Source organism: Carcharodon carcharias, chromosome 19 (assembly GCF_017639515.1).
Source record: "Carcharodon carcharias isolate sCarCar2 chromosome 19, sCarCar2.pri, whole genome shotgun sequence".
Classification (NCBI taxonomy): domain Eukaryota; kingdom Metazoa; phylum Chordata; class Chondrichthyes; order Lamniformes; family Lamnidae; genus Carcharodon; species Carcharodon carcharias.
The window spans coordinates 5,719,549-5,863,727 of record NC_054485.1 but is presented as its reverse complement, the minus strand read 5'-3'; the positions used below and the strand labels follow the sequence as shown (position 1 = coordinate 5,863,727).

Sequence of the window (144,179 nt, the reverse complement as noted above, 5' to 3'; positions counted from 1 at the left end):
GTTCAGTCACCCACAACACTGAGAAGACATCATTCTCAAATCGAGGGACAGCCAACAATGAAACAATGAGACACCTACTCTAATCCCACATTCATGCTTCATAGACATAGGAGCAGAAGTAGGCCATTCGGCCCATCAAATCTGCTCCGCCATTCAATGAGGTCATGGCTGATCTGATAATCCTCAATTCCACTTTCCTGCCTTTTCCCCCATAACCCTTGATTCCCTTAGTGATTATAAATCTGTCTATCTCAGCTTTGAACATACTTAACAACCCAGCCTCTACAGCCCTCTGCAGTGAAGAATTCCACAGATTCACTACCCTCTGAGAGAAGAAATTCCTCCTCATCTCTTAAATGGGCAGCCCCAAACTCTGTGATTATGCCCTCTGGTCTAGATTCTCCCACAAGGGGAAACAACCTCTCAGCATCTACCCTGTCAAGACCCTTAAGAATCTTAAACAAAAACAGAATTACCTGGAAAAACTCAGCAGGTCTGGCAGCATCGGCGGAGAAGAAAAGAGTTGACGTTTCGAGTCCTCATGACCCTTCGACAGAACTTGCGTTCGAGTCCAAGAAAGAGTTAAGAATCTTACATATTTCAATAAGGTCACCTCTCATTCTTCTAAACTCCAATGAGTACAGGCCCAACCTACTCAACCTCTCCTCATAAGAAAATCCCTCCATTCCCGGGATCAACCTTGTGAACCTTCTCTGGACTGCCTCCAATGCCAGGATATCTTTCCTTAGATAAGGGGACCAAAACTGTTCACAGTATTCTAGGTGTGGTCTGGCAAGACTTAGCAAGACTTCTTTGTGAACTCCAATCTCATTGAAATAAAGGCCAACATTCCATTTGCCTTCCCTATTACCTGCTGAACTTGTACACTAGCTTCTTCTGTGTAATCTTTCATATTTCCCATTTTCAAAGAACTATTTTCTTCAATGTTTTTAAGCAAGTAATTAATTTATGTTTTTCTTGCTGCCCGCTCAACCATTCGGTTGACGGCTGGGTGAGTAGGCCGAGGCCTTTGCATTTTTTACAAAACCTCATCCACAGACTTCCACGTTTGCTCTCCTCCCGCCCCTCCCCCCACCACCCCGGCAGCGCTGAGCGTTTCAGAGCGTCTTTCACGCTGGCCGGCCGTTAATTGGCCAGCAACGTGAATTCATGGTCGGGGGGGCCAATCACGGGCAGCGGACCTTTTCCTGGCCACTCCCAGGCCTGCTCGCTGTGCCCGCCCCTTGAACAGAAAATCCCACTCCTATATATTTTCGGCATCAAGGGATATGGGGATGGTGCAGGAAAATGGGTGTTTGGGTAGAAGATCAGCCGTGATCTAGCTGAAAGGCAGGCTGGCTCAAGGGGCTGAATGGCCTACTCCTGCCCCTATTTCCTATGTTCTATGAGTATGGCAGCCAGTTTGCACACAGCAAGCTCCCACAAACAGTAACGAGGTAATGACCCAATTGTCTGTTTTGGTGATGTTGACTGAGGGATAAATAAATATTGGTCAGGATAATGGAGGGTATCTCCCCTGCTCTTCTTCAAAATAGCTCCCCGGAATCTTTTGCATCCAATCTTTGCATTGTGAGAGAGAGCAAATGAAACATTGGTTTAACATCTCACCCAAACAACAGCGCCCCTGACAGCGCAGCACTCCCTCAGTACTGCACTCGAGTGTCAGCCTTATAGATTATGTGCTCGAAACTCTGCAATGGAGCCCTGAATCCACAATCTTCTGACTCAGGTGAGAGTGCTACCAACTGAGCTACTACTGACACTGGTCACTACACTGCACTCAGACTGTTTGGGTTTGTACTCCAGCAAAGCACTAATATAATCAAGAACAGGGGTAAAGATGACAAGAAAAAGAGAAAAAAAAAACACTTGCAAAATCGCTTGGCAAAGCCACACATCCGCAGTGCTACAACTCTGTCCTTGTAATTGTGTCATGAAGGTCCTTGCCAAATTGCCTCTCTCATGTTGTGGAAATGCCTTTATCTCAGACCTACCAAGTACAGTTTAGAAACAATGAGCCAGGGTCATCCAGCAGCAAGTTTGTAAATACAGTGATAAGTCAGAAAGGCAACCTTTCACCACACTCCCACTGATATCGAAATGCGGAGCGTGTACAAAGGAGAACAGTAACTACAGGTTCATGCACAAACATAACCCCCAACATTATCACCTCCCGATTCTGTAAATGTTTAACAAAACCCGCTTTCTGATAATGATGGGATGGTTGAGATAAAGGACGATGGTGCAAACAGGTTGACCGACAGTGATGGGCCAGCAACAACATATACTGGGTGACTGGGCTGAAATTATACAACAGTGTCAGCAATTTCTGCAGGAATCTCTTGTGCTCTGCTGGATATTAGCAAAACCCCTGCAAAAGGAGATAAATGTGCTTCACAGCCAATCGGGTAGGAAACGTTTATCAATTTGTACAAAGAACAAAAAGCAAGAATGACCAGATAACCTGTTCTAGTGATGTTGGTGGAAGAATAGGGGCAGAGCACTAATCAGCTTTTATAACAAAGGCAAAATACTGCAGATGCTGGAGATCTGAAATAAAACAGAAAGTGCCGGAAAAACTCAGCAGGCCGGGCAGCGTCTGTGGAGAGAGAAACAGGCTTAGAGTCCATTTCGAGTCCAATATCTTCCTTTTCTTCAGAGCTGGAGAGAGGTTGGGATATGATGGGTTTTATGCTGCTAAGAAAGGGGAAAGGGGCAGGTGGAGCTGAAGGCAAGGTCAGAGGTCGGTTAGAGGGCGGGGAAAATAAAACGACAAAGATGTCACGGAACAAATGGCAAAGGGAGTTAGTAATGTTAGTACTAAAGATACAAAGCATTGGTCCAGAGCAGATGTGAGTGGCAGAATAAAGGTTAGCACCATCTGAAAGTAAAAAACATGATACTTGAGGGAAGAAATTTCAAAATGGATTGCAGAGTTCCTGACCTGAAATTGATTAACTCAATGTATTCACTGCTCACAATGGGGTCTCCTCGACACTGGGGAGACCAAACACAAACCAGACCACCGCTTTGTAGAACATCTTTGCTCTGGTCTGCAGGCCTGACCCCTGACCTTCCAGCCTGCTCTTATGCTCACATTTCTGCCCTCAGCCTGCTGCGATGTTCCAGTGAAGATCGATGCAAGCTAGAGGAACAGGACCTCACCTTCCGATTAGGCACTTTACAGGCTTCTGGATGCAACACTGAGCTCAACAACTTCAGACCATGACCTCTGTCCGCCATATTAAATTTTTATTCCCCCAAATGCCAGTTTGTATCTTCTTCTCATGTTTTTTGCTTTCAGGCAGCACTGACTTTTATTCTGTTATTCACACCTGCTCTGGACCAATGCTTTGTATCTTTAATACTATCATTTCTACGCCTTTCATCTATTGTTCTATGATATCTTTGTCATTTAATCTCCCCTGCCCTCTAACCTATCTCTGTCCTTCTCTCTTGCTCCAACTGCTTCTCCACGCTTTTTCAACAGCATAAAACCCATCATATTTCTACCCCTCGCCCATTTCGAAGAAGAGTCATACAAACCCAGAACGTTAACTCTGTTTCTCTATCTACAGAGGCTGCCAGACTGGCTGAGTTTTTCCAGCATTTACTGTTCTCAATGCAGCTTTTATACTTTTGTCTGGGATTTTATGTTTTATGCATGAAAATAAATGATGATTTCACAGGTACTCAGGGCTAATTTGTTACCATTTCCTTTCACTATTTCCTACATGACAGAATTTCAGGAGCACATTGGAGGAAGCCCAGGTCAAATAGCACATAAGATGGACAGGACATCTCTCAGCGATAGGTAATGCAAAACTCAATGTAAGCAACATTAGTCCTTAGAGGTGAGCAGGCCGTTGGCATCCTGACCTCCAGGCAGGGTACTCAACCAACCCTGGGGGATTGGGGAGGGGGTGGTGGGATCCCCTCAGAACAGGAGCCAAAGTCCTCGGAGAAACTTAGGCGGAGCCTAAGCCCAGCCCAAGGGCAGAATGAAGCTAGAGACAAGACCAAGCTGGGGAGCTTGGGCTGGAGGAGAAGGAAGGACCAGAAGCCTTGTGGAGAGGGAGAGAGAGTGAGAGAACAGGACTGCAGCCAGGAGCTGGAGCAGTAGATCAAGCCTGGTGAGTTACTGCATTGAGGAGCCGGGGCCATGAATAGGCCAGAAATCTGGAGCATCAGCGGTGAGTATTCTCAGTAATTACTTTCTTTCTTGAAGTTAAGTTTTCCCTTTAGAATTTATACAGCCTTGATGCCGATGGAGGGAGATCCTAAGAGTGTGATAATGAGGCACAATGTGAACACACGTTCTTCCTCACAGTCTGACTCTGCACAATTGTAAAGGAGACAGGAATTAAAATTAGTGTCCCAATTAACACGTCACAGTCCACACAATTGTTCAAGTGTTGACAGGGTGCTCTGATACTCTTAAATATCACTGCTGTTAGTTACATAACAACTTATATTAACTTCAATAAAGCAGCCTAACACTCCAGTGCAGTACTGAGGGAATGCTGCACTGTTGAAAGTGCCACTTTTTGGCTGAGATGTTAAACTGGGCCTTATTTCCTCCCACAGGTGGATGTAAAAGATCCCATGGCACCATTTTGAAGAACAGCAGCAGAATGTTTTTATTTATCCCTCAGTATTAACCTTTCAATCAACATCGCACTAATAGATTACCCGATCATTAACACATTACTGTTTGTGGGAGTTTACTGTGTGCAAATTGGCTGCCACATTTCCCACATTACAACAGTGATGACACTACTCAAGTACTTCATTAGCTGTAAAGTACTTTGGGACATCTTGAGGTCATGAAAGGTGTTAGAAGATGCAAGTAATTAGTGCCTCAATGCTGGGAAAGTTGGCTTCGCAGGAGGACATTGCTGCTGGATTACCGGATTTGGAGAGTCTTGCAAAGTGCCATTGGTGATACAGCTTCAGTGCTTTGAGGTGCTGCTATAGGTTATCCAAGTCTCCAAAGCACATAGAAGCGAGGGGATCACTGCTCCCTGGTAAACCATGACGTTAGTCTCAGGTTTGAGATCTTGGTCCTCAAATACTCTTTTCCTAAGTCAACTGAAAGCTAAGCTAGCACATTGGAGGCAATAATGAATTTTGTTGTCTATGTGTCTGCCTTCGTCGAGAGGAGGCTCCCAAAATATGGAACATGGTCCCTGTTTTCCACGATCCCACCAGTGACCTTAATTGATGGTGGCAGTGTCGCGGGGTGGGGGGATGCGGTGGGGGGAGGTTTAGGGAGGGGGTTGGAGGTGTTTTGCTCTGGGGACTGGTTTGAAGAGGACATTAGTTTTCTCGGTGTTTAGTGAAAGGCCCATTTTCTCAAATGTTTCATAGAAGGATTCAACAATGGCCTGAAGCTGAGTTTCTGCGTGAGCGCACACACAAGCGTCATCTCTATACTGAAACTCAGTGACTGAAATTGGAGTGATTTTGGTTTTGGATTGAAGGTTGAACAGTTCCCCATCTGTTTTATTGTTTTACCCTCACATCTGTGAGTAATTTTTTTTTTATTCATTCATTGGATGTGGGCATCACTGGCTAGGCCAGTATTTACTGCCCATCCCTAATTGCCCTTGTTCAGAGGGCACTTAAGAGTCAACCACATTGCTGTGGATCTGGAGTCACATGTAGGCCAGACCAGGTAAGGAAAGCAGATTTCCTTCCCTAAAGGACATTAGTGAACCAGAAGAGTTTTTACAACAATCGACAATGGCTTCATGGTCATCATTAGACTTTTAATCCAACCTTGCTGAAGGTGAGGTGTAGTTTTGCAGCGAAAGGAATGGAGAAAAGAGTTGATAAAAGGACACAGCACTATTCACACAAAACCAGATTCGCTGAACAGGACATGTTGTTCACATGCCTGACACCTGACACCCAAAGCAACTGCTCTACTTGGAACTATGTCACGACAGGAGACTCCCAGGAGGACAGCAGAAACACTTTAGGGACGTTGTCTTCAAAGCCTCCCCGAAAAGATCAAAGTCCCATCAGCTCTTGGGAGACCCTGGCTTCTGAGCGACTAAAAGGAGAAGGCTTATCCGGGAAGACATCAAACAGATCGAGGGTCAGGAACATGCAGATATGAAAACAAGGTGTCAGGGAGAGCACACAAACCCCCAAACAACCCATCAAGCCAACTCTTCAAGCACCACCTTGTCCGACATGTGGCAGATTCTGCAGATTGCACATTGGATTTATCAGCCATTTCAGGACCCATGGAACCAAAATGGAAGCAAATCATACTCAATCCCAAAGGGCTGCCTAAGAGGTAGATAACACGCAAGTCATTCTTTTAAGTTACAAGGGGGAAAATCCATCATCAGTTCCTTGAAGCAAGGAGGACACTTGCAACAGATTACATCCCCTGGCAGGAGTTTGTGTGTGGAGTCTCTAAATGTGCAGGTACCACGTGGTTCTGGCTGACTGGGAGACTCTCCCATCCTTACCACCTGCCATAGGCATTTTGGAAGGATTTTCAGGTTGAAAATGAACCTGTTTGGCCACATTAGGAACACCCCTTCCGTGGCCATCAAGTCCCAGAGCAGAACTTGAAACTTGAGCCTCTGGCTCAGACAGCAAGGATACCCACTGCACCACAAGATCTCCAGGAGGAAACACAGCATTAGCTCTGACTGCAGTAAACAGTTATTCTGGATCAATTACGTGCACAGGCTTAACCAGACACATTGGCATGAGATTAAGTGCACTTGGCTGACTTCTTTTAAATAGACCCGCCCTTGGAAATAAAGATTTGATGGTTTCCTTCTAATTTTTGAAACATGCCAAAATTCCAGTGGGAAATCTAATGGAGATCTGGCTAATGTGTACTGCTTGTACCCATGCTCATGTTGTGGTTTTATAACAATATAAAGGCGACAATCACTCATAATGGATTGTGCAAACACATTGTCATTTCATTTATTTAGACTGGACACATGAGAACATTCATGCAAAGGTAGAAAGCTTGAAGGCTTCAGCAGCAGAACCGTGTGTGCTGTGTTCTGCTCACAGACCAAAGTGAACCAGACTAGATCACATGACACACTTCTCCTCAAGTGATGGCATGTTGCCATCCCTTATAGGCATATTGCAACATTCCCCTTTCTTCTGAAAGATACTCCCCTATTCCCAAAGAAGTAGAGCTATTTACAATACATGTGCATGTTTAGTTACCATGGCGTAAGCATATAGAACAGATGAATCTATGAGTCTCTAAAGTGTAAAGGTAATCTGCTGGTATGCCCAGATCTTGTAATGATAACCTTGTCTGGAGGTTTCTTTAATTGCTCACAGTGATCTGTGGGATTGTCATTTTTGGATGTAGTTCCTGGTTGAATTTGGAGTCTAGTCCTTGACGCAATAGGAACGTACAGTGATTGAGGAGCTGGAATGGATCTGATTTGTCCTCGGTTACACCTCACCTCGGGCATCGGTGTGTAATGACTTCATAGGACTTTGGTTCTGAACAAATCCTTGTCACCTCGGCTGGTTGCCATGTACCATCAGTGGGATCCTGGATATGAACTTATTGTCCCAACTGTAAACTTGGCAATTCTGTACCTGCATCTTTATCATCTACGTTGGTCATTTTGACTTACAGTTTTAAAAATTAGTCTCTAGTTTCTGAGAGACTAAAATGGTAAAAGTAAGTAAATTAGCATGTGCTGGTCTGCCAGTTAGGAGCTCTGCCAGTGATGGAAGCCATACTTAAAAGTCTCGCTCTCAGATGTAACGTTGCAATGTATTGATCTTACTTGGTCTGTACAGTTGAAAATTAGGGATTCCACCATGTGATCAATCATTCAGCTAGGCTGTTAGATCTAGGATAATGAGGAGAAGAAGTCGTGTGATCGGTATTCCATGAAACTGCCAATGTTGTCAAAACATCCTGGATATTTTAATTTTAGATCATGAACTGAGGCGATAGAAGTAGTTTCTGAGATTGATCTGCTATATGAAGCCCGACTGATTCTATAGATTGTGACTAGGGCGAGGTCACAACATGCCGGTAGACCTACAATTGCCTGCCCTTTAGTCACCATGATATAGAAATCTCTGACACCCAGGAGGGTTGATTGTACATGCGCTCCAGGGCAATGGACCTTGCGTATGGAATAAGTGAACCATTGTATGCTGAAAGTTTCACAGCCGTAGGTTTCACAATGGCCTTCCACATCCATGGATACATTTCTTTTCGAATCCAGAGAGGTAGTTTGTTGGCACTTGCCCCTGTGTCAATCTTGGCCAATAATGATTAGTTGCTAAGGGCAGGTAATTTGAACCTTGGCAAATACTGCAGATGATGTGACGATATCTACAAGATTGATGGTGTGAATCACCACTCTTTGCCTGGTCATGCACATCGTCATTTTCTGGTTTGTCAATTACCTGGAGCAGAATTTTCAGTTCAGCCCGCGGACGTGGTCGGTGGGCCAGAAATCGGCGGGGAAATGGCCTGTGATTGGCCCCCCCCGACTGTAAATTCATGTTGGCAGGCCACTTAAGACCTGCGCATAGTGAAACGTGGGTTCCCACTGGTTGGGAAGGGCCAGGCATGGGCCTGTTGGCCACTGGGTCCAATGGCGACCCGGAGGCCAGTTTAGAAACAGCAAAGGCAGCCCCTCGAAGGCAGCCACGGAAAAATATCTCTTCTGCGTCTTCAACATTCAAGTTGTGGAGCCGAGTTCGGCCGGACACAGCAGGCGGGAGGGCAGGTCAGGTGGGCACTCAGCCCCCTCTCCCACTTTTCAGATGAGCACCTCCTGGAGGACCTGGCTGCCAGAAGGGAAACCTTTGCCCCCAGAGATGGGAGGCGGAGGCCACCGCACCTCACAAAGAGGGCATGTGAGGAGGTTGCAGCACTGATTAGCAGCCAGGATGTGGTGCGGCGCCAGAAGAGGTTCAATGACCTGCTGCGCTCAGGAAGGGGGAGTACCGTGTTGGCATGGCTCACTGTGCAGAAGTGTTAAGGTTTGACCATCCCCCCCACCCCCCATGGACCTCAGGGGTGTTAGAGTCTGAGTGATGCTGGAGCTGGCCAAGGGGGTGAGCCCTGGCTGCTTGGATTGAGTGCCTTGTGGCTCAAGGGCCATAACTCGGATGTGCCCTGCAAGGTGTTCCTCAGCTGGGGTTGGCCAGGCTGCAATGGGGCTGCAGGTAGAGAGTGGACTCATCTGTCCTTTCAGGAGAAGTTGAGCCATAACTTCATAATCAGAGAGGTCACGTACAGGTGGATGCCACCTAACCTGATGCTGCTGATTAGGTTAGAGCAGGACATCCTAAAGATGGAGAGCTGGCATGGTGCCCGTGCAACCGGGTGTGGATAGGCAGGGGTGCCAGACGAAGGTGAGAGTGCAGTGCACAGAGGTGAGAGTTTCAGAGTGCGCAACCAGTCTAGTGTAGTCTCTTCATGGATGGGAGCCTCAAACCTGGAATCCCCATTGATCATTGAAAGACGAGGGCACCATGATGCAGATCTCCATTGTCTCACCAGGGTGCCTGGCATGCGTGATGACTTTAACTAATGATGTCCTTGTTCTCCCTTATCTTCACCGCCTCGCACTCGCTCTCTGGACCCTGAAGAGCCACCCCTGATGGCAGAGGACCACCAGGCTTCACTTGCACCTGTGTCACAATCGCTCTCTGAACCAGGCACCAGCACAGATACCAGCACCTTGGTGGGCATTAGATTGGCAGCTAGAATGTCAGTGCACATTGGTGAGGCCACTTCACACTTGAGGTGCAGACAGAGGCAGCGAGTGCCCAGAGCACTGGCAGCCGGAAGACTGCAGGGGTCCAGGGCGATGCTGAGTCGAAGGCAGATGATGAGTCTCTGGAGTCATTCATTAGGTGGCAGGTGCTGGACATCCAGAGGGATGTGCGGGAGGATCTGGTGGAGATCCATAAGGGTCTACGTGCCATGGTCTCCAATGTGGAGGAATCCATGCAGAACGCGAGCACTGCGTTGACCTGCATGGCTGAGTGCACTGCCTCCTCCATTGGGAGAGTGGCGACTCTCATGGTGAGGCAGCTCTAGGGGCAGAATGATGGGCTCCTGGGGTTGCGCTGGGACCTGCAAGCTCTTACACAGGCAATGACCTCAGGTGGTCATTGCCAGTCTGGGAGATGGATGAGGCACCCAGTATCCCAACAATGTGGCCGTCCATTAATGGCAAGCAGAGAGGTCCAGAGCGACCTCACGTTGGTACACAAGCTGCTTGTTGTCTCCGCGGGCTCCTCTCAAGGTGCTCTGGTTGATGGCAGCAGCTCCTCTGCCCCTCTGCCAGTGACCATGGAGATGCCAGCTGTGGAATTAGTCGCTACCTCCCAGGCGGGGCCAGCACTGTCTCCAATGGCCAGAGGACGACCACCAAGGTCATAAAGGCCAACAAGACAGCAGAATCAGCAGGCTGTCTCCAATTCCGGTGTCAGCGAGGCGGAGGGGAGGCAGCACCAAGATGTAACACTCGTAAACATGAGTTAAAGGCACCATGAGCACAAGAGGGACAGTGATTTTCTGTTCATTTACGTTTAGTTTATATGTCTGCTGGTGTGGACATCAACACCAGTAATGGTAATGTCATTATGCAACCAATATGACAATAACTTTAAATTTGCTTTTGTTCTGATGGCCGGAGTATGTTCTGGTGCAGGGTACGCCAGTTTGCAATGCTGGACGTGAGTGGCTGGATACTTTATTGCACAGACATTGAGTGGACTTTGGGTTCAAATGAAAGGGTCATTTCAGACATCCAGGATGGAGGCAGCAGCCCTGGCATAAGGTGGAAGCAGGTCTTTTAGCTAAAGGAGCACTGGATCAAGATGTCCCTGATGTCCCTGCCTCCCTGAAGGTGACCGAGGTCTGCCTCCTTGCCCTCAGCATTCTCCTCAGTGTTCTCCTCTTCCGTCTCACTCCTGGATTCATCATCTGTGGCCTGTGCAGCTGTGTCAAGATCCTCTTCCTCCAGTAGGTCCACTAACTCAACAATTCTGTCTGCTAGCACTGCATCTGAAAAATCACAGTATGTATTCTGTTCTCTGCATCTGCTGACAAAGTGGTCAATGGATTCTGTGGGCTGTTGTCAAAATGACATGAACTCTAGTTGATGAATACAGAAGTTTAACCTGATTCTGAACCAGTCTTCCAATCTAGTCCATATCTTTTGGGGATCCTTTAGCTCTGCTACTGTTAATCCTGATGTGTTCAGCCTGTGTAGACCTTCATTCCCAATTACTAGGTGAATTTTTATGGCTTGCTTGTCTGGTTCAGACACACCTGAATCAAGAAACCAAAGCTCTGTACGCTGTTTAAACATTTTGAATTCGGATAGTAGGTCAACTGCATCCCAATTCAAACTGGGGAATTTTGTGGATATTTTTAGGATATCCTTTTGACCTTCTTCCTCATTTTATTCAATTTATTGTTCAGCAACACCCAAAGTCACCCATTATAATCACAACATCCTCCAGCCCAGTTTTTATGATGGCTTTTTTTTGTTTGACTTTCCCTCACTGGCTATTGACCCAGCCCACACCCTGGTCACTCGCCTTTCCCAACGGAGCTGACCCGGTGTTGGTCCTCCTGATGGGCCATTCCACTCAGGGAACTGACAGGCTATGTGCTGCAATCTCACCATGAGGGATCTGTCTGCTTGCCCAGCTTTTACTTGAGCACTATCAAAGCTTTCCTGTGCAGTCACCATGACATGAAACTCCAAGGGTTGCCTCATGCCACATAGCCCAGTCTAAGGCTGTTCACCACGTTGTACCTGTACTTAATCTTGCTGCTGTGCTGTTTGACCAATGCTCACACCATGTCGTATTTTTATACTGATATAAAGGCACCAATCACTCATAAGGGATTGTGTAAACATTTTATTTGTTACCCATCTCTGTATAACTGAGTGTTTTGTTAGGCCAGTTCAGAGGACAGTTAAGAGTCAACCCTATTGCTGTGGTTCTGGACTCGCTTGCCTGCCAGACCGGTTAAGGACAGCAGATTTCCTTCCCTAAAGGACATTAGTGAACTAGATGGGTTTTTACAGCAATACAATTGATTCATTTATTTAGACTAGGCACAAAGTAACATTTATACATGAGTAGAAGGCTTAAAGACATCAGTAGCAGAACTGTGTGTGCTTATGTTCTGCTCATAGGCCAAAGTGAAACTGAGGCTGGATCACAGGACACGTTCCCCTTCCCATGATGGCACACTGCTATCCCTTAAAGGCATACTACAACAGTCCTTTAAATAAATGTTAGATGCAAAAAGCACGTCTTACATACAGAAAGTTCATCCCATTATGCTAAATATTAATTGTTATCTGTAACCGGTTCAAAGAAGTCTTCAGGAGTTGTGGAGTAGATTATGGTAACATCATGTTTATGCTACATGGACCAGCAATCCAGAATCCTGGATTAATGATTCAGAGACACAGGTTCAAATCCCACCAGGGCAGTTGGAAGTTTTAAGTTCAGTTGATTAAATTAAACCAGCTTATATTTCACCCCTCTCCTTATATTCGCTCAGTTCTGTGAAAGGGTCATGAGGACTCGAAACGTCAACTCTTTTCTTCTCCGCCGATGCTGCCAGACCTGCTGAGTTTTTCCATGTAATCCTGTTTTAGTTTTGGTTAAATTAAATCTGGAATGAAAAGCTGGTATCAGTAATGATGACCATATAACTACTGGGTTGCAGTAGAAACCCATCTGGTTCATTAATGTCCTTTAGAGAAGGAAATCTGCTGCCCTTAACCAGTCTGGCCTGCATGTGACACAGCAATGGGATTGACTCCTAACTGTCCTCTTGAAATGGCCAAGCAAACCACTCAGTTGTACAGAGACGGGTGAATAATGTTGGCTTAGCCAGCGATGCCCAAATCTCATGAATGAGTGAAACAAAAAGTCACTAAGGAAACTGGAAGCGCAACCAGTCGGGTCCCTCATGTACATCGTTGGCCCATTCCACCCCACCTCTAACCAAGCAATCTTCCACAAAGAGACAAAAATCCAAAGAGAAATGAAATCGTTTCAGTTCAGGAAAAAGTTTGTAAAAATTAATCCCCAACACTGTAAGCGAGATTCCAGCAAACTTAGAAATAACTAACCTTCTCCCTTCTCTGCCAGAAAATTGCTCAATTTTTTGCTATATTCATTTCAAATGAATCATATTTCAAAAAGTCAGTGCCATTTATATCCCACTTTCAAAACTGCAAATGAAAATCTACTAAGTAGGGGGTGATTTTGAGCTTCCATGATGACTAATTTTGCACATGCCAAGTCATGCAGATCAGGAAGTTTCCAGGTTCAGTTCCTAGTCTGTGCTGAGACAGCTGTTCCAACAATGGCAGCCCGAGTGCCTCAAGAAGTTTCGGTATTGCCAACCAGCTGGAGGCAGCAATACTTCCTGCTCCTGATTAGTCCTCCAAGAAAGTGTGTATGTACAGCAAAGGGATGGGCAAGACCAAGCTTAACTCCATGATTCCCTGGTCAAATCTGACATCCTTACCTGGCCTGACCTATATGTGACTCCATGACCTCAGCAATGTGGTTAACTCTTTAACTGCCCATTGGCCTAGCAAACCACTCAACTGCATTCAGGAAGGCAGCTCTCCACCAACTTCTCAAAAGAAACTCGAGCCTTGTCATCAATGCCCACATCTCATGAATGAATAAGAGAAAGGCAACCAGGAGTGAGTGGTATTTTTTTGCTTCCCTAGTCAGGTGCACTGAAGCCTAATTTAGGGCATTTATTTACATTTAATACTTGCGTAGTTTACACCACACGAGAATGATATCTTTCCAACAACTTTCTCTGTTTGCCCTGTTAAAACTCTGGTTGACTCTTAAATGCCCTCTGAACAAGGGCAATTAGGGATGGGCAATAAATGCTGGCCTAGCCAGCGACACCCACATCCCATGAACAAAAAAATATAGACACTCTTATAGCCAAAGAACAGAACTGTAGACACGGGGTGAGGCTGGGGGCAGAGGGAAGAGGAGGAGAGGGGGAGGGGGAGAGGAGGGGGAGGGGGAGGGAGGGGGGTGGGGGGAGGGAGGGGGGACTGAAAATTAACCCTGTTAAGGCCTCAGGCAGTAAGCGGGGAGGGTGCCTCCATCAGCAGCCTCTTTTTAACATTCATCCCCCACTCCCACAAAACGTCTGAACCCTGCAGGGTTACTTTTCAGTCCTCCCCACTGCCCCTTGAACTCCTCCTACCAGCCTGAAAAGTGAGGCCGAGTGGGAAACAGCTCTCAAGTTGTCAATAATTGGTCTCTTAAAGGCCTCAATTGACACCCTGGTCCACTCCTCCATCACCCCCTACTCCTCAACCCCCTCCTATGGCACCACCCCATGCCCACGCAAAAGATGCAACACCTGCCCCTTCACTTCCTCTCTCCTCACCGTCCAAGGACCCAAACACTCCTTTCAAGTGAAGCAGCATTTCACTTGCATTTCCCCCAACTTAGTCTACTGCATTCGTTCCTCCCAATGTGGTCTCCTCTACATTGGAGAGACCAAACGTAAACTGGGCGACCGCTTTGCAGAACACCTGCGGTCTGTCCGCAAGAATGACCCAAACCTCCCTGTCGCTTGCCATTTCAACACTCCACCCTGCTCTCTTGCCCACATGTCTGTCCTTGGCTTGCTGCATTGTTCCAGTGAAGCCCAACGCAAACTGGAGGAACAACACCTCATCTTCCGACTAGGGACTTTACAGCCTTCCGGACTGAATATTGAATTCAACAACTTTAGGTCGTAAGCTCCCTCCCCCATCCCCACCCCCTTTCTGTTTCCCCCTTCCTTTTTTTTTCCAATAAATTATAAAGATTTTCCTTTTCCCACCTATTTCCATTATATAAAAAAAAAAAAAAAAAAAAACCCCACTAGAGCTATACCTTGAGTGCCCTACCATCCATTCTTAATTAGCACATTCGTTTAGATAATATCACCAACTTTAATTTTAACACCTATGTGTTCTATTGTACTATTGTCGTTGACATCTTTTGATGATCTGCTTCTATCACTGCTTGTTTGTCCCTACAACCACACCACCCCCCCCTCCACCTCTTTGTCTATCTATCTCTCCGCCCCCCACACACACACCTTAAACCAGCTTATATTTCAACTCTTTCTTGGACTCGCATGCAAGTTCTGTCGAAGGGTCATGAGGACTCGAAACGTCAACTCTTTTCTTCTCCGCCGATGCTGCCAGACCTGCTGAGTTTTTCCAGGTAATTCTGTTTTTGTTTTGAGACAAGGGCAGGTGGGCTTACCTAGGCCTTGTTCAATCCAATGTAAAATTGCAGGGAGGTCTGGTGCGAACAGGAATCCGGTGGGAAAGCCCTCCAAAAAATGTTACAGTCATTCCCCTCCCCCCCAACCCCGCCGACAAACCTGCCAGAGGGGAATGTAATATTCAGCCTATCATAATTAAATTGTGTTTCTATTAAATGGTATCTTGAATTTTTACTGGAATCAGAAAGGGGACCACATTCTGCAATTGTGTTTATTCTTTTCAAGAAAAGTGTTAATCAGTGGCCTTGATTATTACAATGCAATAATTTACTCTTGCACTCAATTTGTCTTTCTTATATTTTTTGACAGCCAACAGTAAGCAGGAAGATATACAAGGTTGTAGGGAAACCCCTGGTATATAACAGCACTGACAGCAGAACAGTGGGGTTAGAAGTATTGAAGGTCTCCTTGGTTTAAGTTCAATTGAAGAGTGGTTCTGGGGAGTAGAGACATGGACACTGGAACCTAAAATCTGGAATCACATGTGATGGTGCTGCTGAAATATTTCAGCTCTGGGTGCATAGGGCGTTTTAAACGATGAAAAATACAGGGAGGCTCTTAGCGTTTGGCAGAACTGGTGTTGCAGGTTTTATCCCTAAACTGATCTGGTAAAGATTGGGGTTGGTTCCTGGAGTTTGGATGGATGGTATCAAGACCGGGTGCATTGAAGGGGAATTCCAGGATGTGGGAGAACCAGGAGAAGTTTGCTGACATTTGAGATGACTCAGAGCCATTTGGGTATAGAAGCACCAGGTCTTAAAGTCTGTGACTTTGAGGGGTGGAAGCAGTGGTGAGTGTGAGTTTCTGGGCTTTGGATCCTTTAGGGTTCATCCTATGGAATAGGAGCAGTCTGAGTAGAGTCACAAGGTCTGGCAGTAGTGGGAGGGATGGCCAGAATTTTATCACTTGGGAGGCAGATCCTAGGGTCTGAGGGGACCTGGAAGCTGTGGAGGTCCTTTGTTAATTGAGTCTTGATGTTGGGCATGGGAGCAGTGAAAGGGAGGTCCCAGGATCCAGTTGTGGCAGGGTAATAGTGTCAAGGTGTGCGAGTACTGGGGAAAAGGCCCCAAAATCTGCAAGGAATGGAAATTGGGAGTTCTGGAGCATTCGGAGAAATGATTTGGCAGCAGTGTGGACCAGGATGTACCAGCAGCTTTAAGTGGAAGAAGGCCTAGGTAACATCCTATTTAAGACCCTCAAGCACACTCCCTATCACAGCTATGGGACACAATCTTTCCCCAAACTGGTTCTCCCATTCTTAATCATCAGCTAAATTATCACTTTAAACCAGTTGAAAACTTTCTGTGTTTTCAATCGACTCCTAGCGCTAAATAGTGACAAAACAGTTACACATCTGGCAAACCTCCCCAAAGTAGTCTGTTCTCACCGCAGCTGCTGGCTGACCTGGGTGAGCATTGCCAGCATTTTCTGTTCTTATTTCAGTTTCCTGGCATTTGCAGTATATTTCATATACATTTATCAGAATTAGGTAGTGCACCAATTTCCCCTGGTATTTTACTAATCACTGGTAGCTGGGAGACAGTGAAGAACTCAGATATATTTTTTGGGATTATATATGTTGGGTTCTTTCATGTGCTTTAGGAAGTTCTATGTTTTGTTTTAATAAAAACCTCAAGTTAAAGAATGCAAAATTAGATTTCACTTTCTGGCTGATTTTAATTTATACTTAATCGAGGTCCTTTGGGACCAAACTTACGATTTCGGATCTGACCTGTCTCTGAACTCAGCGCGACATGAACAAAAAGAATTGAATATGAACTTTGACAAATAAAGAAACAGTAATGAAATGTATAATGGGACTTTACCCCTCACTCCTGAGTAATCAAGTTCCTATTTATCAAATGGGTCACGGGGTTCAGATAAACAAGTTCAGTGACACAGGAATACTTTTATAAAATGCTGTCGCACTATTCTATCATCAAATTCTCATCCATGAAATAACAAATTTATCGTGCAAACAAGGAAATTGATGGATAAATAGTGACAGCCTTTACAATGAGCACACAGTGAAGTCATGCACAAGGATATCTGACTGCTTGTTTTTCTGTTTTAGAAAGGGTGGAGACCATTAGTAGCTTCGCTGACAAAGCAGGTTGCAAAACAACAATGCTGGCAGTTACTAGGAATTGACATGAGCAATTTAAAATCCACACAAGGTAAACTATGGTGCTCAAACACTTTGGATTTTAACTGTTAAACCCCATCATTAATTCCCTTTTAGGTAAAACCTAAAATTATAAAAATGCATTCTGATTTCAGTGCAACAGTTTTTATATATTTTATTTGTTCACAGGATGAGAGTGTCACTGGCTGGGCCAGCATTTATTGCCCATTCCTAGTTATCCTTGGTGGTGTGAGCTACCTTCTTGAAACAGTCCATGTGATGTAGGTACACCCTATGGAGGGAGTTCCAGCATTTTGACCCAGCATCGGTGAAGGAACAATGATATCATTCTAAATCGTGATGGTGTGAGGGGAACTTGCAGGCGATGGTCTTCGTCTGCTGCCCTTGTTCTTCTATGTGGTAGAGGTTGTGAGTAACAACAACCTGTATTTATATAGTGCCTTTAACATAGTAAAACCCAGAAAGACACATCAACAGCATTATCAGGCAAGATTTGACACTGAGCAATATCAGGAGATATTAATGCGGATAACCAGAAGCTTTCATTAATTGCCCATCCCTAGTTGCTTTTGAGAAGGTGGTGCTGAGCTGCCTTCTTGAATCACTGCAGTCCATGTGGTGTAGGTACACCCACAGTGCTGTTAGGGAGGGAGTTCCAGGTTTTTGACCCAGCGACAGTGAAGGACTAGCGATATATTTCCAAGTCAGGATGGTGAGTGGCTTGGAGGGGAACTTCCAGGTGGTGGAGTTCCTATATATTGGCAGCTCTTGTCCTTCTAGGTGGTACAGGTCGTGGCTTTGGAAGGTGCGGTTGAAGGAGACTTGGTGAGTTCCTGCAATGCATCTTGTAGATGGTACACACTGCTGCTACTGTGTGTCGGTGGTGGAGGGAGTCAATGTTTGTGGATGTGGTGCCAATCAAACGGGCCGCTTTATCCTGGATGTGACAAGTTTCTTGAGTGTTATTGGGCTGCACCGATTCAGGCAAGTGGGGAGTATTCCATCACACTCCTGACTTGTGCCTTGTAGATGGTGGACTCGCTTTGGGCAGTCAGGAGGCAAGTTACTCTTTGTAGAATTCCTAGCCTCTGTGACCTGCTGTGGTAGTCACAGTATTTATAGAGCTATCCAGCTCTACCTGTCCCACCCACCAACACCGCACCCGCCCCCCCTTAAACCAGCTCATATTTCACCTCTTTTCTATTTTTCCTTAGTTCTGTTGAAGAATCATACGGACCCGAAAAGTTAATTGTGTTCCTCTCCGCAGATGCTGTCAGACCTGTTGAGTTTTTCCAGGTATTTTTGTTTTTGTTTTGGATTGCCAGCATCCGCAGTTTTTTTTTGTTTTTAACCACAACGACCTTCCTTTGTGCTAGGTATGACTTCAACCAGTAGACAGTTTTCTCCCTGATTCCCATTGACTTCAGTTTTGCTAGGGCTACTTGATGCCACATTTGGTCAATGATGTCAAGGATAGTCACTCTCACCTCATTTCAGGAGTTCAGCTCTTTTGTCCTCATTTGGACCAAGGCTGTAATGAGGTCAGGAAATGCACAGACCTGGCGGAACCCAAACTGAGTGTTGGTGAGCAGATTATTGCTTGATGGCACTGTTGGTGACCCCTCCTATTACTTTACTGATGGTCGAGAGCAGACTGATGGGGCGGTAATAGGCCGGGTTGGATTTGTCCTGCTTTTTGTGTACGGGACATACCTGGGCAATTTTCCACATAGCCGGGTAGATGCCAGTGTTGTAGCTGTACTGGAACAGCTTGGCTAGGGGCGCGGCAAGGTTAGGAGCACAGGTCTTCAGTACTATTGCTGGAATGTTGACAGGGGCCATAGTCTTTGCTGGATCTTTTCAGTGCTTTTTGCTGTTTCTTGATATCACATGGAATGAACTGATTTGATTGAAGACAGGCATCTGAGATGCTGGGTGTTATGACACAGTAGATGAAGTGTGCCAGGCAGATCAAATCCATGCGGGAAACTTGGTAACACTATCACAACGGTTTTGCAATTTATATTTTATTTCAAGATCCAGGCCCTGAATTCAGTAGTAATAAGTCCACCAATGCTTAGAGATTTTTTAGAAAACTAAATTAAACATTTATTAACAAAAGAAAAGATTTCAAGCACATACATAGGTCTACAAATTACTACTATAATAACTCCTAAAACGTCTAATTAATCTGGCTCCCAGTTACACCCCCATTAAAGCAACAGGAAAAAAAAAATGATTTAAGCAGATCCAGACAAGACAACACAATACCCTGGACAGTAGAATTCAAAGTGGCTTTTTCCAGCTTTGATTTCTGTAGACAGCAGGCTTAATGCATAACTACTGGAGGCTTTTCACACTTCTGGTAGATCTTATAATGCCTTCCCCAACATATAACCACCTTTTCCATTATACAACCCTTTTGATGCAAGTTCCATTGTTCCCATATGTCTTTGGACTTTACCTTTTTCATAATATAAATCTATTCATGGTGCTAATATTGTCACTAGCCTTTGGGAAAAATAAACACACTGTTTGGCCTAGCTTCTCTGGCTAGGTGTAACATCCAACCATCTCCTTGAAATTCAAATACCCTGATTTATCTAAAAATGCAAATTCTTCTCACCTCACGTTCCAAAGCTTCAGCCATGTTTACATATTTAGCATTTCAAACCCAGCTTCTTTTGATGAGTCAAAGTCTCTAGACCAGCTGTCTCCAATTCAATCAGCTCCCACACAGACACACACAGAAACTATCCAAACCCCACTATTAACCAACATTTACAATAAATCACAATAATATTATAAGAATTATTACACTTTCATGACACTGGGCACCCCAGGAGGAGGTCTCCCATTATTTAACGTACAAGTCTGCAATACTGCTGATTGGAGACCAGAGGCAGGATCTTCAGGTTGGCAAGCGGGGGGGCGGGGTGGGGCCTGCTCGCCAACGCGGAAAAGGTGACGCAGGATGACATTGGGTGGAACTCCCGATGTCACCCTGCATCATTTCAATTTTCAGGTTGGCGGAAACACAGCTGAATCAGTTGTGCGCCCACCAACCTATCAATGGCCAATTGAGGCCATTGACAAAGTCATTAACCTCATTAATGGACCTGCCCGTCCAACCTTAAGGTTGGTGGACAGGCCGGGAGCCCTGGCGGGCTTCAGAAAAAGCATCAAACCTCATCCACGGGAGGGATGAGGTTTCATGAGAGGTTTTAAAAATTTAATAAATGTATGATTTAAAGTGATGGACATGTCCCAACTCATGTGATAGTGTCACATGAGGGGACATGTCAGGGAAATTTTGTTTTTTCACCTTTAGCATTTTTAAATTTGGCGCTGATCTCCCTGAGGCAGCACTTAGCCTCAGCTGAGGGAATACCCCACCCCCCCCCCACCCGCACAGGGAGCGCATAGCAGATTCCTGGTGGACGTCACACTGGGCGGGCAGTAATTGGCCCGCCCATGCAAAATGGCACCGCGCCCCTCATCAGGGGCACTGATCGGAGGCGCGCCTGCCCGCGTCCACTCCTGCACTTCCCCAGGAGTTAAGCTCTCAGTGTTTTATCTGTGTTTTGGAGTGTTGAGCAACAGTCGGCCACTGTAAGTTCCTTTAGGATAAGCCCGGCTTGTCCAACCTTTTCATGTGAGGGACCACATTTCAATTCTTTTCTCACTCAAGGGACTGTTGAGCAAATTTCTGAAAGATGAAGTTCGGCACAACATTAAACATGAATTTAAAAGAAAAACATTAATGTCAAAGCAATAAATTGATAATTAAAAAAGGAGTAGTTAATTAAAAATAACCATTAAGATGTGCCCAGCAGCAGAGTAAACCAATAAAACCTTTTTTGCCTTTTCGCTTAAAAAGCAGATCCAGAGAGAGACAGACTAGGCCTCAGGTCCTGGTAATCAGGGAAGGGGTGGGGACCAGGACCAGACAGGAGTTGGGTTTAACTAACACTGACTTTGCAATTGCCTCTGTTGGCATAAACTCCATACTGGCCTGGGTGAAATTCATGTGAATGTCGGGGTGCAAAGCGGATTGCCTTTCAGCCTGGGTTTTCCTCCACTCAAAAACACAGACTCACCCACCCACTCCACACATGGACTCAACTGCCCACACACACACTCATCCCACTCTCTCTCACACACACACACACACACACACACACAGACTCACCCACCCACTCCACACACGGACTCAACTGCCCACACACACACTCATCCCACTCTCTCTCACACACACACACACACACAGACTCACCCACCCTTCCTCCAATCAGAGACTGTTTCTCTCCCACATTTACCGCTGATAAGTTCACTGGAGCCTATCAGCAGCAAATGCAGGAGAGAAAAGGCCTGTGATCTGAAGAGCAGCACCTTGCTGATCTCTCATTGAACTTACCTGTATTTTGAGCAGTGAGTTCATAGGCTGGATACCGAGGCAGTGTGGGCCAGATTGCAGTCCGTGGGCTGTATGTTGGACAAGCCTGGGATAAGCCTTTTCATGTAAATACGCTTATGTGTTTGGTGCCAATGGAATAAAGAATCACTTGAGCTGGAACCTTTATGTGTTCCATATGCTTTGTCCTATGTTACACATAGAATAAAACGAACTGAAATTTAGTATAATCTTGGAAATTAGACAAATAACAAAATCAATTACCAATTTAAGCAGAGAACAAAAAAATACTTTAGCTTGTGACATCACATCTAGCAGTAAACCGTATTTAACACCAATCAGAAAACATTGAATTCTGAAGACGAGAACAGTGGCAAAGGCACGATGTTATTTATAAAAGATACCTTACAAAAAAAATTGCTGCATTCAACCAATTGGTGGCTTAAATAATTCATCCAGGAGAAACAAATTGGCAGATCTGGGAGTCAATCTGTTGTTTTTAGATTTAAATGCATCAATTAATATTTCAAAGCAGTGAACAGATTGAAACAAGCATTAAAAGAGATGAAAAGAGTTGACGTTTCGAGTCCTCATGACCCTTCGACAGAACTTGAGTTCGAGTCCAAGAAAGAGCTGAAATATAAGCTTATATTTCAGCTCTTTCTTGGACTCGAACTCAAGTTCTGTCGAAGGGTCATGAGGACTCGAAACGTCAACTCTTTTCTTCTCCGCCGATGCTGCCAGACCTGCTGAGTTTTTCCAGGTAATTCTGTTTTTGTTTTGGATTTCCAGCATCCACAGTTTTTTTGTTTTTATCATTAAAAGAGATGTTTAAGAGTGTACTAGGTGGGCTGCTGGCTGCTTTTTTTATATTCATTGATGTGGGCAGCACTGGCGAGGCCAGCATGTATTTGGAGTGACTGCAATGCTCTACACCCGTTATCTTAAGTATTTACCCTGCTCATCTTGTTGTCTGCTGTAAATTCATTTTTCACTCACTTTCATCTTCAGGTCCTCGAGCCTGCCAAGTGACTGACAACGTTCAATCCACTAAACAGGCCAAAAGACCACTGAAATTTTATAGCCAGGAGAGCACCCATGGAGTGCATAAAATGATCGAGGAGATCTCAGCTTCAATCACAAGTCAGTCATCAAAAACAGGATTATAGCAAGGACATTATTTGTTTTATTCCTTCATGGCCAACACTAATTGCCCTATCCTTAATTACCATTGGGAAGATAGTGATGCTGATCCACCTTCTTGACAACTGAGAGGCTTATTTCAGAAGGCAGCTAACAGTCACCTACAGTGAAGCAAATCAATCAGCAATAATCGATAGACATTGTTGATCATATCCAGACAGGCCTTCTGCAAAGAACATAGGCTGGATTTAACACTCCCCCACCAGAGGGTTTGAACACAGGGAGGGAGCATGTTAAATTCATGTTAAATGTTAAATGTGCAGCCTGCCTGCCACCTACCCACCCAATTTTACTAGCAGTGGGTTGGTGACAGGCAGTCCCGCCCATCAATGGGCCAAATGAGGCCCTTAAATGGGCAAAGGTCTCGTGCCCCCACTACTGGGATTAAACCAGCAGGTGGAGAGGCCCACGCCAAGCAGTCGGCCTTGTGTGGGCTGCTGATGGGCAGGGGGTCCCTCCTTACAAGCTGCCTGGGCCCATTGGAGGGGTCCCTGGAGGTGTACCCTGCCCCAGGCTCCCCTCCCCCCAAGGCCTCTTAAATTCCAGCCCCCACTCCCCCCACCGCCTCCCCCCCCCCCCCGCTGACCCCCAAAACACTTACAAAGTTCCAATCCATCGCCGAGTGCCTCCTCGATTCCTGATGGCAGTCCCGTCATTGGCCGTGGTGGCACTGTGGGACTTATGGTCTGCCCGCCTCTGATTGGCTGACGGCTCTATGAGGCAGGACTCCCTATAGCTGAGGGACAGAAATCCCACCTCCAATCTCTTAAATCTATTGCCTGATGACACTCATTGTCTACATATGGGCTGAAGTAAGGACTGGTGGTACCTGTGAAACTGTGCTCCGTTTTGAGTCACTGTCACTGCGAAGGGAGGCATGGGAATACGAAAGGCAATAAAATCACATCAGTAAGTTTATAGAAGAAAATATATTTGCACTTATATAGCCACTGTTGCTATCTCAGGACTTCCTAGCACACTTTACAGTCAAATGAAGAGGGGAGGTGGCAAAGTGGTATTGTCACTGGACTAGTATTCCAGAGACCCCAGGGTAAAGCTTAGGTTCAAATCCCACCACAGCAGACGGTGAAATTTGAATTCAGTAAGAATCTGGGATTAAAAGTCTGAAGCTCTTGCCAGTTGTTGTTAAAAACCCATCTGGTTCACTAATGTCCTTGAGGAAAGGAAATCTGTCTGACCTACATGTGACTCCAAACCCACAGCAACGTGGTTGACTCTTTAAATGCTCTCCGAACAAGGGCAATTAGAGATGGGCAATACATGCTGGCCTAGCCAGTGATGCCCACATCCCATGAACAAATTAAAACAGAACTATTTTGAAGTTTAGCCACTGTTGTGACACAGCAAGCTCCCACTAACAACAATATATTAATAATTGTTGGCTGTTATTGGCCAGGACTCCCCTGCTCTTCTTCAAAATAGTGACATTGGATATCTTACATCCACCTAAGAGGGCAGACTGGGCCTCGGTTTAAAGCTTCATTTAAAAGATAGTGCCTGCAACAGTGGCACTCCCTCAGTACTGCATTGGAATGTCAGTCTGGATTTAATGCTGAAGTTCCTATAGGGGGGCTTGAACCCACAGCCATCTGACTCACTAGGCAAGAGTGCTACCCACTGAATTGCAGTGAACTGCATCAGCCCATCTGCTCTCTTTTTGTGAGCAGTCAGCAGAGTAGCAATGAATATGCCAGCCATCTCTTTCAGATGTTAAAACTTGTACCCTCTCTCTCTCCCTCAGAGAGCAAACGTGGTGTCTCTTGTCACCCCATGTTGATAACCCTTGAGATGTAACAATGTCAATAGAGATACCGCACATAAAAAGACAAGATAGACTGAGAAGAATGACCCTGCCAACAGGGGAAGCAATCCTGTGAAGTAACAGCATTATCGGTGTGCTTTATTAGACAGATACACTTTGCTTTAGTTACTGTGTTCTGCTGTCCAGCTGAGGGCAACTGTTAACAATTTATTGCGGGTCATCCCATGATTGCAGTGTCAACAAATTGTCCTTTTATTATGAGTGAAAAACTTCCTTTGCCTTCCCATCATGGATTGGTGATAATCTTCCCTCTTCCCAATGAAACCTTTGATTGGTATACCATAACTGGCCAATGTTCATTTAACTTGTAACACCATTAACTTACTAATTAACGTATTATAATTTAAAAAATAATGTGCAATTAATGTTCACAGTGATTTGATCTGATCATGATGTTCAAACAAAGACTTACATAATGTTAGATTTATTTAGCTTGTCCGGCAATTTTCAACAATTTTTTCGCTTTTGTTCTGCCCAGCTAAACTAGCAATTGTGACAATTGTGTCTCCTCACCCAGTACCTTTTATTTATCTTCTCTATGTATTTATAGATATACTGGATTTGTCTCTCTGCTCATAAACACTGTTCATCCCAAAACAAGGGGATGAGAATGGAAGAAAGTCAGGGAAATATGGGAAGAGAGATGAAGATTGGAGGCAGAGAAGAGAGATGAGATAAAATATCAGAAGAGACAGCAAAGGGAGAGATGAGGGGGTGGGGCAGACAGTGATTTGTGAAGGAAGAGAGATACTCAAACATTGCCTCATCTTTAAAATAACCTTTCATTTTCTACACATTATCTTAAAAGTTCTATAAATATTTGCCTCTTTATTAACTGATAGGTACTTAACAGTTTTTATATGGTTTGGGGTTAATATACTATGTTAAGACCATCATATAAATGAAGTTAAAGCAGTTCCGAAGAAAAGTCATATTGGACGTGAAACACTAACTCTGTTTCTCTCTCCACAGATGCTGCCAGAGCTGCTGAGTTTTTCCAGCACTTTCTGTTTTTATATAAACGTAAGTCATTGTTGTTGATAATATACACAAAAATACAAATGTTATTGGAACAAAGGCCTATATTATAAATTTACATCTCTGTATATGATCCGTTATTAATCAAGGCTGGGGAACTGCAACATTCTACTTTGCAGTAAGTATATATTGGCCTTGGAGGGGGTGTTACAGAGATTTACCAGCAAAATCCCTGACTCCAAGGATTAAATCTCAAGAGATTATACATTAAATTTTCAAGATATTCAGGGGAACAAATAAAGCAGAGAGAGAGAAACTATTTCTGTGGGGTGGGGTGTTTAGGACTAGGGAAATAGTATAACATTTAGAGGAAACATTTCTTTACACAAAGGGTGGTAGAAGTTTGGAATTCTTCCACCAACAGCATCGGCGCTACTTCAATTGTTAATTTTAAAACTGCGATTGATAGACATTTGTTAACCAAAGTTATTAAGGGATATGGAGTAATGGCAGTATATGGATTTAGGCCACAGATCAGCAATGATCTTATTGAACGTCAGAATAGGCTCAAAGTTCATATGCTCCTCTGTTCCATGTCAAAAATTCATATCACAGTATGAAGCAAGGCAAGCCAAATTTCCTTGCTATGCCAGCGTGACTTAATCCCAATCTACTTCTTGGTCTTTGACCTATCTGAAGAGAATTGATAAAAAAATTACTATCAATTATCTACTACTTGTAAATTCATATTTATTTTGCCTGACTTCAAACAGCAAGAGGTTGTCTCAATCAAATAATTACAGTATATTTTTTCACTTTGAAAACCAAGCAACTTAATTGGAAACCTCATGATAGTAAGCACTGGCAGAGCAACCCTTCCAGTACACACAAATAACAGGTGGCTGTCATGCATGTGCTACAAGTACAATCACTGGAAAAGGCAGGGTGAGAGTCTGCTGTTAATGACAATAGAAGGCGAAATATCAGGAAAGCAGAAGCCAGGTCAGAGAAGGATGGGATGGGTGGACAACATCAGAAAGTGGATGGAGGGAGGAATGACAGCAGTGCAGGGATTTGCAGTGAACAGACCAAGATGTCTATGGCCCCTTGTGGACTATAGTTAATAATGGATAACAAGGATGAAACAAAGGGACCTGATATTATAAAATACAAGAGCAAAGCTTGGAATGGTCATGCCAGAGAGGAACTGGCTCCCATTGAACTAGACCCCGACATCAGTCACTGTTACGAACCCAGCTGATGTTACTACTGGACAAGTCAGATCCCTGGGTGAAACCTGGCTTGATAGATCCTAACTTTTATTTTTTGTTTAGAAACGTGGAGGGTGGCTACTGAACAGAGTCACAGGAGTCAGCTGATGAACTTTTAACAAAAGAATAAAATATTTATTAAACAAGAAAAGGTGAACTATATTACACTACTCCTTCACTCCAACTCTACCTTAACAGATATATGCAGATTCGTAGAGACAACACAAGTTACAAAATCTATCTTATATGCTAATGTTTACAATAAGTATATGGTCCATATAAATCAATAGGTGACCTATGGTCAGACATCCCACACTCTGAAACCAAGTGACAGATGCCACCCAAAACAGATGCTATGAATTTCTCAGCAAGTCCCCCCCCCGAGATGCTTGTCCACCATGAGCCAACCGGTCTCACTGAACTCCATCTTTCACACGAGGGTTTCCAATCTCCACTCTCGAAGATCTTGTTTTGGAATTCTCTCCCAAGCGACACTTTCACTTGGATGTCTCCAACAAGGATCCACTTCCAAGAGTTTGAACTCTCCTTCTGATGTTCTCCTCCCCGGCTCTCTTCATGTGTTCAGGTTTCATCTTCCATGCACTCTCTCAAATATTCAGCCATGCCACCAGACCACCACTGCTTCACAGGCCCATAGTAAGGAATCACCAACCTTTGGCTGTCCCCTTGGGTCTTCTAGCTTCTCACAAGCCTACTTTGTTTTAAGTCTGCTCCCTGCAGCTGTCTCTTTAACTTGGAGCGTTTTCCTCTGCTCCTTACTTTCAATTCCACTGAACAGCTGCTTTTCCAGATTACTGTCCTTTTCCCTTGACTCCACTGTCTTCCTGGGACCATCTTCTGCCCATCTCCCTGGTATTTGTGACTTTCTTTTTTCTCTTTGGGACCTGCTTCCGGCAATTCCCTTCCTGCCTGTTCTGGCAGTTTCTGTGGAATGCTCTCAAACTGAACTCAAACTGTTTATCTGTTTCTCACTGTCTTCGATGCCCCCCCCCCAACCCCACCCCACCGGCCCCCCCGTTGCTAGGCGACAGCAGTTTTCCTTCCTCATTTTAACGCCCATGAGCCACTTCAAAGGTCATAAAACCTCATTAAAATGCAGGTACACAAACAAACCCACAGACGTGCAGGCAACATTTCACGGAGAAAAGCTCTAAATGAAACTAGATCCTGGTTTCACCCTTTGAACCCACAAATTAAAAGAATAAACTAAACTCCGAATTTTGCCCTGGTTGGGCGGTGGGGGGGGGGGGGGGGGGGGGGGGGGGGGGGGGGGGGGTGCTTGGCGGGGTGGGGTGGGAGCGTTCGGGAAACCAACCGCTACTCAGAATCGGCACTGCACCATGATTTCACACTGGTGGGCCAACTAAGGCCCAATCAACGTGGAACGCGAGCAGCAGTGCTGAGCACTGCCTGAACAGGCGAGGGGGAAGGTGTGCGAGCAGGTCTAGTATGAACTTCACACATGTGGGCAAAAGAGCGCTTCAGATGAAAATTACAAAAACTAATGAGCAACATAAAAACGTCAGAAAACAGGTCCCCTCATGTGACTCACGAGCAGGGACATGTTTTCAATTCGAGTATAAAACTTTTATTTGATTTTTATTTCCTTTAGGAAACCTCTTCCCACCCACGGATGAGGTTTCCTAAAAATCGCAAAGGCCGCTTGGGCGTTTTCACCTGCCCCGCCAGCCGTTAGGTTGGGCGGGCGGTGAAAAATTCAGGACAGTTGTTAACTTAATGGTCTTAATGGACCTTCTAACTGTCAGCAGGGGTGCTGGCAGTTCCAGCGCGTGTCCACCAACCCAACTATCGCACGAGTACGCGTTGACATCAGCGCGCTCGGCCGAAGTCAACGCACTTTATTTCACACTCGGACGTGTCGGGCGCATGCTGGCACACCCAGCCAAAAATTCCTGCCCTTAAACTTAAAGACACATCTCACTTCTAACGCACACAAATGCACAAATAACTTACCTACGACCATCTCCATCTCCTAACATATCAGGGCAGAGGAGGAGAAAGTGGGCCAGCGGAGAGTGAATAAGAATATGTTATGCTATAGTTTTTCAACATTGTCGTTGCCTTATTGAGTTGCTTAAAATGTCAAAAAGATTTGATAGGCTAGATACAGAGAGCCTTTTTCTTCAGGTGAGGGTGTCAGAGGTTCGGGGGTTATAATCTTAAAATTTGAGTCAGGCAATTGAGTGGCGAAACCAGGAAGTACTTATTATGCAGCCACAGGAAGCACACCATCTCGCTGGTGGGCAGCCTCTGGTGTAAACACCAGGCCATTACCTCTCCGCTTCCTCATGCAGGGCCCCTCATTTAAACCGCAGCCACGCACACACTTCTTAAAGCTTACAGTCCAGGGCTGCTCTGGTGAAGACATGGCCCCAAAAGCCAAGAAAAGTAGTGCAGCCCCCCCCCCCCACCCGATTCAGTAACACATCCCTGGGATGCCTCCTGGACACCATGGGGGTCTACCGCGATGCCCTCTAACCCCCACTCTGGCTGCAGGACACCCATCAGTCCAGAAAATTCCGGCCTAAGAGTAATTGAGATCTGAAACATTTCCCCACAAGGTTGCAGATGCTAGGACAATTGGAGATTTGCAGGCTGAGGTTGATTTTCACTAGGAAAGTTCATCAAGAAACATATTACAGAACAAAGGTAAGTAAATGCAGATCAGTCCTGACCAGACTGAATTGCAGAACAGGCTTGAGGCAGCTATTCTTATTCCTTTGCCATTGGCTTTATAGGATGATGTGCAGTTTTACCTGCACATTGTCATGAAATTATCATACTTTTCATAATATTATTGTAAAGTAGGTTTATGAGTGTGAGTGTGTATGGCTCTGTGTGATTTAACTGAACTGGAGTCAGATGGACTGCAAGTTTGAAATGATCAAAAGAAGTTGCGTAAAAGGCATTTGAAATGCTAATGAGTAAACCTGGATGAGGGCAGCATGTAGGGTGTAAAGGAAATTTGCATTTTTAGATGAGTGAAGGGGTTGTTTAGGTTTCAACGGGACGATGGGATGTTTCCAACCAACAAGATAAGCAAGGCCAAGCATGATGCTTATTTTTCCCAAATTGGCAACATGAAAAATTTTTATATTATGGGAAATGTAAATTCCCAAAGACATTCAGCACAATGGAATTTACAGATTAAAGAAGGAGAAACATGTATAAGTAAGGATAGAAGGCTATATTGGGGGGCCATGTAAGATCTAAAAGGCCCACGCAAAACAGTTTTGGGGAAAAAAAGCCTTCAGCCACTTTTGCAGAAGTCTGCTGTATCCAGTAACCAAAGCGGGAGATAAGCCTTTGGAATTCCACTGTCGAGTGGGTGCTGTGGTAAACTTGTTGGATTGCCTATCTGAATTTAAAATCTATTTTGGACTGTTGCCTTAAAGAAGGTTTGTAGTTGGGAGTCGGGCTAATTAGGAATTTTAGAGTTTGTTATAGTATTCAGTAACTTTAATCTTGGGCAGAATTTTCCTGTCGCAAAGCTGGAAAGCCGGAAAGCCTGCTCGCCAATGCAAAAATGACGCGGGATGACTCATCCCGCCCCATTTAAATATTCAGGGAGGCGGGGAAAGTGCAATCAGCTGTCCGCCCACCGGCCTGTCAATGGCCAGTTGAGGCCATTGACAGGGTAGCTAAAACAATTAAGGGCCCTGACCATCCAATCTTAAGGCTGGCGGACAGGACAGGAGTCCTGGCGGGCTTCTGAAAAAACTTGAAACCTCATCTACCGGCGGGATGAGGTTTCATGTCGGTTTTAAAAAAGTATAATAAAGTTTTTGTTATATTTATTAACATGTCCCATCTCGTGTGATATTGTAACATGTAGGGGAATTGTTAATTTTTTTTTCATTTTTCTATTTTTAAAGTTTCAAAAACTTTCAGCGATCTCCCTGAGGCAGCACTTAGCCTCAGGGGGATGTGAGTTCTTTCGCACGCATGCACGAAAGAGCGCACTCTCACATTTGGGGAATCCCCCCCTCCCCCGCCCACACAGGAATCGCTTCCCATCAGGTGTCAAGCTGGGCGGGCCTTAATTGGCCCGCCCACTTAAAATGGCAGCGAGGCCCATTTCGGCAGCGGGGATCAGCTGCCTGCCCCCCGCCAAGTCAGTCAGACCCGCCCGCCTGTCAAGGGCAAAATTCTGCCCCTTATGTACGTGCTTGAAATCTTTTCTTTTGTTAATAAATGCCTTAATTTAATTTTTTTAAATCTCTAAATGTGTTACTGGGCCTATTTCTTCTAACTCCAGTGCACAAATCTTCTCATAATAAATATAAATTTGCAAAACCATTGTGATAGCGTAGCCGCATTTCCCTTGTGGGTTCGGTGCGCCTGGCACATATTACCTACAATGTCACAACAACATATATGGAACAATTTGCTTCTCTTCTCAACAATATAAATTCTCAGTAACAGGAAATGGTTTACTTCATGATCATATATTTTGTAAATATTAAACATTTGGTGATGAAGCATTTTTCTTGGGTCAGATTGGCTGCTTCGTTTTGTCTCTGCCCTCTGGTAGACACCTAGTCGGTGAGGAATGTTTTTGGGTGCTCCAGCTATAGTGCTTTGGTTAGCTTGCACACGTTTATTTCACTCAGACTAACTTTGGCACGGCTGAATGTCTTTTAGGTCACAGGGCATTTGGTCTGAAGCTTCTCTAACATCTACACATTCCTGCAAAGGCAAGATAAATGGCAAACTGATGAAAAGAGAACATAATTAAATGTATTTTTCCTGCTTGGACTAGTTTGTGGGTGTGCTGCAATAAAGTCCTCAGATGATTTGCCAGAAATCTGTAATATGTTCAGTCCTCACCAACAGAGCCAGAAAGATTAGAACATAATTAATTAGAGCAAGTCAATATGTTACAAAGCTCAAGGAAATATTAACAAGAAGGAGAAACTAGAGATAATTGGCCAAAACATTAATTGCTAAAGGAACATTTGGACGTGTATTTTTCAGTATTAACGTGCAATCAAATCAAAAGGGATTACACTGGCCATGAGGATCTGTCCATTTTTAATTAAAAACATTAATTTGCCTAATTCACATTATATTTTTATTAAAGTCTTTTTTTTTCTTTTTGAACAGCTTTCAAGGAAAGTTTCTTCAACAAATTACTCATTCAGACAGCTGCTTCGAGAGAAGATGTATCTCCTCGTCTGAGTCCTAAATGGCTGACCTCTTGTCCTGGGACTGGTTCTAGATCCTTCAGCCAGGGGAAACAGTCTCTCAGCATCTACCACTCGGAATGACATATGTTTCAATAAGATCACGCTCACTCTTCTAAACTCCAGAGGGTATAGGCCCATTCCAATCAATCTTTCCTCAGAGGTCCCAGGGATCAATCTAGTGATTGGTGCACCCCTTCTAAGGCATTGTTAAGATGACCAAAACTGTACAGAGTGCTCTAGGTGTGGTCTCACCAAAGTCCCATAAAATTTGCAACAAGCCTTCCTTTCTCCCGCACTCCAATCCCCTTTGCAAGTGTTTACCTTCCTGATTGTTTGCTGTATCGACATGTTAACTGCATGTTTCTTTATGGGCCAGGGTGTGCAGGAATACTTCACCGGTCCAGGTCTTCCTGCACGTCTGCAATAAGTACTCCTCCGACCCTGCTCACCTTTCACCTGATGTCAGGGTCCTGAAGCCCATTGTAAAATCCAACCCAAGGAGCGAGCTTGTTTATTTTGAGTTTTCAGAATTCATTTAGCTCACGTTTTTAATGTCGTGGAATTTCTTCTGTTTTTTCTCTGGCGTTTATGACTCTGCTGCCTAGCCCCAAAAACACTGGTTTCTCAGAGTGACAAAGTTACAGCTGCAGCAGAAACAAAAGCAAAAAACTGCGGATGCTGGAAATCCAAAACAAAAACAAAAATACCTGGAAAAACTCAGCAGGTCTGGCAGCATCTGCGGAGAGGAACACAGTTAACGTTTCGAGTCCGAATGACTCTTCAACAGAACTAAGTAAAAATAGAAGAGAGGTGAAATATAAGCTGGTTTAAGGGGGTGGGGGTGGGACAAGTAGAGCTGGATAGAGGGCCAGTGATAGGTGGAGATAACCAAAAGATGTCACAGACAAAAGGACAAAGAGGTGTTGAATGTGGTGATATTATCTGAGGAATGTGCTAATTAAGGGTAGAAAGCAGGACAAGCAAGGTACAGATAGCCCTAGTGGGGATGGGGTGGGGTGATGGCATCAAAAAAGGCTAAAAGGTAGAGATAAAACAATGGATGGAAATACATTTAAAAATAATGAAAATAGGTGGGAAAAGAAAAATCTTTTTATCTTTGCCTTTTAGCCTATTTAGATCCCTTCCCCCCACCACACCCCCACTAGGGCTATCTGTACCTTTATTATCACATTCCTTAGATAATACTACCAGCTTCAACACCTCTTTGTTCTTTTGTCTGTGACATCTTTTGGTTATCTCCACCTATCACTGGCCCTCTATCCAGCTCTACCTGTCCCATCCCACCTTAGACCAACTTATATTTCACCTCTCTTCTATTTTTCCTTAATTCTGTTGAAGAGTCATTCGGACTCGAAACGTTAACTGTGTTCCTCTCTGCAGATGCTGCCAGACCTGCTGAGTTTTTCCAGGTATTTTTGTTTGTGTTGCTGCAGAAATAAAGCCTGGTAAAGACCCTTCCTGCCTGGTGCCCTTCCATGGGCTGAGGAATGGCTGGGAATCTGATATTGGATTTCTCTCTTTGGAGCGTTTACCCTCTACAAAACAGGTGAATGTGGCAATATACTGTCCTTGTCTGCATGTGTGTCTGTAAATGTTTGTGAGTGTGAGTGTGTGTGTGTGTGTGAGTTTGATTTTGTGCTCGGGTGAGTCTATGTAACTGAATGCAAGTCTGTGTGTGAGTGCATGCATGGGCACATTAGCGTGAAGGCATGCACAGGTGAACGCGTTTGCACAGACACATATTGCAAATTTTTAAAAGTGGTTTCTCACTTTTCTTTTCACTTGATTTCAAAAATGGCAACTTTCAGCTGAGAGGAAGGAATAATGTGAGCTGGAGTGAGGAGCGCTTTCTGAGCAATCCCGGCTGCATCATTGTGATTCTGTTGCCACCATGTTTATCTTTTTACGTTTGCCTGAGAAACAGAGAGACTCGTTTCCTTAACACAAATGATTAAATGAGTGTAAATGGTGTATTACATTGAACTGTTAAAGGTCCTCGACCACCTGATGACCACTTTCACTTCTTTGCTCATTCTGTCCCTTGTCAGGTACCTTGGCCGGAATTTTCCAGCCCCTCACACTGGCAGGATCTTCCAGTCCCACTGATGTGAACGGAGATTTCAATGGCTCTCCGGCCCCACCACAGAGGAACCTGCCGTGGTGGGGGAGGTGGGGTGGGTGGTGATGGGGGCTGGAAAATTCTGGCCCTTGCTTGTATTGGCCTGCTAAAGAAAGACTTCCAATTAACCTCAGGGCATTGCAAAACATTTTACAGCCAATTCATTACTTTTTGAAGTGTGGTCATTGTTGTAATATAGGAAACGCAGCAGCCAATTTGTGCACAGCAAGCTCTCACAAACAGGAATATCATAATGACCAGATAATCTGTCCTTATGATATTGGTTGAGGGGTAACAATTGGCCAGGACATCGGGGGCATCTCCCTTGCACTTCTTTGAACAAGTGGCTATGATATCTTTTACATCTATCTGAGAGAGGAGGCAGAGCTAAGCTATGACACCTCTGACAATGCAGCACTCACTCAGTATTGGAATTGGTGTGTCAGCCCAGTGTTCTGTGGTTAAGCGAGTGGCATTTGAGACCATAGCATTTTGACTCAGTATTAAGAGTGCTACCACTGATCCCCAGCTGACACCTAGGCACACTTCAGTACACTGAACAATATCGAGGAGATTGGAAACATTCACTGGCACTAAGAGGTTTGTTTCTTGACCTTGCTCCTCACAATCGGAGCTCACAAGACTTGTAGCACGCAATAATGGCCAGAATTATCAGTAATGGAGCAGCTTTATGACACAGAGTATCTTGTTACAGCACCTAACCTTGGTAAGAATCACTCCAGGGTAGCTGTTTTTATTGTGCTCTACTGCACAGTTCCCCATATGTCAGCATCTCTAATTACATTCTCCGGAAGTGAGCCAATAAGCGGCAAAACCAGAATCTGGAAATGAAATTAGGACCAGTGCAATAGTTTTCCATTTTCGACCAGTGACCAGACTAAAATGGACATGAATGATTATGAATGAAAAATGTGTTAATCCCCTCTGGCTGTGACCCCTTCAACCTTGTCCTCTGTCATCACTAAGGGAGCAGCTGACCCAAAGAGGAACAGCCAAAGTAAACCAGGGCCCCCCCAGGCCTTGGCTCCCCAGAGAAGTCATCAAAGGGAACAGGGCCAACCATTGCACAGGCTGCCCCCACCCCTGCTGTGGGTGCCAGGGCAGAGCCTAGAAGAAGTGGTAGGCAAAGTAAAATCAAGAATATATGGTCACAAGTGGTTTCACAGGTGAACACTCTCACTGTATTAACTGCAAATATAATCACTCTCACTAAATAATGTCTCTTGTTGTCATTCAGTGTCATTATATAGGCTTCATCGGACCTCCCCTCACCCAATCACCCCTCAACACTAGCAGTTCAACTGCACATAGCCAGACCACGAGTGATCTGTGGGAGGTGTGTCTGTGGAGCCTTCATCCATCTCACTCACCTCAATATCCTGAGCATTTTCAATGCTGCCTGCTGGGGTTCTCTTTCAACTGTCCACCTGAGCTGAGCTGCATCTCCGCCCACCCACTGACCACACTCCCATGTAGCACCTGTGTCCGTCCAACACGAGGCTTCACTCACTTTCCATATCACAAAGATGGCAGTGGTCATATTTTTGATGCACTCCCCCATCCTTCCCTCTCCCCCAGTCTCCCATGTCCTTTCTCCCATAACAATAGATGCCCCGGCATAACTTTTGACCTCCCCACCATCATCTTCCAGCCCAAACCCTTCTCATTCCAGGATTCCAGGTGAACTTGCATGTTCCCTACCTTCTGGAGAATTCCACCCCCATCCACATTGACCTGCCCGACCTCCTCCTTCCCACCCCCAGGGTCCATGTTTGGCTCTGTGTTTGCTCGCTGCCCCTTCTAACATTACTCACACATGCTCACCCTCCCAACCTACCGGCTACCTCTGCCCCCGTCACTCTAATCATCCCCTTCTACCACTCCCGCCCTCAGTTCGCTCTCCGGGAGGCAGTCAGTGACTCCACAAACCCTTCCCTTGCATACTTATGTGGACATTTCACACACCCCCTTACACCTTGCTCTTCTCTTACTCCTTCTTCCATCCTCACTCCTTCTTCCCCCTGTACCCCCTCCTCTTCCCAGACCTCCCCCCTCCAAACTCCCACCATTACACCTTCCTCCCCCCTTACACCCACCTGCCCACTTGCACCATCCCCTGTTACACCTTCCCCCCTCTGAACTCCGTCCCTCCCTCCCCTCCCATCTTCACCCCTCCGATAGCTTCACCCTCCCCTCTCATCTTCACCCCCCCACAATACCTTCCTCTCCCACTCACACCTAAACCTTCCTCTTCCTTCATGCACCGCTCCCCCCACCCCTGTCACATCCTTACCCGCCCATGGTGAAGTCCGTGAAGATCCAAGGCAGGTCCGAAGCATCAACGAAGTCCATGAAAATTCGAAGCCTCAGAGAAGTCGAAGCTGCTGCATGGAGAACTCCCACTTTCTGAGATCTGTTTTGTGGTGGAGCCAAGTGCATGAGGATCCACCCACCCTGCGATGCCACGTGTTCTTCAAGGGTCCATTAGCTGTAGGCCTCCAGTATCTTCTTCTCCTCGGATGTCCGCGACCTGAGCAGGGCCTGAAAGCTAAGTCTCGACCCTTACACGTCACGCTTGTGCAGATGTGTCTGGACCGGCGTGTTTTCCATAAGACCCAGGAACAGAAGCAGGCCATTCAGCCCATCGAGTCTGCTCCGCCATTCAATGAGATCGTGACTGATGTGATAATCCTCAACTCCACTTTCCTGCCTTTTTCCCCATAACCTTTGATTCCCTTACTGACTGCTGGCACATCGGTGAATTGGGCGTTGGGGGGGGTGGGGGTGGCGGGGAGGCGGTTGGGGGGTGATTTCGGCCGGGCCTTCATTTGCATCCCATTAACCCGATGCAAATGGGCTTCACACCAGCCTCCAGTGGGATTCCTGATCTGTCACGGTGGGCAACATCAGAAGATCCCACTGATCATTCACGTTGGTGTGAAAGCAATGTTTGGGCCTCCCACCGAATTCCACCCCCCCCCCCCCCCCCCCCCCCCCCCCCCCCCCCCCCACCCCCCACCTCCCCCACCCACCATTGATCCTGCCGGCAGCGGTGTGGGAGAATTCCAGCCTCTGTGTCTGAGAATAAGCTATTTCCTCCCAACACGTAAATCCAGAGGAAAGATACAATAATAAATAAACAACCACACAGGAAATATTCTTCGGATATATAACAAAATGGTTATTTTATAGTGTGAAGTGTTTGCAGTGACAAATACCTGAACTTCTAACTCCGTCACAGTTACATCTTAGATAAGGCACGGTTGGTGACGCTTCAAGTACAGTCCTGCAGGCTGCTGTGGAATATGTCTAAGATGATCCCTCCCTTCCTGACCTTACCTGCTCCTCAGGCAAGAATTACTAAGATTGATTGCTGACAGGTTTAATATTAGCAGAACGTGTGCCTTGGACCTGGGGCAATAAATCAGAAGTCGCAACACATTAACTCAGCCAGCCATGTGCCTGAGATAGCTTCGCAAATCCAGGCTGAGTCAATGGAATCTTGCAGAAGATTATAGAGTACAAATTCCAATCCACACATGAACAAATAATGGACTCATATTACATTCCTCCATGCGTTATTTTTACCCAGGCTGTTTCTGCTCTAATCTACAATGTATTACATTCGCTTTGTAGTACAGAACTTGAGTGTTGCTGAAAAAAGAGACATGCTGTCAAGGTTTTTCATTTTGAACTCATCAGAATAGATGCAAGAGTACCAAATTTCAAAGGGATTAACAATCTATACCACTTGAGAAAAGGGTGCTGATTCTTTGGCAATTCGACTCTGATTGGTTGATGTGTTGCCCTAACTTTCAGGTGAGAAAAGCCACAGGAGTTCCACTGGCTGAAAACAAATGGAGTAATGATCTGTGGAGAAAATGTTAACTTGACCCCCACCCCTCCCCTCCCCTCCCCACTACTTTCAGGAAACTGATGGGTTCAGATCAGCATACCGTTCTACACCCTGTCCAATTTTACATTGCTTTAAAATGCAATTAAGGAGTAAAGCTAGTGGTTGCGCTGACATCATCTGTTTCTTGCCTGGCAAGTTAGGTAAAATTTTCCTTGCCCCTTGTGAGCCATGACTCAGTAGGTGGCATTCATACTTTTAAGTCAGAGGTTGTAGGTTCAAATCCCACTTTCAAGACATCATCACAAAATCGAAGCTAAGAAAGGGCAGTACTGCCCTTTGGACATGCGCTCAATGGAGGCCCTATCTGCCTTCTCAGCTGTAAGATAAAGCTCTCCTGGCCATTAGTTTGAAGAGTAGGATAGTTCTCCCTGGTGCCCTGGGGCTAATATTTATCCCTCAATCAACCTCACTAAAAACAGATTGCACAAGCATTATCACATTGTTGTTTGTGGGAGTTTGCTGCGTGTAAATTGGCTGCCGCGTTTCCTACATTACAACAGGGACTCTCCTTCAAAGGCACTGCATTGGCTGTAAAGCACTTTGGGATGTCCTAAGGTCGTGAAAGGTGCTATAGAAACGCAAGTCTTTCTTCTCTTTCTTGAGTTGTGCCTCAGCATTCTGAAAATGCCATTTAAGTTGTTCACTGCCGTTGCAGATTCCAAAATTCCTTGTGTTCAATTAATAACGCCAACTCAAATTAAGTCAATTGAATAACAAATGAAGGGGATCTAAAAGAAAAACAGAAAAAGCTAGAAACAAAAAGCAGCTTCGGTCAGAATTGGTGGAGAGAACAGGGAGTTTACTTTCTAGGTTTAAACCCTTCATCAGAACTGCACAAGGAGGATATCAATAGAAACAACAGATGCTGGGGAGGGAAAACATTGAAACATAAAAAGGCCCAAGTGGATGCATGGTGATATGAAGCGTCAGTGGAACAATGTAACACTCCATTTCAAGCAAGTAATATGTATTAAACAAATAAAACCATGAAAAGATAGCGTGAATAGAAAATGGGAGAAGTCAGAGGAGAAAACCTGGGGATCAGGGTTGAAATTAAAATAGTTTTGAGGTTCAAATAGAAGGTGCACAGTGGGCCAGAAATAGTTCCAATGCAGAAAGAATAGCAAGAGGCCAGAGTAGGAATGGTGGCATAATAGTTATGTTACTAGACTAGTTATCCTAAGGGCCAAACTAAAAGTCTCAGGGACATGGGTTCTAATGCCACCACAGTTCTCTGGGGAAATTCCTCCTCCTTTAGGTACCATGCCCTAAGAGGTCATTGGCAACCAGGAACTTCCATTGGATTGTCCCATGATTATGCTTTGCAAATAATCATGCCTTTGTTTTGATCAATAATAAATTATTTTTGCTGTAACTAACCAGGAAACTCCTCCACTCTTACCACCTGCTATAGGCATATTGGAGGGATTTTCAGGCTTGCAATCAAACTGTCGGCCACATTATGAACCTACGTTCTCTGACCCTCAAGTGGGACTTGAACCCAGAGGTAGAGGCTCTTCCACTGCACCACAAGACCTTCCTGTCTCCATGAAATTTAAGTTCAGTGAATTGAATAAGTCTGGAATTACAAAGCTAGTATTATTAATGACAACTGTGAAGCAACTGATTGTTGTAAATTCTGATGTGATTCACAAGTGTGCTAGGGGGAAGGAAATCTGCGATTTGTACCTGGTCTGGTTTATATGTGACTCCAGGCCCCAGCAATGTGGCTCAGCAAGCCACTCAGTTGTTTAGAAGGCTGCTCACCAACATCTTCTGAAGGGCAATTAGGGATAGACAATAAGTGCTAGACTAGCCAGTGATGCCCACATCCTGCCAATGAACTTTTTGAAAAGTGCCATATTTGCATCTCATTCATATTCATGGCATGTACATTTTGAGTCATTGGTACAAAATCCGAGCAGCAATATCATTGCCAATTCAGAGGAGAAAATTAGAAGGATAACCGATGAGAGGAGCTACAGAAATTCCACCTGCTGTGCAGATTACTCCAATTGCAACACTGCCCCTCCAAATGCTCGATTCTCTCTTGCAATTTAAATTGTGATGTTTTCTTTCTAGTACAGGACTTGAGTATTACTGAAAAAAGGGACATATTGTTGATGCTTTTCATCTTGCACTCACCAGGACAAATGCAAGAATGCCAAATTTCAAAGAGAACAACAATTTATGCTGCATGAGAGAAAAGTCAGGGTAGTTAATGGCGTTCTTTATCAGATCACTGCTCGCTGTGTATTGCACATACTCATGAACGGGGCTAAGGCCTCCACCGTTGGACCTGAAAAGTGCCCAAACTACCTCAAATTACCCTGGTTGGGTAAAGTATCTCAAAAATTTGGGCAACAGGTGAAGTTAGTCATTTCACGCTGTTCCTATGCAGTGGCAACACAAGTGGTGTTTTCCACTAATAGGATGCTGCTGTCGAGCCAAAAAGATGTTCTTCTTACCATACAAATGAGTAATGTGGATATGAATTTCAGTGCCGGTGTGAAGGCAGATACATAGGCTGTACAGGCCAACAACTAGTGAATCGTATCAAACAGGACATCACTTGGGCTGCTCATAACAGGCAAAGCACTGACTGTACTCAACCAGCCTTTGCTTGCAAAACTCAGAGCATAATGTCTGATGTTAGATATAATTCTGCAATTGGACAGCACTTGCTGAAGAATCCGAGTGTGCTAAGAAGTACACTAACAACCAATTTTAAGATTATCAGTTGGACTCGCAATGCATGCCCCTCATGCTTGCTAGAAGCTACATATATTCATATGCAGGGACCTGTCTTCTGCAGGCAAAAGGAGTGTGTCCAGGCATTGCACATCTTTTAAATGAACAAAAGTATGGGGGCCAAAAGGTCCCTGATACATTCACCATGGAAATGTCTTGACCAATCAGAGCCAACTTGCCAACCAATCAGCACCCCTTTTCACATGCAGTATAACATGTTGTTCCATTTGAAATTTGGCATCTTTACATCAGTCCTGATGAGTGCAATATGAAAAGCTTTGACAGCATGCCTCCTTTATCAACAATATTCAATGCCAGTTTTATAGATTCCAACGTATGAAATGAATATGGATGCGCTAAGCCGTTAGAAACAGCTACAACTTAGAAGTACTTCCATTTATTAGAATCTGCATGAAATGTATTTCATGGGGTGGCATTAAATTGATGGCAAATTCAAGCTGATTGGCCTGGATTTTGTGGTCAGGTGAAGCAAGGGCTAGCTTCAAAGGAAGCCTCGCTGAGAAATCTGGCAAGCCCTATGGTGAGAGCTTTACCTCTCTCACTTAGCAGTTGATTGTACCATTCCTTCAGAGAGATTCCCAGCGTAGAGCTGCAGTGATGTCATCAAGCTGTCCGAACAGCCACTCAACACTAGGGAATTCTCAAAGACAGCCAACCAGAAAATAAAAAGCACAAGGATCTAATCATTTTTCAAGATGATTGTGTAGAACAAAATAAAGATTGGGACATTACACAGACAGGGGTGAAGGGAGAAGCTGAAACATCATGACGAGAATTTTCTCCCCGTCGAAGGGTGGGGGCGGGGGGGGGGAGGGGGAGTGTTGGGCAGGAGCAGGGGCAGGCAGCCAATCGCGGTTGGGCGCCGCCATTTTACATGGGCAAGGCCAATTAAGGCCCACCCCACCCAGCGTGACGCACACCCGGAAGCGCCGAGCGCTCCCTGTGCGGGCAGCAGGGGGGGCGGAGGGAGCAGGCTGAACTGGGGCCCGCGCTCTTTCTCACAGGTGCACGAGAAAGAGCGCAGAAATCCCCCTGAGGCACAGAGCTGCCTCAAGGAGGTCAGTTTGAGTTTCAAAAACTTTAATAAGGGGGGAAAAAAAAAAATTTAGGACATGTCTCCTCACGTGACAGTGTCACATGAGCTGGGGCAGGTCAATGAATTTTAACGAAAAGCTTTATTTCAATAACAAACCCTTCATGAAGCCTCATCCCGCCCGCGGATGAGGCTTCATGATAAATGAGAAGGCCGCCTGGGCTCTTCACCTGCCTCCCCCCTTCATTCGACCTTAAAGTTGGACTGGCAGCTATGTTAAGTGGTTTAATTAGTTTTTAAATGGCCTTAATAGGCCTCTGACAGTCCAGTGGGCGCGCAGCCGAACTGAAAATCGGAATGACAGGTGGTGACATGGAGAACGCACGCCCGACATCACCGCGCATCATTTTACACGTCAGCGAGCAGGCCCCGCCCCCCCCTGCTCGCCAAGCCAAAGGTTCTGGCCATGGGTTTTTAAAAATATTTTAAAATGTAAAAAACCTAGAAATGAATCATAAGGGAGACATTTAATAACACTTCAGAAATATAAACTTATTTTTTCAGGGCTGGTATTTTTCAGCAGTTGTTATTACTCACAGTCCCCATTAAAAACCCAGCTATACTTGACTGAACAAGGGGTAACATTTTACAGGGTTTCAAAAAGTGACGTGAAGTTTTCAGCAAATCGACTGATTTCATTGCTTTCTGGTTCCGAGGGTCCATAGCGCAGCCTGTGATGGAGCAGCTAGTGACAGACCACAACATCAGGATTCCTGTGTTAATCTGCGCTCAGGGTAATGATGGCGAACGCTGATAGTTCCCCATCAAAAATCCCGCAACTTTAGACACCGCTGCTGACATGTCAGAGAGGGACCCGGTCAAAGCTATAGGGTTTTGTTATGAAATTGTTAAAGTCAGTGACCTTGGAACTTTCAGCTTTCTCCCATTTTACTGATAATCTCAGTTAATTTTGCTGAATGATGTTCTCATTAATCACTTTGATACAGAATGTTGCATGGCTGAACGATATATTATCACTCCTCACTCAGATTGCATTACAAACTGGTTGCCTTGGCCTTCAGAAGGACAATGCAAGAATTAGTGAAGCCTACACTGTGGCAATATATCTAAGCTGTACTCTGATACCAAAAGGTAAACTCGCTTCAGAGTTTACATTAGCCTGTCAAATGTATAAAACAGCTGGTTGCTAACAGAAAATAACATTTACAAGGTGGTAGCTTTCTGCACGGGGCTATTTCTAACATGTTGCTTCAAACTGGGTGAGTGATTTTGTGCTTGTCAGCACTGGTATCTCTTGTAAAGGAGAAGCATAAACATTCTCGAATAAATGGAGCAGCTGGTGAACATAAGAAATAGGCCATTTGTCCCCTCAGGCCTGCCCCACCATTCAACATGATCAAGGCTGATCTTCAATCTCAACTGCATTTTCTTGCCCTCTTCCCTTATCCCTTGATTCCCTACCCCGCAGGGCCCAAGAATACACAAACGCAAGAAATAAGAGAAAGAGCAGACCATATGGCTCCTCCTTGAGCCTGCTCTGCCATTCAATACGATCAAGGCTGATCTTAGGCTTCAACTCCATTTCCCTGCCCATTCCTCAAATCCCTTGATTCCTTGAGAAACCAAATTCTGCCTATCCCAGCCTTAAAGGTATTCAACGATGGACCATCCACAACCCTCTGGGAAAGAGAACTCCAAAGATTCACAAGCCCTTCAGTGAAGAAATTTCTCCTTACCTCAGTCCTAAATGATCAGCCCCTTATCCTGAGACAGTGGCCCCGTGTTTTAGATTCCCCGACCAGTGGAAACAATCTCTCAGCGTTCCCCCCTAACAAGGTCCTTTAGGATCTTATATGTTTCAATGAGATTGCATCTTATTCTTCCAAACTCCAGAGAATACAGGCCCAATTTACTCAGCCTCTCACCATGGAACAACCCCAGACAAAAACAGAAAATGCTGGAAAAAGCTCAGCAGCATCTGTGGAGAGAGAAACAGAGTTAACGTTTCAAGTCCGTCTGACTCTATCTTTTTCTCCACAGATGCTGTTAGACCTGCTGAGTTTTTCCAGCATTTTCTGTTTTTGTTTCAGATTTCCAGCATCTGCAGTATTTTGCTTTTAGCCCTGCACCCCAGCGACCAATTCAGCTAACCTTTGCTGTGCCGCCCCCAATATAAATAAATTGGGGGAGGTGGTGGCATGGCGGTAATGTCACTGGGCTAATAATTCAGAGGTGTAGGCCTAATGCTCTTGGAATCCCACCATGGCAGCTTTTAAATTCAGTTAATAAATCTGGAATCTAAAAATCTGATCTCAGTGATGGTGACCATGAAACCATTGCTGATTGCTATAAAAACCCGTCTGGTTCACTAATGCCCCCTTTAGGGAAGGAAATCTGCCACCTTTACCTGATCTGGCTTACATGTGACTCCAGACCCACAGCAATGTGGTTGACTCTGAAATGTCCCTAGCAAGCTACTTAGTTATATCAAACTGCTATGAAGCATACAATAAGGTACAAAACCAGACAGATCAACCGAGGCACTGGAAATGATAATCCTGCAAAAAAATCCTCCTTACTAACGTCTGGGGGTTTGTATCAAAATTGGGAGAGCTATCTCACAGACCAGTCGAGCAACAGCCTGACATAGTCATACTCATGGAATCGTACCTTACAGATGCCACCATCACCATCCCTGGGTATGTCCTGTCCCACTGACCAGACAGACCAAGCAGAGGTGGCAACACAGTTCTCAACATCAACTCTGGACCCTGTGTTTGAGTACAATTCTAACTCATGGATGCCCAGTCTTGAGATGCTAGATCTGTTCAAAATCTATCCCATTTAGCACAGCGGTAGTGCCACACAACACAATGGAGGGTATCCTCAGTGTGAAGGCAGGACTTTGTCTCCACAATGAGCCTGCAGTGGTTAATCCTACCGATACTGTCATGAATTTGCAGCAGGCAGGTTGGTGAAGATACCACCACCTGCCACAGACCCAGTCAAGCAGATATGTCCTTTAGGAGTCGGCGAGCTCGGTCGGTGGTGGTGGTACCGAGCCACTTTTAGTGATGGACAATGATGTCCCCCCACCCAGAATGCATTCTGCACCCTTGCCAGTGCTTTGTCCAATTGGTGTTTAACATAGAGGAGCACTGATTCATCAGATGAGGGAGGGTGGTACGTGGTAATCAGCAGGAGGTTTCCTTGCCCCTGTTTGCCATAAGGCTTCATGGGGTCTGGAGTCAATGTTGAGGACTCACAGGGCAACTCCCTCCCAACTGTAATCTTTGCTGGGCCTGTCCTGCCAGTGGGACAGGACATACCCAGGGATGGTGTCTGGAACATTATCTGTAAGATATGATTCCACGAGGATGACTATATCAAGCTGTTACTTGACTAGCCTGTGAGACAGCTCTCCCAATTTTGGCACTAATCCCCAGATGTTAGTAAGGAGGACTTTGCAGGGTCCATAGGGTTGAGATTGCCATTGTTGGCACCTAAATCATCCGTCCGATTTTGTTACAACTGAGTCAACCACATTGCTGTGGGGGATTTCTTTCCCATTAGAGAAACAGATGGATTTTTACAACACTCAACATTAGTTCCATGGTCATCATTAGACTTTTAATTCCAGATTTTTATTGAATTCAAATTCCACCATCTGCTATGGTGGGATTTGAACCCAGGTCCCCATTACCCTGGATTACTAGTCCAGTGACAATACCACTACATCATTGTCTCCTCCTGATGAAGCTACAACGTGGGACTACTTGCGTGCCAAACAGCATAAGCAGCAAGTGATGTTCAGAGTTAAGCGATCCCACAACCAGTGGATCAGATCTAAGCTCCTGCCACATCCAGTCATGAATGGTAGTGGACAATTCAACAACTCACTGGAGGAAGAGGCTCCACAAATATTCCCATCCTCAATGATGGGAGAGCCCAGCACATCAGTGCAAAATACTAGGCTGAAGCATTTTCAAAAATCTTCAGCCAGAAGTGCTGAGTGGATGATCCATCTCAGCCTCCTCCAGAGGTTCCCAACATCACAGATGCCAGTCTTCAATTCGATTCACTCCACATGTTATCAAGAAACAGCTGAAGGCATTGGATGCTGCAAAGGTTATGGGTCCTGACAGCATTCCAGCAATAGTACTGAAGACTTGTGCTTCAGAACTAGCCGTACCCTTAGCCAAGCTGTTCCAGTACAGCTACAACATTGGCATCTACCCGGCAATGTGAAAAATTGCCCAGCTATGTCCTGTACACAAAAAGCAGGACAAATCCAATCCGACCAATTATCACTCCATCAGTCCACTTTCGATCATCAGTAAAGTGATGGAAGGGTTCATTGACAGTGTTATCAAGTGGCACTTACCCAGCAATAACCTTCTCAAGGGCACGTTGAAGAGTCATTCAGACTCGAAACGTTAACTGTGTTCCTCTCCACAGATGCTGTCAGATCTGCTGAGTTTTTCCAGGTATTTTTGTTTTTGGTTTGGATTTCCAGCATCTGCAGTTTTTTGCTTTTATCTCAGAAACTGAGAGAACCAGCCATATAAATACTGTGGCTGCAAGAGCAGGTGAGAGGCTGAGAATTCAGGGAGTAACTCACCTCCCAACTCCCAAAGCCTGCCCACCATCCACAAGACACAAGTCAGGAGTGTGATGGAATACTCCCCACTTGCCTGATGAGTGCAGCTCCCACAACACTCAAGAGGCTCAACACCGTCCAGGACTAAGCAGCTGCTTGATCGGCACCCCATCCACCACCTTCAATATCCACTCCCTCCACCACAAAGGCACAGTAGCAGCAGTGTGTGTACCATCTACAAGATGCACTGCAGCAACTCACCAAGGCTCCTTTGACAGCGACTTCCAAACCTGTGACCCCTACCACCTAGAATACAAGGGTAACAGACACTTGGGAACACCAACAGTTGCAAATTTCCCTTGAAGACACATACTATCTTAGAACTATATCATCGTTTCTTCACTGTCACCTAGTCAAAATCCTGGAACTTCCTCCCTAATAGCACTGCGGGTATTCCGAAAGAACATGGACTGCAGCGGTTCAAGCAGGCAGTTCACCATCACCTTCTCAAGGGCAATTAGCAATGGGCAATAAAAAGGCTCGCTTAGCCAGCGATGCCCACATCTCAGTAAAGAATATTTAAAACCCTTTATTTAATATTGAGACCAAAACTGCACACAGTATTCTAGATAAGGTCTATATCTAATTATCTCAGCCTTGAACATATCCAGCAACCGAGCATTCACAGCTCTCTAGGGTACAGAATTCTAAAGATTCACAAAACCATCTGAGTGAAGAAATTTCTCCTCATCTCAGTCCTAAATTGCTGGCTCCTTATTCTGAAACTTTGGTGCTTAGTTCGAGTAGGAAACTAATTTAAAAAATGGTTAGCTGAGTATCATGATTCCAGAAAGGGAAATTTATTCCCCGTTTGGTGGAACCAGTTTCGGAGGGAAGCTGTTTATTGCTCTGATTTTGCTCTGTTTATTCTCCGAGACACATTCACAACACCAGCAGCAATTGTTCAGAAGTCATTGCTTGCAACTTCGCATTTCTGACTAACATCAAAAGGAAGACTGAACAAAACAGCAAGAAAATCAGATTCCTGACTTGTGCGGGTGAACTTGAGAAGTTAATTGTAGGGCAAAGAAAACGAAAGGGCAGCCAGCAGCTGTCTGTGTTTGCTAGCAGTGGTTATGATGATCAGAATGATAGGATGAAAAAATATCAAGATCCACCCAGCTCTCCTTCTACCATCCCGGTGGTCACATGAAGCAAGGATAATATTGTTGACTAATCACAGCAAACAATCTCTATCAGTCTATAATAAACCAGGGGAAATGATAGCGTAGTGATAATATCACTAGACTAGTAACTCAGAGGCCTAGGCTAATACCCCAGGGGAATGGGTTCAAATCCCACCACAGCAGCTGGTGGAATTTAAAGTTATTGAAAGCTAATCATGACCATTGTCTATCATGGATTGTTGCAAAAACCTATCTGGTTCACTCATGACCTTTAGGGAAGAAAATCTACCATCCTTACCTGGTCTGGCCTACTACATGTGACTCCAGACCCACAGCCACAGCCGCGTGGTTGACTCTTAACTGTCTTCCTGCCCAGCAAGCAACTCAATTGTACCAAACCACTGCAGCACTCATCACTACCTTCTCAAGGGCAATTAGGGATGGGCAACAAATGTTAGCCTAGCCAACAATGGCCATTTCCTACGAAAGAATAAAAAAAAATGGTGAAGAGCATTGGGAAACAAAGATCAAAAGTCGCCTGTTTTTCCAACGAAGGCTACGCTCGCCAAACGTTCTAAATTTCTCATGATTGTTGCGTCTCCACACAACAGGCAGGAACCAAAGCCATCGGATGAGGTGGTGTTCTGTGCCTCCGAAAGACAGTTATGCTGCATCACTTATCTAAAGTGATGACAAGACATTGTTCTCCATTTATATTGTAGAACCTTTTTCTCCTGGAGTAGATCAGGAGAACTGGTGGCAACACTTGAGCAACTACAAGGTTTGCAGCCCCACGTTTGGTCAAAAGCCACATGGTCAGTTTCATGTTTCTGGCTGAGGGTCTTCTTCAGTCTTGGGGAAATTTTCTGTACAGCCCAGCAATAGGATTTTGGCATCATTGACCCAAACAGCAGGCTGGGAGCCCAGCCCCATGCTACTGGAACAAACCGGTGGCTCCAGCGGTTGTGTTGTTCGTTTGTCTTTGCTGCTGGCAGCACATATGGAAGCATGAGAGAATAGGAGGTATAATGAGATAAATCAGATGCAAATACAAGGCAGAGTGCATGCAAATAGCTGAATGGAGAGGCAGGTGAAAGTGAACAATGTAAAACTGACAGGTTCCAATGGCTCAGCTAAGAGCCTACTAGAAAATTAGTTGTTTTTTTTCCCAGAGGTATCACCCATTTCTTCAATTTCTGAAATTCTTTTATTCTTAGTGTTACACGTCATCGAATGCCAGCTCCTGTCAGCATTCTTTCACTCCCTAGTCCTATTCTGATTTTCTACAATGAGCAGTTTTGGGAAAGCGAGTGATATTTGTGCTTGTTTTTTTTTAAAGCTTTTCTTGTTATTAATTATCTTGCTTATTACTAGTTCTCAAACTAACGGGACAGAGGTAGTTTCGCAGGTAGGGGTCCACTCTTGTTAAAATAAAAGGTTTGAAAAGTACATTGCACAATCAGACGCGCCTATTACATTTTTCTGGAGGAGAAATGTTGGGCCTAAACTCTCATTTCCTTCAATGTTACGTCATTTTGATAAAGTTTATCTTCAGCTACCCAGTGGAGAATGCAGTCACAGTGTCTGTACGCTTGCTATATCTGCCCAAATGTTTTCCTCATGGATCTTTGCCCAATGCAATACATCAGCCAAACTTTGGCACATTTATAGTCATTACAGAACATGCTCCAATAGTTTTTTGTTAAAACTGTAACATTCAACTGACCTAAGCAAATCAGATAGATTGAAATTGCAGTTAATCTGCTGATTCTCAGTCAACATTTGGTGGCTGCTTTAAAATTTATAATGTCGGTCTATTTAGCCAGACTCACAGGCACCAGAATAAAGTACAAAAATATTAGTTTTAGCACAATGCTTTACAGACAGCTGCAATGTTCACAAACAGCTACATAGTGATTTTGTTTCTATCATCTAAGGGAATTGAAAAGGAATTTTCCAGATTTTTTTCCTCCTTAATTACATAGGATTATATAGTATACGCAGCACAGAAACAGGCCATTCAGCCCGCCCGATACATGCCAGTGCTTATCTTCCACTCGAGCCTCCTCCCATCTTTCCTCAATTAACTCTATCAGTAAAAACCTTCTCCCTCATCCGTTTATCCAGCTTTCCCTTAAATGCATCTCTGCCATTCACTTCAACCACTCTCTTCTGGTAGCGACTTCCACATTCTCACCACTCTCTGGGTAAAAACATTTCTTCTGAATTCCCTACTGAATTTATTGGTGTCTATTTTATCTTCATGGCCTCTAGCTAGTTTTGCTCTTCTCCATAAGTGGAAGCACTCTCTCGGTGTCCAGTTTATCAAAACCTTTCATAATTTTAAAGACCTCTGTTAGGTCACTTTCAGCCTTTGTTATGGTGCAGCTGATGGTAAATGCTGAGTTTTTCAAACCCCAGAGGGTAACTTGAAACAACTGCTGCAACTAACTTTGCAATTTGTATGTTTTGAGATGTGGGCTTTGTACTCAGTAGTAATAAGACCACTGTGTCTTATAGGGTTATACAAAACTAGATTAAACATTTATTAACAGGGAAAATGATTTTTAAGCACATACATATGTCTACAAATTACTGCTATAATAACTTCTATATCACTAATTAATCTAACTCCTAGTTACCCTTTCATTAAGAAAACAGTAAGCCACATAGAGTTTAAAGGACCCAGGCAAAGAAACATAATACCCTGAACAATCCAATTCAAAGTGAGTTTTCTTAACTTCAGTTCATTGTAGACAGCAGTTTGAGGCTTAGATGCTGAAGGCTTTCCCACTTGTTAGATCTTAAAATTCCTGACTTTACACATAGCCTTCTCTCCTTTATAAATATTTTCCCCTTTGATTGCAAATTCCCATTGTTTCACTACGGGCAGAATTCTCCCTCCCATTGGGGGGGGGGGGGTGGGAATTGAAGGGCATGTGCGCGGAGGTGCGTCGCTGATTGGGGGCACACCACCATTTTACATGGGCGCACCACCATTTTACATGGGCGCGCCGCCATTTTACGTGGGCGGGCCAATTAAGGCCCCCCCCCCCCCCCCAATGTGACTTCAGCACGGAAGCGCTATGCACTCCCTGTGCAGGTGAGGGGAGATTCCCTAAACCGAGAGTGCGTTTTTTTGCGCATTCATCTCCCTGAGGCTAAGTGCAGCCTCAGAGAGATCGGCTGTACATTTAAAAATCTGAAAAATAGAAAAAAAATCCCTGACATGTCCCCTCATGTGACACTGCCACATGATTTGGGACACATCCATCACTTTTAATACACTTTAATTACATTTTTAAAAACCTACATGAAACCTCATCCCATCTTTGGATGAGGTTTGATGCTTTTTCTAATGCCCGCCAGGGCTCCTGGCCTCCCCGCCAACCATAGGGTTGGATGGGCAGGTCCATTAATTAGTTCAATGACTCAATTTGGTCACTGACAGGTTGGCAGGCGCACAGCTGATTCTGCTGAGCCCCCGCCTACCTGAAAATTGAAATGGGGCGCAGTGACGTTGGGAGTTCCGCCTGACTCACCGCGCGTCATTTTACGCATCACTAAGTGGGCTCCGCACCCCCCCCCCCTACCCCCAATCCCCGCTCGCCGACTGGGAAATCCTGGTCTATGTCTTTGGACTTTACCTTTCCTGATCATGAAATTTATCATAGTACAATTTTACCAGTAACCTTTGGAAACAATAAACACACTGTTTCTGAACTTCTGCTGGCCAGGTGTAATATTTCACCCCCTCCTTTGAAAACAAGCTAGTCTGGTTTATTTAAAAATGAAAATATCTTTTTACACCTCACATTCTAAACATCCCCATGTTTACCTACTTAACATTTCAAACTTAGTTCATCTTCTAACACAACCAAGCCTTCAGACCAGCTGCCCTTAATCCAATTAATCTCACACACACACACACACACACACACACACACACACACACACACACAGACACAGATACCACTATTTTACAATAAATTCCAATAACATTATTATATCTTCCTGACAGCCTCCCTTTATCGAGAGTCTGTTCATCCTTTCCCAACATATATGCATATCCACACACTTCTGGTATCATTCTTGTAAATTTCTTTTTGCATCAACTCCTGTTCCTCTGAATCAGGGTTGTCCAACATATGACTCATGGGTCAGAGCCCGAACCACCAAAGGGTTTCTATCTGACTGGCGGATGAGTGTTCAAAGTACACCCAAGTGGAAGTGACAAATTCTGGAAGAAGCCATTCCTCCAATCACAGACTGTTTCTCCCACCCATTTGCTCCTGATAGGCTCACTAGAGAGCCTAACCTATCAGCAGCAAATGCAGAAGAGAAGCATTCTGTGACTGGAGGAGCAGCGAGCAGTGAGAAGGTGAGTGCTGGCACTCAGCCTGAGGCGTGAGGAGTGAAGCGGCAGCGGCAGTGAGTCTGTAGAGAGGGAAGACGCTGCGAGGGCAAGGCTGCCTGTCAGGGGTGGGTGGGAATAGCCGGGAAGTTGACAGTATCCTCTATGATTTTTTTGTATAAGTAGTGAATGGTGGCATAGTATTCAGTCAAAATATATAGTATTTTGTATCATAGTATTCAAAAATCTCACAGCCAAGTCCAATCTATCCTCTACCATGTACTTTCCAGCAAGGTCACTGAGCAGTGATCAAGAGCAGAATGATTTCTTCCTTCACTTCACTAAGTAGGAATAACAAGGCCGATTATAGCAGGCTTGCTTCCAGCCCCACTAAGTTCAACCGGTCAGCACTTTAATGTCGAATTTTGCTGGTCTAAGTTGGTTGGTTCCATACATTGCCTTTAGCTTGGAAACTTCAAGGAAGTTTTTCTGTACTGCCTTGGAAATATATGCAAGGCATGGAGTAATACATAATTTTCATAAAATGAGGGTGCTCCTTTGCACAAAAAAATGACAGTGTGATAATAGTCTGGGTAAAGTTTTAATGATGTTGGTTTAAAAAAAAACCAATTAGACATTTTTAAAACTTATTTTTTCGTGGGACATGGGCATCGCTGGCAAGGCCAGCGTTTGTTGCCCATCCCTAATTTTCCCTGAATTCAGTGCCTTACTAGATCATTTCAGAGTCAACCACATTACTGTGGGCCTGGTGATGACATGCCAGCCAGATCAGGTAAGATTTCCTTCCCTAAAGGCCTTTGTGAACCAGATGGGTTTTATAACAATCAATGAGAGTTTCTTCATTACCCTGACCAGTTTTCAATTCCAGATTTGATTCATTGAATTTAAATTCCACCGGCCGCCATGATGGGATTTGAACCCAGATGGGTTTTTATAACAATCGACAATAGTTTCATAGTCACCGTTAGATTTTTTTTTTATTGATTCAAATTCCATCATCTGCTGTGGTGGGATTCAAACCCAGATCCCAAGAAGATTACCCCAGGTCTCTGGATTACTAGTCCAGTGACAATACCACTATGCCACCACCTCAATACAAGCTTAGCGTAACCTCTCCACTTTTCAATCCTATCCCTCTAGAAAAACATCCTAACGTTTGGTTTGCTTTTGTTATAGCCTTATTAACCTGAAGCATTGCACGCTGTTCAGCACCATTCGTGACTCCTCAGATACTAAAGCAGCGCATGTCCAAATGCAGTAACACCTGGACAATATCCAGGCTTGGGCTGACAAGTGGCAAGTAACATTCGCACCACCCAAGTGACAGGCAATGACCATCTCCAACAAGAGAGAATCTAACCATCACCCGTTGATGTTCAATGGCATTACCGTCACTGAATCCCCCACTATCAACATCCTGGGAGTTACCAATGACCAGAAACTGAACTGGACTAGCCATATAAACCTTAACCGAGGTTTTCCACTCACGGTGGTTGACAGGGCCCTCAACCATGACCGGCCCATTTCCCACGCATCCACCCTCACACCTTCCTCTCCCTCCCAGAAACATGATAGGGTCCTCTTTGTCCTCGCTTATCATCCCACCAGCCTCTGCATTCAAAGGATCTTTCTCTGCCATTTCCAGCATGATGCCACCACCAAACACATCTTGCCTTCATTCCACCCGGCGGCATTCCACAGGGATCATTCCCTCCGGGACACCCTGGTCCACTCCTCCATCACCCCCTACACCTCAACCTCCTCCCACGGCACCTTCCCACGCAACCACAGAAGGTGCAACACCTGCCACTTCACTTCCCCTCTCCTCACCGTCCAAGGGCACAAACACTCCTTTCAAGTGAAGCAGCATTTCTCTTGCACTTCCTTCAATTTAGTCTACTGCATTCGCTGCTCCCAATGCAATTTCCTCTACATTGGAGAGACCAAACGCAGACTGGGTGACTGCTTTGTGGAACACCTTTGGTCTGTCCGCAAGCATGATGCAGACCTCCCTGTCGCTTGCCATTTCAACACTCCACCCTGCTCTCTTGCCCACATGTCCGTCCTTGGCCTGCTGCATTGTTCCAGTGAAGCTCAACACAAACTAGAGGAACAGCACCTCATCTTCCGACTAGGCACTTTACAGCCTTCCGGACTTAACGTTGAGTTCAACAATTTTAGATCATGAACTCTCTCTTCCATCCCCAGCCCCTTTCCAATTCCTCTTTTTCCAATAATTTATAATTTTTTAAATATATTTTTCTTTTCCCACCTATTTCAATTATTTTAAAATTTATTTCCATCCATTATTTGATCTCCACCTTTTAGCCTATTTCAATCCCTTCACCCCACCCACCCCCACTAGGGCCACCTGTCACTTGCTCGTCCTGCGTTCTACCCTTAATGTCCCCATTAGCACATTCCTTAGATAATATCACCACCGTCAACATCTCTTTGTCTTTTTGTCTATGACATCTTTGACAATCTCTTCTTTGCCTCCACCTATCACTGGCCCTCTATCCAGCTCTACCTGTCCCACACTCCCTCAACCAGCTTATATTTCACCTCTTTTCTATGTTTCCTTAGTTCTGTTGAAGAGTCATATGGACTCGAAACATTAACTGTGTTCCTCTCCGCAGAGGCTGTCAGACCTGCTGAGTTTTTCCAGCTATTTTTGTTTTTGTTGTAGCCATATAAATACTGTGGCTACAAGAGCAGATCAGAGGCTAGGAATCCTGCGACGAGTAACTCACCTCCTGACTCCCCAAATCCTGTCCGCCACCTACAAGACACATGTCAGGAGTTTGATGAATACTCCCCACTCTCCTGGATGAGTGCAGCTCCCACAACACTCAAGAAACTTGACACTGACCAGGACAAAGCATCCCGCTTGATTGGCACCACATCCAAAAACATTCACTCTCTCCACCACCGACGCACAGTAGCAGCAGTGTGTACCATCTACAAGGTGCACTGCAGAAATTCACCAAGGCCCCTTAGACAGCACCTTCCAAACCCACGACCACTACCATCTAGAAGGACAAGGGCAGCAGATGGATGGGAACACCACCATCTGGAAGTTCCCCTCCAAGTCACTCACCATCCTGACTTGGAAATATATCAGCCGTTCCTTCACTGTCGCTGGGTCAAAATCCTGGAACTCCTTCCCTAACAGCACTGTGGGTGTACCCACACCTCATGGACTGCAGCGGTTCAAGAAGGCAGCTCACCATCACCTTCTCAAGGGCAACTAGGAATGGGTAATAAATGCTGGCCCAGCCAGCGAAGCCCACATCCCATGAATAAATTAAAAAAGGAATCACAACATTTAACAATTGTGTATTTGTACTCCCAGGTCTCTTTGTTTCTCTACCCCAGTTAGATTCCTAAATTCTAAGTAATATGTAACCTCCTCACTTTTCCTTGCCAAAATGTAATGGACCAGAACCTCCATCACAGTCAGATTGCCCCTCTGCCCCTTTTTACTTAGTTTAGTTGGGAGCTGCACATTTCCCACCTGGACACCTGACCTGAGCCTGGTGAGAAGTGCGCAGCGTACCAGCTCCTGGTACACTTCAGTGCAGGACAGCAGTGTCAGGGCAAGTGAAGTCACCCTTTCCTTTTATGGCACCTTCCCTCCCAAGTTGGTGTCATCCGCCAATTTAAAAACCGTAATTTTGATTCCAAACTCTAAATTCACAGAACCACAGAATTTTAATGGTGCAGGAGGAGGCCATTCAGCCCATCGTATCTGCACCAATTCTCCAAATGAACATTATGACCTAGTGTCATTGTCCTGCCTTTTCCCCATTCTCCTGCACATTGTTTCTATTCAAATCGTCATCCAATGCCCTCTAGAACGCCTCGATTGAATCAGCCTCCACCACACTTGCAGGCAGTGTATTCCAGACCCGAACCACCCGCTGTGTGATAAAGGTTTTTCTCATGTCACATTTGCTTCTTTTGCAAATCACTTTAAATTTGTGCCCTCTCATTCTTGATCCTTTTACGAGTGGGAACAGCTTCTCCCTATCTACTCTATCCAGCCCCCTCATGATTTTGAACATCTCTATCAAATCTCCTCTTAGCCTTCGCCTCTCCAAGGAGAACAATCCCAAGCTCTCCAATCTATCCTCATAACTGAAGTTTCTCATCCCTGCAAACATTCTTATAAACCTCTTCTACACTCTCTCCCATGTGGTCACATCCTTCCTATAGTGTGGCGCCCAGAACTGTGGACAATATTCCAGCTGAGGCCTAATGAGTGTCTTATATAAATTCAGCATAACCTCCCTGCTCTTGTACTCTATGCCCCTATTAATAAATCCCAGGATACTATATGCTTTATTAACTGCTCTGTCCACCTGTCCTGCCACCTCCAATGATCTATGCACATATACACCTAGATCTTTCTGCCCCTGCACTCCCTTCAAAATTTCACCCCTTATTTTACATTGTCTGTCCATGTTCCCCCCACTTGTTGATATAATTCTTCCTAAATAATTTCCTAAATATAATATATTATATATATAGTATATATATTATATATAATATATAAATGTATTATATGCCTAAATATAAGTTCTTCCTAAATTGTTATTACAATTTGTGAGCAACAGTGGTCTCAGGACTGATCTTTGTGGAACTCCTCTTCCCACCTTGTGCTACCCTTAAATATCCATCCTTTACCCTACTCTCTACTTGCTGCCTTGCAACCAGCTAACTATCTATTTTGCTCCTTATCCCCTGACTCCCCATGTTCTGACCTTATTCATTCATCTTTTCTGGAGTACCTTATCAAAGGCCTTTTTCTGGTCGGTGTTTCTATCTGGTTTTCCTCCTCTCTGAGGAGATGGATTTTGCGTGGAATGTGGAATGTGTACATTGTGATGCACAAGCTATCGCAGTCATGCAGAGCAGATTGGATGGACCAGTGGTGTTTTTCTGTCCGTCATTGTTGGTATGTTCACTAAAACAAGTACTTGCCTAGAACTAGAATCATTTACCTGTATATCATCAACCTTGTTAAATGATTGTTAGCAAATATAAGAAACTGTAATGCCTCAGGGGCAGTAGAAAAATCCTCATTCCTCCAATTGATATCCCTCTATTTGGTGCGATGGGTACAATATTCTTGATGTTGTTAGACTAATACGAAATATCTAATGAGTCTGCAGAGGTATATGAAAGAGGAGCTTTATATGAACAATTCATGTTTTTGTGTTCTGGCTTACATCTTCCACAAGGCGGAAAGGACTAGATTATGTGATGTTGCATCAGTTCCTGAGATGTTGAACAATTAGAATTAACCCATTAACAACCCAACATTTCAATATAACAATTACTCCACAATGGGTGGTGTTGGCGATTCAGGTTTCTGTCTGGGAAAGTATTAATTTTGATAAAATCATACAACTCCAAAGAAAGCCATCTCATGAATAAGTTATCCGATTAATCCCACTTTCCTGCTCTATCCCTCTATCCCTACAAATTTTCCCCCTTCAAGTATTTATCCAATTACTTTTGAAAGTTATTATTGAATAATAAACTCTTTTCACCCTTTCAACCGGCATATTCCAGCTCATAGCTTGCTGCATCAAAGATTTCTCCTCAACCTCTCACTGGTTCTGATGCCAATTACCTTAAACCTGTTTCCTTGCCTTATCGATCGCACTGTCTTTGGAAACAGATTCTCCTTATCTCCTCCACCTCCTTCAGTTACCATGCTCCAAGGGAGTTGGCGACCATGGACTTTGATTGGATTGGTCCATGATTATGTTTGGCAAAGTACTGCAGTGGTTTGCCCTTGCCTTCTACAGCTCCTTATTTAATCTATCAAAACCCTTCATACTTTCCATTCCAAGCCACTCACCATCCTGACTTGGAAATATATCACCATTCCTTCACTGTCACTGGGTCAAAATGCTGGAACTCCCTCCCTAACAGCACTGTGGGTGCACCTACACCACGTGGACTGCAGCGGTTCAAGAAGGCAGCTCACCACCATCTTCTCAAGGGCAATTAGGGATGGGCAATAAATGCTGGCCTAGCCAGCGTTGCCCACATCCCCTAAGATAAATAATAAAAGAACGTCTATTAAATCTTCCCTTAGCCTTCTTTGCTGTAAGAGGAACAATCCCAGCTTCTCCAGTCTCCAAGCCATTCATCCCTGGCGCCTTTCTAGTAAATCTCCACTGTCCCCTGCTGAACGCCTTGATCTCCTCCCTAAGTTGTGTGCCCAGAATTGGACACAATGCTGCAGCTGAGGCCTAACCTTCTTCTCATGTTAAAGATTATTCTTATGACCTGCACGACAGGTAAAAGTATCATCCAAACTCTGTAATGGCCCCAAATTTTTAATTGCTTTCAGCATGATAATTTCTTAAACGTTGCAGCACGTCGAAGGAACTTAGGAATTTTAGCAATACAGCACTGCACTGTACAGGAACAATAAATCCTGGCTTGATTTGGCATTCGAGCCCCGTGTACCCCTCTCTGCTTAAAAGCATTGAAAATGAAAAACAACTTCGAGTTATCAGTGGCAGACTGTCCGGCAAATAAATTTGTTCAGATATCTCAGTGGAGCGCAGCCTTGTGAAGGAACAGTCCCTGCAACAAAAGCAACTGTTACGGAGAGAGAAAAAGATGCAATTTCTGATGCAAGGGAACAAAATTTGAAACAAAATGCTCTGAAAGGCTCACACAGAAGCTATCTTTTTTTTAACCAGACCATAGGGTTACCCGTTCATTTGAATCCTCACGGTGCAAGACGCACACTCTATTTTACCGTCCTGCCCCTCAGTTTAATTTTTTTGCCCCTTTTTTTCTGTGTCCCTGCTACCATGGAGTAATCCCTAGCATGGAGACTCTGCGTTCTCTGCAATCACCGTCTTTTATTATTCATTCGTGGGATGTTGGCATTGCTGGCTCAGCCAGCATTTATTGCCCATCCCCCTAATTTGCCCTTGTTTGGAGGGCATTTTAAGAGTCAACCACATCGCTGTTGGGTCTGGAGTCACACGGAGGCCCTCAGATTACCTCCCCCCCCCACCCCCCCGTAGGACGTTAGCGAACCAGATGGGTTTTTAGAACGATCGGCAATGGCCGATTCATGGTCATCATCAAACTTTAAACACCGGGGGGGGGGGGGAATTTTCTCCCCCGAGGGGAGGGCTGAGCGGGAGCTGGGGGGGGGGGGGGGGGGGGGGGAGGTGGGGGGGTGTCCGCCATTTTACATGGGCGCGGCCGACAAAGGTCCCGCCCAACGTGACGCACGCCCGGAAGCGCTGAGCACTCCCTGTGCAAGGCCGGGGTGGTGGGGGGGTGGGGTGGAGGGAGAGTCGGGGCCTGCGTGCAGAAATCTATCTCCCTGAGGCACAGGCCCTGTCTCAGGAAGATTAGTTTAATTTTGAAAAATGTAAATGAAGAAGAAAAAAAAAATTTTTAAGACAAGCCCCGCCCCCCCCCTCCCCCCCCCACCTCGTGTGACCATATCGCATGAGCTGGGACTTTTCTATGAATTTTATTTTTAAAAAATTATTAAAGTTTAAAAACCTTCATGAAGCCTCATCCCGCCGGTGGATGAGGCTTCATATTAAATGTGAAGGCCGCCTGGGCTCTTCACCCACCCCCCCTGCCAACCTTAAGGTTGGACGGGCAGCTCAGTTAGTTATTTTAATTGATATTTAAATGGCCTTAGACTGGTCAGTGGGCACACAGCCAACTCTGGTCCACGCCCACCAAACTGAAGATCTGAATGATGTGCAGCGGCATCAGGAAACACACCCACACAAAAAACCCAGCCCAGATTTTTTATTTAATTCAAATTTCACCATCTGCTGTGTTGGGATTTGAACCTAGGTCACCAGAGCCCTGGTTCTCTCGAGTACTAGCCCAGTGACAATACCAGCATGCCACTGCCTCCCCTAACGTACAGTAGGGAAAGAGCCATTCAGCCCATTGCGCCTGTGCTGGCTCTTTGGTCGAAGTATCCAATCGTCCCGCTTCATGTCTTTCACGAAGGAATGAAACTGCACGGACCACCCAGCATCGTCCTAGGCAACGACAATCTCAGCCCTGTCGACCCTGCAAAGTCCTCCTTATTAACATCTGGGGGCTAGTGCCAAAGTTGGGAGAGCTGTCTCACAGACTAGTCAAGCAACAGCTTGACATAGTCATCCTCACGGAATCATACCTTACAGATAATGTCCCAGACACCACCATCACCATCCCTGGGTATGTCCTGTCCCACCGGCAGGACAGGCCCAGCAGAGGTGGTATATAGTCAGGAGGAAATTGCCCTGGTCCTCAACATCGACTCTGGACCCCGCAAAGTCTTATGGCATCAGGTCAAACATGGGCAAGGAAACCTCCTGCCAATTACCATGTACCACCCTCCCTCAGCTGATGAATCAGTGCTCCTCCACGTTGAACACCACTTGGAAGAAGCACTAAGGTGGCAAAGGCACAGAATGTACTCTGGGTGAGGGACTTTAATGTCCATCACCAAGAGTGGCTCAGTAGCACCACGACTGACCGAGCTGGCCAAGTCCTAAAGGACATAACTGCTCGACTGGGTCTGCGGCAGGTGGTGAGGGAACCAACCAGAGGGAAAAACATACTTGACCTCATCCTCACCAACCTGCCTGTCACAGATACTTCTGTCCATGACAGTGTCAGTAGGAGCGACCACCACACAGTCGTTGTGGAGACGAAGTCCCACCTTCACGTTGAGGGTGCCTTCCACCATGTTGTGTTGGACTATCACTGTGCTAGATGGGATAGATTTTGAACAAGTCTAGCAATTCAAGACTAGGGATCCATGAGGCGCTGTGGGCCATCAGCAACAGTATTATCCTTGAACCCAATCTGTAACCTCATGGCCTGGCATATCCCCCACTCTACCATTATCACCAAGTCAGGCGATCAACCCTGGTTCAATGAAGAGTGCAAGAGGGCATGTCAGGAGCAGCACCAGGCATACCTAAAAATGAGGTGACAACCTGGTGAAGATATAACACAGGATTTCTTGTGTGCCGAACAGCACAAGCAGCAAGTGATGGACAGGGCAAAACGATCCCAGTACCAATGGATCTGACCCAAGCTCTGCAGTCCTGCCACATCCAGTCGTGAATGGTGGTGGACAATTAAACAACTCATTGGAGGAGGAGGCTCCACAAATATCTCCATCCTCAATGATGGAGGATCCCAGCCTATCAATGCAAAAGATAAGGCTGAAGCATTTGCTACAATCTTCAGCCAGAAGTCCCAAGTGGATGATTACTCACAGCCTCCTCTGGAGGTTCCCAGCATCACAGATGCCAGTTTTCAGCCAATTCGATTCACTCCATGTGATCCCAAGAAACGGCTGAAGGCATTGGATTCTGCAAAGGACATGGGGCCTGACAATATTCCGGCAATAGCACCGAATACTTGTGCTCCAGAACTTGCTGCACCCCTAGCCAAGCTGTTCCAGTACAGCTACAACACTGGCATCTACCCGGCTGTGTGGAAAATTACCCAGATATGTCCTTTACAAAAAATGCAGGACAAATCCAACCCGGCCAATTACTGCCCCATCAGTCTATTCTCAATCATCAGTAACGTGATGGAAGGGGTCGTTGACAGTACTATCAAGCAGCAGTTGCTTAGCAATAACCTTCTCGCTGCTGCCCAGTTTGGGATCCACCAGGGCCACTCAGCTCCTGACCTCAGTACAGCCTTGGTTTAAACATGGACAAAAGAGCTGAATTCCCGAGGTGAGGTGAGTGTGACTGCTCTTGACTTCAAGGCAGCATTTAACTGAGTGTGGCATCAAGGAGACCTAGCAAAACTGGAGTCAATGGAAATCAGGGGGAGAACTCTCTGCTGGCTGGAGTCATACCTAGCACAAAGGAAGATGGTTGTGGTTATTGGAGGTCAATCATCTCAGTCCCAGGACATCACTGCGGGAGTTCCTCAGGGTAGTGTCCTCGGCCCAATCATTTTCAGTTGCTTCATCAATGACCTTCCTTTCATCATGAGGTCAGAAGTGGGTATGTTCGCTGATGATTGCACAATGTTCAGAACCATTTGCGAATCCTCAGATATTGAAGCAGTTCATGTCCAAATGCAGCAAGACCTGGACAATATCCAGGCTTGGGCTGACAAGTGGCAAGTAACATTTGCACCACACAAGTGTCAGGCAATGAACATTTCCAACAAGAGAGAATCCAACCATCGCCCCTTGACATTCAATGGCATTACCATCATTGAATCCCCCACTATCAACAACCTGGGGGTTACCATTGACTAGAAACTGAACTGGACTAACCATATAAATACTGTGGTTACAAGAGCAGGTCAGAGTCTAGGAATCCTGTGACGAGTAACTCACCTGCTGACTCCTCAAAGCCTGTCCACCATCTACAAGACAAAAGTAAGGAGTGTGGTGGAATACTCTCCACTTGCCTGGATGGGTGCAGCTCCCACAACACTCAAGAAGTTGACACCACCCAGGACAAAGCAGCCTGCTTGATTGGCACCACATCCACAAACATTCACTCCCTCCACCACCGACGCACAGTAGCAGCAGTGTGTACCATCTACAAGATGCACTGCAGGAACTTACCAAGGCTCCTTAGACAGCACCTTCCAAACCCACGACCACTACCATCAAGAAGGACAAGGGCAACAGATAGATGGGAACACCATCACCTGGACATTCCCCTCCAAGTCACTCACCATCCTGACTTGGAAATAGCTTCCTTCTTCTGTCTTTTAAATGGCAGGCAGATGGTACAAGGTGGCTACTACTGGACACAATTCCGACAGCGATTCTCTAATCTTTGACCATAACTTCCACAGAAGATTTACCCAGAGAAACAGGGTAAACAGCTAAGTTTTCCAGGATCTCCTACTGTTTGTAAAACAGATCGGAATAGAACCCCAATAGAAATTCCAGGGTATATCTGGAACATTTCTCACAGTTCCATTTGGCCAAAATGTATTGCATTCTGCCATCTGATCTTTCTCTGGTAATGCACCATTGTTGTCCATGCCCTTTGAAGAGTTTCTTTTGCAAAGTTTCATGTTAAAGCTCTAGTGCCTATTGTTTACATAAATCAAACACAGTGAAAGTATCTAGGGTGCAGCATAACCCACATCCAATCAGGAAAACATACACTTTTCAGTTTCTGGTTTGGGAATGTGTCTCTACCCATGTGGCTTCATTCTTTTTAATGCTGCATGTCTTCGTTTTCCTTAATAAATTTCTCATGCGACATGTAATCAAATGCCTTCTGTAAATCTATTTTTAGAACAGCCACTCCACTAACTTTAAATAAACAGTTACATTTTCCCCAAAGGGATTGATTAAATTACTCAAGCGCAACCAGTGGGGGGGTGTCTGGGTACATAGATCATTAAGATATAATGAACAGGTACAGAAATTAATCGAAAAGACACATGGAATGTTGGCTTTTATGGAATGTTGGCTTTTATATGTCGAAGACAAGAATACAAGTGGGTAGAAGTGGTGCTTCAGCTATACAAAGCCATGGTTAGATCACAGCTGGAGTATTGTGAGCAGTGCTAGGCATAACCTCTTAGAAAAAGATACACTGCTCTTAGAGGGAGTGCAGCAAAGCCACAATCAAAAAAGGAAACAGGACAACATCCTTCAGCTAACCTGCAGAACCATGTGTCTCCAAACCAACTACTCAACTGCTAATGTCAGCTTCACCACAGTCACCCAGTTTAACTGCAGCAATGTTTCATCATCTACTCCTCATGGACAAGCCAGAAACTGATTTGTATATCTATCTTAACTTTTATTTTTAGACTCAGTTTCTCATTTCTGATCTGTGTGTACGTGCGTTCTATATTTTTTCCCCCTGGGTTTTAGTAACTAATAAACTTACTCTTTCTTTGACTCAAGAAGGCCTGGTCAAGAAAGCTCCTCCTAAAACATAAATACATTCGGACTTGGAAAAGGTACCCACGATGGAAGGGATCCTTTTTAAATTAACCTTGGTGTGACCAACCGAGGAGGTTAAATAAAGAAGGGGAGCCAGCTCATTCCTCCTCACGTGGGAGCATCACAAAACTCGGGAAGTTAACAAATTTGGGGTACCTAGTCCGGGATCATAACAGATTGGGGGACCTCACCTGGGGACTGGCCATAACACCTGTAATAAATGTGTGTCGCACGCCATTTAAACCAAAATCCACGGAAGTTGCTATGTTTTGAAGGCTTATCTTGAAAAGTGTAAAAATGGTCTTCGAGGAATTTTAAGGTAGGTCACTGTTACTTATTGCGACCGAGTGAGGACGGCCATCAGGACTCAACCTTTCTTTTCCACTCAACTGAGTGTAACTCGGCTTTTTATAAGGATGAAGGTATTAATTCAATGTCTGTACTTAACCATTTATGTGCTGATTGCAAAGAACTCGGTCTTACAGATTTTCCTGAGGTTAAACACAAAGGGGTTAGTTCTTATTATGCTAAAAATCCATCCAGATGAAGATATAAAGATATCTAAAATGGTAAACCCACGTCCTGACTATCACAACACACACACACACACACACACATACAAACATGCAAAATTACAAGTTATACAGTAGAGGTTAACTTTGACCAAATTAACATTCAATGACAAAACGCAAAAAAAAAGAGTTCACTCATTATGATTCCTTCACTGTTGTTTGCAGCTGAGGCAGTTTTTTTTAACAGTCATGCTGGTTGTTCCCCTGGAAATGCTGCTTTGGGATTTTGGAGTGTCCTTCAAACTTCTATCTGTTGACTCCAGAATGATATAAGCAGGCAGAGTGCGTTTTGATTAAAATTCTCTATCGCTGTGATGTATTCCAAAATGTAACAGAGGTAGGGTTCTGAACTTGAGAACAGCAGGGAGAGAAAGGGTGCTGCTGCTCTCCCTGCTGTTCTCAAGTTCAGAACCCTACCTCTGTTACATTTTGGAATACATTACAGCGATAGAGAATTTTAATCAAAAGGGTGTTACTGCTCCATTTTCAGACTTTCATTCCTTCTAGATTGCCCAAAAAGCCCAACCAGGATGTTGTAATAAAAGACATTTCAAAATGGGATTCTGGTCACATGACCTATCTCTCAGTGATGAGTATTCCACAGAAGGTAATTGATTAGCTCATGTCTGGAGCTAATCCGACATGATTAGCTTGGCTATTGTGTTATGGCCTAGGTGATTAGTTTCCTTAATGTTCCAGCCATTACTTCTGAATAGACCATTTATCCTTGTGATGAGCTAGGAAGAACATATCAAAACTTTCTATAAAGCCATTCTCTCATTAGACTTTCTGTCTCTTCCTGAAAGGTAGCTTTATAGAAATATAAATGGTAAGAGCCAGATACTAGTTTGAATTCATCTTTGAAGTAATTATTGACATCAGCAGGTGTGAAATTCCAAAGTACGTTTGCCTTGGGATGTCCCAATTGTAATCCACATTGGAAACTTCCAGAAACTGACCAACTTGTAATGCCATATGTGGCAGTTGACTTGTGGCAGCCATCTTAAGTTAGTGTCTTTGCTTGCTTTAAAAAGTCCTTTTAAAGAAATATATATCTAACCAGCCAATGAAATTAAAGATTAATATTCCACATGCACACATCACGTTGTCGTGACAGTTACATTCACATTTCTCTCTTTTAAAAGCTGCATCCTCTTTGAAGACATCTCAAAACTAAAGGCAAGTTATAAAATAAAGAGGTGGGGGAGGGGGAGGTTAATTAAATTTGTGTTTGTGCACAATTCATCCATTGAATACAAATAATAATAAACACCTTACAATGAATTTCTAGGCTGTACTCCATCAAAGCAGTCTAGATAAATCACAAAAACAAATATCAGAAGCTATGAGAACAAATATTTACAACATGGCCATTTTAAGGCTGGGTAAACTAGACACCATTTTAACCTGTACAAAACCCCTCTGACCAACATACCAGGCAAAGATCAGGGAAATATCCTGGTGAAATGGTCAATAATCTCTCAACCATCAATATCAAAATAACTATCCGGCTATATATTTGTTTGTGGGTCAACGTTATGCTGTAAACACAATAACACAAGAAATTGGAGCAGTAGACCATATTCCCCATGGAGCCTGCTCCACCATTCATTCCGATCTTGACTGATCTTGGGTTTGAACGCCATTTTCCCGTCCGCTTCCCATATCCCTTAATTCCCTGTGAAACCAAAAATCTGTCTATCCTTGTCTTAAATATATTCAACGATAGAGCATCCACAACCCTCTGGGGTAGAGAATTCTTTAACTGAAGAAATTTCTCATCTCAGTCTTAAATGATCTGTCCCTTATCCTAAGTCTGTGCCCCCATGTTTTAGATTCCCTGACCAGATGTAACAATCTCTCAGCATCCACCCTATTGAGTCCTTTCAGAATTTTGTTGGTTTCAATGAGATCATGTCTCATTCTTCTGAACTGTGGAGAATATAAGTTTACTCAGCCTTTCATCATCAACCCCCTCATCCCAGGGACCAATTCAGCGAACCTTCACTGTACCACCTCCAATACAAGTATATCCTTTCTTTAAATGTGGAGACCAAAACTGCACACAGTATTCCAGATATGGCCTCACCCAAGCCCTGTACGACTGCAGCAAGACTTCTTTATTCCTGTATTCCAATCCCCTTGGAATAAAGGCCAACATGCCATTTGCCTTTCTACATGCTAATCTGCATGCTAATTTCTGCATTCCTTGTACAAGCACACCCAAGTATCTTTGAATATCAATAAGTTTCACACCTTTCAAAAAAATATTCTTTTTTTCTATCCTTACAATCAAAGTGAACAACTTCACACTTTCCTACATTATACTCCACCTGTAATCTTGTTGCCTACTCACTTAACCTGTTAATATCTGTTTGCAACCTCTATGTGTCCTCCCCACAGTTTACCTTCCCACCTAGCTTGGTATTATCAGCAAATTTTGATACATTACTCTCTGTCTCATTATCTAAGTCATTAACATAGATTGTAAATAGCTGAGGCCCCAGCAATGATCCTTGCGCCACTCCACTGTCCCCAGATACCAGGACACACACTATCTGCAAACTGATTACTCTTTGGGATTACTATTCTTACAATTCACAGCAGTCAATGCCAATGTATGCTATCTTTTGGACAGACTTAATGGGCATTCATATAGTTTAATACAACTTTTACTCTTAGCCTTTAGATAAGTAAATGGCATAGACTAGACCGGTCTGTATAAGCACAGATAAAAGAGAAACATGTCTTGACTGGAGCTGGGGTGTAATGGCATCCCATGAAGGGGCTGGAGGTTGGGATTTGATTGGTTAGGGGTAGGTCAGTACAATAGTTACTCAGAACCTAGTAGTAGTTTTAATTCTAACTTTTTCTGGGTAACTATTGCTGTAAGGCAGTCTGGACAGAGCATTGGTTAACAAATTGGAAGCAGAGAGTGGGCGTAAAGGGGCTTTTTGAAATTGGCATTCATTGCCTGCCAACTTCAAAAAGCCCCTTTACACCCACTGTCTGCTTCCAATTTGTTAACCAATCCTCTGTCCATGCTAACATATTACCCCCAACTTCAAGAGCCCTTATTTTACCTCTTATTTTTTTATAAGGCACCTTACTGAATGCCTTTTGGAAATCCAGTTATATTACATCTACACCCTTTATCTACCCTTCTAGTTACATCCTCAAAAAACTCTAATAAATTTGTCAAACAGGATTTCCCTTTAGTAAAACCATATTGACTAATCATACTATGCTTTTCTAATTGCATTGTTAAGAATTCCTTAATAATAGATTCCAGCATTTTCTCAACAACTGATGTTAGGTTGACTATCCTGTAGCTCAAAAACAGAATTACCCAGAAAAACTCAGCAGGTCTGGCAGCATCGGTGGAGAAGAAAAGAGTTGACGTTTCGAGTCCTCATGACCCTTCGACAGAACTTGAGTGAGTCCAAGAAAGGGGTGAAATATAAGCTGGTAGCTCGATGTTTTCTCTCTCCCTCCTTTCTTAAAAAAGCGGTGTAATGTTTGATAAACTTGAATATTGCTGAGAAAACGAGACATGCTATCGAAGCTTTTTGTCTTGCACTCACCAAGTAGGATACATAAGATAAACCAATAGTAAAGGGAACAACAAAATATACTGCATGGGTGCTGATTGGTTGGCAAGTGGAGTCTGATTGGTGGAAGCACTGCCATGGGGAATGCAAAGAGCAGTTAACAGCCAAGCTTCTGTTAATTCAAACCAGGCAGGTTGACTCTGATTGGTCAATGTATTGCCATGCAGAATGAAGCAGGGAATGGTGGTTCCCCTAAACTTTGTTTAGTTGGAGAAGGCATAATGTGTGGACATGTTCCTCCTGTCTACAAAGGACAGGGGACAGGGCCCTGTGTATGAATATATATTGCACACATGCATGCAAGAATCCACACGTATTCACACACACACAAGGCCCTGTCCTTTGTAGACAGAAGGAGCATGTCCACACATCACACCTTATCCAACTGAAGAAAAACTTGGGATTCCCCATTTCCCTGGTTCATTTCCCATGCCTTGACCGGAGCGGGGGTGTAATGGCATCCCATGAAGGGGCTGGAGGTTGGGATTTGATTGGTTAGGGGAAGGTCAGTACAATAGTTACTCAGAACCTACTAGTAGTTTTAATTCTAACTTTTTCTGGGTAACTATTGCTGTAAGCCAGTCAGAACCCTCTGAAATTTGCAATTTAAATTGCATTTTCAGATGGTTTTTAGTTCAGGGCAATTGCCCATTGGAAGTTGGAGCTTCCCAGACAATTAGCGTGCAATGTTGACCTGGGGACTTCCCCAGCACATCTTTGAGGTACCCCCAGGTGCACTGCCCTGAAGCCCGGAAGTTACAGGTCAAAGTATCAGAACAGCTAAATTGCAGTTGACTTTTAATGGAGTTGCACTGACTCATTGAAGATGAATTCGAAGAACCATCTGTTCACCTAGAAAAAAAATCAAGACGACAAACAGGAGACACATCCCGATCGTGAAAGATTGAATGAAGATTTCGGCAAGCTTAACATCTCCCCTCAATCTTAAAGCTCGATTGAAAAACAGGAAAATAAATTGAATGCAATGATATGAAAGTGGTGGTGGGGGGCGTGGTTCATAAACAGTTCATAACTGTTTACTTTTCTTTATGAAAAGGTGATAAAATATTACAGCAGAACCCCTTGAACCTTTGGACTGGGGATACCAAGCGCAGACTAGGTGACCGCCTTGCAGAGTATTTCTGTTCATTTCATAAGCATGCCCCCGTGTTCCCTGTCACTTGTTAATTGAATTCGTCACCTTGTTCCCATTCTGGAGCACTGTAGTAGGTCAAATACAATGATGCTCAATGCAAGTTTGAGGAATAGCACTCTACCACCTTTTGGACTCAGCATTGACTTCAGCAATTTTAGATTGTAGCTTCAGCCTCTTTTTTTTGCAGGTTTGTTTCTCCCTCCCGTTTCTCTTATTTCCTTCACTTTCCATTTGGACAGGAGCAATCACAACTGCAGGATAAGCACCCAGCCCATGAGTATGAGGATGTTTATCAATATAAATCAGTAAAAGAATTTTTAATATTGAAGAATCTCTTCATAGATAAACATGAGGAAAATTGGAGACAGCCAAGCAAAGGGACTAGAACTAGTATGAGTGGGACCCAATGCTGAAATGTTTGCAAGTGTTCAGACAAAAAGGACAGAATTGGTGGTTCTGCTTTGCCCTCGTCTCTGGATCCCCAGATACCATGACACAAACTAACTGATTACTCTTTGGGATTACTATTCCTATAATTCACAGCAGTCAACGCCAACATATGCTATCTTTTGGACAGACTTAATGGGCATTCATATAGTTTAATACGACTTTTACTCTATGCCATTTACTTATCTAAAGGCTAAGACTAGACCGGTCTGTATAAGCACAGATAAAAGAGAAACATGCTGGATTATTGAGACAATCAAAAGGAAAAGCTTTGTTATAAGCACCCTCCCACATCCTGCATTCGTTGACCTACAATGGCTCCCAGTTAGGTAATGCCTCCATTTTAAAATTCTCATCCTGATTTTCAAATCCCTCCACAGCTTAATCTCGGCCAATCTCATGGAGGGATTGGAAAATGAGGATGAGAATTTTTAAATGGTTACTTTATCGCCTCCAGCCCACAACCCTCACCTGCATTCTTCTAATTCTGGCCTCTCCCACATTCCAATAGCTTCTCTGTTGATGGCCAGGCCTTCAGCTGCCTGGACTGTAACCCAGGGAGTTCCCTTCCTAAGCCCCTCTCCTTTAAGGCAAGGAAAGCCTACCTCCGATAAAGCTTCTGGCTGTTTCCCCCGGTTTTTCCTTATAACATAAAATATGACATTGAGCCATATAACACTCCTGAAAGATGGCCTTGGAAGGTTTTACTACATTAAAGATGCTGTATAAATGAAAGTTGCTGCCCTGGGTTAAACACTATTTCCAGAGCACTAGTATCTAGTTCTGGTGAGCATCTGCCTCTTGGTTGAATGCAGATATTAGTCTGTGATGTGGAAACAACTAACATTTACATGGGTAGCATTGGTTAAACCAGACAGGGCCTGCTGAGATGGTCGATAATGAAATCTTTAGATTATTTCTAATTAAAGTTGTCTTGAAGATCAAATGATCGTTTCCTTGGGTGACTTGTTCCGTTGTGTGATTGTAGTTTAACAATATTTTTTTTTCCTTAGACAAAGGGCACTTGATTACAAGTCAGTTATGTGGATGGCTACCTTGTATTTTGTCATTGCCAGAGGGCACCAGGTATTTATTCCTGTCAATTCCCATTATATTGCTATCATCTCCCCTGGGGAGATGGTGGTATAGCGGTAACGTCACTGAACAAGTAATCCATCGGCCCAGGGTAATGCTGAGGAAATGGGTTAAAGTCCTTTGACAGCTGGTGGAATTATTGAAAGCTAGTCTCAGTAATAGTAACCATGAATTTATGATTAGTGTGAACACAAATCTAGGTCACTAATGCCCTTTAGGGAGTAGAATCTGGTCTATGTGGATCCTGACCCACAGCAATTTGGCAGACTCTTGATTACTCTGAATGGCCTAGCAAGTTGCTCAGTTCAAGGGAAATTAATGCTGGCCTTGCCAGTGGCACCCACAGTCCATGAAAAAAATATAGCCATATTGCTATTAGCTAGGAATAATTACATGTGTTGTGGTGCATGCTATTGAATGTATCACATGAAAACATTCAATAGCATGCACCATATGAAAAGCTGTCACATACACTACACATGCAGAGCATGAAGCTACATTAAATCAAAACTCCACTGACCGGTTCAAGCAGGTTTTAAAATAAGGTCATTACTTGGCAATGAGCAGAATTCTAGTGCTCCAGGTAAATTTCTCTTGACCAACACTGCTCATCTCATTGGTGTTTATTGAGCCTGTGTCTGAAAATTGGCTACTGTGTTTGCCTACATAAGTTTCATAAAAGGCTACAGCCACAAATTGCTTACAGGCATATTGAACTTAAAAACTGGTCTTCCTTGAAGAACTACAAGCAAGCAAAGATACTAAGCAAAAGATGGCTGATCAAATAAAGTGGCCACTTTCTGGAAAATTCCACTGGATTATACTGAGACCTGTCTTGATATAAGATGGGATATCATACCTGAAAAAAGGTACCATGGCTTTCTTCAAGCAGACAGTTGAAAAGGAAGATGGGAAAGATGTAAAAGACTGAACTTTAATCTGTTTGCAGACAAAAGACTGATTTACACATCTCAGCAGTTACCCAAAAAGCAATCTCCTGTTGATTTATATGTCAGTGTAAAATGGTCAGAGGTGAAAGAAAGCAGACCCAGGGGCAAGATTTTTTTTCAGGAATACACAAGGGAAAATGGGTTAAAAATCTCACTGCAGAGCAGTGCAGTGTGTCTTGGGGTTGTGCGAGTGACAGAACCAAGGGAAGAACAGCAGTCAGTCACCCCTGCAAAGACAAGCAGGTGAAGTCTCTCTCATGCCAGAGAGAAGGCTCAGCAGAAGCCACAATCAAAAAAAGGAAATAGGACAGCCAGCCTATTCAGCTACCCTGCAGAACCAAGTGTCTCCAACTAACAACCTGCCAGGGTCAGCTCTATCATAATTGCCCAACTTAAACAGCCACAACATACTGCCTTCTATCGCTCATGGTCAAGTGAAGGGCTGATCTGCATATTTTCAAATTTTATTTGGACTGATTTCTCATTTCTGATCTGCATATGTGCACTGTATTATTTTAATGGGTCTTAAAACTTATTCTTTGACTCAAGAAAGCTTGGTTAAATTGGTTGGCTCCTTAATAAAAACGTTTGGAGTGGGAAAAGTTGTGCACAGGGAAAGAGCCAGCTCATTCCTCCTCATTCGGGATCATAAAATTGGGACCTCATCCGGGGATCAAGCATAACAAGTGTGATATCACCACAAAAAGTTGGCTGCAAAACAATATGGCACATTGAGGATACACAAGTACAAACTTCCTATATAATTAATAACATTCAAATTATGCAACTGCAAAAAAGGACTAACATGTCTTGCAAAAACATCTTTATTGGAAAAAAGTAGTTTAGAACTTCTACAGCTCCTACAAAAACAGATGAAATTATGTCAATAAACAGTTTTAAGTTCAATGCAAGTTTGAAGTTTTAGTTACATGCAGGAGAAATGGATGTATGAAGCCAGCAGAAAAACATCCCACAATAGTCACCCATGTACAGTATCAGGCTATATGTTTAGTTTCCACAATCATTACACACCCATTGAAACTTTCACAAGACTCCAAAAGAATTTGGTCAGTTTTTTGTACAATTTAATATGTGACAAACTTAGGCTTTCAGTTTTTTTTTATAAAAAAGCGATCCATTGCTCACAAATTTAAGTGATGTATGACTCAAGGTCAAAACCAGCATGAACCTGCAAGAGGGGGAGGAATTAAATACATTGTAGAGTTTAAGGGTGTAAGGTGAAGGAAATCAGCTACTGCATCTACGGCAATGTAAAATAGCTCAGTGCATCAGTGCCAAGTATGTCTCAATGCAGACACTTTCAAAAACTGATGTTACCGACATCTTACTTAACAGTTTCAATATCTCATGAAAAAGGGAGTGTATTAAAGCTCAGTGCATTTGCAGATATCTTTACAAAAGGCACATTAAATGATGCATCACAAATAGACATTAATATTTGTATATTTGACTTTGAGGGTGAAAGCAGCAATATGACTTTCAAGTAAGTAAAAGTGAAAGGGTATTTCTTCATTGTATAGCTTGCAGCTCACATCAAATCCTCAATCTGGGCACTACGTGAGATACAGTACAACAAAAAGTACTGTCATGTTCTTGACCACCTCTACCCAAAAGTTACACTTTCAGCTAGAGGGAAAAAGTCTCACCATAAAAAAAACAAATTAAGCCCCAGGATTCAAACTAACTGGCTGCTTTTATTCAGAGCCACTTAAGGTAGTGCTGTGCATTCCTTAAAACAAAATTTGGGACGGAAGGAAACACATACATGTTCATTTGACCTTGCGATTGTAAAGGTTTACAGGAATTATACTGAAGATCCATTTTACACTGAACATGCTGAACATCAGCAAGCCTCCACCTTGCTCAGCTGTAATTTTCACATAACCCTTCAGCTAAGAAAATGAGTCTACGGCCATTCTTTCCCTGAATTCGAGGCAAATTGTTGTTAGGTTAACAGGGGTGCTTGCTACACTTATAAAATATAACAAACTAACTATTCATTCTGTGTCTCCCTTTACCCAAGGAGATCCAAAACTAACCAGTGTTTAGTAGGAAATCTGAACAAATTCACATGACTGATGGGTTACTGAGCTAATAACCTTAGTGTTGAATTACTGGTGCATAAATGCCATAAATATATATTCTAAACACAGTCTAACTTTTCAAACTATCCAGTTCGATGGCCACCATTTTCCCACTATTGAAATAGCATCCCATAGTGTTAAGCCAACCCAAGTGTTAACAATGTTGAATATTTCTATGTAAAATTAGGTGATCCCATATTTAAGAATCAGGTGTTAACTCCACCTTACACGCACCATGTCTGCATTGTTCATTTGCCATTAGATTGTCAAGGTTCTGGCGCACAATGCTATCTGAAACACCATGCTCAATTTTAAAGGGGCATATTAGTTTACAAAAGACAGCATAAACTACTGGCTGCTCTCAAAGTGGATTCATTTACAAGATCTAGAAGGAAAACACTGAGCAAATACGAGAAATTCAGAAGAGTCCCAGGTCCATCTCTGTATGGAATTGGAGGTCGATACCCTATTGGGGCAAAAGCTTCATTCAGTATCACACCTGAGCAACAAGATTCCACCTAACCAATATGGTACAAATCTTTTATATAAAAAAAAGGGGAATCTGATGCTGGTGTTGGCTAGCAAGGAATGAATTTGGCTCATAAAAAATCCATGGTAATTTATCAACACCTACAAAACATTAACAGCAGAATAATTGTTCAGTGCAGTAATGGATATGCATCCAGGTGCTTAGGAAATGCTATGTGCAAAAAAATTAGAAACAAAACTATAGTTTCATAAAGGATAGCATGTGCAAATCAAAGCAACAAATTCTTTACAAGGATCTGTATTTCTCAAAATGTTAACATTTTCTTATTTACCTTTTTGGGGCAATAATTGATTAAAAAACCTAGTACACCAAATCCAAGAGACTGCTTCAATATTCAGGTATATCATGAGTGACTTTGCAGTTATCTAAAGGCAGACAGTAGTAAAAGTTCTACAGCATCACATTACCCACTCCCATCCCTGCTTTTAAAAGCATCGTTCCTCACGACACTTTCATTGTAATAATAGGGAAATGCAAAGGTCTCAATGCATTAATCTAGTCAGTGCCTGCAATAACTATTCTATAACCTTCAAATACTGCAAAGTTGTTTTTGTTTTATGCATTTCCTGGAATGTACAACAGCTTTGTATCATAAACAAAGGAGCCACCCATCTGAAGTATTTAGGAAAAGGATTTAAAACTGGGCTGATATTCCTTGCAAGAATTTCAAACTTCCCAAAAAGAGCTGTTCATTTTTGATGTCAATCCCAAAGACAGACATGTTTCCAACTAAACATTCTATCCTAAACGAGCTTTGGTAATGTGCCAGAAGACCAGTGTATGCCAAAGGATACAATCCAAACAAAACCCTTGGGGAGGGGAAAAAAAAATCAATTTGTGACAACATAAATAAATACAAGATCAATGAGAAGTGTCAGCACACAAAATGGCCTGTGCTTCAACAGCCCAGCCAGGTTCACAGTTTAAATTCAATACAATACATTCAAGCTTTCACTTCTCCAGGATTAACACCCACTAGGTGCAAAGAGAAAGTTTTTATGCATCAGGTTCGACTTAAAGTTTCAAACCTTTTACATAATTCACCATGTACTGAACACAGCAAAAAGGAATACTGAAGTTGTTCCCCAAAAATGTATATGGAAATTTACTCCAAAAAAAAGTCAAATATTAAGGATCTGCAGAATTGCACATGGCTGCTCACTTCAGGTGAAGCAAGTCAGCAGAAAATACAGTCCAATGGAGCTGCTCAGTCCTCAAATGTTTCACAGAATCATGTCATGTAGCGAGTAATGGCCCTCAATGCATAGAGTAGTGCAGCTTGCATTCTGGCTTCTAGAAGGAGAAGGTTTAAATGCACCTAAAAAGTAGGAAAATAGTGTTTAGATGAATGTTTCTACTGTAACACTTACACAAAAGAGGACAAAAAAGTACTGGTGAAATATCCCAGATTTGTTAAGCACAATTCAAATCTTCTTTGCCCAAAACAGGACTATGAATCATTACACTCTTGGAATGGTAAGAGGTTAGAGGCAGCACTGCCCAGTGGGAGGAGGGCAGGGTCAGGGAGAAGAGGAGGAGAGTGGCCAGGGTCTGGGGTGGTGGTGAGTGAATGGAAATAAAAATGGAGAATCAAAGAACATAAGCTCCCTTGTGTACTTTGAAAAATGGTCCAGTTGATGGGGCAGGAACTAAGTGTATTCCCAGCCCTCATCTGCAAAACACAAGGGCTACCATGATAGACTCAAGGTCATGTAGCAAAGCTGTCATGCTTGATATTTCATCAGGTATTTTTGCATTAGAGGAAGGAGGTAATTTTGTGATTATGATGCTATAAAACTAATAGTGAAGTGCCATGCACTGGAAACTACATTTCAGTGGATAATTGACAATGTATTTACCAAAATCCTTTAATTATTTGTTGAGAAGCTGCAACTCAGTTGCTTCACATAGCATCTAAACCTGTGTATTGGACTTCAAACTAAAATGACAAGTTTTACAAGAGGAACAAACCTTCTCTGAATGTTGAAAATGTCTCCAGAAATTTATATACATTCTATTAGTCGTTTTCTCAGGATAGCAGGCAACAGTTTTTATGTAGACTTTTAAGCTCCGCTCAAGAAGCTGATTCACTTCTCCATAGTCATAGTCATCATATCTGATCAAATGAAAAAGCACAGGTATATGAAACTAAATACATCTTAGAATATTGTGCTTGAACAAGATTCTCAGAAAACCAGGTCAAATTAAACAGCAACGTACCTAATACCAAATACACAGTGAATGTAATTCCAAATGGCTCTTCTTAACATTGAGGTATTAACATCACAGTGCATAGCCATGGTGTTATATGTTAAATTGTACACAATTTGAAATTTCTCATCCAACAGCTGTCCAACTTCAGGGTACAATCGATTAATCAAGGAGTAGCCATGATCCTCCCAGGAGTAATCCTAAGAAAAGAACACAACGTACAAAGCATTCAAATAAGTCGACCAAGTTTAAGATCCCCACAATTGTTTGTATCCAACTTTCCAAAGAGACAGATGGTAATGTAATACAACTGACCAAAACCCCACCACCACCTCTCCTTACCCTTCCTCTTATTCCAGTATTTCAATTCCAGTATTTCACACAAACGTGAGATGTGATTACCAGCAAGCATCGGCAGATAAACTGCCATAGGGTGAAGAGGGGGGCAGAGGTGAAAAGAAACCTCAGCTGAACTCAATCATCATCATGCAATGAGTGTGTACATCCCAGCAATCAGTTGAGCGATCAGGGACTGACTTGGCCAATTCAAGTCCAGAGGGGAATTTTCTAAAGTGATTTTGCAGGATGTAGGCATCACTGCCTAGGCCAGCATGTATTGCCAATCCAATAGTTGGAGGTGGTGTTGGGTGAGCTGCCTTCTTGAACTGCTACAGTCCATCTCGTGTAGATACACCCTCAGTGTTGTTAAGAGTGTTCCAGGATTTTGACCTAGTGACAGTGAAGGAACAGCAATATATTTCTAAGGCAGGACAGTGAGTGGCTTAGAGGGGAACTTCCAAGTAGTCATGTGTCTTAACCTTGTCCTTCTACGTACTCATGGTCACAGGTTTGGAAGGTGCTGTTAAGAGTTTTGGTGAGTTAGTTACTGTATGCATCCTGTAGATGGTACATACTGCTGCCACTGTGTTGGATGTGGAGGGAGTGAATGTTTAAGGTGGTCAGTAAAGCACCTGCCAAGTAGGCTGCTTTGCCCTGGATGGTGTTGAGCTTCTTGACCAAGTGGGGAGTATTCTATTACACTCCTGACTTGTGCCTTGTAGATGGTGAACAGGCTTTGGGGAGTCAGGAGCTGAGTTACTTGCTGCAAAATTCCCAGCCTCTGTCTGACCTGCTCTTGTCCAATTAGCATCAAACTGAAAAGCTAGCTCAAGCACAAATCAGTTTTTATACCTGGAATTATGTCTACATGGCCTCATCATGCTTGCTTTACCAATTTAGCAACCGGAGAAGCAGCAACTGTTGGTTTCAACCAATTTATCCTAATCCGAGCACGATTAGAGTGTTGTGAACTAATACAGACATTTACTACCGAGTCTCACTGTTCTGAGTTGCACTGGAGTCTGTTCTGACTAAATTTTAATTACCTGGGTCCGGAATGTTGGTGGTGTCTGCTCCCCACGCCTGCTGAAATCCTTGTACCCAAAATCTGCATCTTCCACAAAGCATGATAAATCCGTCGATGAGTGTGGTTCACTGTCATCTGCTGGGAGACAAGGTGAAGGGTGTTCAATAAAAGGAAAATTATCTCCACTTGTTTGAATCACTGAAGCCACCTGGATGTTTTACCTGCAGGTGAGACGAGCAAACTCTCCCTCTTCTCCCTTTCGAATCGCGTTGCCTTCTCCTCTTTACTCGCTTCCACACCCCGTCTGCCCTCCTGGAGCAGTTTCATTTTCTCTATTAGAAACTCCAGCTCACGTAAATCATCTCCACTCTGAAAGACAGACTAAATTGTTATGTTGGATAAAAGCACGGAGCAAAAGAATGCAAGCTGCACACGTTTTATTGCAAATTTGCAACTGTATGAAAGAAAAAAATGAAAACAGAAGCAGTTAGCCACCAGTAACAGTTAAATTGCTAAATTTCTAAGTAGATATATATTTTATTTATTGGGGAAATAAAAACCATTTGTACAAATTTGCTACAAAATGCACATGTAGCAGAACGAAAGTTTGGTGGAATAAACCAAATTTACCAATCTGGTAAACCCCCACCATTGAAAATAAATCAGGTGTGCATTTTTATTTAATCCTTGCTATCTAACATCAAGAATGTTGTTGATATTGTTTTCACTACAGTAGTATTTGTAACTTGCACATTAAGGGTAAAAGAAACAGGTGTACTTACTGCACCACCACTAACAGCCGCCTCTGATCCACTGTTGCTCGCACCATCAGGGTCACAACTTTGCGGTGAGGGAGGTCTATAGGTGAAGCCACCATCCAGATCAAGCTCAGGTCTAATGCTGCAGCCCCAAACGAAGGATGACAATGAATGGTAATGGGTGAGGAGAACAACAGCATGGATAAGCTCAGCGAGTGACCAGCTATTCTCATCAGTCTTCAGTAGATTCTTCAAGGAAACAAAAAAAATACATTAAGCAAGCAAATTGAAGGTCTGGGAATTATCAAGTCTAGATGCTTGAGTGATAATAATAGCACTATTTTATAAATGTACAGGGAGAATCGATATGGAATGTGTTTGTCCCTAATGTGATGGATGAAGCTCACATATTTAATGCTGACAGGAAATATGATTGGTTGGTGTAATTTACAAAATGTCAACGCAAAGCAAGGCAGTTTGACAAACATGTTCTTGTAAGATGTGAATAGCAATCCTGCCTCAAAATGCAAACACAAGGCCCAGGCAAATGCTAAACTCAGTGGATACCACAAGCTAATTACTAACTTCTGACAATTGAAATAAGACTATAACCAAATAAATACATTTTCTTTGATGTTCAGCAAAGCTGTCATGTTTTGCTTCACTTCAAATTAAATCACTCTCCAATTCTCTCCCAATTTACCTCAATGTGTTCTTTTGTGATGAGCCAAGGTCTATGTGCTAAGATTTTGTTGATTTCATTGAGATTCCTAATTTTCTGAGGTACAAAGTTCAGGCCATTTAACCACTCGGCATTCCCACCAACTTGAAGAAAGTCATTTATATGGAGGCTGACGAGGTATGAACACTGATGCCGGGCAGCAGCCTGAAAAGATAGACACCGTCAGAAACTAGCTTCAAATTTACTCTAATAAACCATTTATAGAAAGTTCAGGGAAACCCTGCCAATCTTTCACAAACAATGGGTCATTGGTTTCCCTAACTCTTGCCTTGAAACAGACCAAACAGGACAGACTGAAAGCTCAACTTCCCCAAAATGTGGGTGACTTGTTCTCTATGCATTCCTGAATAGATGGAAGCAGATAACTTGAAAGTAATGAATCCTGCTGTACTTCAAACTCAATCTAACTTTCTTCATACTACTTTTAATAAAAAAGATTTTTTATAATTTTATATAAAAGATTGTTAACAACCAACTCATGATTCACACTGAGCTGCAAACCACTGGGGCAAGGTGGTGGGGGGGTGGAAAGAGGAGAAAGGAATTTAATTTAAAAACCTCAACTGGATTTATTTGATCTTCGATGCTTTGAGACTTCCTCAATTTGTAAGTTGTGCTCATTTTGCAACAATTGAGTTCAATTCTTAAGCGATTACATCACAGAAAGCACTACCAGAGTTCACTCACCATCACAGCTATGTAATGCCTATAGTAATATGGTAAAGGACCATCCATTTGTATAAGATAGTACTGTGTTTTCCAAAAGCTTTCAAGGTACCGGGGGTGCAAGCCCATCACCATAGTTATATTGTCCAGGCGGCCAGTGGAAACGAAGGCTTCAATAAAGAGCTGACTTTCATCATCTTCTAGACCTTTCTGTAGAATCTGTAACCAATATATACACTTTAGCAGACCTGCCAATTATCATTCTTGCCAATCGTAACTATCCCTTTCAATAAGCCCCTTTTATCAGATACCTCAGCTTTAAAGGTAGTGTCTTTAAGATAAATGGTTGAGTGTATTTTCTTTTTATTTCATTTGCAGGATGTCAGGTTCGATGGCTAGGCCAGCATTTATTGCTCATCCCTAGTTGCCCTAGAGAAGGTGGGGGTGAGCCTCCTTGAACCACTGCAGGTACACCCACAGTGCTGTTAGGGAGAGAGTTCCAGGATTTGTGATCCAGCAACAGTGAAGGAATGGTGATATTTCCAAGTCAGGATGGTGAGTAGCTTGGAGAAGAACTTCCAGGTGCCGGTGTTCCCATGCGTTTGCTGCCCTTATCCTTCTAGGACAGAGCGGTTGTAGATCTGGAAGGTGCTGTCAAAGGAGCCTTGGCGAGTTGCTGCAGTGCATCTTGTAGATGGAACACACTGCTGCTACTGTGTCGGTGGTGGAGGGAGTGAATGTTTGTGGAAGGGGTGCCAATCAAATGGGCTGCTTTATCCTGGATGGTGTCAAGCTTGAGTATTATACAGAGTAGATAGGCAAAGAACTATTTACTTCCATTGTCTGGTTTTCTTACCAAATATGAGGTCTATTTTAAACATAGGTTTTCTGATGGACAAAAGTCAGAGTCAGTTGCAAAGCTCAAACATATTCCATTCTGTGCAAGGTATCCCAGTTAAATATTGGTGGAAATAGTCTTGGTTTTACAGCAGTCATGTTTTTGTTATCAGATATACAGTAACAACTGATCCTTAAACTCAACCCACTGACCCTGGTTTGAGTGGTGATGTTTCAGTCCTGTGCATTGGGTTTCAACAATGTCAGCAACTGGATAGTTGAAACTTACATTTAAAACAAATCACTCAAGTCATGTGTGTTGCTGGCAAGAATCACATTTACGATTTCCTGGGTAAAATCCAAGTTCTGCTTATAATTTCCTGGGTATAGTTCAGTTCTGCTATGTTCTTTCCACATATAATACTTAAGTGGAATCCTTGAACAGGCATCATGCAGATTAGCATTACAGGTGAACTTGATAAGCATACCTGACAGCTGTAAAACTTGGATAATTACAACAGCTTATAAATTTTGTAAACTTGGTTATCAAAAACTCCACTACCCATGTCCTAACTTACAACGCTTTCAGTTGAGCAATGCCCCTACTTAAATTCTTATTCCTTGTTTTCAAATCCCTCCAGTCAAGCCAATCCCTCCCTAACCACTTCCTGCCCAGCAAGGCATCGAATCTTTGCATTCTAACTCTGGCCCCTTTGAGCATCCCCAATTTTAAACTGCTCTACCATTGCTGAACCTGCCTTCAGCTGCCTGGGCGCCAAGCTCTGAATTCCCCCTCTAAACCTACCTCTGACCAAGTTTTTGGTAGTTTTGTCTAATATTGCCTTGTGGCTCAGTGCCAAATTTTGCTTTATAACAGGCTATGAAGCATCTCCAGACATTATGTTGAAGGTGCTATATAAATAAGTTGTTGCACAATCATGTCTCCATTATTCCCTCCGATCTCTATCGAATCCTGTATCACTCATTTGTGGTATTTTAAAGTGCACAGTTGCACATTTAAAGTCTGAGTTTAAACCCTAGGCTTAGACTGTAAATGTGGTGCAGCACAATATCATGACTACCACTGTAGCAGCTTCATTCTCACTGAGCAGAAGAAGTGAAGAAAATTTGCATTAATAACAGACTGAGCTGGAGATAAAAAAGAAAGCCCAAAGATCAGAAAATATCCAGATGAAAGCAAAATATCCCATGCCCAGCTAGGACACTTCAGTTGATCTTATTCCCGAGACAGGATAGATGTTCACTGCAGACCATGCTGCACCCTTGTACGTGAAAATCAGAACAGGAACAGGCTCAGCTGTGATGGCCCTCATGCATTAATAGCCAGCTAACAATATTTTATTGTTTGAAATTCTTTATCCCAGAAAGCTGTGAAGACTGAGTCACTAAATATATTCAGAGTGGAGATAGATGGATTCTAGATCTAAAGGGAAATTATGAGTTAGGGGGAAAAAAAACAGGCAGGAGTGTCACATTGAGGCAAAGACCATTTCAGCCATGATCTAACCAAATGGCACTGCAGGCTCAAGGGGCTGAATGGCCTACCCCTGCTTCTGTTCATCATGATCATACTAGCTCATCTCAAGACTGGCAACTTTGGTCACCTTCAGAGCAAAAGTTAGAAGGGGCAGCAGCAGGGGGAGAGAAGAAATACAGAGTGAAATTAAATGGCAGTATTGAGTACCACCATCATGCATTAGCAAAATTCCAGCAACAGCCCCAAAACTCTTAACACTTTGAACCTCAAACATATATCTTCAACTGTCTGGGTGCTATCTTCCTTTCAGTTCACCTCATGTCCATGGGGCTTAAAAAAGAGAATTTGCTGCCAACATCCTCAGTAATTCACTTCAAAGTAACACCATTTTGTCACAGCCTGTGTCTTTAAATAGAAAGACAGAGTGGACACCACAGAGGAAAAGAAATGACAAGGGTGGATTTCCTCCCCTCCAGCTCAAGAGCTCTATGCAGTCAGTGCAAGCTGAACAGGGAGCTACAGGAGAAAGCAAGGGAGAAGAAAAATCAGAGCCAAAAGGAGGGGCTAGAGTTGAGATTTCTAATTTCATTTAACTTTCTTAAAAAACAGCCAAGGCATGACTAAACTCATGTTTAAATGTGTCCAATGATATGCAAATATTAAACAAGGAATAGCTGCCAGTAAACAACTTCTGAGCTGATGCAATTCAAGGCCATGGTTAGATCACTTGTTTACTCTCACTGTTCTGCTGGATTAGAAGTGCTGGATGCAGAATTTTGACCAATTTGCAGAGTTAAGATTTCGCAAGAAAAGGGAACAAAAAAAAAAAAATCCTTGCGCCAGTTATTAATTCTACACAGCAGTGCTCTGAATGAACAGTGAGAAACTGGGTTTGAAGTTCCACTTAAAAGCATTTTAGATGTTAACTTGTTTCAGCTGTGTGCTCACCCTTTGCAATGTTGGCACCCCAAACAAGAATCTTCCACCTTTAATATTTTAAAGCAAAACTGGCAGCCCAACAAGTTCTCCAGCTGAATAGAACACCCCCCCACCCATTGGCCAACCAAGCACTAAATATGCAAGGCATCCCTTAAATTAATATTAAGCACAGAAGTTTCAGATTTTAATAGGGTATAAATATATCTTGGGGAAATGGCCAAAATGAATTTGAACCCAGAGTGCTTCATCAATCCGATACTCTATTTCCATATCTGTCAAACTTCCTTTCAAATCCAAAATGCCTTCTTTTTCTACCATTACCCAGTCCAAGGGGTTCCCTGTCCTTCCTCCACTGCATTAGGACCATCATGTAAAAGCTTACTTCAATGAGGTGGCATCTTCCACTCTGCTGAATGCCATCATTTATATTCAAAAAAAAGTTGGGAACAGGGAGAGGCTACGCTTTTACAAATTGTACATGTACAGGTTGTGCGCTGCCAGGTCCTTCCTTGGTATCCAAACAGTCAGTGAGGTTTAACAATGTTGACAGCATGTTTCTGGACTTTAGGCTAGTCTGCCTGCCTCAAAATGGTCCGAGTCCAAAAAACACAATCTAACAAACCTGCTGGTGGAAGTGTTTCATAGTGCCATTTACTGCATTTGATGGCAGAGCTGCATAAACCATCAGGCTGCATCAGACAGGAAAATCTGAAGCTGTAAATAATTCAGGCTGGCACTGTTTACATCCGGACAGAGGATTTGACGGTGCTGTTTAATAATCGTGTACACAGACTCAGGGTTATGGGGTTGCAGAGTGCATTACCTGAGTTAATGATTGAAACAAAAGGTCAAGTCAACATTTAAGAATCAATCAGGTAAGTGTGTCTATGGGAAAAGGGGAAAACAACAAATAGATGAACTGAAAAGGCACCTTAAGGCTGAGATCAGGAGGCTAAACAGCAACATAAAAACTGGTTGCACCAAACATTTCCATGATGCAACTTCTACACAATACTGAGATGGATCTTGAGTCAGAATCAAGGCAAAAATCAATTTTGTTTTGCAATAAAAGATATTGAATTAAACCATCTTCCTCACTGCTTGGCAGTCAATTCTCACGTAGTTTGTGAAAGCATAAATTGACAAAAATAAGCTTGATTTTTAAAAAGACAAATTCCAAGTATTATGAGGCTAAACCAAAATATAGAAAACACAAACATTACTACAGTGAACACCACAAAATTTTTACAATTAAAATCGCAGGTCTCGGGTTAAAAGTGGAGTTTCAGAATTGACGTACCTCTTTGACTGGAATGAAGGAACTTGGACCTGGCCCTAATGGGAATGGTATTTTAACTCTTTGATCCTAAAAAAAATGTACAAGAAAACACGCAGTTAGAGCTTGAACCCATCATTCATTTAAGTAAATAAACCTTTACAATTCAATTCTTTAAAATGTTCCACATTTTAACCAGAAACTTGGGCTCAAACTGTACACTTTCCACAGAAGGAGAACACAAGATATTACAGTATAAACATACTGAAGCAACTGGTTTCTGCTTGTCCTGTACTGTTTCTACATTATAAACATGTAGAAGTAGACACACACTAAGCTCACCATCTTCAGCAGGTGCCTGTTGTTTTCAGTCTTCCTTTTTGGAAAGAAAAGCAAAGGCGATGGCTTTTGACATACACCGTATTCCATCAGATCCCACTTGCCTTCAAGAACTCAGGAATTCTTGCCTGATCAGCAGCTCACACCCTCTGCTCTACAGATACATGCAGTCTTCCTGTTTATGATTCATTCAGGATGCTTTGCTGCTGTCTCACCCATGCTATGTTTTTGAAAGGCCAATCATAACATGTCCTTGCATTTTATCACAGTATCCATCAGTTATGCATTCCACAGTAAGTTTTTTTTTTTTAAGAACAGGACTCTGTTGTAAGATTTCAGTGCTTAGGAGATTCAAACATCTCTTTACTCCTCAGGCAGTAAATTTAACTTCTATACAATATTTCCTCCTGATTACTCACTTAAGGAAATAGAACATGAACTGGGAAGATCAAGGTTCATTACCCAATATACACAAACTTAACTGATCTCCTCCTGCATTTAAGTGAATTACATTTGTCTCATTGCACTGGGCTGGAAGGGGGTAAACATTAGCCCACAAGATCACTCCTGATGCAATTCCTAGCAGGGGTCAGTGATGCAAGTGTGGTTATCAGTTGAGGATGGGATCAGGTGTGGCTACAATGCCATGCCAATCCATCATACAGGGTCGATGAGGAAGGATGGCCAGCTGGGAGAAGCCTCAAGGCAGCAGTCAGTGCTGACAGAACAGTACCCTTAGCAAGGGCACACAAGTGGGACTTAGCAAGTCCTACTGCAGTAGCCAACTTGTATCAGTTGCCAGTTATTAACCATGCCATCCTATAAACAGCCATGTCCGCAGCTTTGCCAGCAAGTTGAAGACTCAGCCTCTGGTGCTTATGCTTCAAAGAGGGCAAGAAGAGGTAACTGCAGGATTTCATGGAACCCACTAACTGGAAAGGTCAACAAGTCTAGAAGAGAGTGGAGCTCCCACTTACACACTTCACTGATGTTCCCAGCAGTATTGCAAAGGATAACCAGACAACATTGGTAATGGGAGAAGGCTAGCAGGAGAGTGCTTTTGTGTTATGAAAATAAATTAGCCATCAGCATTTGTTAATTAGGTCTAAGAAAGTAGAAAAACAAGGGTAAGTGGCAACGAAAAAGGAAATGAGACAGGAGTATCTTGCTTTAACCTTTACCGAAAGAGTAAATTACATTGAGGGAACCATTCCAACAGCCTTCCCACAATGACCACTCCATCGTCACCATTAAGAGCCCCAACAGCAGTTGTAGCATGGAGTTGAGACTGAAAGTGTTTTTCTCCTCCATCTCAGTCACCCCACCCCAGCCCCCCACCACCAGACAAAAGAACTTAGCCAAAATCAATGTGACCTTTGAAGTTTGAAAATATTCAAAATAGAGCTCAAGTCGGTTTTGGAATTAGGGAAATGAAGCTTTGCACTGAAGTTGTAAAATCATTTACCTGACAGCCTACAGCAATTAATGAGCAAAAGTATCACACCCCCCCTTTTAATTTGGTGGCAGTTTGCCCATCATCCATCCTGCACATTGACAATCTTCAGTTATTAGTTGGCAAATGAAGCAGCTGCTTTTTGCTTAAAAGGGACAGTATGCAGACAAAAATTGTGCTAAAAACTTATTGAAGCTGCACAAAGTTTACTTAACAGCAAATGCTGGAGGGTCAACGATAAAACAGAGGATAGTGGAATATAAAGCTCAGTGATTGTATGGTAAGGAGAAACAAATATAAATTCTGCCTCCATCCTCCTTTCTTGAAAGCATGTAGATGACAGAGTGCCATCTGCAACTGGAGCAAGTTTTTGGAAGGACAGGGAAAACGAGGCAGTGAGGTAAGCGAGGAGAGAATAGTTCCTGCAAATTGTTTCAAGAACCAGATTTAGCTTTCTCAACATGCACTGCCCAAATCAGAAGAGGCACTTCTATAAGCACTGGAATCAAAGACTAGGTTAAATTTTGTAGGGGGCAATTGAAACAAAGCATTAATATAAAAATGGGTCAGAGTTAAGGAAACCCTTATTAGGACACCCTGTGCTCACACTGAGCACTGAAGCCAAGCTTAAGTTAAAAACTGACCGAAAGAATGGTTAGATCTGGTTCTGAATGTGCCAAACAATTAACTCAGTACACAAGGACCTGTATATAAAACACTTTTAAAAGGGTATTTTACACTATAGGAATGACTACAGATTAGGGCCTCACTGGTTGGGCTTCAGTACACTGCCAACACCTTACACCTCAGCATCAGAGAACAAGAGGCAGCCATTTGGCCTGTGAAGTCCATTCAGACTCTGCAAGGGCAGTTTAGCCTAGTTCCACTTCTCCACTCATGCCCCATAGCCTTGCAATATCTTTCCTTTCAGAATCTTTCATGGTGGTAAAGGTGCAGGTTTCAATAATCAGTATGGGGCAGCCAAACCCATGTTACATCAGGCTTGGAGAAAAAATTGCTCAAAAACCATAAAGCAAATTGAATGGTGACTATTTTTGGGATAGTTACAGTACAGGAGGCAGCCATTCAGCCTGTTGTCTGTACTGGCCCTCTGAAGAAACAGATAAGAGAAACAAAGAAAGAGAAAGGCAACTAACAAAACAGGAATCCAAAGATAACATTTGCAATTTCAGTTCTCTGGCACCACCCAGGGTCTAAGGAAGGTTGGAAAATTACAGCCAGTTCCTCTACAACTTCCACTCACTACCCTCAATATCCTTGGATGCAGCTCATTCAGTCCTGGTGCCTTAAGTGCAGGCAGTCTATCTAATACTGCCTCATCAAGCCCTTCAAGTGTGAACAATCTCCTTCCACCATGACCTGGGCAGCAGCATCTTCCTTGGTAATGGCAGGTACAAAGTATGAATTTAGCTTCCCCCCCCCTACCCTGTGTATAAAATCTTCCTTTTTTAGCCCCACTCTTACCACCTTTTTACTATTTATATGTCTATAGATGACTTTTTGGATTCCTTTTTATGTTAGCTGCATGTCTCTGCTCACATTCACTTTGCTTCTCTCAATACCCCTCTGAACATTGTATATTCAGCCTGGTTCTCAACTGTATTATCCACCTGACATCTGTCAAGCACTTTTTCTGCTTCACCTTAATCTCTATATCATCCAAGGAAGACTGGATTTGTTTGCCCTACCTTCCCCTTTCATGGGAATATACCTTGATTGGATACAATCTCTTTAAAGGCAGCCAGCCATTGTACAGTTACAGTTTTGCCTGCCAATAGAACACTTGATTCCAAAGTCTGGGGCAAAGAAATTTTTACCCCATTGAAGCAGTCTTTCCCTTAAAGTATTCTTATTCTGGATTACTCCTCGGCCTTTTACATCTATTTAACATGTTACTCATTAGAATTTCTCAATAAACTTGCAGTGATATAAATCAGTCACTCCCTATCCTGATTGCTCATATTGACACCTGCAGGCTGAGAGACAGAACTGCAGTGGGATCACATACAATGCTTCACTGGAATATGCAATAATTAAACAGTTGCACCATTTTTGACCTTGTGTCCCCAATTTTTAATCATTGGTGGCCATGCTGATGGCTGCCTAGGCCCCAAGCTGTGGAGTTCCCTCCCTAAACCTCCATCTCTAACTCTTTCTTCCTTTAAAATGCTCCTTGAAGCCTATCTCTGACCAAGCTTTTGGTCACCTTTCCTAATATCTCATGTGGCTCTGTCAAATTTATGTTCGATAATGCTCCTTCGACACACATTGGGACATTTTACTACTTTAAATAAAAGGTGCCATGGAAATAAGTTGTTTTTGATGCTTTAACACCTCTCACTAGTGACTTCTGCTAGAGCAGAGTTCCCAGGCACTAGTCACCTAATTCATTCAACTGGAGGACCAAAAGATGTTAATCTTATTTTAACTCCACATGCATTCTGTCTAGGTGTGATCCTGCAATAGCAGTCCCCAAGTGGGCAATTCCCTCTTCAGCCCTCACCCTAAAGGAGGGAGGCCAAACAAAGCCACAATTACTGAGAACAGCCAGGTTAGTACCAAGCAAGGATTGAACTCAAATTGTCCAGGTCTATTTGGCTTTGGCAGTGGTAATACTCCAGAGTCAGGTGGTGGGTTTAAACCCAGCTCCAGGACCAATGCACAAAAATCTAGGTTGAACTACAGGAGTGCTGCCTTTCAGATGAGCCATTAAACCAAGGTCCAAGCTGCTCTTGGGTAGATGTAAGAGGTCCCATATCCCAGGTATCCTGGCCAATTTCTATCCCTCAAATTAAAACAGATTGTGGGAGCTTGCTGTGTGCCCTACACTACAGCAGTGACCACACTTCAAAAGTACTTCATATGTAGTAAGGCACTTTGGGGTGTCTTGAGGTTGTGAAAGATGCAACACTTTTTAAACTTGCACCTTCTTACTAATCTAATGAGGCAGAGTAGTTCTGGGAGGTGGTGAGGGTTGATGTGCCAAACCACAAAGAGTCATATTACATTTGGATATATGAAAGTGGGCTCGATAATGCCAGATTGTAGTTAAATTGCGGTTGTTAAAACTTTACAATCACTCAATGAAGTAAAAGCCTGCTCCCCAGGTTTGGAACATACCATGGATGTTGCTTACACATTTCAAAGTGGTTGTAACATGACAGGGACATGAGTTCAAAAATGTTCTGTATCAGTTGACAAGTCTGTCAATGGAGCCTATGTTTACTGGAGGAAAGTTCAGGATTGGTGTTGTACCTCAGGAAACACTGCAGGCACTGTATCAGGCAGGTAATCTATACACATGCACTGACCAGGTCAAAACAGAGGCCAGAGTTAATGCTAGGGAAGTTTACTTGTCAATTCAGCAGAAGGTACAATTGCAAACATTAAAGCCAGTGGCAGTTTTGTACTCTGAAACTAAAACATTAATGTATTTTAAAAACAATGTACTAAATGGATAGTGCAGGGGTTTCAGATATAGCTTGCAAACAATCTGCTGAATGATTGCTTTGAGATGGACTTTAAGTGGTAATGTGAATGGTACTGTATTGCATCACTATTTTGAAAACATCTTTAAAACATATAGACTTAAGTATTATTGTACTGCATTCTGAAGTCCACTTCAATTTGTTTAAATGTTCAGCATTTTCTTTATATTAGGTGGCTTCATTCAGTAAATCCAGCAACCCATCTTTCAGTTAAACCTATTTAGAAGCAAACATTTCCATTTTGCTTCCTACTCATCCTCAATCCACTTCAAAATCAAACATGATCAAAATCAGATTCGAGCAAAAGTTTACATTTTTCCCCCCATATACCCAACTTTCCTGTTTACATTTGCACAGTACTTGAATTTTTATATTTACAGTTCATGGGTGTCACTGGCTGGACCAGCCATCTATTGCCCATCCCTAGTTGCCCTTGAGGTGGTGGTGAGCTGCCTTCTTGAACCACTGCAGTCCATGTGGTGTAGGTACACCCAGTGCTGTTAGGGAGTTCCAGGATTTTGACCCAGCAACAGTGAAGGAATGGCAATATATTTCCAAGTCAGGATGGTGAGCGACTTGGAGGGGAACTTTCAGGTGGTGGTATTGCTGTCTATCTGCTGCTCTTGTCTGTCTAGATGGTCACAGGTTTGGAAGGTGCTGTCCAAACTCTTGGAGTTTCTGCAGTGCATCTTGTATATGGTACACACTGCTGCTACTGTGCATCAGTGGTGGAGGGAGAGAATGTTTGTAGATGGGGTGCCAAACAAGTGGGCAGTTTTGTCCTGGATGGTGTCCAGCTTCTTGAGTGCTGTGGGAGCTGCACTCAACTAGGCAAGTGGGGAGTATTCCATCTCACTCCTGACTTGTGCCTCGTAGGTGGTGGACAGGCTTGGGGGAGAAGGTGAATTTCTCACCACACAATTTCTAGCCTCTGACTTGCTCTTGTAGCCACAGTATTTATATGGCTAGTCCAGTTGTGTTTCTGGTCAATGGTAACCCCCAGGGTCTCCTTCAACAGCATATGCTCTCCGAAGACAGCATCTCCAATGGTCCACCCAAAGCTTTAACATGTGACTCAGACAGGAGTTATACTGAAGCCTCTGTTGAACTTGAAGCAGCAAGCCACAGCCAGTTGGCTGTTAATTGTTGGAAACAGCAGTGGAGTTGTACTGTCACTGCCAATGTCAACATACATCAGAAATTGCTTCACTGATGAAGTAGACTTTGAAAATGCTGGTTTAATTATTATTTGTCACATTTCAACTCAATTGTCAGTATGCCTCAGTTCAAACTCTTGCCTGAGAATCAGGAGATTATAGGTTCAAACTCCAAAGCAGGGCCCAGCAAATAACTTAGGCCAACAGGCTCAGCACAGTACTAAAGGAACACTGCATGGTTATGGGTTCTGTGCTAGAGATGTTAAAACAGGCTCTGCTACTGTGGTGGCTCAGTTTGCTTTAGTAGATGTCTATAATTCTAGACCAGAAATCAAAGTGCAGGAAGTTATCACACCCTGCCAAATTCTACCCTCAAATGCAATTTATATGTTACTCATCTGGGGTCTCAAGTGACTGAAAAAAAGCAACCAACATTTGCCTGAACAAGTCAGTTTTCAAAGCAAAAAGACTTGCATTTATTTAGCACCTTTCATGACCACACCAAGATCCCACAAAAAGATAATGAGCAGATCATTTGATTGTGATATTGGTTAAGGAAAATAAATATTGACCAGTGCACCAGGGACAACTACTCTTTGAAGTTTTGCTCTGGGTCTTTCACATCCATCTGAGGGGGATGCAGACAGGGGCTCAGCTTAATCTCTCATCCAAAAGATGGCACTCTGATAGTGCTGCACTCCCTCAGGACTGCATTGGGAAAGTCAGCTTTGATTTTTGCTCTCAAGCACTGAAGTGGAACACAACCTTCTGACTCAGGAAAAAAGTGCTACCCACTGAGCCATGGCTGATACTCATGTTCTAATGCTGTCAAGGTCTCAAATGTCCTAAATTTATAAGGAAGGCTTTTTTCCCCCCTCATTTCTCAAGCAGTCTCATCAGGATGAAAAATATACCATTGCTTTAAAAGAAAACTAGCAGAGGTTAAATCTGCTGGTGATGCAAAAATATTCATTTTGAAAATGTGCTATATTGCTTGTAATGTATCAAACAGAAGGGCCAGCCTGTTATGTAGCAGATTTGAGCACAGAATGAAGGCTGAATAAAGAATCAAGTTCTACAAGTGGTTCAGATGACATCAGAAGTCTGACCTGGTTATATAAAATGTGCAGTGGGGGAACATTTGACTGCAAAATAGGAGCTGTTCTCATTTCCAAAGCAAAGCAATAAATGGCATTTCTGCCATCAGTCAGGCAATTTCCTCATTTATAGCAGGCATTAAGATTTGGAAACATGGTCTGAGTGTGGGTGTTGCAATCTTTCTTCCTTATTAAAAAACTTTTCACACACTAAGTGTCCTTGCCTAGGATGCATTCTCTTAATGTATCCGATTCTGTTTCTGAAGCCAATGCAATTCACAAATTGATTTTTTTTAAAAAGTATTAAAACCAGGCTGTGCATGCAGCCCAAGGTGGTTCCAGATCAGATCACTGGTTTGTGTTCAACTAACTAGTTTCAGGTAGGAAATGGTTGGGAGAGTGTAATTTAGATTTTCTACCGTTTTGGTATTATTCTTGTTCATTTGGAATATTCAGCAAACCCCTGCTCTACACTGACCCTAAACCCAAACAACTTATATTTATGTAGTGCATTTAACACAGTCAAACATTTAACAAGATCAATACAATCATTTTTGTCATGAGGAAAAAAATCAGGGCACATGACCAAAAGCTTGTTCAAAAGGGATAGGTCTTTAAAAAGTATTGTAAAAGATGACATAACATTCAATAGCTATACTCCCCACAGGAAGGATGACCACTTACTGCTGGCTAATACTGAACTACACACATGCCCTACATTAGATCTCAAAGCTCTGGGCTCAGCCTTAAAATCCCCAAAAACAAACCACTCGTGGGAAAAAACAAACAAGCAGCATTTGAACAAAATGAAGAGAGTGGTGTGCTGGGCTTAAGTGTGGGTTTTGGTTTGCTATTTCACAAATATGGTTGAGCAATTTCTCATTTCTCAGACTTGTTACTGAATATACCCAAAACTGCAGGTCAACTTGAAAAATGTAATTATAAAAATGGAATTCCTTTAATACCAAAAACCACATTCAGAAAACGCTCGGATTTGCTAATCCCTGTGTGTGAGGGTCTCAGTCCGAATATTCAACTGCACGACCAAAAGACGCCGAGTTGACAAATTCAATGAATCGGAAAGGAAGCTGAGAAAAATTATATACAGTGCACTATAAAGGAGTCCAAAGCTCGATGCTTTAAAGAAACTCCTAATTTCCTTAACGTATGAATAAAGAGGAGCATTCCTCGGGCCAAATACTAAAACAAAATCTGTGTGTCAAAGCTCAAACTGCACTCCGACTGCAAAAAAAGGAGTACCTCCCCTAACAGTAATTGACTTTGGGATACCAAAAGACAACTAGATCCACAGCAGTTCTTTCTTAAACAGAACCACCCAGAAACAGTATTTACAGGATATCAATATCATCCTCAGTAACACAGAATAACTAAAAGGCAACGTGCCAGTCTCAGACCCGGGATGTTGATGAACATCAAAGATTTTTGTTCACTAACCTCACTCAGCGACCCAAGTGGCATCTTGGATGCATCAACAGAGCCCAGCATTTGGTGTAAAATGAGGAGGAGGAGGTGGTGGTGCGCTGGCATGTAGGCGGAAGGTAAATGACTTGTAGTCACCGTCCCTTTCAGTCAGGATATCCCAAAAACCTGAGCGTTAATTACCAGGCAAAAATCACACGAAAGGAGGTGAAATCCGTTGGAATCCAGGAACAATAAATAACCCACATAAACCAACTTTGGAGGGGGGGGGGGTGGTGGAGGGGAAGAGGAGAACGACACTGGAATACAGACAGACAGGGTTGAGAGATTAGGAGGAGGGTGGGTGGCGGCTGTGGGTCGGTCACTTCGCAAAATAAGAAAAGACAAAACCACCTCTTCTCCAGTTACACATCATTTAAAAAAATAAAATGCAACGGAGAAACTAGGCGATAAAAATAAAGCCCAACAATGAACTTCCGTGTTTGTTTTCTTTTGGAAGCAGACTTGAAGAAATTCTCTACATGGCAATATTGTCTCCGATCTCACTTTAAACACGTTTGCATTTTTTCATTCATTCATTCATTCACTCACCCACCCACCAATAAATCGCACGCGGCACACGGAGAGCGAGTTTAAAAAAAGGGGACACGGGGAGCTGGGCGGGTCACTCCCCAGGTAACCAACAGGGAAAAATAGGGGAGGTTTCTGCAGAATTTTTTTTTTTTATTAAAAGGGACAAGAGCAGCAAGAGAGAAAACCAGCGGGATAGGCAGGGCTGGAAGGGGGCAAACCTGCAGCTTTTGACCGGGATTAGTTCCCCCGCCCCCGCCCCCCAAAAAAAGGGGAGCAGCCGATGGGGTGGAAGAGTCTCGCTTTGGTGCTGGTGGTGGTGGTGAAGCCAGAGATGCCCTGATCAAGCTTCCACACAGGTGAGCCCCCACAAAGTGACCGCAGGTCCTCGAGGGAGGTGGCAATAGAGAGGGGGCTTAGAGAGAAAAAAAAAGTTATTGACAGACAGACACAATAAAAAAAAAGTTTCCTGAACCATAGAAGTTTGCTGGTCATTTGGATGCGTCACTACCTTAATGCGGCCCCGCTTGCACTGATCACAGGTGAGATAGTCCTGCAGCGCAGGCTCCAGGCGGCTGCTGTTGCTGTTGCTGCTGCTGCTGCTGCGAGGGGAGGCGGCGGCCACTCTCATGCTGGGGCCGGGACTCAGTCTCTCTCTGGGGTGGGGTGGGGGGTGGGAAATGAGTGAGGGCGAAGAGGGAAGGTGGTGGGGTGGGGTGGGGTGGGGGGGGGGGGGGGGGGGGGGCAGATACTCGGGGCTCTGGAACGTTGAGACTCCGCTTTTGGAACGTTCACACTCCACCTTTAGAACGTTGAGACTCTGCTCAGCGGCACCGGCCCCGCCCCCACCGCTCTCACCCTACCCGCTGATGAAGCGGCGCCGGCCCCGCCCCCACCGCTCTCACCCTACCCGCTGATGAAGCGGCGCCGGCCCCGCCCCCACCGCTCTCACCCTACCCGCTGATGAAGCAGCGCCGGCCCCGCCCCCGGCCCCCGCCCCCTCCGCTGCTTCATCAGCGGGTAGGGTGAGAGCGCCGGCCCCGCCCCCAGCCCCCGCCCCCAGCCCCCGCCCCCACCGCTCTCACCCTACCCGCTGATGAAGCAGCGCCGGCCCCGCCCCCAGCCCCCGCCCCCACCCTACCCGCTGATGAAGCAGCGCCGGCCCCGCCCCCAGCCCCCGCCCCCACCCTACCCGCTGATGAAGCAGCGCCGGCCCCGCCCCCAGCCCCCGCCCCCACCCTACCCGCTGATGAAGCAGCGCCGGCCCCGCCCCCTCCGCTCTCACCCTACCCGCTGATGAAGCAGCGCCGGCGCCGCCCCCTCCGCTCTCACCCTACCCGCTGATGAAGCAGCGCCGGCCCCGCCCCCTCCGCTCTCACCCTACCCGCTGATGAAGCAGCGCCGGCCCCGCCCCCTCCGCTCTCACCCTACCCGCTGATGAAGCAGCGCCGGCCCCGCCCCCTCCGCTCTCACCCTACCCGCTGATGAAGCAGCGCGGACCCCGCCCCCGGCTCCGCCCCCTGCAGCCAATGGGCGCTGCTGCTGCTGCTGGCCTCGCTCGCTCGCTCGCCCGCCACGTGGGGGGGGGGGGGGGGGGGGGGGGGGTGGTGAAGATGACCCTGCCCGCGCCGCCCCTCCCTCCCTCCGGAGCTGCGTTTACAACAACAAGGCAGCAGAGAGAGAGAGAGAGAGAGGAGTGTGTGTTTAAAATGCAATTTAAGAACTGCAACATTCTGGACAGTCCAGCCTTGAGGTCACTTCTCATTAATCACAGACGCTGGAAGTTTAATTATCCCCCCCCCCCCCCCCCACCTCTTTCCCCCCTCCCCCTCCCCCTCCCGCCATAAACCTGCAGATGAATTCTAAACCTCAGTCAGCTGTGTTCAAACTGCGGGGATAAAGTCCCGGCCCCTTCCTTCAAAACTTCTCCCTACAACTCCATTTGGCTCGGACCTGGTCGGAAACTTTCCCGCAGCAGCAGCAGCTGAAGCGAGGCTGTGTTCAGTCCCACCTTTTTAAACAGCAATTCGATACCAGCTCAGAGTTTCTCTCTCTTCTCCCCAGCCACGACAGTTTTGGTGCCTCAGCTTTAGCCCAAACTACCCGCAAACCTTCTCACTTACTGTATTTTTACAGTAGTGCAGACAAGAACGCAGCCTTTCAAATTTAAAATGCAATAGGTTTGTCTCACTATATATATATATATATATTTCTTTAAATGGAAAAGCAAACTTTCATTCCAACCAGATTGTGTCCTAACATTTTAATTAGGACATGGTGTTTTTAAACTGTATATCTTATTCTAAACTGTATCTTATTCTAAAGTCTGGCGTTGGGAGAGAACAGGAACTTTTTTTAAAGTTTAAAAATAAAAGAGTAAAATTAGCGAACATCGTCCGACTTCGACCAAGCAACAACGCTGCCGCTGTTCAACCCACCCCCCCCCCCTCAAAACTAATTGGGATATGAGCGTTTCTAGCTGTGCCAATAGGAGGGAGCTCCCTGGGCTGGGTGAGCTGCATCGATACAGCAACAAGCTGAAAAAGCTGGATACAAAACTTCACAAAAGGCACTTTGTATCAAATGTGACCAACCACAATCCACCGCTCCAAGGCCAGCTCCCATTGGCCGAGAGGTCAGCCAATGTCGCCCCGCTCTAGCGACAGCACTTTAAAAACATTATACAGTTAACGTTTGGAGTCTGCAGGACGTTTCTTTAGCTCTGAAGAGGAGTCATAGGGACTGGGAATGTTAACCGTTTCTCTCTTCACAGATGCTGTCAGACCCTGCTGAGTTTTTCCAGCACTTGTTTTTGCTTCAGGTTTCCAGCATCCACAGTATTTTACACTTTAATGTTTTAAAAGGTAAGAGGAAAAGCAGCAGCTCCTTCCTCTTGAGAATCAGTATCTCCCAGATTCGCAGAGACAACTGTACCCACTTAGCTCTGAGTCATACAGACTCGAAACATTTAACTGTTTCTCTCTTCACAGATGCTGTCAGACCCTGCTGAGTTTTTCCAGCACTTGTTTTTGCTTCAGGTTTCCAGCATCCACAGTATTTTACCTTTAAAACATTAAAAAAAAAAGTGTAAGAGGAAAAGCAGCAGCTCCTTCCTCTTGAGAATCAGTATCTCCCAGATTCGCAGAGACAACTGTACCCACTTAGCTCTGAGTCATACAGACTCGAAACATTTAACTGTTTCTCTCTTCACAGATGCTGTCAGACCCTGCTGAGTTTTTCCAGCATTTTCTGTTTTTCAGATTTCCAGCATCCACAGGTATTTACTTTTACCACTCACTTAGGCATGGTCTCACATGGGACTGGAGGAACTATGGACAAAAAAAAAAGGTGGCAGGTTTGGCCAAAGATGACCTGGTGGAATATGCTTAAGGAGGACCTTCAATATTGGGACACCATATGAGCTGGAGCTAAAGAGACTGCAATGGACCAGGGCTTGTGGCAGAACCTTGCTGCCCATTGTCCTACATGTGGTCCCAGCTTTCTTGCATTATGTACTGTGGAGTGACAGGACTGCCTATAGCTCCATTTCAAATAGTGGCCACTTGAGGGCCAAAGGAGAAACTGGCAGGAGAGAAAATATGAAAAATGCACAATAGATCAGTGGACAAAAAAAAGTTTTAGATAAAGGCTGCAGACAGCCTGTGTGGCACTCCAACATCACAACATCTCTGCAAAAAAAATCCATGCTGCAAATGCTCAGCAAGTCCAGCAGCATTTGCACAATTGCTGATGTGCTGTAAGCAATCCCTCAACCCTGAGGTAAACAAAATCCCTCTCCTGTTCCCACTTGTTCCCCCAGTAAGACCACCCTGCATATTTCCTTCCTTAAGTCCAGACCTGAGCATATCTGGCACTAAACCAGCTTAGCCATTGGTCACTAGGTCTGGATGGAGCACATTGAGCTCCAGCAAGCCTTACTCAAGTGCTCAATACTCTTGCATTATCCAGGAGAGGAAAGGGAACTGAAATGTCTTATCTCTGTTACTCACCATCTTGTTAATACCCTCTCCCCTCTTGACAATCACATCCCCAACAAGCACAAGAAACTTGTGTGGACTTGGTTGGTGATAGAGATCTCTTTAGCTGCCACTGCTGCTTCCACCCTCCCTTTGCCCAATTTAAAACTCCTGCTATGCTCCCAGATCTGTCCATCTTGCCAGTTTCCTCTCCCTTGCCCTCTTGAGCTCACTGCAACAAGACCCAGCTTGCTCTCTTGACCCCATTCTCACTAGCACCTAACTTTTATTCCTAAGACAATGTCCACTTAAAGGCTTCATCACCCAGCAGCAGGTGAGGGCCTCACCTCATGGGAAGCATGGCAAGCAAACCCTTTCAGCATTACATGTGGGCTGGGTTGGGGGGGCTGTCTTTCATAGGCACTCAGTGCCTGATTAAAATACCCAGTATCAGGAAGCAGGACCCTTGAGAGCCACACCTTGAGAGGCACCCTCCCTGCCCTTGTTGCTGGCCACACCCCCTGACCTTCTCCCCTTTGACCTCCATCCCACATCCCCTTCCCACCACTCATCTCTGGCCTAGGATCCAGTGCCGATCCTGTGGATGTTATAACAGCAGTGGGCACCTCCTCCCCAGTGGCACTGTTCAGTAGAGCTGCCGGCCTCCAATTGGTCCCCAAGGTCCTTGACCCCAAGGGAAGGCCCACTGCTGCCCTGTCAAGTGCCTGACTGGAAGATGATGCAGTGGGCCTTTCCAAAAAGATGACAGGGCTCCTGTTGGCTCTAGAGCAGGTGGCCAAGAGCTCCATCCTCTGCTGCACCACAAGATCACACCTGTGATGTTATTTCATCCATTAAATTTGTAATTTCCTCAAAACTGTAACCAAGTTTGTGAAACTGGATCTTCTCCAGAGGCAGGGTGACCAAACCATATGATCGTGAGACCAGTGTTGGGTACTTTGTGACCTAAGAATTGGCAGGGGTGGGTTGGAGGGGGGTGGTTTTGCTGGTGACCATAACTAACTCCTCCTGGTGGCAAACAGCCAAAGTACACATGCTCACAGGAATAAACAAAAAAAGGGGCAAAAGGAGGATACTCTGGCTCAGTCTCCACAGGCTGTCCTAGAAATAAGGAGCAAAGGCATCCATCTCTTGAGATGCAGGCAAAACAGTCAAGGGGCAACCCCTTGAAATATGGGACAGTTGGTCACTCTGAAGCCATGTTGAGAATTTTTAGTAATGCCGTTCACCTTCCAAGTGGTTTTACAGTGTATCTAAGATTCTCAAGTTGCTAAGATTCTCAAGTTGCAAATGACCAAGCTAATGAGCTCAATTTATTGCATTCTTTAATTACATTAGCTTCTCTTCAGTCTCAGCCACATCAAGATATTTAATGGCTGTAGAGCATATCACTCAGCTCTTGGATACTCTTAGGTAAATGCTAGTGTCAGTCTGATCAGTTTTACAATCACCAATTCTATCCAGGACTAAAAATTGGCATTTATTGCAGCATGTACAAATTATAGCATTATCCTTGTTAAGTTTGTCAGTGTCAGTAATCTAGCATCATCCTGAGCAGTGAAGAATATGCAAAGTAGCCATTTAAAACCCCTGGCATGTCCTGGAACTCCAAATCCACCGAGGAATCATTCAAGTGGTTCAATATTGTCTTTAATGGCTGAATCCTCAGCTGAAGACCTTGCTATTCTCACGTCAGTTCCACTGTCCTCAGTGCCCTTTTGGCTGCCCTGATAGTAACTTTCATTGATCTCAGCTAAGTTCATTATTTATCCCTGTTCTGCTGAGTTATTTACCTCAAACCAGTTAAAATATTTGCTGATCTGTCTTCAACCAATGCAAGTGTTTAAGGGGTCAGCTGTGGCCAAGGTGGTTAAACCTTCTGACTCAGGAAGGTGTGTAAGTCCCACTGCAGAGACCCGAGCACAAAAATCAAAACTGACATTTCTACTGTAGCACTGAGGGAGTGCTGCACTGTCAGAGGTACTGTCTTTTTGGATGAAATATGTTAAACCAAGGACTGCCTCCTCACATGGATGTAAAAGATCATAGGGTGTTATTTCCATGAAGAGCAGGGAGTTAGTGTTCTGGCCTTATCACTCAAATCATTACAAAAGATTCTGGTGATTATCCCATTACTGTTTATGGGAGCTTTCCCAATGCAAATTGGCTGCTGCATTTCCTACATTACAACAACTACAATATCACTTCATTAGCTGTAAAGTGCTTTAGGGATGTTCTGTGTTCATGAAAGGTACTATATAAATGCAAGCCTTTTCCCATTTGCATTTCTTTTAACCCTGGAAAGTTACACAGCTTCCTATCAATTTAGGATCACCTAAAAAAGTATTTGCCAATTTCTCTTAATCTGGCATTAGCACTAGCTCAGCACATTTGGTTTCACAAATCAAATGTTCATCATTCTTTTAAAAAAAGATGGATCCAATATCTATGGGGATTATCTTGGGGATTTTCCATGTGCTACTTGGTAGTTATATCTCCAGTAGTTTGTGGGTATTTTTTGTAAAGCTTTTGATGTTTCATATAAGATTGTGTTCATCAAAAGGGACATCACCCTTCAAAAGTTGTCTTTGACTACATTCAAAATAAAAATGTAGCCATTACATTAGAAGTGCCCTAATGATTTACTAGGAAAAAATCTTTGCAAACCAGGGTCACATTTTTAATTGGCCAGACTACCATCTAGAGAATGAGGGAAAGGGGGAAAAAATGGGCTGCCTCTCCTTCAGATGAGAAATTCAACTTTGGTTGAGGTGAATAGGGTAGCAGTGGATCAGTTCCCATTATACATCTTGCCAGAGGTTGAAATCAGGTGAGAATATAACAAATGGGCAATTCACTACCATCCAATTTACAGCCTTGCCAAAGTTGAATTTCATTCCCCTAATCTTTATTCAACAGTGGGTCAGGTAGTTCAGTTAGCTAAATGGTGAGCATGGGATAGATTAATGCTAACAGCAACAGGGTTGAATCTCCAATCTGGCTGAGGTAGGCTCTGGGCCTGCCTCCTTGTCCTTCTGTAATAAAGATCAGTGCTCTTCCATGGTTTGGCAAATATTCACCAAGGACCTCCCTTAGGGAAGGGAACCCAAGAAGAATCTCTATTCAGTGAGTCCTGATAAAAAGGAAGAGTGCACAGGATTGGGCTCAATGCTAGGCTTGTTGTGGAAAATGACCTTACTATTGCCTCTCCTACAATAGTCCAGAGAATGAGACCATTCAGCCCACTAACTGTGCTGGCTTTTTGAAGGGACTATCCAATTAGCCCCACTTCACTTTTTTCCCCTAGCCCTGTAGCATTATCCAATTCCTTTTTAAGAGTCACTACTGAATCTGCTTCTACAACCCCTTCAGGTAGCACATCCCAGATCATAACTGACGATGTAAAAATATTCCTCCTATATCAGCTATAGGCACTTGGAAGAGTTTAGCCAGTGACTGGAATAATGGAAAAATACCCAGGCATGACATTGCAAATAGATGAAAACAGGAAATGTTTACTGTAGGAATATCCCTCAAGTATGAGGTGATTAAAATATATTAAGTACAAAACAGATTCTGTTTTAAAGCAGATGAACCAGAGGCTGGTATCTTCCTTATAACCACACATTATGTAAAGGTTTCATTGTGCAACAGCTGATTATATTTGAGCAAAATAATTTGAGCGCACTTAATACTGTGGAAGAGGACAATGTGTACTTTAATATATCCGGTAAGACAAAAAATGTGGGCGTCTGAAGTGCAAGAACAGCAGCTGCAGAACGTTGGAGTAAAAGCAAGGGCATGCGAGAGAGTGGGAGTTGCAGGCTGCAGAGACAAAAAAAGGTGATATGCAAGGAAAGAACATTGTACAGCAGCTGCAAATGTTACAAGCAGAAAGATAGGCCATGAAAAACAGCAGCAACAAGCACAATACTAAATTCAGGAAAAAGGCAGTGATAACAGTAAGTGGCCAAGGCTGGAATCAGTGAAACAAATGGGTGATTAAAGACAAAAAAAAAAAAAAAAAAAAAAAACTTTCCATCCAGTATGTCTCATCCCCTTTCTCCTCTCCAATTTCTCCTCTCCTGAAGAGAGCTCTCCTGCAATAGGTTGCACTCCAGTAACTTGCCCAAGGAGCAACTAACCTACTTTCTCCATCGCAGTGTGGAACATGTATGAGGCTTGACAGTGAGGGCCAGCAGCCTGTTCAAATGTGTCTGACACTGGGCTAAGCCCAATGCAACCAGGACAACATGCCAAGTAGAGAGCACCAATACAAATGGCGGTGTGAAACAAATTGTGTGGAATTAGATAATGAAGGTTTACTGGACTAGCTCCTGGGACTGTTCTATAAAGGAGAACTGGAGTAGACTAGGCCTATATTCCCTGCAGTGTAGAAGAACAAGAGGTGATCTCATTGAGATGTACAAAATTTTGACCAGAGGTGCTACATTACACAGCAACTGATTCTAGGCACTGGAGGACTTATGCCCAACACAGGTATAAGAACACCTCAGAATAGCCTCCACTTTCATCCATTTGTAAAAATGTTAGCTCAGCTGGATTGGCCATGTCAGCAGGGCCTGTTGGTCAGGCCATACAGTGGACTCCAACTGGGCATAGAAGATGACAGTGACCCAAAATGAACTGGTGCCAGACTACCAGTAGAGATCTCTAGCTGTCAGGCACTGGAACAACATAAGAACATTAACTGTGGACAGGAGGCTGGAATACATTGTCTGCCTCATGTCTCTAGATGAGAGAGAGTTACTAAAAGACTGAGTCACCCACTGTACTTTAAAGTACATTGCATGTGAATCAAAATGTTCACAATACAGTAAGACACAATTAACAAGTTACTTACACCCAAAGTACTTCCTCTTCTCCTGATTCTACAATTATTCCTCTAGAAATCAAAAACTAATTGTCTTCCTTGTTGATTCAGATCTTTGAAGAGGCAGAAACCAATTTAAGAGTGTTACAACAGCTAGAGTTCACCTTTTCAAAAGTAATGCTGACAGAAAAATAAGATAATTCTTTGCACGTTTGGGACATTAGGCAGCTATTTTAGATGATAAATCCTTTTATGTTTAGTTTGAGGGAATTCATTAAAGAGGAAAATACTAGAACCAGCTTTGTAATTTAAGTGCAAAAGGAACAGACCAATTCATATTTCATAGGCTCCCCTTCCCGTAATATTATACACAATAGCAGTCCCGACTATACTCTCCTTCCAACACTTTACTACTTGGAAAGAGCTCACAGGTTGTCAGAATTAGTTGAATTAAAAATTCAGTGCATCAACCTGCATGAAGTTTAACAAAAGAATTGAAGAACTCCAAGTGAAAGAATAGAGCACAGGGTAAAAATTTCATTCTGGTGCAGATATGCTGACCAGAACCATGCTACATGGAAGAGGCAGCAAGGCATCAGGGGAGGTTGAAAATAAAACATGCCCATGTGCTCCACCAGAGCCTTGTCAGCCAATTTCTGCTCACCCACCAGCCTGTTTTGAGCACCAGAAGTTCTCATTTACAAATAAATGGTGGGGCCTGGGAAGCAAAATGCTGTTGTTTTCTAATCTGAAAAGAAATACATAATCCTTCAAAGATTAGAGCGTTTAGAAACAAACATTTTATCAGCATTGAAACTGAAGTACACAAAATTTATGCTGATTCATGGTGCTGCGAATGATGTAATGCTTCTTAGATGGGATTGTTTGAAATGAGGTGCATGTACCGGCACAGATCTGAGAGTTCAAGGCAGCTGCACATAACACATTAGAATCAGCCTGATCCTCAGTGTTATATTTGGCACTCAAGAATTGCAGGTCAGCTTATTACTTCTAAATCTACAATGGCCCTGTGTGGAGCTGACCAGCAATTGTAATAGTTACAATTGACTATTTTCTAGCTCAGTTATAGACTTAGCAAATCACAGCAGGTGATTTAAATACTGAGGTTGAATTGCCACAGCTTCCCTATTTATGGTGGCTTAGTCAAACAAACATTTACAATGGGAGGGACTGAAGACATTGATCAAATTCACCCCCAAAACAACTTTGCACTGCTGGGTTCAAACAAGTTCAGGTGGTAAGGCAGTATGGAACAGAGCTATACTGACTACCAAAATATCTCAGTATTCAATCTTGGTGGTGAGTTACCTGATCTTATCCTCAGGAAGAAAATTAGCCACGATTGCTGTTCCTAGTAACTGTCTAGTGACAATCTAGACTGAATTAATACAATGGCTTCACTGCAACAATGAAGCAATTGTGATAGTCCAATAGTCTTATCAGTATCAACATTGCTGCTTGCGGTGACTCCTGGATATTTCTTCGAGTATGGAACAATCTAATTTGAATTCTCTGGGGTAGCCAGCCTTAATACAGCAGTACATCTGTTGAGCTACATTCTGGTAGTGAGCCAATCTCAGATCTAATTCTTACAAAACAGTAATCATTCAATTACACTTTTCTTGTACAAGTGTACAAAATTCTATGGAAAGATACACAACTACATGATCAGTGGGTACCCAAAATCCAAGTTGGTACATAGCTAGAGGTACTTGTGTAAGTAATATTCTGATTGTAGCCAAAACACATTCTCACTGCTGCATGCATCAACATTAGGGATACAAACTCTGTTGCATTGCAGATTACTGGCCAACAGTATCACAGAACAAATCATTCCCTCACAGGAAATGAAGACTGCTCAATAGCAGAAATCAGTGAAATTCAGAAGTTAGACAGCTTGGGAGCTTAACAAGAATTAGAGGTTTTAGCAGGGGCAAAGGAGAGATTGACAAAAGATGTCATGAACAAAAAGGACAACGCAGGTGTTTATGGTAGTGTTAAGGGCTAAAGGAAGTACTGATAGTGGCATTAAGGTGAAGCAGAACATGATAACAGCAGGACAAGGGTAAGCACTCTGAAAAGTACAACATGTAAAAGGTGACAGATGGCTTTTGTGGGAGTGCAGTGGGGAAGAGATGGTGGTGGGGCAGTAGGACCCAAATTTTCAAGATACAAGAATGACCATCGGTGGGGGAAAATAGAATGCTGGCAGAATGTGCTTTTCACAGCTCAAGCCTTGAAGTTACCAGTATTTGTAACACCTGCCGGCTGAGATCAGCTTACTCAGCACAGATCAAAGACCAAGGACATATTCAAGCCATGGTTAAGCACAGAGTACTGTATTAGGCTGGTTCTCTTGCTCATTTTTTCCCCTTTAACTTTTGATTTGAAGACACTAGACTGGCATGAGTGCAAAAGAATTATGGAAATGAATGGATCAGTGGGTCTTCAGCTGATAAAATTCTGAGTCTATAGTAACATACCTCATCTCACTGGACCAGACCCTCCAGAATTACATCAGCTAAAGATGTTGCAAATAAAACCAAGGGATTGAATACACAGATTTGGCTGTCAAACAAATATCACCTGTCTGAGAAGCATCAACCTTTAAGTTTTAAATTTTGTCCCAGGCTAATTTTGCAAAAAAGGGAAACTACAGAAATATGCAATGCAATAGCTAGATTATCAGCAAGACTGAATAAATCACATTGTAAATATTACTGTCCTTGACAGCTCTACATTCAACATATGCAATAATCAGTTCTAAAAAAGGAATGGGATTAAATTTACTACCCATTTTTATAGTTGATTGGTGAAATGTACTGTTTTTCCATGTTAAGTAGGTCAATTAAATATCCTTCCACATTCCTTGGGTGAATTAGTGAATTGCATGTGCAACCTTACAGACATGTCTGGAGACACAAGGTGTGGGAGGAGGTTACAAAGGGGCAGTGTGAACACCTGCCATAATTTTGTTCAATGTGAGGTGCTCCACTTTGCATTAAAGGACAAATCTGAGTATTTCCTTAATGGTGAGACAGTGGGGTCTGTGGAGGAGCAAAGGGATTCAGGAATCCATGTACCCAAATCATTAATTAAAAAAAGTACCAAAACCATCAAGAAGATTCATGGCCTTTATCTCAAAAGGGCTGGAATTCAAAAGTGAGGAAGTTTTGCTTCAGTTGTACAGAGCTTTGGTCAGACTCCACACGGAGTAACGGAGTGAGCTCTGGGCACCACCTCAGGAAAATATACCATACACACCCACTTAAGCTGAATTTTGAGACCAATTTTTTTATGCAAAAGTTTAAGGCTTGATATTTACTCAATAACATTTGAAGGATTGACATGTGCCTGACTTAGGCCTCATGAAATAGATCAAAACAAAATCTTGGGTGAAATCTAAAGGAAGCAGTTGATCTGTCAACTAAAAGTAGAAAGTCGTAGGCTTACTTTCAACTGCCGGCAGTCATTTTCCTCATACATTATACGGTAAGATTCCACCATCGGCTCTCGTCTTTTAAATAAATCAACAGAATGAAGTAATATCCATTTATTCTTCAATTTCTCGGCAACATTAAACCCTCATGCTGCTGCACAATTAGTCTTCTCGGCAAATACTATGCCTTTCAGTTTAAATTGAGCTCACTATTCTTTGTCATCTTGATAGATTATGTATTTCACCTGAATTTCAGGGGTATTATGCTAGTAAATGACATTTTGCCTTACTTAGATTAATGTGTTAATAACACTAAATCATCCTAAACATTGCTGAGGATTATACTTTAGTTCTGAGCAGAGAGTTGAAAAATAAGAGGTCTCTGATTCAATGCAGAAATTAGGAGAATTATTTTCTCAGGATTGTTAGTCTGCAGAATTCTCCTCCCCAGAAAGAAGGAGACTGGGTCATTGAATTTATTCAAGACTGAGTTGAGGTTCTTGTGGTGTCATGAAAATAATAATTCATGATAGTGATTTATTGTATTGTAAAGGTAGGTTAATAATGGTTTGGATTAGCTCCTCTATGTGTAGATGTGTGTGGGGGAGTTTTAATTGAATTGCAGACAGCTAGTCTAGAGCTTTGAGTTATCAGAAAAGCTAGGTTTGAAATGCTAAATAAGTAAACATGGTTGAAATTTTAGAATGAGGTGAAGAACACTTGAATTTAGATAAACTAGAGTCATGAATTTCCAAGAGATGGTAAGGTGGTACACTGAGCCAGAGTTCCCCCCCCCCACCCCAAAGATTACTGATAGTGAGTACTTTGCAACTTTTTTCCATAATGAGTCTTCCAAAGACAGACAATGAAATTTACATTAAAACTGGAGAAAACATGTATAAGGGAGATGAGGTTATGTATAAGGGGAAGGCATTCTAAGATCTAACAAGTATGAAAAGCCTCCAGTCTGTATGTATCAAGTTGCTGTCTATAGGAACTGAAGTTAAAAAACTCAAGATTGCCCAGGTATTGTGCACTTTGCCTGGGTCTGTTGAAGTCTATTTTGTTTTACTGTTGCCTTAAAGAGGTGTAACTGGGAGTGGATTAATTAGGGGAATTAGGAGTTATTATAGTAGTGATTTGTAGACCTATGTGTGCTTAAAGTCTTTCCTTCTATTACACATTTGATTTAGTTTTGTGAAAAACCTCCAAGTGTCAGTGGTCTTATTACTACTGAATTCAAGGCAAGCAAAATATAAACTACAAAAAAGTAGTGGCAGCTGCTTCAAGTTTCCCTCTGGAAGCATTTACCACCTCTGGTGTCATAACATTAGGCAAATAGGGGCAGAGAGGAAAGTGGAATTAAAACCACAATCAGGTCAGCCATGATCTTATCAAATGACAGAGCAGGCTTGACAGGCCAAATGTCCTACTCCTGCTCCCAAGCCCTATCCCAAGTGTCTTGTATTTGAGTTTAGAAGGTGGGTGTTTGAATGCAGATGTTTAAAATTATCAAGGGATAAGGTAAAGAGAGAAGCTACTTCCTTTTGAGAAAAGGCACATTCAAATTAGAGTCAGCTAGATGTGAAACCAGAAACACTTCTTCCAACAAAAATGGCAGTGGAAATCAACCCCAAAAGGCTGTGAAAGTTGTGCTAATTGAAATTTTCAATTAGGTTTTTGTTCAGCAATGTGGAGCAAAAGGTGTTAAACAGTGAGCTACAGGAACACCAGACTCATGTTGAGTGGCCTAATCTCCTTCCATATTAATATGGAAAACCTATTCCCTTAAACATGTCATTTTTAGGTTCTGCGTTTTTGTAGTGAGGTTTGAAAATTATAAATCCAAAAACAATTTTATGCAACAGTACTTGTACATTCCCAAAACATTCTAATGTTTGCACAACAGTAACTGGTTACTAATTATCTTCAACAGAGTGCCATTAGATGCAAGCATGTGAAACCATTAATGTTCAGATGGAATCTTGTTTTGGAATTAATCTGAAGTTGAAAAAGCTTGGGTAAGAAAAAACAAACATGTAGCAGTTATTACCAGTAATTGATTATCTACATTGGTGAGTTCAGATCCAATTTGAATAATGGCATAAAACATTTGCCCAAAACCCAGTCATACATCTCACCTCAAAGATTTGAGAATAAAGTTTTAGATCATACTTTGAAGTTCAACTATTATTGCTAGAAAGTATGGTTGCCATTTTGTACATAAGGTTCCCTAGCTACAAACACAATGAAATAAGTGATTGGTTAACGTTTTCTCTAGTTAACTTCGAAAGACCAGGTTGTGCTGCCAAGGGGATGAGGGCAGTTGCAGCAATTGGATAGGGCTAGATGTAGAAGAATGGCAACAAGCTTGCTTTTAAACTTTTTTTAAAAAAAGGTGCCAGGATATTTCACAAGAACAAGATGACAAAAACAAACAGGTGAGCATCAAGCCAATCAAACCAAAAGCTGCATATTTAGGAAACACTTAAGTGGATGGTAGAAGCTTGGAACTCAATTCTGCAGACAGCAACTATAGATTAATTGTTAACTTTAAGTTTGATGTTGATAGATTTGCTAGCCAAAAGGTACTAAGGGACATGGGACAAAGATGGGCATATAGGGTTTGGTCACAGATCAGCCATGATCTCACTGATTGGCAGAATAGGCTCATGTGGCTCAAATGACCTTTCCCTGTTCCAATTCCAGGCTGGTGTCATGTCCAAAAGACATGAAAGACCAAACTGTAAATCAAACCTTACTTTCTGCTTACTTAAAAGTGGACTTTGCTGGACCAAAAACATGGGTGTGACAGGTCACATGATTTGCAAGTTGGCTACAGTTCTGGAAACTAACAGTAATTACAGGACAATGCTCAACCCCATTCTTTTAGAATCTCAACTATCATTGTGGGGACCTATTGCAATCAATGAAACAAGAGAATATCAGGTATTCTGTCTACCCACAAAGGGAGTGCAATTGCAACTCATACCTGTGGAGGTGCTAATAACCACCATCTACCTGCTAAGGTGAACAATGGATTCTGACCAGAGACATAGTGTGGGATTTTCCACACCCAACTGCCATCAGGATCTTCTGGTCCTGCTGCAAGTCAATGGACTTCTGCCATGGCAGGTCCCACCCACAACAAGGCTGGACAATCCTGGCCATAAAAGCCAATTGTTAACCTAAACCAGATTCATCAATGGGCAACATGTGACCTAAGCTCCTCTGGCCTTTGGAAAGTTAATGTTACATCTGTGCCAAGTTGTGGTAAGTTGTTCCAAGTGCAGTCTGGTGTTAACATTCAGCCTGTCAACAAAGCAGGACTCAAACTGACAAAACCTGCCTCAAATCTAAGTCTTTCCCTAACCTGGTTCTCTGGTAGATTCCTACATCACCTATAGAGCACACCAAGTCTCGATACACCAACCTCACCTTGCTGTGCCATCACCAATTTTGAAGGAATTCAACAACTGCTTTCAGCCAGCAGAGCCCACATGAACTTTAACTCCTACATGAAGGAACCCTCACTGAACTGATATCTATATCTTTGCTTTTTTTGTTGTTAGTCTAAAAACAGGACAAGTCCAACCCAGCTAATTACCACCCCAGTCAACTCAATTATCAGCAAAGTAATTGAAGTCACTTGCTTAGCAATAACCTGCTCACTGCCCCAGCTTGGGTTCTGCTAGGCCCACTCAGCTCACCTCATTACTGCCTTGGTTCAAACATGTACAAGACAGCTGAACACTAGGCAAGGAGAAAGCAGCTGCCCTTGACACTAGGGCTGGATTTAATGATGTGGCATCAAGGAGCCCTAGCAAAACTGGAGTCAATGGGAATCAGGGAAAACTCTGCTGATTGGAGTCATACCTAGCACAAAGGAAGATGGTTGAGTTGTTGGACATCAGTCATCTCAGCTCAACCCAACCATCTTCAGCTGCTTTAATGATGTTCCTTCCATCATAATTGGGGATGTTCACTGATGATTGCACAATGTTCAGCACCATTTGTCACTCAGATACTGAAACAGTCCATGTCCAAATGCAGCAAGACCTGGACAATATCCAGGCTTGGGCTGACAAGTGCCTAGCATAAGTGTTCTTGCCAAGTGCCAGGCAATGACCACCTCTAACAAGAGAATCAAACCATTGCCCCTTGACATTGGTATTCCCATCAGAATCCCCCTAACATCCTGGGGGTTACCATTGACCAGAAGCTAAACTGGACCAGCCATATAAATGACTACAAGGTCAGGCCAGAGGCTAGGAATCCTGTGATGAGTAAATTGTCTCCTAACTCCCCAAAGCCTGTCCACCATCTACAAGGCACAAGTCAGGAGTGTGATGGAATACTCCCCACTTGCCTGGATGAGTGCAGCTCCAACACCACAAGGAGCTTGACACCATCCAGGACAAAGCAGCCAGCTTGATTGGCACCACATCCAAACATGCACTACCTGCACCACTGATGCACAGTAGCATCAGTGTGTACCATCTACAAGCAGCACTACAGGAACTCAAGGCTCCTTAGACAGCACCTTCCAAACCCATGACCATTACCATTTAGAATGCACAAGGGCAACAGATAGATGGGAACACTACCTGGATGTTCACCTCCAAACCACTCACCATCCTGACTTGGAAATATCACTGTTCCTTCATTGTTGCTGGGTCAAAGCCCTGGAACTCCCTAACAGTACTGTGAGTGTATGTACACCACATGGACTGCAGTGGTTCAAAAAGGCAGCTCACCACCTTCAAGGGCATCTAGGGATGGGCAATAAATGCTGGCCCAGCCAGTGATGCTCACATCCTGTGAGAATAAAATGTCCTAGTTGGAGAAAGATTCCAAGCTCAGCTATGATGCAGGGTGTCCACATGTGAAGGAAGTAGGGGGAAGTGGTCAATTTGGATGCTAACATTCACTTTCAGGGTTCATTCCTGTGTGGGGTACCAGATGATAGACAATCTGTACAACTACAGAGGCAGGAAGAAACAAGATTAAACATTTCCTATTGATCCCAACAGTAAAATTGCAAGTGGTATTGGTCATCTCATTGAAGACTTGGGCAAAAAGAACCATGAAATTCTAACTAAAATTACCCATCCTAGTCAAAATTGACTTGAAACATGAGTCAATCTTTAAGGCAACAGAAACCAGCCCAAATCACTGACAAAAGTATAATGTTTCACTCAGGATATCCCAAATCAGCTTACAGCACACAGCATCTTTGAAGCATAGTTACTTTGATGTTGGCAAATTTAAGTCAGGTTGCATACATCACAACTGTTTGCTAGATCTTGCTATCAGTGAATGGTTTCTGCTTTGACATTTGCTGATGGATAAACATTGGCCAGGGCAGAGAAAATTCCCCAGGTCTTCACAGAATTGAGTCATTGGATTGTTTTTATGTCTACTTGAGCATACAGATGGGAAATTTTAACACCTCATTCAAAATATGACAGCTCAAACAATGCAGTGTTCACTTTGTATTCTACTGAAGGTGTCAGCCTAAGTTATGTGCTCATGTGCCTGAACACAACTTTCTGACTTAGACAGTATTATACTCACTGAGCCAGGCTGAAACTTAAATATATGTGCACACTAATTAAAAAAGCCAACAGATCTCCAAGCTAAAAGCAAAATACTGCTGATGCTGGAAATCTGAAAAAAAAGTGGAAAAACTCAGGTCTGACAGCATCTGAAGAGAAAGACAGTTAACAGAGTCCATATGACTGTCTGTTCTGAAGAAGAGTCATATGGACTTGAAACATTAACTCTTCAGATGCTGTCAGATCTGCTGAGTTTTTCCAGAACTGTTTTTGTTTCTGAAATCCCCAAACAATGACAGATCCTGGTTATTTGCCATTTTCCATGAAATTATGGTACAGTTGAAATTAAACTTCATTTATCCTCTCATTGGGCACAAGTCATGAAACTCAATGAGCTGTTTTAGGTGTCAGCATAAAGTCAAGATTCACCAATCAAGGTGACAAATTCATCTTGCACTGGCAAGGTAACTGTTTTAAATACTAACTTGTGATCAGACTGAATTAAATTTAATGTCAATTTATTGTCAAATCAGTTTCCTGCAGAGTTGGAACTGTTCCCTCATTGATCAATTTCAGTGGGGCTAATTAATACTTAGCAGTTAAATTTGGGTCTTTCTGACCACTTCTCTCCTGGATTTGTGGTTTGCTATCTAGTTAAAAACATTATAGGAGCAAAGTAGAGAGTTAATGAGGGTGATTTTAATGCAAGTCAATGGAGTGTAAAATTGGTATAAATCCAGTGCTGCAAATCCAGTCATTAAGTATTTATTCTCGAGAGCTTCAGAGGCAGGTTAGGCTATAACTGTAATGTTTCTACATGTGCACTAAAAACAACCAATGATGGCTGGGTGAGTAAATTCAATGTCTTGTGTGGTACTAAGTCCCATGAGGCAGGTAGGTTTTAGGTTTAATTTCTACTAAATTAACTGATCCCAGTCAAGTCAAAAGGAGGGGGTTCTAAAGTGTCATTAGCTTCTTTGGTTTGGGGATGGGATGAGTTAACTAAGGTTCTTGGCTTTAGTCATTTAGTAATTGCTGCTGGAAACTACATAGGTGAAGATGGGATCAAAAATGTATTTCACGTGGGCTCTTAAATATGGCCATTAGGATGAGGAAGTGACAGCTGTTGTAAAGGTTCATTTCCTGGGACATAAAAGATTCATGGAAGAGGAAGATGAGAAAAACATTAGTTCAGGTTAAGACAACTCTGAAAATAGCCAGATTGACTATCTGTCCCACCACCAGCTTATATTTCATCTCATTTCTATATGTCTTAGTTCTGATAAAGGGTCATATGGACCCAAAACATCAACTGTATTCCTTTCCACAGATGCTGTCAGGCTTGCTGAGTTTTTCCAGGTATTTGTTTTTGACTACAGCATCTTGATCTATTCAGAAGCAAAGGGCAGACTAGGAGAGCTTGTAAATACGATGTTTCTCAGGATCATTTTAATCCGAGTTGATTGTACATTTGGTGTGAATGCATAGCTACTTCAAAGCAATTCCTTTCCAATGGATAAGTTTGTTTGCAAGTAGGAACAAGTCCACTAGCCTGTATAATGGTTGACTTAAGAATTTTTAAACAGTGTCTGCTATAGGTATTTGATTTAAACCATGGTAGCTAGATTCTGTTGCAGTTAATGGAGCAAATCACAGCATCATATTAAGTACTTTGTGCGTGGGTAATGGGGAGGTGCAGTGAATGTTCACTTGTATTTTTTATCCTTCACCTCTACTCCAAAAAAGGTTCAAAGGATGCTGGCAGTGGAGGAATTCTCATTTTAGGAATTTAAAGGGGAACAATTGCAAGACTACATATATAAAATTGTGCATCAGACAGATCGTAGTAAACCATTGGGATGGAAGGGAAGAAAAATACAAATCTGAATTTAGATTGGAGGATGTGAAGGGCACAATGTCTGGAAGCAAACCAAATAATTAGTTTCAAAGTTAGGACACTAATACATGTGCAAAATGGTTGTGTTTAACTATGTCAAGTTCCTCTGAATAGCAAAAAAGACAAATTGCCCAACTGACCTGGTTTGTGCAGAGTTGGTTAAACCAAGACACCATAGGACACTATTAAGAAACAGACAAATGGGGTCTCAGTTTTACATTTGTGTAAAAGATGACACCTCCCACGTGGTATTCCCTCAGTACTCTACTGAAATGGCAGACAAGATTGTGTACTCAACTCCTAGATTGAGGCTGCAATGCCTCAGTCCACTGATGTTAATGACTTTTAAAGTTTAAGGGATGTGGGTGACACTGACAAGGTCAGCACCTATTCCCATCCCTAACTGCCCCTGAAGTGGTGCCAAGTCACCTTCTTGAACCACTGCAACCCATGGGCTGTTACATTACAAAATGGCTGTACTAACATCTAAACAGCAACAAAATGATTGGTGCTCATATATAAGAAAAAATCTAAAAGGATTTTGCAAACAAGGTATAATCTCTTCCCTTCTCACTTTCTATTTCTTTATAGATCTAATCACATTTCTATCTTTAGAAATATTGAATGTGCACTTTCCTGACTGGTGCCAGTTATGGGTTTCTAACTGGGTCATGTTAGATAGCATAAGGTCAGAAGTGAGGATGTTCACTGATGGTTGCATTCATGACTTCAGACACTGAAGCAGTCCATATCCAAATGCAGCAAGACCTGGACAATATCCAGGCTTGGGATGACAAGTGACAAATAACATTTGCACCACAAAAGAGGACAATGACCACTGCCAACAAGAGAATCCAACCATCACCCCTAGATGTTCAATGGCATTACCATCATTGAATCTCCCACTATAACATCCTGGGAGTTACCATTAACCAGAAATGGAACTGGACTAACCATATAAATACTGTGGCTACAAGAGCAGTTCAGAGGCTAGGAATCATGCAATGAGTAACTCACCTCCTGACTCCTCAAAGCCTGCCCATAATCTACAAGACAAGTCAGGACTGATGGAATACTCCTCATTTGCCTGGATGAGTGCAGCTCTAACAACACTCAAGGAGCTTGACACCATCCAAGACAAAGCAGCCTGCTTGATTGGCACCATATCCACAAACATTCACTCCTTCCACCACAAAGCACAGTAGCAGCAGTGTACCATCTACAAGATGCACTGCAGGAACTTGCCAAGGCTCCTTCAACAGCACCTTCCAAACCCATGACCACTACCATCTAGAAGGAGAAGGGCAGTAGATAGATGGGACCACCACCTGCAAGTTTCCCTCCAAGCCACTCCCCATCCTGACAGAAATATGTTGCTGTTCCTTCACTGTCTGGAAGAAAATCCTGGAACTCCCTAACAGTGCTGTGGGTGTACCTACCCCACAAAGACAGCAGCAGTCAAGGCAGCAGCTCACCACCACCTTTGAGGGTAACTAGCAATGGGCAATAAATGCTGGCCCAGCCAACAAAGCCCATATCCTGAGAATGAATAAAAAAAGTGTTTTGTACCAACACTTGCTCCTAACATAATGGGGCTGACCCAAGGAGCTAACCTGTTGCTGTCTATTTAGTGGCTTAGAACAAAGGCCCAGATTTTCAAGAATTACATGAAATTGATGTACAATAGATTAACTTAGTTCACATATTTCACCATTTATAAACTTCATATTTCTCAGTAATGTAGCCTACCACAATATGGTTGACTCCTAACTGCCCTCTGAGATGGCCTAGCAAGACACTAGGTTGTATTCAAGAAGGCTGCTTACAAAGAGAATTAGGGATTGGCAATAAATGCTGGCCTATTCAGAGATGCCCACATCCTCTGGATGAATTTTAATAAAATGATCCACCCACCACCTAAAACTTTGCATCTGCCTGATTAAGGTGTAGAGCTCTGCTAACCAATGGCAATAAACCCCCATGATCACTTTACTGTTGCCTCCATGTAAGGATCACTAGGCCAAAAAAAAGATCTGCTTGCTCCAGGAGCTTTTCCCAACACCAACTCCAGACATGCCTGGTCAGTCATTCAAGCTCTTCATGATGAGTATGGTCATCAGAAATTTGCTGAGATCATTGAGCTATTTGGCCTGTCTTAGTAACCTCATCACCAGGAAGTGGTCAGGCAAGACTAGTTGCTACAAACACACCTGCAGAGGAATCCATGTTGGAACATGTTAAAGTCCATTGAGGGGGATCAGCAGATCTGCAACAACCCAAAGCAGGCTTTGGAATTGTTTATTATTAACTGTGCAACATTCTGCAGTAATATTTCACTTCACAGGAGAATATTATTTACAGGTAAGCCAATTGATGCACAAGCCCATGCAACAAATAAATGCCAGGACTTCCAATGGTTGAATTTCAGTCACATTCCTTTCAACTTGCAGTGGTTGTATAAACAGGAATGTATTGTAGAAAAAGATTACCTCAGGGTTTAAATTGTGGCATAATCTTTGATGGCACTGAACAGAGGCAAAAAACACTATTTAAAAACCGAAAACAGTGTTAACAGAGCAAAGTGGGTGGAATATTACAGGGCAGAGACTGTTCCCACCACCCACTTTCTCCTAGCCCCCTGAAAACAAAGTTAGTGTGGAGCTGACCCACTCCACACTGCACCCCCCTTCCCCCATAACATGCTGCGTGAGCTAAACAGAGGCAGTGGGACTGCACTCTGCACTGGGGAGAAGTCTCATTCTTGGGAGCTGCTGGCCAATCCGATTGGCTGGCAGCATAAAAAGATAGACCACCCTTTTCCTTCCTTCTGAAGAATTGGGTAACAAGCCTAAATAACCCTCAATTAGGTATTTAAATATGGCAGGTGGGCTGCCAATTTGGCTCCTGCACAGCCCCTGTATTATGGGGGTGGGTGGGAAGGTGGAGGAGTGTGCACAATCCCAACTGCCAAAAACACCCTAGGGAGCATGTAGAATGCATCCCAGAGCAACAGCTGAGTGCTGCACAAGTAAATGAAGGATCATAAAAACAGGATTAAGGGCAGCAGACTGCATCATGAAGACAAACTGGCCTCTTATGCCAAGAGCAAAGAGTCAAAAGCAGCAATTACTCTCCAAAACCAGAAACACACCAGAAGAGATTGAGAAGCTGGGACAAACTGAGGAAGGGGATTTGGAAGCTTGGGCAGTGCTGGTGTAATTCACACAGGACACATGTCTGTATGAATGATAATGTATGAAGTGGAATTGCAAAGTGCAGGGAGGGGAGCACAATGGAAGGGCTGGAGGTTATCTCTGGGGATCTTAGAAAGATGAAGGTACAAAGTACTTAGTTCCAAAATATATTTGTTGAGTCTTCTCTGCAGAAGAAAGTGCTGCTGCTGAACTAATTTCTATTGCAATCAAAATGCTGATATCTTCACTCAAGGTTTGGGGACAGAACTCTACACCAGCAGAACCTTAACTCACTCTGCTGAAACAATCCTTAACACATCATTCATAGGATATTAATGTTTCAAAATTTAAATACTTTGGGGGTTGAGGATCAGCATTAATTTCCTTCCTCCATTGCTCCAGCAACATGGCCTAGAGCCAAAAAGGTTGATGTTTAGGCTTAGGCTGGTTGATTTTCAGACCACTCATTAGGGAAATACCCAGTCCAAAGTAACAAGACAAGAGGATTTTGGTGAACTAAGCATGGAGCTTTCAATCTTGGTAATATCAGCTCAGTTTGCTATAAACACCAGGAAGTAGATCAAACATTCAAATGTAATAAACTCCCCTACAATATTCCATGCTTGTTCACTAGGACTGCCAACCCTCCAGGATTGGCCAGGAATCTCCATGAATTGAGATCAATCTCCAGGACACTGCTGTGTGCAACCCTGGAGAAAAATCAGACCTTAAAGTTTAAAATTTTTGGAACATCTCTTGACCAGATTTAGAAATTGAAAATTGGGGCAGCTGTTTTGCTGACAGCCAAGCATCACCCAATTGGGTAGAGTCTTTTTGCTTTCCAATTGGTGTAAGAAGTCAGTGTATCACAAGGGTGGATGTGTTGGCTGGCTAATGGTTGGAGCTTGAGTTTGGGCAGGGGGCAAGTCAATACATTTAGCAACCCTATTGTTCATAGCTACATAGGACAGTTTCAGGAAACATCTTGTACTGAGGAATACTAAAGCCAATTGTACAGTTCCAAATGTCCTAATATGATTTAGCAGCCTAATGGACCAGCAGACACCAAAAGATTAAACCTGGGGTGGTCCTCCACTGTATTAAACACATTTAACCATGGGGAAACTCACTCAAGAAGTAAACTGTACCTTTCATGTTATGACCTTGCAACAGGTTAAAGAATATCATGTTCCCTCAAGTGTCCTCTCCTACTTTAGGCAAGTTATCTTATATACATAGGCTTTTATTTATAATTACACAATGTATCAAATATTGACATTCTAGTCTTTCCAATTCTTCCTTTTACAGTTAAGTTAAATATTTGTGATTTAAAGAAATGTCTTTTTAAAGTTAAGGTTGAGCTGCTAATTGCATTTCCCCATGTGAACAATATAGGGGGTCCAAGGTATGGTCCATGCTTTGTTCCAAACTAGCTCAGCTAGGGCAGTGGTCAGAATGTTTTTCTGATGGCTATACTAACCTTGCAGGGAATAAAGGTTGAGTGAGGAAGGAGGAAGAAAATAAAATAAGATTCAGACTGATTGATCTGACTGAGCTGGAGATTCTGCTGGACAGTGTGAGAACAGAATAGTTCATGTGGACATAAATAAAGAACAGGAGTAGGCCACTTGGCCCTTCAAGCCTGCTTCACCATTCAATAAGATCGTGGCTGGTGCCCTTTAGGGTTGAATAGTTGGTTTAGTTTAAAACTTGAAAAATAGCTACTCAAGGATAGAGAGCCAGCAGCCAAGTTACCATCTCCCAGGGGGAGTCAGGTTAAGATAATTTTACCACAGATTAACAAGTGTACTGGTTATTTTGTGTAAACACTGCTTATTCAAATGTGCCAATAATTGTTTTTAGGACCAGGTTTCCCTTTCATTTCTATCTAGAATCCTTATTCAGCAGATTTGGAACAATGAACCACATAGGCATGTCCAAACATGCAACAGGAATGGACTGGTTCCAATCAGCTGCAACCCAAACTTTGTTCCTCAGTACTTGCACAAATAAGAGTGACAATTGATACCAGCAAGATAAACCAGCCTCACCTCAATCCTCCATTTTATGGAGTGAGCAGCAAATCAACCCAATACTCAAAGCTCCTGGTGATGTTCCAAACTCTGGCATCCTGCTCACAACATCATAATGTTTATAAAGTCAGTTTAATTTCACATTTATAGGCCCAAAGAACCCTCAGTGGAGTGACATCAGGTCACTCAGGGTTTGCTTGTTCACACTGCATTGAGCACCAAGAGTATTGGAGCAATTATCTATGTGTAACATAGCTGCAATCTTGCACATGGACAACTGCACAGTCCCACTGTGCTATTCTCCATTTGCAGCCATTTGAAGCAGTGCTGCAGAGTACAGTTCATTGCTTCAGATAGCAAGATTCATGTACAGACCAGCACATTTCTGGCCTAAAGTATCTTTTCCCTCAACATTCAGTGATCAGGAGATCAAAGTGACTTTTGCTTTGAACACCTGTTGCTGGTTCTCCAAATCTAATCCAATGAGGATGTCACAAAGCCCATTCCTATCAAACTGTAGGATAGCTTTTAACCGTATTGCATAGAAGTGCCCAGAGTTAATGAAAGAAAGACTTACATTTATTCAGAGACATTCAAGACTTTTGGGCATTGAACGGTGCTTTACAGCCAAAGCATCTTTGAAGTGCAGACATTACTTTGTGTAGCAACCAATTTGTGCATAGCAAGATCCTACAAAATAGCAATGTGATAATGATGAGATAATGTTTTAGTACCATCTCCATGAATGTGAATTAAGCTCTTTTACAATGTCAGGATTACTAAATGCTCCAAATCAGTCCCATCAATAGGCATCAGTACTCAAGTATCAAAGAAACCACTTGTTTTTCCTGAAGCTTGCATATACCTTGAAGTGTGATTGGAGGTATTCTCCTCAATCATCCTTCTCCCCATAATTTATATCTGGAAAATTCTATAGCCTCCCCTTCTGTCTGAAGATTATGACATTTAATTCTATGTTGCAGCTTAGCTAATTGATAGCACTCTTGTCCAAGTCAGAAGGCCTGGGTTTCTTCATTAAAGACACTTATCTTACCAAGGCTTTCAGGTAGGGAAGTGAGTCAATCTTGACACACTTTAAGGATTAAAACAAGCTGCTGCTACATTGAAAGTGACTTGTCAATCACAACCTTTCCTCAGTGAGGATTGGTCGATTGTTATTGTAGAAACTGCTTAAGGCAAACTTCTAGGTTATTTACCAATTCATAGCCAACAATAAAAGATTGTATTGTTTCAGTACAATGAAATGGAATATGGTAGGAGCAGAAAGGAAATACCACTTGTGTATTTTTGTTGGACTATACCTGTTGTGCCTTTAACTAATTTGGTTATTCTGGTGTCTGCCTTGGCTGAGTGGTAGCACTCATCTTAAGAGTCACAAGGTTCCAGGTTCAAGTCCCACTCCAGGGCTGAAGTGGGAAAATCTAAGCTGACACTCCAGTGCAGTACTGAGGAACCCTACTCTGTAGGAGGTGCTATCTTTCAAATGGAGATGTTAAACTAAGGCTCCATCTGCCTGCTTTGGTGAATGCACTATTTCAAAGAGTAGTGGTGTTATCCCCAGTATCCTGGTCAATATTTATCCCTCAATGCCACAAAAACAGATTATCTGGTCATCATTACATTGCTATTTGTTGGAGCTTGCTGTGTTACACTGGCTGCCGCCTTTTCTATGCTACAACAGCAACTGCACTCAAATGTGCTTCATTGGCTGCAAGATGTTGGTCAAGAAAATCACTACATAAATGCAAGTATCTCTTTACCAGAAAGTCATGGATTCAGGCTCCACTCTAGGAGTTGAACACATATCCTAGGTTAAAATCTGATTAAGAATACCAATGCAATTCTGTATTATGTATCCATTTTTTAGCTGAGATGTTAACCTGAGACCCTGCCTCTCCAGGTGGATGCAGAAGATCCCCTGGCACTATTTAAAGTGGAGAATTTTGCCAGTGTCCAGGCCAGAATTCATCCAACAACTAAAAACAGATTACTAACCTTATGGCATTTTATGGGAACTAGTGTTAAAGTTAGCTGCTGCATTTCCTCACCTAATTGTTCTTGCAGTGTAGTTACTATTAATGATTTTGAAAAGCCCCATATAACCAAAATGTTATACAACACAATAAGACATCCCAAGGCACTTCATAAACTGAAAATTCTCTTTACTTCAGCAAACACTTGTTAATGGCATGCAAATGGTGGGCTTATAAAGTTGTCTAAAGATTGGACTCTAGTTCTATCCTTCACTGCCAGGCTTCAGTGAATAAAACTGTTCAGAGTCACATCACAATTTATACTGTTTTCTTTGTGTGCCCTTGTCAATCTCTTTCCTCTGCCTCTTGCTTGAGGATCTACTCAAAGGCACATAAGCAAAGCATCAATACTAACATTCTTTTAGACCCACTTATAACTTTGTACTCAATTTTTGCCACAAACAATTTTGATCCCCTTGTGCTTTTACACAGCAAGGAAATTTACAAGCATCAAGAGATAGGTGCAATTGTTAACACTGCTCTGAAATGGTAGACCAGCTGGTGGTGCTGTTAGGATTACCAATCACTGCAAGTAAGCTCAACACTGCCATCAGCAGAAACACAGAATTAAAGCAACTATTAGCAAGGCTGATTCATAAAAATGACAATGAATGGGCAATCCTTAAATCAAAAAACAACATTTGCTTCTGATCTCAGCCAAGGTAACAGGAGGATTCCAAATCAGAGCTCCTGGAGCAGGGTAGAAAAGGAGAAGCAGACACCCACCAGTCCTTATTGTAACCTGTTGGAACATGCACACTTGGAGTAAAAAGTCAGGGTCAAAAGCTCAACTGAATAACTTACTGACATGTTGACTTTTGCAAAAATTGGAGGGGGAGAAGGGGGAAAATTTGTAAGTTAAACAGGGATGCCTGAAGTGCATCCTAGTTCAATGTTACTCTATTGTACAGGATTACAAACTTTATGAAAGTTTCTCAGATATGGTTAACCTCCCTGGGAGGCTAATATACAGTATACCATCTCTAATTTAACTGTAACCAGAATCCTGAGATTATGCCTTTCTTACTTGAAAAACCTGTTTGTGTTATGGCTACCACAATATTCTATATAACTTGGATTATTTGATAACGAGAAGTTTTTAGCCTACAGGAAAATTTGTGGCACAATCAAGATCATTTCATTGCCATTATGTCACACCAGAGGATTATCAGATCAGCCATGATCTCATTGAATGGGAGAGCAGACTCACTGGGCCAAATGGCCTGTTTCTGTTCCTATATAAATGGCCTTATTTTACTGGCTAAGTTTACAGATGATACAAAGATAGGTGGTGGGACAGGTAGTGTTGAGGCAGGGAGACTGCAGAAGGATTTGGACATGTTAGGAGAATGGGCAAAGTGGCAGATGGAATACAATGTGGGCAAGTGTGAGGTCATGCACTTTGGTAGGAGGCATAGACTATTTTCTAAATGGGGAGAGAATTCAGAAATCTGGAATGCAAAGGGACTTGGGAGTCCTAGTCCAGGATTCTCTTAAGGTTAACTTGCAGGTTGAGTCAGTAGTTAGGAAGGCAAATGCAATGTTGGCATTTATTTCGAGAGGACTAGAATATAAAAGCAGGGATGTGCTGCTGAGGCTTTATAAGGCTCTGGTCAGACCACATTTAGAATATTGAGAGCAATTTTGGGCCCCGTATCTCAGGAAGGATGTGCTGGCCCTGGAGAGGGTCCAGAGGAGGTTCATGAGAATGATCCCAAGAATGAAAGGCTTAACATATGAGGAATGTTTGGAGGACTCCGGGTCTATACTCAATGGAGTTTAGAAGGATGAGGGGGATCTAATTGAAACTTACAGAATACTGAAAGGCCTGGGTAGTGTGGACGTGGGGAAGACGTTTCCATTAATAGGAGAGGCTAGGACCTGAGGGCACAGCCTCAGAGTAAAGGGAAGACCTTTTAGAACAGATGAGGAGAAACTTTAGCCAGAGAGTGGTGAATCTATGGAATTCATTGCCACAGAAGGCTGGAGGCCAGATCATTGTGTATTTAAGACAGATAGATAGGTTCTTGATTGGTAAGGGGATCAAAGGTTACAGGGAGAAGGCAGGAGAATGGGGTTGAGAAACTTATCAGCCATGATTGAATGGTGGAGCAGACTTGATGGGCTGAATGGCCTAATTTCTGCTCCTGTGGTGGCACCAGTGGAAATGTTTATAATTTCTCCCACAATGTTGTAAAAAACACATGAAGCTCCTAAGAGTTGTTCATTTAAGTGCTAAATATGGATCATTATGTAAGAAATTTGCTGGGCTTCATGGAAAAGGCAGGGGAATGGCACTAACTGAGTTGTTCTTGCAGAGAGCCAGCACAGACATGACAGGCCAAATGGCCTCCTGTGTGTAACCATTCCATGATTCTATGAGCATTTGGGAAATGAACACAGCCTCTTCTGTAGCAATAGAAAAAACAGCTAAAGTAATCTGGTGTGTAATAGTGTTATTACTGCTTTTTATCTTTTAAGGGTTGAGTGGAAGGAGCTGTACTCTATTCTGCCCTCCCATTGACAACTGTTAGCCAACTATTGTGTTGTTTCACTGGTAGGGATTAATTGAAGTTAAGAGTGGGACCCCTGGCCATTCATTCCTCCTATATCCAAATATTAACAGGCACACACAAGGTCAGGACTTGTTCCCTCCTTAACAGCACTGTGGCTATATCTACACCTCATGAGCTGCAGCAGTTCAAGTAGCTTCTCAAAGGCAACTTGGGATGGGCAATAAATATTGGCCTTACTAATGATGCTCACATCCCAAGAATGAATTTTTAAAGAAAAAAATCAAAAACAGGGAAACTCCTCGTCTGTATGACTGATGGTGCATTATCTGTCAAGTCTTCATTAGAGTGGTGTACTACATCTTAAATCCATTACAGTAGCAACTATATTTCAAAGCTAAAGCAAAATATTGCAGATGCTAGGAGTCCTAAATAAAAAACAGAAAATGCCAGAAATACACAGGCCAGGCAGCATCTCTGGAGAGAAACAGTTAACATTTCAGGTTGATGACCTTTGATCAGAACACTTCAAAGACAGACTGGCTGTAAAACACCTTAGTAGATCCAGAGGTCACAACTGATTCTACACTAGAAAGACTTGCCTTTGTATAGTTCAAGTTCTCAGGTATTGATTACATGTGTAGTGCACACAATGTAGAGTTTGACTTACCCCAGTGGAGATGCTGATGATCCTGACAAACAAAAAGTTTCCAAATGTTTACAACACAGCATTAACGTTTAGTAAAACTAGCATTCCAATTCAGCAAGATGCATAATTGATAGAAATGACAGCTCTCATCTCAAACACAATCTGGTACTTATTTCTGATAAATACAAATACCAGTACCAGGCAATGCTACCAAAATAAACAATCTATTCCAATCAGTTGTTTTATTCATAAAGCTAAATACTTAACCTGACCAATGTGTGGAAAACAAACCATTGCACACAATACTCCTGAAATGTCACAAGACAAACTGTCACCTAATGAGAAACCAGATTCCTCAGCACCATCCACATGAGTTACACATGGGTCACCCTTGACATGAAAACAATTCATTCCCCCAAAACTATCTGTAAGAACATTTAAGGTCAAATCTAAGATAAATAGAATATTGCAGCCATTGAGTCCTGGATTTATTTGAATTGGGAGAAAATAATTCATCCACCCTAGCAAGGCTCAATTTATGGGTCTTGCACATGCTTGAAGCCAGCCAATAGGGCCAGATTTTGTAATAGAAAAAAATCCAGAAGCCAACAGTGCTCACCATTATTAATGCAAAAATCAGATTGTAACTTTCTAGTGACCAGATATGCAGTTAAACATGGAAATCAGGAAAGTTGCTGTCCAAGATAGCCTGCTTCACCAGAAGCTGCACAGGAATGTTATCCTGCCAACAGATAATCTTTCTGCTATGGTATCAAATACAACTTCAGCTCCTTCCAAATACACAACCTCTACCACCTAGCAGAACAAAGGCAGATGCATGGGAACATCACCACATGCAAGTTCTCCTCCAAGTCTCACACCATCCTGACTTGGAACTACATTGCTGTTCCTTCACTATGGCTGGCTCAAAGTCCTGAAACTCCTTTCCTAATAGCACTGGGGATATTCTACAACACATGGACTGCAGTGGTTCAAAAAAAGTGGCTCACCACCACCTTCTCAAGGGTGAAGATGAACAGGCAATAAATGCCAGCCTAGCAACCCCAAAACCCTGTGAAAAATTTGAAGAAAAACTTGAAATTGCTTTACTGACCTGATTCTATACACTGAGTTCAGTGAAAGAGTCCATTTCAGTAAAAGTACATTTTTACCAGTATAAGTCTTGCTGTTAAACAATCTCATCCCTTCAGATTTTAATTCTTATTGGAGATAAAATGTAATTTTAAAATCTTTTACTCTGCACATAATTTGGCATTAATTAACTTGCTGGTTCAGATACTGTGTGTACTGTTCACAGGTCCCAGAAACCCTGTAGAGGGTGCTTTGCTTCCTGGATAGAAAACTGACATGAATGTCTTTAGCAAAAGCTCAAAGTCTCTGGGCAAATGCAACGGACAGCTGGTGCTGTTGGTTTGCTGCTGACCACAATCTGGCTCATTAATTGCAGTTAACTGCCTGGGAAATCAGAGTCACCAACAGATCTCCTCCTCACTCCAAAAGCAAGTCTCAGCTTGTTCCAATTCTTTACCGTTAGAATACTTTGTTCAATTGTGCCTGTAAAAAAAAAAAGAAATGCAATTCACTGATGGCTTCAGTAAGTTTATCACCTTGTTAGGCATGCAGCTACCAAGACAAGAAGGTCATTTCCATTGTTGTGGTGGCACAACTGTCTGAGGAAGGAGAAGAAAATCACCCTAGATTCTTACCCAAGTTGCCACTTTCCCTAAATAGATAGGAGTATGTCCTGCAATCACAGCAATACAATTTCTTCCACCATCACGATCTAAGATTTGACTACTTAGAATCAGAACTGGAAAATACACAAGCAATTGTAACCCAGCAGGAGACAGCACAGGAAAAGAATTATGGCAAAAAGGTACCTAGAAAAACTCAGGTCAGACAGCATCTGTGGGGAGGGATAGAGTTGACATGATGAAGGGCCATACAGACACAATAACTAAAATATAGAAATGAGATGAAATATAAGCTGGTAGAGGGGGGGTGGGACAGGTAAAGCCTGAGGTCCAGTGATAGGTGGAGGCAAAGAAGAGACTGCCAAAGATGTCATAGACAAAAGGGTATTGACAGTGGTGATATTATCTAAAGGATGGGCTAATGGGGACATTAAGGGTGGCAAGTAGGACAAGCTAGTGGCAGATGGTCTAGTGGGGGTGGGGAAGGGATCAAAATGGGCTAAAAGGTGGAAATGAAATGAGCACAAAATTTAATAGGTGGGAAAATATATATTTGTAAAATTATTGGAGAGTTCATTATCTAAAATTGTTGAATTCAATATTCAGTCTGGAAGGCTGTAAAGTGCCTAGCCAGAAGATGAGATGCTGTTCCTCCAGTTTGCATTGAGCTTCACTGGAACAATGCAGCAAGGACAGACATGTGGACATGAGAGCAGGGTGGTGTTGAAATGGCAAGCGACAGGGAGGTCTAGGTAATGCTTGCAGACAGACTGAAGGCATCCTGCAAAGTGATCACCCAGTCTGCATTTGGTCTTTCCAATGTTGAGACCACTGCATTGGGAGCAGTGAATGCAGTAGACTAAATTGAAGGAAGTGCAAGTGAAATGCTGCTTCACTTGAAAGGAGTGTTTGGGCCCATTGGACAGTGAGGTGGGGGGGAGGGGCAGAAGTAAAGGGGCAGGTGTTGCACCTTCTGTGGTTGCTTGGGAAAGTGCCATGGGAGGGAGGGGGTGATGGTGAAGTGGACCAGGGTGTCCTGGAGGGAACAATCCATGCAGAAAGCTGCTGGGAGGTGAAGGGAAGATGTGTTTGATGGTGGCATCATGCTGGAGTTGGTGGAAATGGCAGAGGATAATCTTTTGAATAGAGGCTGGTGGGGTGATAAGTGAGGACAAGGGGGACCCTATCATGGTTCTGGGAGGGAGAGGAAGGTGAGGGTGGATATGTGGGAGATGGGCTGGACATGGTTGAGGGTCCTGTCAACCACTGGGTGGAAAACCTCAGTTAAAAAGGATGAAGATGACTTGTCAGGAACAAAACAAAAACAGAATTACCTGGAAAAACTCAGGTCTGGCAGCATCAGCAGAGAAGAAAAGAGTTGATGTTTCGAGTCCTCATGACCCTTCAACAGAACTAGGTGAATCCAAGGAGAAGGGTGAAATATCAGCTGGTTTAAGGTATGTGGGGGGTTGATTGGGGGAGAGAAGTGGTGGGGGTGGTGTTGTTGTAGGGACAAACCAGCAGTGATAGGAGCAGATAATCAAAAGATGTCACAGACAACAGAACAAAAGAACAGATGTTGAAGTTGGTGATATTAACTAAATGAATGTGCTAATTAAGAATGGATGGTAGGGCACTCAAGGTATAGTTCTAGTGGGGGTGGGGACAGCATAAAAGATTAAGATATTTAAATAATGGAAATAGGTGGGAAAAGAAAAATCTATATAAATTATTAGAAAAAACAAAAGGAAGGGGGAAGAAACAAAGGGGTGGGAACAGAGGAGGGAGTTCAAAACCTAAAGTTGAATTCAATATTCAGTCCAGTATTCAGTCCAGAAGGCTGTAAATTGCCTAGTCAGAAGATGAGGTGCTGTTCCTCCAGTTTGCGTTGGGCTTCACTGGAACAATGCAGCAAGCCAAGGACAGACATGTGGGCAAGAGAGCAGGGTGGAGTGTTAAAATGGCAAGTGACAGGGAGGTTTGGGTCATTCTTGCAGACAGACCACAGGTGTTCTGCAAAGTGTCACCCAGTTTACATTTGGTCTCTCCAACATAGAGACTGCACTGGGAGCAACAAATACAGTAGACTAAGTTGGGGGAAATGCTGCTTCACTTGAAAGGAGTGTTTGGGGCCTTGGACAGTGAGGAGAGAGGAAGTGAAGGGGCAGGTGTTCCATCTTTTGTGTGGGCATGGGGAGGTGCCATAGGTGGGGGTTGAGTAGGGGGTGATGGAGGAGTAGACCAGGGTGTCCCAGAGGGAACAATCCCTACAGAATGCTGACAAGGGGGGTGTTTGTGGTGAAGGCAAGATGTGTTTAGTGGTGGCATCATGGAGTTGGTAGAAATGGTGGAGGATGATCCTTTGAATGCAGAGGCTGGTGGGGTGATAAGTGAGGACAAGGGGGAGCCTGTTTCTGGGTGGGAGAAGGCATGAGGGTGGATGTGCAGGAGATGGGCTGGACACAGTTGAGGGCCCTGTCAATGACCATGGGTGGAAAACCTCATTTAAGGAAGGAGGACGACGATGACATGTCAGAGGAACTGTTTTTGAAGGTAGCATCATCGGAACAGATGCGACAGAGGCAAAGGAACTGAGAATGGGATGGAGTCCTTACAGGAAGCAGGGTGTGAGGAGCTGTAGTCAAGGTAGCTGTGGGAGTCGGTGGGCTTGTAATGGATATTGGTGGACAGTATCACCAGAAATTGAGACAAAGGTTAAGGAAGGGAAGTGTCAGATGGACCATGTGAAAATTTGGCAGGGTGGAGATTGGAAGCAAAATTAATAAATTTTTCCAAGTCCCGACGAGAGCATGAAGCAGCACCGAAGTAATCATCGATGTACCGGAGAAAGAATTGTGGAAGGGGGCCGGAGTAGGACTGGAACAAGGAATGTTCCACATACCCCATAAAGAGACAGGCATAGCTGGGGCCCATGCAGGTACCCATAGCCACACCTTTTATTTGGAGGAAGAGGAGTTGAAGGAGAAATTGTTCAGTGTGAGAACAAGTTCAGCCAGACAGGAGAGTAGTGGTTGATGGGGATTGTTCAGGCCTCTGTTACAGGAAGAAGCTAAGGGCCCTCAGACCATCCTGGTGGGGGGGATGGAGGTGTAGAGGGATTGGACACGGTTGGGGCCAGGGAACTGGAAATTGTTGATGTGACATAAGGTGTCAGAGGAATCACAGATGTAGGTGGGAAGGGACTAGACAAGGGGAGAGAAGGGAGTCAAGATAATGAGAAATGAGTTCTGTGGGGCAAGAGCAGGCTGACATGATCAGTCTACCAGGACAGTTCTGTTTGTGGATTTTGGGTAAGAGGTAGAAGCAGGCTGTCAGAGGTTGGGTGACTATCAGGTTGGAAGCTTGTCAGAGGAACTGTTTTGAAAAGTGGCATCTTCAGAACAGATGTGACAGAGGTGAAGGAACAGAGAATGGGATAGAGTCCTTACAGGAAGTAGGGTATGAGGAGCTGTAGTTGAGGTAGCTGTGGGAGTCAGTAAGTTTGTAATGAATATTGGTGGATGGTCTATCACCAGAAATTGAGACAGAGGTCAAGAAAGAAGTGTCAGAGATGGACCATGTGAAAATGGAGGGGTGGAAATTGGAAGCAAATTAATAAATTTCACCAGATGAAAGCATGAAGCAGTCATCGATGTACGAGAGAAAGTTGTGGGAGGGGGCCTGAGTAGGACTGGAACAAGCAATGTTCCACATTCCCCATAAAGAGACAGGCATAACTGGGGCCCATGTGGGTACCCATAGCCACACCTTTTATTTGGAGGAAAGGAGTTTAAGGAGAAATTGTTCAGTGAGAGAACAAGTTCAGCCAGACAGGACAGCAGTGGTAGATGGAGATTGTTTGGGCCTCTGAGGAAGTGGAGAGCCCTCAGACCATCCCAGTTAGGGCATGTGTAGGGGTTGAAAGGAAAGAGGTTAGATACAAGTATGGGCTAATTATACCTGTGATAACTCTGGCATTTGTTTGATTTGTTTCAATGACTGACTAGCGACTGAATAATTCTTATTTCTTATTTAACTGTATGTACAGATTATTTTTCTAACAAAAAGGCACTGATCCATCCAGAGTTACTGTTCCATGGTGACAATCAGCTACTGCTACCTCATCCAAATGGTTATCATTGTCCAGTGTTGACAGCTGAGCTTGATTCTCCTCACTCAATGTCCACACTTACTCTTCCTACATTACAACAATGACTACTTCAAAAGTACTTCAGTGGCTAGAAAGCACATTGGGGTGTCTGGAGCTTGTGAAAGATGCTACAGAAGTGCAAGTATTTTCCATTGGACATTCCACCTTAGATACTGGAGATGAGAGAACCAGAACCTAGATTGATATTTCTCTTCCAAGCCAAGACTATGGAGGCCAATTTACTGTAATTATGATCAGTTGGTAAAGAGCCAGGATAAAACACATTATGTATTTATTTAGCAGTTCATGATCCTAGTGTACCTGAAAGCCCTTCACAGCTAATTGAGCACTTAGTATGGTCAGTTGCAACAAAATTATGGCAGCCAATTTTCATACAGCAAGGTCCTGTAAACAGCAGTAAGATGACCAGATTACCTTTTAATGATATTGGCTGAGGGATAAATATTTTCCAGAACATTGAGATAATTCCACCATCCTCCTTTGATTAGTACCTCAGGATCTTTCAATTCCATAAGGGTGCACATAGAGCCTTGGTTTCACGTCACATCTTAACTGATGGCATTTCAGATGGTGCAACATGGCTTCAGTACTGAAACCTCATCCTGGATTGTGTGCTCAGGTCCTAAAGTGAGCTTTTAACCCATGACCTTCTGACCCAAGGCAGCCACTAGGACAACTAACCAACTGCTACAAACTGAGTCCAGCTCAAATTGAAGATTTCCCCTTCTGCTCTGAAGGCTGGTGAAACAATACACCTTCAATCTCACAGCAACAACTATGAACTTGATACCCTGGAAATAGTTCTCTTCATCAAGCAGTGTTTACAATACCAATCAACCACTGTTGAATGAGGAAGTGGCTCCATGCCTGATTGACTAATCACCTTCACTATATCAGCAATTATTTTCATGCTTACCTAATATGGGTACCAAGACCAAGTCAATTCATTTCCTGGGAACCACAGTAACAGAATTAGTTGGTTTCTAAGGCACTTTGATCATATCAACTTAGATCACCAAGTTTAATTACAATGTCAACTAAGACATGATTCTCAGTTACAAAATTCTAAACAGTTTCTCTAAATCCAACCCGAACCAAAAAGAAAATAGTTTGCTTTGACTAGCTCTATTGCTGTAGGATACTTTCAGGCAGGAGGTAAGCCAGCATTGAAAACCCTGCAACTTAATGTTTACATCCTGCCTCCTACCATACTTCTGGAGGCTATTAGTTCAATCAGCTCATATCTGCTTGACCACAGTAAGATACAAATACTGATATCAATCTTCCTTTCCTAACCATCCAATCCCAGCTGGAACAACAATGATTGGCCTCAACCCTCCTGTGCTATGTTGGCAGATGGGAGGAGTGGAGATGGTCTTATTGTGTCCAGAGTCTATACATGGCCCAGCCAGGACTAGACACATTTTTGTACCTTGTTGAATTAGTAAGATCTGCCACAGTACAGGGTTCCTCTAGTGATAGGCATTGCAGGAAATGTTGCTTAGTGGAGGTAATTTCCATTGGTAGTTAGTGACATTAGTTTGACTGAAGATAAAATGGAACTGAGCAAGATGTGTTGTTGTTGACACTGTCAAAACTTAATTACACCCACATGAAAGATAAAATGCTGTTATCAACTTTTGAACATGATTTCCACAGAACCAGGAGAGAAAGGGAGAAAAATTGAATAAAGCAACATGATAAGAGATACATTTTTAAGAAACAGCAGAATGTCATGGTATGCCACTGATTGGCATCACAGGCTACCATTGGTAGCCTCCCCAATTGATGGAATGAACACAAAGATAAAGTACTGACAAAGATCAATGCCATTGCTACAATACCCAGCCATCTGGGTCAAGGCAGGATAATAGATTACCAAATACATGATAAAGCCTAGAATAGGCTGCAAAAGACATTTTAAAAATGCGATGATCCAAATAAAATCCATTCATTCTGGCCAAGTTGCAAGTAAAAACTCGGTTATAAAAGATATGTATATTTAGTTTTATCTTTCAGTCAAACCCTTATTAGAATGGGTCAGATCACCTGACTAACCCCAGGAGCACAGCTTTGAGATGTTGCTGTCCCAATTGGAATATGAAGTTGTTCCACCCCAATGAGCATGGTGGGCATCAGCAATCCATATTAATAACTCTGAAGCTGAATTTGAAACCATAACAGGAAGATAACCTGTTGCCAGCTACCCTTAGTCAACACCTTTACATAAAAGATAACAAGGTGCCTCTACCCCTGCCTCAAATCATTTAGTGAAACCCTTGTTCATTCCTTTGTTCTCCCCAGACTTGACTATTCCAATGCACTCCTGGCTGGCCTCCCACATATTCTACCTTGTGTAAGCTTGAAGTCATCCAAAATCTTTGTTGCCCAGGTCCTTACTCACACCAAGTCCAGTTAACCCTTCACCTCAGTACTCACTGACCTATACTGGCTCCAGTTCAAGAACCGAATCTATTTTAGAAAAATTCTCATCCTTGTTTTCAAATCCCAACATGGCCTCACCTCTCCACCCCACAACCCTCAGGAAGGTCCTCTAATTCAGGCCTCTGAGCACCCCCAATTGCCATCACTTCATCACTGGTGGTCTTGCCTTCAGCTGCCAAGGCCTCAAGTTCTGGAATTCCTTCAGGAAAGCTCTGAGAATCTTTAAAACCTACTTCTTTCAACAAGCTTTTGGCCATCTGCTCTAACACCTTCTTACATGGCTTGGTATCTAATTTTGCTTTAGAGTGCTCCTGTAAGCACCTTAGGATATTCCATTTACATTAAAAGTATTAGTTGTGTTGGTGGTGTAAACCAAGGGTTTCCTTTTTAAAAAAAAAAGGACTACAAAGAAATGCAATTCATAATGCTTTCCTTTAATAGGAAAAATAGCTCCAAGAACACTAAAGGACACAAACCTGAGCTGGTAGACTGTTACACCAGAGTGTGAATAGATGAACTGTATTTCTGGCCAACAGTTCCCTTTTGGTGCCACAAGTGGAATTAGTTTCTAGTTTCCTCTCCACTAGCCTTTTTGCAAACACGTTTTAATTTCCAAAGGGGGTCAATGCACCAGAGTTCCTTCACTGTCTATCCCAAATGGTGACTTCATGGAACAAGTTGGAGGGGAGAGAGAAATAACCTGAAGAAAGAGCAACTAGCTTCAGGCAAATCCACCCTCCTAACTGCCTTGATCCGCCACATTACATTGCAATTCAACCTAGGGTTTTTTCCTCAGTTACACATGGAAATAATAACTTTCCGTCCAGATGTTTAATATATCAAACCCTGATAAATTCCCAATATTAATGGTAAACGAGGGCGCAAGTCACTTTGAAAGCATTCTGGTAAACAGAAGTGGGCGTGACCCTTTAGTCTGTAAAAGGAGATAACCTTTTATCTCTAAAGAGATAGAAAATTACCATTGCAGCAGCTCAAGTAACTTACATTATAAGCTATATTATTTATGTGTGTTATATATTGTATAAACCTTCCTCGACGTGACTTTTGGCAACATAAGACTCAGGAGACTTGGCAAACAATGTATTGGGAGAATCCCGTTTTTACAGCTGCTAAAAAAAGCGTTAGTAGTTTCCAGCCACATACTCACCAGCACAGTTTGCAGAATGTGTTTGCTCTTCTCCCGGACATTAGCAAAGGGAGAATTTTGAGAGAGTCGCAGGAGAAGCAGCAAGAGCTTGGGGAGTGGGGCTGGTGGCTGTATTAAGTCACCCTCCTGGCCAGGGGCGTCCGGACAATTGTCATCAAGGAAGCACTGCACCGTGCTGGCTATGCTGTCCATCCCCGTCGTCCTGCAAGCCTCCTCCCGTCTGTAGATCAGGTGGTCCCATTGCCGAACGTCACTGTCCTCAGTCAGCTCAAAAACTGGAGCGGAGCCCGAATCCCTTCCCCGCAGATACATCACTGAAAGGAGCTGTCAAAGATGCTGCAGGTACCCGGGCTCCGGAATTTAAGGGGTAGGAGTTGCCCATTTACATTCTTAATTTCATCTGGGAAACTCTGGAATAAACGAGAAAACTTATTAAAAGTTGCACCTCACTTTAAAAACTCATTTTCCCCGCAGTAACTTTATAAGTGCAATTATCCCAACACACACTTGGCTAATTTGGGTCCCAATGTTGCAATAACCCAACTCCATTAAAACCAAAACACTTTTTTTTTAAACCAAAAAAAAAATTACGTCCAGCAGATTGATTTCCTGCAGCTGATGCAACTTTTTGAAGTCTAATAAACTTGGACAGAGGGAGTGCCTCTACGCATGCCTGGTCCGGCGCGGTGCGCTCCGGGAGTTGTAGTTCAGGTCGGTCTCACGCGGCCGCGCAATGCGGCTGGGCGAACTACAGCTCCCGGCGGGCACCGCGCGGCACCACCTGAAGGGCTAGGTCCACGGCCCCTGTTGGCCAATCAGAGAGCTGAAGCTGGGCTGATCGGATTAAAGGTGCTGAGATAAGTCTCAGCTCCTCAATCAAGACAGGAGTTTGTACAGGATATATTAGACACATTTAATGACCTACAACTAAAGAAACACAGACATGAAATGAGTATTATAAATGTAGCCTGTAATTGGTGGTGGCATTGTGGTAATATAATTGGACTTCCAGGCCAATGCTCCAGGAAGGAACATGGGTTCAAATGCCATGCACTGCCAAGAGAGAAATTTCAGTTCAATTGAGAAAACCTGGAATTGAAAGCCAGTCCTGGTAAGGGTGACCATGAAACAGTCATTGATAGCTTTTATGATAATCTGGTTCAGTCATGTACTTTAGGCAGCAATGACTTTGAGGGAAGGAAATCTGTCATCCTTACCCAGTCTGGTCTACATGTGGTTGACTCTTAATTGCCTCTGAAATGGCCTGGCAAACCACTCTGTTCAAGGGCAATTAAGGGTGCGCAACAAATGATGGCCTGGCCAGTGACTTCCACATCTGATCAAAAATACAGAAAAACTACACGTACAGAGTACCGCCACATGGAGTAATATACAGCACATGAGGCCATTCAGCCCATCAATTCAGCACTCTTATGGAGCTGTCCAGTCCATTCCCTCACTTTATTCTCCTAGCATTGCAAGTTTATTTCCTTCAAGTGTCCATCCGATTTCCTTTTGAAATCAGCTTCCATCACCCTTATGGGCAACGAGTGCCAGGTCATTACTGTTCGCTGCATTAAAAAGTTCTTCCTCATTGAAGAGTTCTCAAAATTCCCACATTTTTCATATCATAAACAAGGATATGACTTTTGGACTTTTATGGCAGAGGACCCAACTGCTGAGTTAAGTGCAGAAACCTGCAGACAGGAGGCTAGGCCCATGAAGGCCTGGGACTGGACATGCCCGGGTTTGTTGAGTGCAGTGTGGATGGTTGCCTGGAACCAGACAACGAGAGGAGACAGAATACGCGTTCTTCCCTTTAAAACAATCAACCCAGACAATCATCTTACACAAAACTAAAGCCCATCAAAATCTTGCATAAATAATCGCTACTAACTACTAAGGCAGGAAGGCAGCAATCAATGCAATTATGCGAACCTATCAATACTCCACATATACAATGGCTTTCAGTTCAAGACTAGTTACGGGAACAGGAAAACAATGATAAACATCATTCGAGCCCATTGAAAACAACGAGACAACAATCACCTGAAGAAGCCCAAATCAGACAAAGAACTAACCTTTATATATAGAAACAAAAAATGCAGATGCTGGACATCCAAAACAAAAACAGAAACAAAAATACCTGGAAAAACTCAGCAGGTCTGGCAGCATCGGCAGAGGAGAGCACAGTTGACGTTTCAACAGAAGGGTCATGAGGATGCGAAATGTCAACTGTGCTCTCCTCTGCTGATGCTGCCAGACCTGCTGAGTTTTTCCAGGTATTTTTGTTTTTGTTTTTGTAAAGAACTAACCTTGATTTGGTTTCAGATAATAAATTCGAAAAAAAAACAGTATAACTGGGCCACCGGTTACGAAGGGGGTGGACAGTTTTGGAAGGTGAGCAGTTTTGGAACAGTTGAAGCAGAGTTTAAGCAGGGAGAGGTAGCTGAGCCTGCAGGCAACATCAGGATGAGGGGCACGGGGTGGCAGGCTCAGCCGAAGACAACAAGGCTGCAAGTGCAGCCCTCCACGAAGATTGACCACCCACAACTGCACCCTCCATCCTTCACGGATTCCACAGACCAGGACCACATGGGGACGGCAGGCCCCAGGGAACACAAAGAGCGTACCCCAAAACTGCAACCGGCTTCCCTGGCTGGATTTCAAACTGTCAAGGAACCCTGGTTGATGAGCATGATCCCCGACCTCTCCTAGTTCAATTTAGTTAGGTTTTGGGGGTGGGACAAGAATAAGGGGATTAGCAGCGTGATTTTCCCTCATTATGTTGTGTGTTCCCCATTCTTGACTAAGTGTACTTTGTAGGTCTGTATAATCTCAGTGTAATCCTAATGTTATAAATTCATTTGTGACTTCAATAAACCCAGTTTTTTTTCCTTGCACCAAAACCAGTTGTCTGCTGCACTTTGTCACAACCCCCAAATAAGTCCAAGGTCTAGAACCCAGGGATTGGGAGCGATTCAGACCCCTCAGAAGTCAGAGGTGAAGCTGACACACACCACCACCCCCTACGTAATGTTGACTGCGACAGGACCTTGGCAAAAGGGGTGCGATGCAGTGGACACTGATTTGGAAGAGAGAACTGTAATGGAAGAGAGGATTTCAAATTATGTGTTCAGTAAGGTGAATATGGAAAAAAAAATGGGTCACTAATCTGTTAAAGGCTGTGCCTCCGGTAGATGCTGCAACTAAATGGACAGAAGGGAAGGATCATAAAAAATCCATAGAAAAGGCCGTCTGGCTGATGTGCTTGAAGAAACTGATCCAGCTTTCGGACTGGCCCGGTGAAGCCCAGGCAGCTGAGATTCAGGAGTCAGCCCTGGAAGTCCAAACAAAGGCCCTAGCAGGGGAGAAGTTACTGTTAGCATTGCAGGCTCTGAACCAGGAAAGGGTGCAGTTAGTGGGGGAGCATAAGACCCAGCAGGTATATTTACAGTGTCAGGTCACCGAGGCCAAGAGCAATGAGCTGGGGTTGCGGGAAAAGAATGCCCGCCTAGCAAGACAAGTAAGAGAGCAGGAGGAGAAAGTAAAAGGCTTACAGGCAGCCTATAAGATAGTGAGCGCTCAGGGGTTTGAGGAAGCAGACCGTGGCCCCTGTCAGAAGCAGATAGAGAGTCTGAACCTTGCTCTAAGGATGGCAAAAGGCATGGTGTGCCTCATAAGCCCTGGTGCAACCCAGGTCGACTGCACAGGGAACCTGGGGAGGACGGTTCAGACGCCACAGGTAGTGCCAAGGGACTACCCAGTTGAGGAGCAGGAGGGCCCACGACCACCACCTGTAGCACCAAGCTTTAGCGAAATCTGGCAGGAAGGTGGGGGGGTGGGGGCGGAATTAGGGTCAGAAACTGAGGAGGAAAACCCCCAGCAAGAGAGGCTGGGACCTGAGCCAATGTGCCCAGCAGCAAAGGTTCAGCTTGCCTGCTGGTAACGGGGACGAGGGACCCCCTCCAAAACCAGTTTGTAGTTCCACACGACACCCAAAAGCTTAGGGCTTATGGTAAGCCATTTAACTAAACTTGCAACAAATGGGGATCCCTCGGTCCACTTCAGGGAAGTGGAACAAGCAGCAAGCATCAAACAGTGCAATGATGCTGAACAGGCCAAAATGCTGTTATTCTCCCTGGAGAGTGAGCTCTTCCAGTCCCTCTCTGACCAATGTAAGATGGGACAGTGTGATTATGGGGAGCTCAAGGAGGAAGTTCTTGAGACCATGGGGATGAATGAGGGAACTCCTTTCTCCAGGGTGGAAAAAACAGTGCAGCTCATAGGAGAACTCCCCCACAGGCTTTTGCAGACAGGTTGTGGCCCGTGTATTGGAGCACATGCAGTGGGACGCCTAACCGGGCTAATCTGGACCTGGATCAGCGGGCCCACTGACTCCGTTGCCTGGTGGCAAACAGCTTGTCACAGGTCAGGGCCGCGGCAGGAATGTGGTTTGACCCAAAGAATCCCCTGACTACCGAACTCACAGTGAACAGACAATTGACCATAGCTTACCGTAATGGTAAAGGAACCGATGCATACCCACCTAAAGGGAAAGGGCATGAAATGAAACCCGGCCAGGGTAGGAAGGAGTGGCATCAGGAAGGGAATAACCCTTCCAGCACAAAGCTCAACTGTTATGGGTGTGGGAAGAATGGACACTGGAGGAAGGAGTGTAAGAATCCTTAGAAACATAACAAGGGAAAGAATTCCTCAACCCCAGCCCAAAAGGCAGAGACAGGAATCCCTCCCACCATGGTCGAGTCATTTTTGGATGCCATGAGAACCCTATTGAGTGGCCCAGGGAGGGTAGCAGCCACCACCATCAGCCCCATCTAACCCACAACCCTGTCTAGAGCCAGCGCAGCCTGTTTACCTGTGTTCCCTTACCTACGACTTATGGAAGAGACCCCTCGTTGAGATGGAAGTAGAAGAGGTAAAGGGGACCTATCTGTTGGACATGGGAGCATCATGTCCCGTGATCCATTCAGCTAACCCCACCACCTCACCTCTATCTAATGGGGTCCCATACAGTCTGTCAGGATTCACAGGTAAAGAACAGGCTGGCTCATTTTCCATCCCGCTGACCATTTGTTTAGGAACACTCCGCTCTAAGTGGACCTGTATCCTAATGAAGTGGGAAGTGGAGAGTGGAAAAGGGATCCTGGGAGCCAACTTTATTGTAGGCCACGGGATCCTAGTGGATTTGAGGAATCACTGCCTATGGGGGGACAAAAACAGGAAAGGAAGACGGAGTAGTGTCATCCCAGGGAAACAGGGGAAGGGGACCCTATGCACCATGAAGCCTAAAGAGGGTTATGACCTCGAACTCAAGATCAGTATTACCCCAAGGGAGTTCCAGGTATTTGTGCAAGCCCACCCAGCCACATTTACCACAAATACACAAACACGACTGTGGGAGGGTCAACGGGTTCAAGGACAGTGTAGATGGGGACCCTATGGACTGACCACAAAAACAATATAACTTCCCCAAGGAAGCGGAGCCAGACATGGAAGCAGCCATGTCCTCCTTAGTGCAACAGGGGGTCCTGAGACCGATAGCCACCCACGTGAGCTCTCCACTGTGGGCAGTTAGAAAACCGGACAACTCCTGGAGGGCCACAGTGGACTATCGGGTGCTCAACAGTAACATCCCAGCCTGTGCACCCACGGTAGCAGCAGTTGCCGACCAGATAGGAAGTATCCCAGCATCCGCGACCACTTTCACGGTGCTGGATATCTCCAACAGGCTTTGGTCCATCCCTTTAAGGAGAGAGGATCAGTACAAGTTTGCCTTTACCTTTTAAAGGGCAACAGTACACCTGGAACTGTCTGCCTCAGGGCTTCCACAATAGCCCTAGCATTGTCCACCAACGCATGGCAAACAGTTTAAAGGGCTTCAGCTAGCCCAGGCAGCTGGTACAATACGTGGATGACCTGCTCCTAATTCACCGATTCGAGAGAGGAGCATGGCCCACTTCTGGCCAAACTGCTGGAACTGCTCGGGCCGGAAGGTTTTAAAGTGAACTCAAAGAAAGCGCAGATCGGCCAGCAGGAGGCGAAATTCCTGGGCCTAACAATAGGCGCTGGGGAAAGGGCCATAGATAAAGCTAGAGGGGAAGCAGTACAGGAGTTACCAGTCCCCAACACAGTCACGGGAGTGAGATCGTTTCCAGGGCTAAACGGGTACTGCGGAGACTTCATCGAGGACTATGCGGCCACAGCAGCCCCTCTGCTCCGACTCCTGCATGAGGGAGTGGAGTGGGTTTGGAATGAGGGGTGCCAGGCAGCATCTGTCAGGCCCAAGAAAGATCTGCAGACCGCACAAGCTCTAGGGGACATAGAAGGAGGGAAAGAGTTCTTCCTGGAGGCAGCAGCCAGCGGGGACAGTCTGAGTGCTGAGCTGCTCCAAGAGCGGCATAGCAAGCTGAGACCGGTGGTCTACTCCTCCAGGGATACTCACAGATGTGGAGAAGAGCTACTCCAATTGTGAAAGGCACCTCTCGGCCACACATTGAGCTGTGAAAAGATAGCTGATCTTCACAGGCACCCTTCCCATCATCCTCCTCACCCATCACACACCCACCCATTATACACCCACCCATCACTCTCCTCACCCATCACACACCCACCCAGATGCTCCTGGACAGGAGAATCAAGGATGGGACAGTGAGCAGTGCCCACATTGCTCGCTGGACCCTGCTTCTCTCACAGATGGATCTAAAAGTAAAAGGGCTGTGTGAGCCAAAGCTCACAGCTAACCTGGTATATCCTGGAACAACCCACCGGTGTTCCACAGAAGGGGTTTGGGAAGTAGACATAGGTTTACGGGCCGGGATACACCCCACAGGCCGTGAAATCTATGTGGATGGCTCCAGCACAGTATCTGCTGGTGAGCCACACACGGGGTGTGGAGTTTATGACCCAGCGGCAAACCTCGCCCTGGCAATTAATCTCCCCAGCACCATGAGCACCCAGCAGACTGAACTGTCCGCGGTAGTGTACGTGGTTACACACCCCGAGATCTTACCCACCCCATTCACGATTTGCTCAAACAGCATGTTCACATGCAACTCGTGTCCGGAGTACCTGGTCATCTGGTCCCACCGCGGATACACCTCCGCTGACAGGAGACCCCTCACAGTGAAACCCTTGCTGGAGAAAATCTTAGCAGCGGTGTGGGGAGGAAGGGGAAGTTTTCACCCATAAGGTGAAAGCCCATTCCTCCGCAGAGCCCCGGAGTGAGGGCAATCTGCAGGCCGACGTGCTAGCTAAGGAGGGTGCCCACACAGGCATTTTCGGGGACCCATATGGGTCCTGTCCTATAGCAGCAGTCACGGGGAGGAATGGGACACGGGGGAGTGCAGGGGTAGCTTTAAGCCCGGACCTTAAGACGGTCCAAACCCAAGACCCCGTCCTCAAGTCAGTGCAGTGGCAGAAGGGAAAAGGGTAGAGGGCCCTTACAGCACAGCATCCCTCTCTGTAAAGGGAGGCATGCTGTTTAAGGGAGAGCAATGGGTAGTACCACAGCAGCACAGGAGGGAATTCCTTCAACTGGCCCATGACGGTCCAGTAGTCGAGCATCCCGGGCCTGAGACCACCTGGCAGTGGGTGGAACAGGCAGGATGGTGGCCAGGACTCAGGGAAGATATCCGCGAGTTCTGTGCCAGCTGTCTGGTATGGTACTGCTAACAACCCTGACCCACACAAAAGGAAGGTACCTATGGGACACATCAGGAGGGTAAAGGGACCATGGCAGTCGATCCAGGTCGACTACATCGGGCCCCTACCCACCGCCCAGGGAGGCTATAAGTACTGCCTAGTGGGTGGAAAGTGGGTAGAAGCCTTCCCCTGCCGAACAGCCACGGCTCTGATTACAGCCAGGGTCCTGGTCAGGGAGATGTTCTCACAATGGGGGCTACCAAAGTAAGTGGAGTCTGACCAAGGGAGCCACTTTACCGGGCAGGTCATGCAGAATACCCTTATGGTACTCGCCATAGAGGGGAAATGGCACGTTGCACACAACCAACAGTCCTCAGGGATTGTAGAGAGGATGAACAGAACCTTGAAAGAAAGGCTGAGGAAAGAGACAGTAGACTCACCTAGAAAGTGGGTAGAAGTCTTACCGTTGGTCCTAATGGGGATCCAAGCCAGCCAGTCAAGAAGCACGGGGTGCTCCCCACACAAGCTCATGACTGGTAGTGTTATGCGGACACCCACCCATGTGCTAGCCCCGGTGTTCAGGGAGGCTCAGCTCAGAGAGGTGAACCGGGACAGCTTCGTCAGGAATCTGTTTGAACACCTTAAACAGGTTCACTGGCAGGCTGCTAGCAACATGGGAAAACAGCATCGGAGTAACCGACTGCTGCTAGAACCCCGTACGCACCACGAGTGGGAGCTAGGGGATTAGGTTATGGTTAGGAATTTTGCTCGGGGAGGCAGTCTAGAACCATTATACAGGGAGCCCTACAGTATTGTAGATAAGGCAAGCCCCATGGTATACACCATAAAGCTGCCTCGGAGCACCAAATGGTTCCACATTAACCAATGTTAGTTGTTTAAATCCGTGAGAAGGGAACAGCCAGTTGGGGCAAGGCCTGAGGATAAAAATCTTCAGCCTGCAGCAGGAGCAAACTCACAGACTGCACAAGAAGGTGCAGTGGCTTGTTTTAAGGGAAGGGCCATCCCACCCACTGTTTGGGACACTCTCCCACTCATCTAGGACTCAGATGAGGTGGGACCTGAGGGCAGAGAGTTACCTGCCGCTGACACAGGTTTAGAAGAGGTACATCCTGAGGATAGAAATCCCCAGCCAGCGGCAGTGGAGATTCCACAGGCCGCACAAGAGGGGACAGCGGCTCGGTGTGAAGACCCACCAGCCAGAAAACCCCCTCCAGCCAGAGTCCCTAGAAGGTCCCCACGAACGCCACGGCCAAAGAAACCGTGGTCACCGGCTCCCCAGTTTAAAAGGGCAGCCCCTCAAGTCAGGGATCGATCCGAGGACAGAGGTCCCCAGCCAGTAGGCGCAGGCTGTGAGGGACCAAAGGTACAGGACATGGCCGACACACCAAAGGGAGTAGTGTGTTGTAGCCCGAACAGGGATTAACCTGGCTGCCTGGGGATGGGCGGTGGATGTACACAGCTTCTGTTATTTAATTTTGAGATTGTTAAGTTTGGGTGTTTTAGTTAAATTTTAAATAAGGTTGTTGGTAGTATTATTGTTTAAGAGTGGTCGTATTGAGTCAAGGTCACAAGACTCGACTATGCTTTACCCAAGCCAGTGAATCTGTCCTGGGCCTGACTATATGCTCTTATGTCTCCCTACAGAAAGGATTTCGATAGGATGGGGGGCATACTCCTCCTCGCCCTGATAGGAGTGGCCGCTGGGAGGCGAGGTGACGTGGAGGACTCCCACATTTTTGGGTGCTCAGGAGAGGGAGCACCGATTGTGACTGTGAGGGACAGTGAAGGTGACGTGAAGGAGATCACTACCTATTCCCATGTGGGAAGAAGGCCAGGGTGGCTGGGATCAAACTCCACCCGATACTCCAGTCAGACCGGGTTCACCTACGGGGAGGCCTCCCTCCCCTGCCCCAACATACAGGTTTTGGCCACACGGGTCCATAAGACCATTAGACATAGGAGCAGAAATTAGGCCATTTGGCCCATCGAGTCTGC

The 144,179-nt window shown here is 43.8% G+C and overlaps 1 protein-coding gene across 8 annotated transcripts; it reads right to left on the bottom strand.

Moving 5' to 3' along the window:
• Positions 1-73,104: 73,104 nt before the first annotated feature.
• On the bottom strand, positions 73,105-135,129 carry LOC121291807 (sestrin-1-like). Of its 8 annotated transcripts, none has more exons than XM_041213380.1 (11): positions 135,006-135,129; positions 134,499-134,908; positions 85,269-85,334; positions 80,716-80,913; positions 79,990-80,172; positions 79,311-79,535; positions 78,750-78,897; positions 78,548-78,666; positions 77,172-77,362; positions 76,923-77,067; positions 73,105-76,269 (listed from the first exon to the last, which is right to left on the bottom strand). In XM_041213380.1, exons 2-11 carry the CDS (start codon positions 134,808-134,810, stop codon positions 76,183-76,185), a joined length of 1,674 nt encoding a protein of 557 aa, XP_041069314.1. In that variant the 5' UTR covers positions 134,811-134,908; positions 135,006-135,129; the 3' UTR covers positions 73,105-76,182. The 8 variants fall into 8 exon arrangements, with proteins under 8 accessions (XP_041069314.1, XP_041069315.1, XP_041069313.1 ...); XM_041213381.1 differs by having other exon boundaries at positions 135,090-135,127; XM_041213379.1 differs by having other exon boundaries at positions 134,499-135,124.
• Positions 135,130-144,179: the final 9,050 nt, after the last annotated feature.

Excerpts from the sequence above, each read along its gene's own strand:
- LOC121291807 (XM_041213380.1), bottom strand. The coding sequence starts at position 134,810 with ATGTATCTGCGGGGAAGGGATTCGGGCTCCGCTCCAGTTTTTGAGCTG. Across the intron at positions 80,173-80,715 it reads GGCATTACATAGCTGTGATG|GCTGCTGCCCGGCATCAGTG; the intron begins GTGAGTGAACTC and ends CTATCTTTTCAG. Across the intron at positions 77,068-77,171 it reads CACTGTGTATTTGGTATTAG|ATATGATGACTATGACTATG; the intron begins GTACGTTGCTGT and ends TCATTTGATCAG.